This window comes from Spea bombifrons, chromosome 13 (assembly GCF_027358695.1).
Source record: "Spea bombifrons isolate aSpeBom1 chromosome 13, aSpeBom1.2.pri, whole genome shotgun sequence".
NCBI lineage: Eukaryota > Metazoa > Chordata > Amphibia > Anura > Pelobatidae > Spea > Spea bombifrons.
Window position 1 is genome coordinate 14,191,870 of NC_071099.1, and position 144,179 is coordinate 14,336,048.

General features: G+C 39.1%; 1 protein-coding gene across 1 annotated transcript; it reads right to left on the bottom strand.

Annotated features, from left to right (window-relative positions):
* Nucleotides 1–27,214: 27,214 nt before the first annotated feature.
* TSHZ2 (teashirt zinc finger homeobox 2) lies at nt 27,215–121,071 on the bottom strand. The gene is made up of 2 exons (XM_053454111.1): nt 120,714–121,071; nt 27,215–30,713 (listed from the first exon to the last, which is right to left on the bottom strand). The coding sequence occupies exons 1-2, from the start codon at nt 120,751–120,753 to the stop codon at nt 27,667–27,669; spliced, it is 3,087 nt and encodes a 1,028-aa protein (XP_053310086.1). The 5' UTR covers nt 120,754–121,071; the 3' UTR covers nt 27,215–27,666.
* Nucleotides 121,072–144,179: the final 23,108 nt, after the last annotated feature.

Here is a 144,179-nt window from a genome sequence, read left to right on the forward strand (position 1 = left end):
AAACGCTAACCTCCTGCTATAAACTGTTTTATGTTTCTTGTAGCTTTCACCTTTTAAATAAACATTACCTGGAAGGCTTATCAACATTAAAACCTGGGTTTTATTTATATTTCCAGTATGATGACTCTTAGTTTTAACTTTCTAATGTTTAATCATAAAATTTAGAGAAATCTCTGGGCTCCCGGTGTACGCGAGGAATTAGCATTTCGATATGTTGATTGCTTTATTTAAAATTACAAATCAGCACCAACAAATTATGTCATTTTGAAGGAAGGCTATTCATATCTTCTCTCAAAATATCTAATATCCAGCTGTGCCTTTGGCGTTCCGAAAGCGCCTTTTGCGTTATAAGGGAATATATCTCAATCACTAACTCGGAGCAATCAACGTCTACTACAGATGGAAAACAACTTCCCCAAATTTCAAACTTTTTTCGTAATAAACAAGACCGTAAAAGTCGATAATCATTGATGTTTCACCGACATGGACAAAGAGCTACTGTAGATGCTTTGGGGTGTCCTAGAAGTCTTTGGGGTTCAACCTTAAGGTAAACCAAGATGTATAATCATACCTGGGACCTCTCCGGGTCAACACTTGAATTCTCCAGGTTGCCCATTTCTCCTTTATTTCGGGGTGTTTCCCACGATGTCAGCGGGAACATTACTGAAACGCCAACCAAAGTCTGAGGGGCTGACCAACGGATGTCAGTGGGCAGTCCTGGCCAGAGCCCAGAAGTTGACAGGTATGTGTATAATTCTTGGCAGAGCCACTTTAAGAGATTTTGGGGCCCGGTACAAACATAAAGACGGGGTCTCCCTGCCCTATGCTTGCAATGGAGCCACCAGGCCCCGAATTCAGGAATTTAGGTCTCAATCCCCAAAATGGGGCCACCAGGGCCCCAGAGTCAGCAAAGCGTCCTGTCCTACCTAGTGGGCTGCAAGGGTTCAGCCCCGTGTAGCAGGCTATGGGGACCTATGACAGATCAGAGTGGCTTGGGCCCCATACACAACCCCCTAATGGCAGCTCTGATTCTTGGACAGAAAGCCATTAATTATTTACTTGGCCCCAATTAAATTGCCAAAATGGCATTGTTCAGTCCCTTGGGTACCCAACAGGTCAATAAGAAAGCATCGAGAACTCTTCACAGCTTCACTATTTATGGAACCAGAACATCTAAGTCAAGCACCCATTGAACGACGAGTGAATTATGAATCAACAACACTTTTTCCAGAGTAGGTGTCAAGTTCTCCATCTGAACTTGGAATATCTGGCGTTTCCCAATAAAATTCTCCAACATATTTTGCGGACAAAAATGAAATTAGTGAAAAATAATGTCTTTAAAATAACGTCTTGCAGTAATTCATGGACGGCCAAGTGACCAATAAAAAAAAGAAAAAAAAAGACTATTAGACCCGCAAGATATCAGGCAGTTCATCATCGAGTCTACAATACCGTGCGGCTTTTGGTAATATAAGAACGCGCGCGGAATAAAATATTATTACGTTTTTAACTAATATACAAAACAACTAGCGAAAGTACCAATTCATATAAATAGTCTTCATATCTCAAAGTGGCCAAGCCGGTCCCCCTTGCTGTGTTTCGCATTATCTGAAATGTTAGTCACGCAGCTGATTGCAGCTTGTAGGAATCGGGATGGTGATGAATCGTTAAAAACAAAGACGTTTTATTTTTTTTTTTATTATTATTTTTATTTTTTTTTTTATCATGCGGCAATAGAGTCTCCGATGATTAATTAAAGGCACCACGCCAAAACAAGTGTCTTTGTTTAAAAGTGCAGTGGACAGGACAGCCTTGGGAAAGTTAATGTCTTAAGTAGACGCCACAACATGTTTTTAATTATGATTTTAAAAAAAAAAAAAAAAAAAGAATAAAGTCTGCCAACTGTTCGGAAAAAAGATATATATATATTTTTTTTTTCCCGAAGACAATTTGAATATTAAAAAAAAAAATTCAATCAGAGCTTTATTGATTTAACACAAATGGCATTTGTTGGTGCTTTTTTAATATCCCTATTAGTGTCATCGTTCTGGGTTTTATATGTTTCCTTCTGTGATACCATTTGGCATGCAGTCAGCTCGCAGCAATCCGATACTATAAACACAATGTGACTGCTTATATTAGGACGCGTTCACATTCAATGCACCATCTCGGATTTGAAGAAGGGTTTGATTATTCGAGGCACTTTACAGTTCGAGTTTGAAAAAAAGCCCAGAAGCTAATATTCAGTGACCCCCGATCTAACCTATAATTGTTAATTTGCGACTTGGGGTAAAATGAAATCCAAAACGGTTAATAAAAGTCCCCGGGGTAGGAATCTTAAAGCTGCTGTCCCACTCAGGCAAGATGTTACTTGAACCCTTAGCATGTTAGGCAAATAAACCTCCAGCCAGTCTGACATCTTATCCATTCGGCCGAAGGTTTAATCGCATAAGAACACATTTTTAAGAAGCTTCTTCAGATACTGTGGCAACAACCTATCAGTGCCTGCTCCTGTGTCACATGATGTTCATTCATTCCCAGCAAAAAATATGAATGAAACAAAATTGTACTTGATAAAAGAATTAATTCTTCTATTAAGTATCTCATCAGTCTTATAGAATGATTCAATGGCAACTTCGAAAACTAAAGATTCTTGACTATGATGCAACTCTGGGTTTAACCTTTGAACTTCTGCAAAAGAAAGGTCAACCCAAAGCCGTAAAGTTGAGATATTACTGTGGGTATTGTAGGATAAGGTCAGTTCCTTACACTCAATGCTTATGCCCTTGGAGAATACCCCAACCCCACCGATATTCCTGGATGATCATACGTTCATTCATTTCTGGTCAAGGTGGATAAGGTGTTTCCGCGTAATTATTAATATATATATATATATATATATATATATATATATATATATATATATATATATATATATATAAAATTATATAAGTGAACTATATTAATTTCTTTAGATACCATTGTGTATTTATCTAAAATACTGTCAAATTGTATTAAATATAATAAAAAAAATATTTCAATTGAACAGATTTTTGGGGGTTCCTGATAGGCCAAAATAGGTTCCGGTTTTCATTTAGTTATGCAAGCAAAGAATAACCATACTATCAAACAATATAAATAATTTCCTATAATACGAAGATTTTTGCCAAAAAATGTAGCACAGAACAAAAATGTGATCATTTGTGCTCTTGGCCAGCAGAGGGCAGCACTTAATTTGTCCTGATGTCACAGATCCGATGTGCATGCCGTTGAAAAGGTGTTATAACTAGGTGGGGACAAAAACTTCAGTGCTGATACATCTCTTGTTCCCATTGACAGAATATCATCAAAACGATTAAAAAAAATTTAAGTCCAAGGGGCAAAAAAAAAATGACGCATGCGCGGGCACATGCTATGCTTCTACACTTTTGTATCGTGGCGTCATCCACACGCTAAAGGATAGGATCTGCTGTACGGACATGTATTTTTAGGGAATTCATATTATATATATATATATATATATATATATACACACGTCATATATGTGTAGCCTTTATGGCTAATTAAAAAAAAATGTATTTATATATTTTTTATTATTATAATTTTTTATTATTCATTATTTTTTTTTATTATTATTCTTTTTTTTATTTTTTAAATAGCCATAAAGGGATAGTTTCTTTATGATATGTGATTAGAGACCTCGCTGGGAAGTACGGCTCTACCTAACTTTTTATGTAACTTTGTGACCTATTTATTCCTATTTATGTAACATAACGCATGTAGAAGAATACATTATTTTATTTACAGAACTGAATTTACATCATTATTATCTGCTGTTTCTATGCACATTATGAAGGCTTTTAGTGCTATACAAACTTGTGATATCCCTCATACCCAGAGAAACATTCTGAGCGCCTAGAAAAGAGGGAGGAGAGGGGGACATGGGGATTTGGGTCCTATGACGGGACTGGTCCTCCTAAAGAGGGACACTTGGGAGGTATTTGTATATAGGTTAAATGTTTTCAACATAATTGCGATGCACAGACGTCGCAAATTAATGAATGGTTGGAACAAAATGTAATATCGAAGGCAAGGATTTGTAAATCAGCCACACCTCTGTAAACACCATAAAACCTATTAAAATTTATATTGGAATCCTTGGATACATAAAGTTCCATTAAAGTAAATATCATCGCCGGGGATCTAAGCGCAGACGGGATTACACAATACATTGATGTTGGGCTGCTTGGCAGAGAACGCCTCTAATTGCTACCTATTTCATAGTTACATGGTTAGAGGCATAGCCAGGGCTTCACAAAGACTTTTTTTATATGAAGCGTTGACCTATTTTTGTAATTAAGGCATCCAGATGAAGAATAATGCTTTTAATATGAACAATTTCATCTATAAAACACAATGGCCAAATGTCATTAACCCATCTATAATAAAGACGCAGAGCCATGCTGTATTTTATTTTTATATTTTATTTATAATTTTATTTTATTGTGTATTTAAAAGTCCGAACTGGCTAACTCAGTATATTCCTTATAAAAGGTGATATGCGGTCCTTGAGGGTTCTGACATTGGCCGCGTAATATAGATCTCGCTGGGTGGTATCGCCATGACCCCCCCCCAGCATGGTAGCCATATTACTACCCGCAAGGTCCTGATCCACGGAGAGTCCTGCACTTCGCTACCTCGCTAGGGCCACACAAGTTAGCTGTCCCTGCGCACTGACATCAGACGTCAAGGCCACAACTTAGATTACCCCCAGAAAGAGAGAGGGGGGGTACGGAGGCAAACAATTCCTTCCCAGTGCTTCCTTTTATAGTCTAGACCATTGGTAGGCAATCTTCGGCTCTCCAGATGTTGTGAACTACATTTCCCTTGATGCTTTGCCGGCATTAAGACTGTAAGAGCATTATGGGAGATGTAGTCCACAACATCAGGAGAGCCGAGGATTGCCTACCCCTGGTCTAGACTGACCTCACTTGCAAGCTCCGCCCCCTCACATGTCACTCAAGACTTTAACCCAAATTTAAAGAACCCCAACCTGTATTCTGTATGATAAAGGCTTTTCTGTACTCAGTAAAGTATCAATGCTTTTCAATGCTTATCGCCAGGTCTGTTACTGAATATGTAACTACCCCCCCACGATAATGAGGATTCTTATCTAGTCTTAAATTATTATTATTTAGTTTTATATAGCGCCATCATATCCCGTAGCGTTGTACAATGGGTAGACAGGGCATAAAAAGTAGTATATGACATAACAATTCGACTTTCAGAAACAACAGGTGAGGAGGTCCCTGCCCATAGGAGCTTACAATCTAGAGATAACCTGAACCCTGTACTCCATATGCCATTACTGTTCCGTAAAGCAGCCACTACCAGGGCTTTTCTAGAATGAGCCACTCATATCGCTATCAGTCCTCAGTATCGGTGCTTTTAGGGCTGTAGAACCCTGCGATACCCCCATACCCATCAAACATTCCGAGCTCCTAGAAAAGAGGGGCATCAGGGGAGGAAATATAGACTAAAGGAGGGACTGTGCTTCCAAAGTAGGGACACTTGGAATGTATACTACAAGCAAATCCAGAGTGGGGATGATTAGGTGCCCCTGGCTGCTGGCCTTAAAGTGCCAGGGCCACCTCATCATCCTTAGCCCAGCCCTGTGTGTAGAATACATCCCAAGTGTATGTTTATGCCCACTCAGCACTCACACTCCAGTATTGGTAAGCATGTGGCCCTAAACCCAGCTCTGGCTGCCAAAGGGTCAAGACTTCAGCAACCAATCCTGTAATCAACACGACCTCGGCGACCCCATCAAGGGTCTTCATACCGAGTGCATTCGGCAAGAAGCCTCTGCTCCGCAAAAGCTCAGCAAGACGCCTTTTTCCACGGAAATCCACCAAACCTTAAAAGCTCCGTATTTACAAATAAATAAATAAAAGCGGAAAACGGAGAGTTAACATTTCCATTATTCTCCATCTGAAGGAAGGCAAATCGGATTCCGCCTGTCATTACAGAACGTAGAAAACATCCTTTCAACCAGTCATTAGTTGTAAACATTTTCCCGTCTCCCGGGAATATGGCCGTAACTACGAGTGCGACATTGTAGCAAATCTCTCGTATGAATGTTTTATACAAACCTGCGCAGGTACGATAGCCCCCCCCTCCTCCTCCTCCTCCTCCCCAACGGCCCCCAAAAGGAAACAGAGCCTCCGTTTTATAGTAAATCAGATGTGTCACCCCTGGCAACCAAGACGCATTGAAACATTTATTCAGTTTCGCATATTTGGCACTAAGAATTATTTCTTTTTATGCCTGATAGCCAAATTGGCAGGTTTCCCCCGAGCCAAAGGATCATTAGTACCGGCTCACAACATACTTTCAACTGATCTGGCATTTCATTTATAGCTGCCACTCAAAAAAAAAAGAAAAAAAACTGCGATATGCAAATCGGGGAGGGTCCGTCGGAGTTCAATTACCGCGCTACGCGCGCATGGCGGCTTCGTTTAATGACTGACAGTCATTTCGCGGAGTCGGAAGATTGAAAAGAACATACACAGGATTTCCCCAAGGAAAGTTCGTCTGCTCGAGGTTTTTTTTTTATGTTTTGATTTCCATACTTTTCAATTCATCTTCCTGACCGGTTTAAGAAAAACAAAACAGTACAAAAGAAATTAAAATAAATCCCTAAAAAACCATAATGGTGAAATTTACTTTTTTTAACGTTGTCAGGGTGGGGTGTGAGGGGGGGGTACATACTGGATTCTGATAGTGGATTCTGATAAGTACGATTTTTCCCTGCGGGACGGGCTGAAACCAATAGGGCTTCATCGGGGGTTTGCCTGGAGGCTCCGGGTGAAGCGCTCCTTCTCTGGGTCTCCTTCTCTGGGAAACTGTACCCTTCCCTTCCAACAATGGCACGTGTCCTGTGATGTCAGTGGGACCGCCCACTGACATCAGCAGGACCACCCACTGACATCAGCGGGACCGCCCACTGACATCCCACTGACCTTCTACCTATATCCCGCAAGGGGGGGCTCCGGGCAGACAGAGCCAGAAAGTAACCCAGGTAGGGGCTGCATACTTATCAGATTGGGTCCTGCAGTGTGTGGCCACTGGCTGGCCTTAAAGTGCCATGTCCGCTTAGTCAGCCTCAATCCGGCCCTGCTGCAAGAGATCACAATTTCACCCCCTGTAGCTTACCCCCCTCTGTAAATGATGGAACTGATTGGCTGCTTAAAGTAGCGAATCAGCAGCAGGAAAGCACTCTCGGCTTTCCGCACGTGAGCAGATGGGCCTGAAGAGAGCCAGCGCTGGAGCTGAGTATACCACCTGCATGGAAATATGTTCAGTTGATACATGGCATATAGCTGGGGGTGGGGGTAAGGGGCAAATGCATAGGATTCTGTAGACTATCCCAATTATTATTTAAAGATAGACTTATTTGAGTCACCTGGATTCAAGCAGAGATATCAACCATAACATACTGGGAGAAAAATACCAACCAACCGCGTAGAATACCCCGAGACCCTGGGCCAGAAACCCCGAGATTTAGAGTTCCCAGGTATGACCGTAACTTTCCCTTGAAAAAAAATTCTGGTAAAACTCCAGTTTTAGGAATTGTTTCCTTGCGGACCTGAGTTATAACGAATGGCCCGGGTTTACTTTCTCAAGACAGTATCAGGGTTGACTTTATTGATCCTTTCCAAAGGCCGGTAAAACCCATGTGGATTTAGTGAGGCTCTTCTTACTGTCTCTTATAAAGCTTTAAGTAAATAATGTCCTTATTTTGAGCTTTTAGCTTTGGTTGTTAAGTAAATCAATGTCTTGTTTGATATAAACGTGGGAAAAAGATAGCGTGTGTGCTTTTTGGATACGGTGAACAAAATATAACAATGGAAAATGATAAGAAAAAAATGAAAGAAATGTGAGCGTGACTTAAAGGGACAGTTTAATGTCTCTGACGGCCCCGCTAAAATTATACTATAGCATATTAAGGTGTTCTGTGAGCAACCTGATCCTCAGCTGGGTTTCTTTAAAAAAGGGGGGGTATACCTGAGGAAGCAACTGCAGCCCTGCAGCTGCAGCTTCACTTCCTGTGCCTGCTTGTTAACGTTCACCCCTGTGATGGCTGCAGGATCAACGCACATTATGATTCCTAGAGAAAAAACATTGTTACTGTTTTAGTATCAGGTTATCACCTCACAGGCTCGGACTGGCCGTCGGGCACGTTGGGCGAATGGCTGTTGGGCCGGCACGTTTCCAGCCGTCGGCCACACTTACATCATCAGGCGGCCGGTGGCTCTAAAGCGCCAGGGCTACCCCGTCATCACCGGTCCTACGAATTAACATTCCTTCTTGCGAGTATCCTCGGCTTTGAACTTATCGTCTTCGCCGTCTTCAAACTTTTGAACTTCTGTCAGCAAAAACAGTCCCCACCTATCAGTCCCGGGGATTTCTCCGGGGGGCTATTGAACATTTTCAGCTACAGTTGCAATAATTCTTTAACGTGTGCCGCAGATATCGAGCCCTCGATGCAGTAATTGTCATGGTGACAGAGCCGGGAATACTGGCTGCAATTAGAACACTTGTTTTGTCATGTGTAGCGATTTGAAGACGTGGCAAAGGAACGCTAATCTGCTTTACGTTGGGAATAAGCGGTGAGATGAATGACCACATGAAAACTCAGTTAACTCTTTTATGCCAGTGCCCTGTCCGAGATAAGAATATATATACATCAAGATTGTAAGCCGGGCTCTCTCCACCTAATGTACCGGTTTGTCTTAGTCTGTCAGTTCTCGTCTTATCAGACCCCTTGAATATATGTATTGTAAGAAGCTCTGCGTAAATTGTTGGCGCTATATAAATAAAAGATAATAATAATAATAATGGGAGAGAGCGAGGGAGAAAGGGAGAGAGAGAGGGGGAGAGAGAGAAAAGTGAATTGCTAGTAGACTGGGAGAGGGGGGCATTGAGTTGTGATGAGTCAAAAAAGTTCAACCACCACTTCACTATTCATCAGTAATATGCCAGTAACTATACTAGGCTACATGAAGCTCTCCCTCTTCTAGAGTGGGGGGCCCAGTCGCAGTTGCGACCCCCCGACCATGGTTTTTACACCGGGGCCCGCATTAATAACATTAGGCAGCCATCGCGACCGCATAGACATTGGTGCTCCACCACTGCTGCTCCACCAAACCCCACCAGTAGACCTCCCGGTTTCCCGGTAGGCCAGTCCCCCGCCTGGAGAAACCCCAAGAAAGATATCTCGATTGAACCGTATTTTCTGCAGGGTGGATTTTCAACTCACCTTCAAACTCCCATTTTAATGAATAAAATATTCCTTTTCCCCAACGTAAATTACCTGAAATTTAAGATTTTTTTTTCGGAAACAAAAGATTGAATTTCTCAGAAATGTACGTTTTTAAAACATGGCGTCATGGGAGCACAGAGCAAAAATGTTAATCAATCGCTTTATTTTAAAGAATTAAAATAATTTATCCAATTTATCTTTGCTCCCAACCCCCCCCACCCCCACCCCTACACCAGGTTACTTTGGCAGCCAGAAGCTCATATATAACTAAACAGAACAATTATTCTTATATACCCTCGAGACATATCACACCTTATTAAAAGCCAAATGTTCTTATGAAAGGAACTAACATCTAATTGTTGAACTTCTTCTGCCCTCTTTAAGTGTTTCTTTGGCATTTTGCAGTCCGATGCTATTTAATAAGACTTTTCACTGTGTTATCCCGCACAGAATTGCTTTCTTAATACAACATAATAAATGAATTGAATGTTTTACCCAGAAATAAAGAAGACAGACCTGGACCTTACAGATATTGAGTCATAATTATGGTAACCGTTGAGGCTTCTTGCCAACGGTTACTGGAAAAGAAAGTATCGCGGAGCGCCACTTGCGATATTTATATATATCACAATAAAATAACGAGAATTATTCCTGCCAGGTCAGTGTGGGTAGATTACAGAGTTAAAAAAAGACGTTTTCTTTAAAGCCATCTTTTGTCCTAATTCGTAGAGGAACTGACGAATCTGCCCCCCCTACTCTTTGAAATTAAACATATTTGTAACTAAATGCGGCATTAGACGCATCATTCCTACTACGATTAAATGCCCAAACGCTTCCCAGAAAGAATTCTCCGATCGTGTAAAAATTGTTGTATTATCCATACATTTTTCTGGGAACCCTTAATTACCATGTGACACAAAAAGCAGGCATGGTCGTTGCCATAGAAACCGAAAAGGAACCGAGCTGTTTTTATGCGGGTTAAACCTTCAGAGGAACGACTAAAATGAGAGATCTGCAAAGGTTGATCTGCGTAACGCACCGGGGAACGCAATTTATACAGGGCAATAGGCAGTCAATGCAGCTCTGTAATGTACGTGAAATGAGGTGTTTGCATTTTGGGTTGTTTCGAGGGAACGCCACATCCATTTTCAAGGCCGGCCCAAGACAAAATGTCGCCTGGGGCGAAGCTTAAAATGCCGCCCCCCCCATTATCTACCCTTCCTCTCCCTCCGTCCCTGTTGCCCCCCATTATCTACCCTTCCTCTTCCTCCACCCCCTATTATCTACCCCCCCCTATTATCTACCCCCCCTTGTACTTACCTTTCAGCAGTCTTGCGGCGAGTCTCCCTGTTCGGTCTCGGTGCCGGCTTGTAATGCTGAGCGCCGGAAATGACGTCATCATCCGGCGCTCAGCATTACAGGCCGGCACCGAGACCAAACAGGGAGACTCGCCGCAGAGGAGAGAGGGGGGCCGAGCGGGTACTGACAGCTTGGTAAGCGAAAAACACTCGTCGCCCCTCTCTCTCTCTTCCACTTAAAAAAAACAACAAAAAAGGGCTTTCAAAAGTGTCCATTGTCGGGCCGGCCCTGTCCATTTTATATGAATTTTAGGGTGCATGGACTGAGTTGACAGAATTTAGGGTAACCAGCCTATTCCTCTATGTACCCTTAATCTCTGGGTCAAAACATGAGCGTTAACTTGTCTTTAATCTCCTACAAACGTTACACTAATATTGCATACTCCCATTTTTAATGTCTATTACAGAAAACCCCTGTTCTCCTCCCATTCTTCCGTCATGCACAGGGCCAGGTTCATGCTGCGGACGCTACGCTGCCGAAATACCAATAAAAAGGATTTTTCCCTGGACGGCCAACAGCTGGAACATAAGCCGCATGAAACCTTCCTGTAGTAAAGGAGTTGGAGTGGGCCTTGAGTTCTACCACAACATAATTGGCCCAGGCAAGCTAACAAAATGTACTTAATTACCAACCTGTCACACAATTATAACGTCAAATGCTTACATTTTTTATCATAAATAAGAAAAAGAAAAAAATTACTAAATTAAGAATGGCTGTTTATAGCTGGGCAACTCCATGTGAACTCAAGTTCAAAACACGGCTTGGCCCAGCTCACCGAAATCGGAGAGCGGGCACCAAGCCAGCTATAATTCTTCCATTTCTTCCATTTTTGGGTCCACTTCTGGACACGTCCAAGCAAATGTTTATCCAATGCAATAAAAAAAAAGAAAAAAACTATTTGCAAACAGAGAATGGCTGATAGCTTATGTTTACAGACGAGCACTTCTGCATGGTTTCAAGTCCAAAGCCTTGCTTGGCCTAGCTCATCTCAACCAGGTGGAAGTGAGTGCGGTAGCCGAGCCAAATAAAAAATCTCCTCATTCGTGTTTGGATCCTCGCCCTCTTTCAGAAACATGGAAGCAATTTTTTTTCCAATGCCATCAACAAAAAAAAGACTAAGCCACCTGAGAATGGTTGATTATTAATGTTTACAGCTTGGTAATTCCACATGGGCTCAAGTCCAACGGCTGGTTTGGCCCAGCTTGTTGGAAAAGAAGGGGAAGTGAGTGCTGGAGCCAAGTGAGCTAAATTATCTTCCTCTTCTTTGTTTGGGTTGTCACCTCCTTCCGGACAAGAGGAACTTTCCATATCTGATCCAGCAGGTCCTTCAACCATATTTTAACGCTCACGCCAATCAACAATTGGACCTCAACATCTTCAAATGTTCATTAAGATATACAACACTATTTTTTTCCTACATTGATAACTTCTAGAATCTTTACAGGAATTTTGCATCAATAGGGATTGGGTAGACGGCTTCCACAAGTCTCTGACAAAGGTGCCAACATTTTATTAAAACAGTTCACCTAGGAATCCACGTCCAACACGTCTTATCTCCATGGTGATGGCCACAGAAATTTTGGCAGCTCGGCAAAGGTAACTTGGAAACTCTGTGAAAGCAGAAAATGATGTCAGTACGAAATGATTCTGTTTAAGGAAGTGATTAGCGAGATGGAGAGAGAAAAAGGCCAGACAAGTAATCCGAAAAACAGGAACAACACAAGAAATCGATTTAGACTAAGGTAGGAACAGTTACCCAGTCAGTATTCTGCTGGAAGTTTTTGGATGACCTTTAAAAGAAAAAGAAATTGGCTACACAATTTTGCAAGGATCGCACTTGTTATATAAGATGCTCAAATCATACTGTGTGATATTGGCTTTGGGAGTTGGGAATGAGGGACATACATGGTGGGTTGACCTTCGCTTTCCCCTTTTTTACTGATGTAGGTCTACTCTTGATCTAGGTTAGTAGGACTGTGATAGACCATAGATAGGAATGGAAAGGAAATGAGTATTAAGGATAAAAGGAAGGAAATACAGACTACTCCATGATCCTTCCTGGAGAACATAGCAGTACTTGGATGGCAGACCAACAGTTGGCCAACATGGTTCCTTCAGACGTTAATCAGATATAGAAATCCCAAGTATGCTGAGGTAAGCAGGAAAATAAAGAATAATTTCAGTAGTCATAGGGGTTGTTGCTTCTACGTGGTAGTTCCAAGTGACCCAGCGAATCAGCGCTCCTCTGAAAGAAATGTATACAGTGATCATCAGATTCAAGTGAATGATGAGTATTAAGATCTTCTCACTTTCAAGAGAATTCTTCTTACAAAGAGTAAGAATCCTCTCTTAGCGAGTTTGTTCAGAGACCCACAGTTGTGATTGCTTTGAGGGACCTTGAGTTTCCCAACTTGGACAAAGAGCTAAGTTTAAGTTGCATCGAGTTTCTGAAACCTCTTAGGATGGTGGATTTGTTAGAGACATCCATCCCATGACACCCACCATGTTTCCCCTGAGTTTTTGAATTCCCCAGGAACACACATTCAGAGCATAGATCCAAACATGCCTCGCATCTGAGGTTTCACAAACAGAGGATTCAGGACGTTGTGGCTTTGAGGTCCATATCTAATCCTTTTCTAGTTTCACGTACACACTCTGAGCCATTGTTTTTTTTTTTTTTCTTCATTTTTTTTTGCAATTGCTGATAAATCAATCCATCAAAAAATTTCCTTAGCGAAACTCAATCAAGAAAGGTCATGTCGGCGGGAGAGAAACAGATTAAATTAGCATCAAATTAGACATGGAAAGTGAGTTCTGTCAAAATCATCACAGTGTTCGGCACAATTAGAATATGTTAATTATGAATTTCATTAAGGTAGTGCTCTTTGAATGTGAGATGAAATGTCACTGGTTTAGGCAGCCGCAAAAAAGAAGATTGCCAGGCACAACTTTCTATAGACAATATGTGACACCTTCATTAACATCAAGAATTGCAAGAGTGTCTTGACTTTTCTTTGTAAAGTATAAAACCATTAACTCTTTGCTGACTTTTGCCAATCCTGTGACTGTTTTCAAATTCTATTAAGACTTTTAGAAATGGGTGGCTTTCTCCTCACCATAGCTCAAGGGCTTGCTTGGAGAGCCTTATTGGCTAGAAAATAATGTATTTTAATGAACCCCTACATTTAGCTCAGGGATAATATCCGAACCTTAGGGCACACTTGTGGAATCGAGTGAGAATCTATTAAGGGGAATAAGAGCACATATTGTGTGGCATCATGGGCTGACAATAGCATTCTTGTATCTCCAGTTAAGTGTGAAATCAGTTGTATGTTTGTCAACAGTCTCAAATTTGGAGGAACAGTCTTGACTACAAGACTTCTATGGTCAGCACTGGACTGATGGAGGACTGACTTGTCCATGGACACATTAAAATTGAAGAGGGTTCTCTCGAAGACCACAATGTTCGCCTTCCAAATCTGATCCACTACACTTAAGAAACAGAAAGGCCTATGGGTCCAGATCTGTCAACTCTGGGTCTCTTCACATGACATCCAAACTTCACTCACTTTGTCCATGTGAAAGAGGACCAGTATGCATGCTCAGCCATGGTGCAGTAGGTACCTTGGTTAATCGACCCCGGCACTTTAAGGCCAATGGCTAATAAATAACATGTGGTTGGCCACCTAGTGAATACACATGGCGTCACACTACACACTAACCCCTTTGGCAGATTGTGGTCATGTATATCTTGTTGGTGGCCTAACACTAAGGGAGCCTGCGTCAGGCATCAGGAAGGGTTCATGGAAGGGCCCATTGGTTGGCATTTGCCCAGGGTGTCACATGGAATGTCTAGGCCTGAGAGCTTATTAAAATATTTTTTTCTGGAACTACAGCTTTATAGCTATGACGCAATTCCGGTGGATATTATATAGATATTTCAGTTTTAACAATTAAGCAGTTCTGTGATTTTTCTACCCTGAAATTGGTAGATTGGCAAGGGGCAGATGATTATTGGATTTATTGCATTAAATATAGGAATACAGAGAACACTTAAAAAATCTCAGCACTAAAGAAAAAAAAATACTAAACATTCTTACATAAAAGCCAGTCCTATAAAAAAAATTTAAGTGGAGGAGTTAGTTTGGAACCAGAATGTGCAATTACAATTAGATTTGGAATATATGAGACTGAAATCCAAAAGATGGAAAAAAGCACACCATTATGTTCTGATCCTTGGGATGATAACAAGCCGCTTGAAGCCAAAAAAACAGCAAAATACAGATTTACTCTAAGTATTTTCAGAGTAATAAAAAGGCAAAGTATTAAACAGAAAGAACGGAATAGCTTCTTCCAGCCAACAGAGTGGGCTGAGGCAATCAGCCCAATGAAGTGATTTGGCTAGTGTGAAGTGTTCATCTTAAGTGAAATTCATGTGCCGGCAAGACATTTTTAAACTTTCCATGCCAGAAACAGAATTGGGGAAGACAAATATTAACCGGCTCGGACCCATTTGTTGACTTAACCCCATAATCACATTGTGTCATGAGGTATCGTGGATGAGGTCAAAAAGTAGCAAACATAGGCATGACCGGGGAAGAACACCCACTGTTTTACAAGGGTTTGAGCGCTAATGTCTACTGGCCATTGGACACTGGGTGAGCCAACGGTTTGAAACATTTTATTGATTGTGATTGCTCATGCCACAGCGAGGGGCACCTAGGGAATGTTAAATGGAGCTTTTCCAACATGTCCTCGCAACTTAAACATCAAATGGTCAGCACGTACCTGTGATAATAAATTAACATGGAGTGGACTCTAAGAAGAAATAGTTACAAGCCAAAACAAAAGATTTGTATGTTGTGTGTTGATTATGCTATCTGCCGGTGTTCAAAAATGTGTAGAACACACACATTTTCACCTTGTAAAGCCAACCACTTGCAATTCTCTCCATACATGGATCTAAGATCCTTCACCTGATCAGAATTCACCTGGAACTGAGGTCCAAACCCAAACCTCTACTAGGAGGTTGAGGAGGACCGAGAGGGAAGAAGAAGACTGCTTCACTTTGGATGGTTTGATTGTCGCGAGGGTGATATAGAGATGTCAGTGACCGGAAGATCTATGTGACTAGGAAAAAGTAGTAACAGTTGCTGAGAAATACAAGCCATGGACAGAAAGAAGGGGACGATTAGGAGAGTATTTGGATAAAAGAGCTTCATCAAGTCCAACTGGAGTACCTTCACCAATGATGGTTACTGTGTCCACCTCTAAGGAGCAAAGAAAAAAGATTTCCTTTCCAAACATAATTGTCTACTCCATTCCGTACTTTGTCCAGCAATCTGTTCATGGACAACTCCATTCTATTCTCTCTGTCAGAGAATCAGGGGACAGCCATACCCTACATCTACTAATATGTTCCGATCTTTCTGTCTGGGCCGTTCATATCACCGAATTGAAGTAACATCTGCTGTCACGAGCAAATGTTGGGAGCAGAAAAGGCCAGACCATCGAGAGAGAGAGAGATACACATTAATTGTTAACATTCACATTTCTGACATTAATCAATGTTTTAGTTAAGGAGACAGTAAAACGTATATGTGGATATATATATTTTTATATATCTTACAGGGAACAAAGCGCAAGAGAGACACTTGGGGAAAAAAAGAATAAAGTCAGAGGGCCGATAATTAAAAATAATGTGTTTTTTCCCATTTTGTGGCAATCTGATAACACAAAACACTTATTCGAGGCCACAAGGGGAAACAAAGTGAGACAGATAGAAAATGTTTTCTGTTCATCGGAGCATCGCAACGTTAATGTGCATTATCCCATTAATGCACATCAACACCACTAGTGCGCTTACCAATGTAAGCAAGAGGCATACACTTATCATCATTTGATAACATGTTTAATGACATATTGACGGAGGATTTGCAAATGTGAACTGGCATCAATGTTGCTAACTTCAGCTTCTGCCGCCTCCTTTGCTATGCCAGCATATTTATGTGCATAATTTGATTTTTTTTTATTTTTTTTTTTCCGGGCTTGCAGTTAGTACATTTTTTAATATTAACTATGCAAGAACAGACAGCCGCGAAAAAAAAAAACCGAAGACGCGCTGATGCTTTGAGTTCATTAGATTGAGAGAGGAGGGCATCGATGACAAGAGATGGAGTCGGAAGTAAAATAGGATCAAAGAGGCTGAGCTTTACAAACACGAAGCCTCGCAGACAAACCCGAGCTAATACATTTCATGTTCTCTGTAGGTCCTTCATGCAGATCCGGGATTTATTTATTTATTTGCTTCCGTCTCTAACCCCCCCCTCCCATCCTCCCCCCCTGCCATTTTCCCTCGCTTATTGACAGTAATTCAACAGTCAGTTAAGCAAGTTCACGGGAGGGAAGGGAAGAGACGCGCGGGGAGTTTGATGGGCCGTGGTTGTACACGCGGGCTCTGATTTCACGGGAGGCTGCTACGATGTGTTGCTTCTGGTGAGCGAAAACCCGCCAGTGTGAAAATCAGTGTTACTTCCGCGCGCGTCAATCAAATCCACTGACAAAGACTCAATAATTAGAAACAAAGAAGTTGCCGGCAGATCGGCCCCATTCGGCCCCCGTCTAGCCGCCCGTTTCTCCTGCTGTAAAGACTCAAACCTTAATCAGTCGTTGGTCTCGTCTTAGTTTCAGGGCCCATATGCCCATCCCAAGCGTGCATGTATAGGGAGATGGTATAGGTCCCTGTCTGTAATACAGGAGAGGTTCTATCCCCAATGAAGGTATACTGTACTGTACAAAAGAGTTTTAATCATATTAGGTATCAGGTTTACAATTTTGACTATTTATGATGGAAACAAATGGAACAATTCTGGTGCATGGTCATGAATTTGGAGGCGTTGTTATAGAAACCAAAAAGGATATTCTCACCCGTTGCTCCAAATTTAGCTGAATTGTTCCATTGTTGTTTCTAATAAATATTATCCATAATTTAGAGTATTATACAGAATGTCAATTCTGATTTCGGAATGTTTGGATGACAAACAGAACATTTTACGCATCAGCGACCAACGATGTCTGCTTTGACCCGGCTCTATTCTGTAATATTGGCTATGAAAGATATGAATGGAAGACTAAAGATGGCTCATGTTACCCTTATTCTTAAAGATTTGCTCAAGTATCTTGGTTCGCATGGAGTTCTTATGATTTATCTGTTGGGGGCGACGTCAGCCGCCGGTACAGAATGAATTGTACTCCGGGTCAAGCTGCTTTATAAAGTATCTTTATTATAATGGGGAATTAAGAACCATGTTCGCTCTTTCCTGTCTACATTGAGGAATTTCTAGTAAGATCACTCAACATATGGTAGCAACTAATCCCTTCGGCATGTATCCTTTCCATCTCCTATAAAGTCAAAGGACCAAAGAGTCATCAGATTGATTCGAACTTCCTCTTATATCATGTATTTCGACACAGCTATATTTCAGAGCAACCCACATATATTTAAGAAGAGCGATACACATTCCATTCTTCTTACATCTCATTAGCTACATCCTTTTGTTCTTGATTGTTTCCTAGCCAAGAACCATTTTCTATGGATTTTGAAATCCAGATCTGAGTGTTTATCAAGATCAAGACTGCGATAAGACTGTGGTCACCATAACCATGTCCTATCTGTAAGAGATCGTCTGATACGGTGAGAAGATGCGGTGGTATAGAAGAAAGGAAATCCGGAAACAATGGCCAAGAAGTCAAAAGCCCCAGAGGGGTGCAAAAATCTTCCAGGGAATTGGTGGAAACCATGGTTTGCCCTCACCTTCTGCACGGATTCTAAACAAAATGTTCTATGTTCCAAGGAATAAATAGTGCCTAATCTGTAAATTGCTTGAAGTTGATACTGCAGAATGATTTTCTAGTATCATAAAAGTGCACTTAAGAATTCTTTACTTAGTAACGACATTAAAAACGGAACTGTTCCAGGATTACGCTTTATTCATGCGGCCCTGACAGGCTGCTACTATATTATCCTGGTATTCCTGCTGCAGATAAAGACATGCCAAGAAATGTGCCTGTAAAGCGAAATAATCAAACATGAATACTGGATTCGAGCAAATCCAGTGGATACGGGGATCCGGATATTTGTGGGATTACGTAAGGGATTCGGTGTATATTTTTAACCACTTGAAGAATAGGTCTTCTTCTGGACATGGACATCTGCAGGACGCTTTGCAAGATCGGGAGGGTTGTATGATTCACTGGTCCAACTCATTTTGCCCCACGTAGGCCAGTCAGAGGTGGGGGGTATTCTGATTATTTTTTGCCCCCTTACCTCCCATGCTACCCGTCTAGGAAATGTAGACTGTCTGGTCTTGAGGATCAGGACGTTAAGATGGCTGCTCCCAATATATATTTATGCTGTATATATCTGTAAACATTATTACACAGGATAATTTATTGCATAAAACTGTAAAATATAAGTTTTTTGAAAAAAAAGATATCCTTCAGTTATCATTGTCTACTTCAATTGGTACAATGTGTAAGCTGGGACCTTCGGTTCATCTTTCTGCCCTTGGGCCCAAAGACTGTGCAGTTTAACCCCTTAAGGACAATGGGCGGTCCCTAAACCCATTGAAAACAATGCATTTTGCGCCCGTACATGTACGGGCTTTGTCATTAAGGGGTTAAAATACTATAAGTTTGAATTACTTTCATTGTTTCCAAAAAGAACATTGATTAATGAACAGCCAAAGTAGCCAGCTACATTTCTGAATTCTTTTGGCCACCATGGTACCAGTCCTCAACTGAAATCACGTTGCTTTGCATGCACAAACGTTCCTCCTTTGCCAATTTTATCGAGCTTTGCCAGTGGGCTCGTTACATGTCACGCAGTTTAACCCCTTAACGACAAAGCCTGTACTTGTACGGGCTCAAAATGCATTGTTTTCAATGGGTTTAGGGGCCGCCCATTGTCCTTAAGGGGTTAAAGACGCCTGAAAATCCACACGGCTGTAATGTATTTGCGAAGGGTCCTCCCCGTCCTTTACTCCAGTGTCGAAACTGCTAAACACACCAGTTATTTGTATTATATCCGTGCAATATGTGTAGTTTTTAAGTGGTTAATAATACACATTATTACGTCTAGCAATAAGGAGAAGTCATTATGATGTAACTCGAGATCTGGTCTAAAAAAGGAGCCCTGATGCAGGTGTCTATCACTTTAATTTGGAATCTAGGTAGATTGTCTGCACATAAACACGCAGCACAGTAATTCCAGCTCTATGGTAACAGAAGTACTTCCAATTATCCGCTACCAAACTATTTAAATTATATAGCGCTTGGATAGAATATTGAAACATATGTCATTATTTTCCTAAAGTTATTGTATTAAAGAGCTTTCACACTGAGCTCTGGATCAACTGCGGAATCAGAAATAGTTTTATTATCTGTTTAATAAAAATATGGAAGCAGATCCAAACATACGCTACAATTGTTACATCGATGCACTTGCGCTACACAGTCTCCTCCACTAGAGGGCAGCTCTATAGAACGTTCATTTCCGCAACAATAATGAACATTCTTTTGTTGTTGTTGTTGTTATTATTATTATCTATTATTTATATAGCGCCAACAATTTCCACCGCACTTGTTACAGTCCATACATTCAAAGGGTCGGACAAAGATGAACCGATACATTTTGGGGGCCCTGCTCACAAGCTTACATTTTTTGTGATGTTTCCTACTTTTTAAGATTTACGTATCTAATTCCGAAGGGGTTAGTTCACTAAATGCTGAAACTGTCAGAAACATAGATGAGAGCTGACATGGTTTGTCCCTGAGTCTCAGAACGTTTACCCCAATTTCTTGGTCTCGAGGGGGGGAATGGGCAGATTCTCAGGGTCACACCGTCTGGAGCCGACTCCTTCGTATTCTACTCTGAGCATCCCAACTGGTGCTTCTCTCTCTGCTATATCACAGCTGATAATAATAATTTGGAATATCTTCTTGCGTTACGTGATGTGCCTACGCTTCCCATAACTGGCCATAGTTCAAATGACCAAATACACACACACTTGTTTTTAGGTTATTTAACGAAAAGATGGGAAAGGTAATATAGTTAATAATAATCGTCCAATTACATCAGCATCTTTGCTGTTAAGTGGCATCGTTTGCATGGACACGGCATTGGGGGGGGGGGACATAACCATGACCATCTGAAGTCACTATCAAATGATTTAATAAGGGCATGCATGGGTGGTCATGTGACATCGCAGGATGTCGGTTACACAAAATGCCGGCATAGGATACAGAAAGTCCTGTGTACAGTCTGGTGGTCTGACGTGGTGCCCACCTTACAGCCACAATATGGATTCAGTCCGGATGGAAATGCTTCCTAAAATAAAAAATGTATAGATTCCAAAATGTCTCCTGTGGGCACTACGCTAATTAGGTAGCATGATTTTCCAAGTACTCGGGATCATATGCAAATTATCCCTCCACACTTGCCCACCCTTAACGTTTAGTTGTCTTAGAAAAATAAAAATAACAACAATAATAATAAATAATTTCATAAAATTTATCTCATCCTTGTGTATAATTTGTTCAGAAGGACTTGACTCTTTTGGTATTCCTTCTCCTTTTACTTAACCAATAGCTTTGTTGTGACCGTCAACAAAAATATTTTAATAACTGGGGAAAAAAAAGAAATTTTAACTAATTAAAATATATATTTTTATCTCTTTCTTTCCCGATGATTGCCATCATTGCAGATTGTCCTAGTTTTAATATTTTATACAGAAACGATATATATTGTTTTCTTACATATGAATAAAAATATTTCTTCTCCCTCCCACAAAAAAAACCTTCCACCTTCTCTTAATTCAGATAACGTGGGCTTTGTTTGCAAAGCCCATATATATATTTCATTTAACAAATCAATTTCCCATCAGCGCGAGGCGTGGCGTCGAAGACGGATTTAAAATCGCTGTATTGCTAAAACGGCTTTTGTTCTTTATCAAGTTGAGTCATTTTTATGTGAAGTGTCGAGCTTTGTAACAAATAACTCCTGCCAGACAAATCAAATTCCTCATCTTAAACTCAGGCTAAATAATTTATATCTTTAATCTGCTCACCGAGGTGTGCAGCCTGTGACAGTAATTATAAATGCAAGGAGAAATTATAGCTGAATACTCTAACTGCATTAGGAGCCATTTGATGAACAATCATGATTTGCCTGCTCATTTTCAACAATGGAGGGCAAGTTAGTGTCAATGCATTAGAGTTTTTTCCCCCCCTTCCCTTCGTTGCTCTCTTTTCCATTTACCATGAAAATGTCAGTTATTGTCTCCCGGAAAGAATAATAAAGCTGGGTGGAAGACGTGAACCTACGGGAGGAGACACGAACGCGGAGTATAAACTGGTTTATCACAGGGTGGGGGTAGCTGTCCATGGGAGAAGCCACCTAAAAGGGTAGACAGATTCCTTGCTGCCCAATGGAAAGAAAAAAAAAAAGATATAATGTCACGCTGGAATATGAAAAGTGCAAGAAAAATAACCAAAAGGCAGCTTGCAGTCCGATTTAAGTCAAATTTGGCTGGTCTAACCAGCTTGCAATCTGTATCAGAAGTGGACCAGCAGCCAGGGTTTCTATTAGTGCCAGGGTTAGGCCCGACATGTCCGTTTCTGGGAGAAGAAAATATAATTTTGCAAATTCTTACCCATACACATGGTGGAAGACCAGCTTTTTAGTTTTTTATGGAGTTCAAAATGGCCGCATTGAGTAGGTTTGGTATTGGATATAACTTTATACTACTGAGACTCACACAGACCCCTACAAAGTGATAGGCCTTGCAAGGTGGCAAGCTTACTTACTGTCACACATAAACATGGTTACCATGAGATGTTGGTCAAGGGTCTACCATTTTATTTAAATCCACTCCTAGCACTAGGCCCGAATGCATTAAAGCGAGATCTCTCTCTGGAGTGAGAGAAATCTTTTTCAATGTTTGCAGCGTCTTTTTCAACTTTTAGTCCCTTGCACTAGAAGACCTTCCAGACCCTTCTGATTTCAAAATTCAAGCAAAACCAGTTTGTGAGTGATTGAGGGCTACAGAGTTGGGCCTATGGCCACTTGGAACCTAGGTCTGGTGTCGCTTTTCTGAAAGAGCCGCATGCATACATTAAAAGGGGCAACAGAACTTATCGCCGAGGAGGCGCGGAACGGAATTTTTATCGTATCTAAAATGCATTAATTGGGCAAAGTGTGTCAGAGGCTTAGATGTAACGTAAGGGTGTCTTAATTTAATGAAAGGTGGCAGATAAGTAGAACAACCTCCCAGCAGATGTGGTAGAGGTTAACACAGTAAGGGATTTTAAACATGCACGGGATGGGCATATGGCTATCCTCAATCTGAGACCAAGCACTGATTAATGATTGAGTCTTAGGAGTAGATAGGCAGAATGGGTCTTATCTGCCATCACATTCCATGTTTCTATGTTTATATGTTTACACGTGAAACCGCAGGGCAAAATTATTGGTAGACCATATTCCCAAATTCAGTTTATCCTTCGAGCGTCTGTCCCACAACCTGTATATTCAAGTCCTATGGGTATTGGTTTTAAGATGGACTCTAACACCTACACTACTGTTGCACTGTTGACTTGGGTATTTTTTTTTTTGTATATCAGTGGATGTTTTGTGAAAACCCAGGAACCATTTTTTTTTAGCAAACACCCTACGATCTCAAATAACACACGGCCAACGCCAACATCTGTACCGTGAAAAGCTCTTAGAAAAATAAGAAAGCGAAGATTGATAGTTCAAGGGCTGAGAAAGGAAAAGACACAACAGAGGCCAGATGTTTCCATACGGACTTGTTAAAAGATAAAGCGCTAACATTCGGAGACGCCCGTACAGACTGGCATTAAGATCTATCACGTTTTGGAAACAGCTCTCATTACCTCAACCAGTACTAAACTATTCGACGCAAAAAGAGGAAATGGATTGGTTTGATGAAAGACTGGACGGTAACATTTTAAGTTCTATAAACACGTTATTATTTAGGAATTTCTTAATGTCTTAACCCTTCGGTGACTTTGAAACCCTGACATACCATACCGGACTTCAAATGATGATTTACACTTACTGAATACCCAAAGGGAGGGGGGATACTCTGTTTTATACCTTCAAGAGTGAGCAGAAAAGCTGTCCTAACGATGTCATCTAATGTGGGCGGAGGTTGATATGACATCGCTACACCATATAAGGGTAAGAAAATAAGGATAGGAAGTATTTACCCAGAGGGACAATATGAACACATAAAATAAAAAATGTTGGCTCCCCCTAATTGAAAAAATAAATATATATATATATATATATATATATATATATATATATATTATTTTTATTTTTTTATTATTATTATTATTATTTTTTACTCTTTTAAACTCTTTAAGGATTTACGCTTTAAATCATGATTAAATCAGGAATACAAAAACCTGATAAATAAATTTAGGAAAAAGGGCAAAAAGTCACCTGGATAATTTTTAAAATACATTAAATGGCAAATAAAATACGGCTCAAACTGTTATAATCATTCTGTAACCTTTTGAACTACAATTTCCACAACCTTAGGCAAGAGGTACTATAAAATACATGTTTAAATATATATTTATATAGAAATATATTAACCATTTAAAGCAGATAATGACTTACATATTGCCCTACCTAAAGCATTATTAACAAATTGTAACTTTATTTAAATTACTCTTTTTTTTTTTTAATTAAAAGTGAACGCTTGAACACTTCCTGTATTAAACAGGAAGTAAAAAATACAGGTGGAAATAGCTTCCCCGGTGTACAGCCATCATAGGAGTATCAGTTCCTGGCTTCAGGCTGGCAACTTTTTTCTACACGCACTTTAATAATGAATAAAAGGACATTCAATTTCTCGTCATTAAAAAATAATAACAGTTTAATTAGTTGAACAGTAATATTCATTTTCAGAATCCTTATAACCTGCTTAAATATGAATTGTTACAGCATTTACATGTTACAAACGTAACGGATTAAGTATCCGTCCCAAATAACATATTTTTTTAAGTTATATTTGCAAATCATTTATACATTTTTCCGCAAGTTAACATCCCGTATAAAATATGAACTTTCCGGCTTCCCGTGTTAACATTATCATAAACAATCAAGGCATGTAAAAGGACCTCTTTTTGTGCTTTTGCACCGTTGCAAAAAAAAAAAGGTTTCATGTATATATATATATATATATATATATATATATATATACACACAATAAGCATATTAACCCTTTTGCTGGACAAAACAAATGACATCCAAATCAATGCATTGTAAGCCTCTCTAGGTCCAAAAGTTGTACTGAAGAAGAATAATGTAAGAAGAATAAACCTCATAATGTATTATACACGCGTTGCATTGACCCTAGCAAGTATAAAGGCTATGTTAAATATATTTATATTATGCTTTGGCATTAAATACAGAGGTCAACAATCAGATAAAGGAATATCCATGTTTAAAAGATAGAGTTCATCTCTGTGGAGGCCATGTTGACTCTATCCAGCTTTCACGGAGTGGAGCAGGGCGTTGGGTGGCTTTCGGTCTGTCTCATCTCTTGTCCACTTGATTTATTTCCAGCTTCTCAGAAATAGAAACCGAGTAGTGACTAGGATCAGTCTCTAGATAGAGAACCAGATTTACTTATCTCAAAAATGATGTCTCTTCCAGATATAGGAGAGTGATCTGCTAAAATGTTCCTGCTCAGGTCACGCAAGGAGTCGTTGAAGTCCATGCTGGTGAACGCACCTATCCCAGTGGTCCATGCTGGACCATCGTGGACTGACTGACCCAGATAATCCTTCACATTTTGCTTTTAAGGTGGACAAGGAACTAGCGACCCACCATCTGTGGGAACGTTGGGTTTTTTTAGTTAGGAAAGGCTGATAAAATTAGGAGTGATTCCCAACATTTGAATTTGTAGGCATCCACAATTGTATATTAATTAACTAGACAATGGTGAAGCTTAATTAGCGTTATTTTTACCGTGGGGAAACTGTAGAATGTAACCCCAGACCTCCACTGGCCATATGTAGATCATTTTATAACACATATAGCCAAATGAAACATAAACAAATGTTTTCAATCCCTGAATATTTCACATTGATTTTCTTTTTATTATTATTATTATTTTCACCAAATAAGAAGGAAAAAATAGTCAATAGTGTACAGTCAGTAATGTAATATCTGACGTTACTGAGTGTATCTTTCACATGATTGTAACAGCCATATTTGACATCATTTCAATATACTTATTTTTTATAATTATTTAAATCACTGTCAATATAATTAACCAGGGAACTATTCACCCTAATTGAGCTAACCAAATACTACAGGATGATTTTTCAATCAAAAGATTCCAAGCCAAATATTGGAAGTATATGTATATGTCGGCCAGCTGACGGCAAGTGACTTTACTTGTTGAACCCGCGTTACGTCTCCGTTATGTTGGTGGTGACGTGTCATCGTGCATAGTTCAAACCCATGCAATACCTAATCTCTGCTACTTTCTTCGAATGTGCAATGACCAAATGGTGCCCAAATGGTGCAATGTCCATCCAAAGCTGCCGGCAGTCCCGTCAACACTAGCTGGGAAAGCTGTCAGTCAGGATATAGGGCCGTATGTGAGACTTATCCTTGAACATTTGAGACTACTGGAAGCTATAGCTATATCTTTTCATTCTCATAGTTGAGGAAACTCACCAACTGAAACTTTTTGTCCATGATACTTACACAATTGAGTTGTTTTTACTTAGGCTCTATATTGATGCAATCAGCATTGGTATGGACCTTTTACAAATACATATCAAATACCTTTTGATATCTCTTGCTAGCTTTTAAACCATGCCCATCATCATCTGAAGACTAACTTAGACTTAACGCTATATAAGACGCCACGAAGGAGTATATTTTTTATGATGTCTTTTAAAGAAGCAAAGGCTGTAGACCCACAAAAGCTTTCAAGCTTTGGAATTCCATCTCGAGAGAGGATCAATGAGGTCCCGAAAGTACATCCTTTTCCTATCTTCATCACTTGTGGCTAGACACGCCACCCTATCTTGGACCGATAGGGCTATATTCATTTTAATTATTACCATTTTAAGAAAAAAAATGTTTGATGGCTTAATAACCTGAACTCTTTATTCAAAAGGTCTTTTAGTATTAAATTGGAGAGTAAAGAGGGAGGGTTTGTCTATAAACATAACTTGTATGATGTTGAAGGCTTACAAAAACTGCATTAAGATAGATGTGCATATGCAAATATTTTTAATGTCTTATGGCATAACCCATCTCAAGAAAGTGTTTATTGAAGGTGTACACTCAAATCAGATATCATCTATCCTTAGTATTCTTACACATAGAGAGGTCGTCATTAAGGACATTCTTCTTTTGATGTGGTTCTCAAGGGTTAATTTACCTTAACCAAAAAAAAAAAACTTTTAAATTGAAAGTAACATGGAAATGCGGATGACCCAGAACAAAGTCAAGTCTTTATTGTTTCTTTGGAGATCATCATAAAATGGAGAAATCATTGTACATTTTGTCGTTAGGAGTTGTTTGAATGACGTGGATTGAGATTTTTAAGTGCCCGAGAACCTTATCAACTATAAAGAGGCCCTTGGTACTAAAAAATAGAGCAAAGGGTATTAAAATCCCACAACCAGAGAAATGGTTAATAGCAGCGTTGGCAAAACCAATGGAAATTATATTTGAATGCATAATGGGAGATTATTCCTCCCTATTTAATGCAAATTTGACCAATTTATACATCGACAGACACCTTACATTTCTTTAGGTTTGCTACTACTATGAAAGCATACAAGCCCATTTTCTTGGTTTCATAAACTGTACAGAGAGAGAAAAAACAAAAAGTCAAACTAAGATTAAATGCATAATTTACAAATTATTCCTCGTCTGCTTCCGTAACAAACTGTGAATGGTGTTCTGGCGATTTGCTGTGAGTTTTGCTTAAATGGAGTTTGACGGCGTGCTTGCTCGCAAATGTCCGACAGCACAACTTGCACTTAAACTTACAGTCTGTTTCCTCTTCACCTGCCGTGGGTTGGGGTGACTTTTGAACAGCTACCCTTGAAACCTCCTTTTCAACCTTGGTATGCTGTGCGATTGCCAACTTATTCATATCCTTCATCTGGAAGCCTAGATGTGTTTCTAAGTGGCCTATGTAGCTAGAAGGTGTTCTAAACTGAGATGCGCAGTCACTGCAATAAAATATGGGGTGTCCTTTGTCCATGTTTTTCAGAAATTTAGTCCCTCCTGTCTTTCGGAGCTGGTACTTTACGTTGGCCAACCAGTGGCTAATAGTAGTCATGGAAAGTCCTGTGAATTTAGAAATCTGCATGCGCTCTTGAGGGCCGAGGTCTGACAACAAATATTTTCCTTCCGATGTTTGAAAGAGGCTTGAAGCAAATTGGGCTTGTAGAATGAGGAGATGTTGAGGGTTCCAGTTGGATTGTCTTCCTTTCCTTTTATGCAATGAAGACACTTCCGTCGAGACATCTTCAAAACGTTTGGAGTCTATCTCCATCTTTATGGATGCCAATCTAGGAGAAACATGCTTTGGGGTAGTAGCTTTCGGAAGAATTTTAACCATGTCAGCTATGTCCGATAGAGCGTGCTTCTGAGGGGGTGACGTGCAAGACTGTGCCTTGGCGGACTCTACCTTCTTGGACTTGGATTTGGTAAGATCAATTGGTTGGTCAGTGTTGTCAAACATAAAATGGCTTGTGGGACGTGGAGGTGTTAAACATGCAACTGGCTTCTCAATTCTGTTTGAAGTATGTTTCTGAAACATATTAATTATGCTAGAGTTTGCACTAGCAGGAGACCTTAAAGACTCTGAAGCTTTACCCAAATGGTTATTTAAAACAGACTGTAGAGCACTAAGTGGATTCACGCAAGGTAAATCCGGAGACTGATTTGCTGAGCTGCGCAAAGGAGAACAATCATTATTGCTAAGGGATGGGTCAATGGGATCATTTATTTTTACTTGCTCATTCTCAGAGATCTTCTTAGCATTCTCCTCTCTTTTAGGGGAGATTAAGTCTTTCCTTGTTGACTCAGAAAAAGTCTCGGGTATAGTGGACTCTTCATCTTTCCCTACAATTTCTGATTGTATAGTCTCTTTTGTTGCGTCTGTCGAGGTTTCCGTATCTTCAGCTTCATCCTTCACCTGTGTAGGTGGAGACTGATGTGGAGTATTTGGAGTGAGAGAGAAAGATTTGGACTTGGGGGCAATAGGCCTGAACTTGTTGGAAAAAGTGGGCCTCATTTGCATTACTTGTGACCCCAGGGACACTGACGGTTTCATGGCCTCTGAGATTTGGTAAGCAGCATGGATGCTGGGGTAGGCACTCCAACTAGGGGTTCCATTTTGGGCCTTGTTGATTGCCGAGGTTACTGTGTTTTCCAGGGACTTCAGAATGTCTCCACCTTCCTTTGAACCATCTTCCAAATCTTCCTCTCGTAGGTACTGATATTTTAGGGTAGGATCTAAGGGTTTTTCAAAAGTATCTTGACGTTCATCGCTAGTGTCTTCTTTTTCATCCTTGTGTACTTCATCTGCATTATCCACACTACCCTCTTTAGTTGATTTTGAATCCGATGTGGATAAAGCAGAAGGAGAACTCGTTGTTTTTGTCTGAGTGTCACTAGACGGTGACTCTGAAAGTGACTGCATCTTCTCTACTGCCAGGGGATCCAAAACAAGCTGTTTTCCTTTCTTAGATGCTGAATTTGTAACTTTCAAGAAATGTCCAGTAACCATCATGTGTGTGGTAAGCTGCTGTAAAGTATCATGTGAACTTCCACATTCCATACACTTTAAAATCTGAGATTTACAGGCTTCAAATTGCCAGGTGTAACTGGCACCATTCTGGTATCCATATCGGTTGTTTGAGGAGAGCTGCGTGTTTGTGTTCTTCTGTGCGGAACCATGATCGAGAAATGAACCGGTGGTCGAGTCTGGCGAGCAGGGCCTGTTGACTTCAAAAATACGCTTCTTTGATGGAGTGACCATTTTTGAAGAAATAGTTGGTATGGGTTCCTTCAAAGGCACTTTTTGGTAATGTTTTGTTTTTATCATATGGACGCTTAGATCCTGGAGAGAGTCAAATGAGTCCCCACAGAACATGCATTTTAAGACTTTCTGGGCATCCTCCTTGTCCATATCCTGAAATGCTCTTTTTCTTGGTTTAGAGTAATCCGGAGGCCTGTGCTTGTCTTTCTTGTGGTTATCATCTTGATAATGTCCAGTTTCATTCATGTGCACGGTCAACTCTACCAAAGTGTCGTAAGCTGCACTGCATTGCCTGCAACGGAACCTACTTGCCCCTGTAAAAACAGTTCCATACATCTTGGAGTTTTGGCGATACAGTTGGACTGAACTGAAGAGGTTTGCTTTGGATATTGGTTTGGAAGGTAAATTTTGCTGTAAACTTTTTGAAAGCGCATCTTGGTGCCAATCGAATTCACTTTTGTTGCCTCCGTTACGGCTTTCACACCTTTTTCTCTCTGACGGAGGCGCCTTAAGACTTAGTCCCAGGCTTGTCCAGTAGGAATCAGACAGTATGTTGGCATAGGCGGTCTTCATTTTATCTATGCAATCTTGTGCCTCAATTTGAAGCTTGGGTATAGGGCTTGCTTTAGGGTCCTGAGCATCTCTAGAAGAAGAAGATGTGCCTTTGACATCTCCCATCTGGTCGCTGACATCACTGAGCAGAGATTCATTTTCCCCATCTTGGTTGCATAGATGACTTGCTGGGGAATTCTGGTAACTATAGCACTTTTTGGCTTCCCCGGCTGTTTCTTGCTCTTCTTCAGTGGGTGAGTACGTGCTATCTTGGAGTTGAGCTGTGGAGCTGCTGTCATCATCTTCCTCTTCGTCCTCCTTCACATCTTCACCTTTTAAATCTTCCTCATCTTGAAAATAACCTAAAGAATTGAGACATGCAAAATATAGAGTCAGAATATATCAATTTACAAACAAATAACTTAAAAGTGACATAAAAGCACGGATATTCTCTTTCCTGATCACCAGCTAGCTTTTAAATACTTTACACTAGGCATTATTTTTACCATGTGAAAATATAAAAAAAAAAAAAAAAAAATCTGTACAGAAATACCCAACCTCAATAGCAAACCCAATATTTTATCTGAAATTATGTTATTTAATACAAATTTATTCAAAAGGTCAACTTTAATAAATTGGACTGAATTTACAAAATGTTGTCTTTTAATTTCTGTGCTCACCCTCTTCTTTTAAACCATTTCTATCCTTTTTTTTTCTTAATCATGTCATTTTTTTACTTTGAAAAAAATATCAGCCTTTTTAAGTTATAATTAATTAGATAAAATGAATAACTTAATTATGGATTAAATTATTTAGTAATAATTATAATAATAATGATTAATTATAGCAATCACAACAATAATACTAATAATAATAATAGTTAATTAAAATAATTATATAATGTTTATTAAAATATACCTAACGTTACTAAGATATATAGGTATAGAGTTCCGAAATGTGTTAATACTATGAATTTTCAGCATTCTATGGGACAAAGCTTTAAGTATTTTGGGAAATAATCATCTTTTTATGCTGCCTTTGAAGTTATTACTTATATTTCTCTGAAAAGATCCATTCATGTTCATCTTATATCAGACAAATGTTTTGTGTATCAGAGAAAGCCACAAAAGCATGGTTTTCATCAATATTTCAAAACAGCCTTGGGGGAAATTGTAGATTGCGGTGCTGTAGGGCAGCTAATGGAATCACACACTAGGGTTTTGTACATTTAACCCCTTAATGACAAAGCCCGTACATGTACGGGCTCAAAATGCATTGTTTTCAATGGGTTTAGGGACCGCCCATTGTCCTTAAGGGGTTAAAATAAGCAGCTAGAAAAAAAAAAAAATTACCATTCAGTTTGATAGCAATGGCATAAAAGTACAGATGGGGAAACAATTAAATATCCACCGCCATTTATCTACGTCAGTCTGATAGGTCACTTTATAATAGGTGGAATTTTTTTCTTGATTTTTTTTTTTTTGCCGATACAAAAATAACGATTAACATTTAACAAAAAGTAACATAAATATACTTCAGTGGAATGAATTATTAAACATGTTTTGGGAGGAATTTGTTGCAGCTGAAATTGTGAAATATATTTCTCCTGGCTACAATTTTTGGTCGGATGCTATCTTGTGCTGATGAGGACAAATATACGCGTCGTAATCTTTAGAACATTTGAACTGGCTAAAGGCTTTCATTTCATATAACAATATCTTTAACCGTTCTTAACGCGCCAGGGCTTTTGTCTTAGCGATTTAAAGAACAAAAGGGCTGTAGCTATAATATACTGTATTATTCATTTATTGTCTTAAACTATTATTATAAAGTAACCCCAGACTTTATAATAATAATCATTTTGAGGGACAGTCAAAAAAAATACTGTGAATGCGTGTGAATACTGTGTGAATGCGTCCTCGTCAGTGTAGTGAATGGTTTTGTTTGGTATAATGTATTACTTTGTATGGCATTGCATAATTATTAATTTAATATACAAAGAGATGTAAATCTTGATTTTGTATATATTTTCCATACTCTGTACGTTTCCGTACGATATTGTATGCTGCATATATTTTCCAAACTTTGTATGGTATTGTTTGTTAATGTATGTCCTTTTTTATATATTCTAAAAATTAATAAATTATTAATAAAAAATAAAAAAAAATACTGTACAAGAAATGGAAATCATATTTGCCAAAAAAAAAAATATTTCAGTAAAATACAAATATTTAAATGCCATATTTAAATTTTTATGTAGCATATGCCAATTTTTTAAAGATAATCAATGATTATTTTTTGTAATAAAAGATTTGAACCTACTTGCCGATCTTTCAATAGTTTTTTTTCTGGAAATATAACACAAGTTTTTTAGAATGACTTTGGATGTTTCCGTTTCTTGAACCATGAATAAACCTACGTAATCATGCTTCCATATTAAAATTACCCATTTTGTTTATTACATGTCTACAAAGTAACTTCCCAGGGTAGGCTACCCAGCGAACTCCTTCTTTTGGGAGAATGACTTATAGGGGTGGGGCTAGGCACACGTGGAGGAGGGACTAGCTACTGGTTGGGTGGGGCCACACAGACTTAAGTGGATGAAGAGGGAGAGCGATCAAATATCCATCAGGTGATCCTCTGGCCTGAGAAAGTGGAAAGTGACACGGAGACCCAGGTCAAACCCGGAGGGTTCCCAGATATGAATACAGGATATCGAAATTGAGAAAGAGTAGCTGGAGAAAAAGACGAGCTCAGGATCCACGAGTAATATGATTGACATGGCCAAGAATGTATATTTTTTCTTTTCAAGATGGAACTAACTGGTTCAGGCTGTAGCCGATGATTTCTATGTAATTCTGGGTACTTATAACCCAACTTGCTTTTTTGTGGGGGTTTCATCCCATGGCTCTGCTTTCCTACCTTGTGTCCCTCTCTTTAAGAACCTCAGACTACAACCCAAAAGCCCCCAAAAAGACTCCCTAGGGAAGATTATACAGAAGGTGCACATCAGTGTCTCTCTACGCCAAGCAGTTCTAATAAAGATTCCTAGTAGCAGGTTACTGGTCAAACACCAAAGGAATTAATAACCCCAATATGGTGCCTCTGATTACAATTAGTGGTGATTTGGAGAGTGGCGAGATGTTGGAATACGGTGGAACAAAACAGTTAAAACCTGATGTTTACACAAACACCACCTGCTATGAATACTAACTTTCTTCAAGGACAGACACTACCATAAATTATTTTATCTACAAAACCTGACTGCAAGTCTGAACCACACAACAGGAATTAATCTGATTCGACTTTGTAAAACAATGGCTGGATTTCATGGCCAACCTTGTAAATATTACAGCCCTCCATCCGATTAAGGTCCAGGTGTAGAACAAGTGGGTCCCGGTGATGAAACGATAGTTTGGAAGTGTCTCTTGAAGAAATACTACGCACAGTCATCGAAATACTAACACATTAATTAAAATATGTAGGGGCTAAAGGAAAAACTCCAAGCGTGGCCCTTATTGCTCACTGTGCCTAACGTAAATTTGAGGTTGTAGGTTCCCTTGTGCCAGGGCAGGGCCATCAACAAACATTGATTGACATTACTTCTGATTCTGCACAATAATGATCGCTCTCTGGCGCTCTCTGGATCGTATGGATCAACACTGACGCATGTATATGAAATGGGTCCCTTAAAGATTTTGTCTTGACTATGGGCGCAAAGTAAAGCCCTTCATGCCATTCCTCCTGTTTTAGGAACTAGTGAGACCGTTGAATTAATTGTATGGAATATTCACCCCAGCCGGATCTCATTCAAATGCAGGTACAGCCCTGCTTGGCATTAGTAGGAACTCATTACAAATTATGTCGGTGATTAATGAATGACGTTTCCTCATCACTCTTTTGTTCTACGATCATGTAGCAAAATCACCCTGTAGAAAAAGTCTTGCTTCCTCTACGGGAATGAATTGTTATTTTCTGCCACAGAGTAAAAAATTACACTCGCTGGCTTTCTTACATTGTGTGTCTAAGGCTGAATTATTGACTGTCAGAAACTAGTCTACAATTACAGTGTGCACGTGCCGGTATCTTCAAGGGAGATGATCTGACCTTTCCCATCTTTGCCCAGAAAAGAAAGGATGGAATGATGTAGAACAAAGATTCCTTGACGAAGTTGCAATGACAGAGAGGCATCATTGTCAGGTGGTCATTACAGATCCATCCTAAATGCCACCACCTTAAAGGGGTACACCTCACCGAGCTCAAATTCAGCCTTCGACATCATTTTTACGGGAGAGTACACGGTTAACATCTGCATCAACAAAGCCTTGCTTTTTATCCACACTGGGTCTCCATTTTTACACGCGCATTGAACCAACAATGAGGTTGGGGGGGAGGTAGTAGGTTACTTCAAGGACTTCTCTATAGGTTTTGAAAAATATAATAATTTTATGAGATGTTGTGGGTGTAATAGACACTGACAGAATGATCTAAATGAATGGTTCCAAGAACACTCTTCTATAAAGTCCACGCCTTCCCATCTAGACTATTGCTCCTCTCATTGAACGTTCTTGCTCCTTTTTACCTCTCCCGCGATCTCGTCATAATACTTAGTCTTAGTCTTTTTATCCTCAACAACTGCTTTGCACCTAAGGGTGTCTTAATGGAGACCTGCGACCACCACAGCTTTTAAATAGTAATCAATAGATTAATTTCTCATTATCACCTTTAGTTTGTATCTTTTGTTCTTCAATAAACTTAATTGTTTTGGAGATACTTGGTTAAAAAAAACAGGGGAATATTTTTTTTTTATTGCTAAAGCTCCATTCTTCCTTCTTGCCCAAGTCTTACAAAGACTGCCAAAGCTTTGACCACAGAGAAGGAAAAGGTCAACAACAGGGGTAACATATTAATGGAGAGAGATAATCATCCAGATCCAGAGAACATGGAGTTAAATAAGCTGCTCCTATGGTAGACACATACGATTGATAGTTAACACACACACACACACGCTCACACATAGTTATTACTGTATCGTGTAACCATCATTACATAGGTTTACTTAATGTAACAAAATATAGATTCTAGGAATGTTGAATGGGGCAGTTCTAGGCCTTGGTAGTAGGGAAAGAAAGCAGTGGGCCGCCTGTGTTTTTGGTGGCTCCCATTTTGCCATGTTTAAACATCTTTTTTTGGAGGTGTTGGGGGATCATCATTCTCTTTGGTTCTATTGTCAAGGATTCAGTGAGATCTGTGTCCCTGACAACCTTGTATGGCCATTATGGACCAAGATATGAAATTAGATGATCCCTTGTGAAAACTGCCTCCCCGTCTTTTATAATGACCCCTTTTAAAAGAAGCAGCTATCGATTTTCCCTATCTTCTTTCTAGCTACTTTATAAAGCTCTACCCCCACCTCCACCCATTTTGACCATTTCCTGTACGTTTTGACCATACGCCATTTTGACCCACTACCTGTCCTTATAGGATAACCTAATCTATTGTCCCTAGGTGTAACTGCGATTTAAATCCGACCAAATGTTTTAATAGTGAGAACCTTCCATGTCTACCGACAATCATATTTAAGTATAAACGCAAAGTATAACATATAAAAAAAACGTGCTGGCATCCTACTAAATATATGCTTTGTATTATTTTATTTTTTTCCCAGCACCTTAAAATACAGAAGACTCTCTTTTTTCCCCAGCATAATGCAGCTTATTCGTATAGGAATTAAAGGGTTAACCATTACCAGCGAGTAGATGAAAAGCGACACAAAGGTGAGACCATCATGTCTTGTTTTTCCCCTTTCTAAACATGTTTGATAGGAATATAATTTCTTTAAAAAACAATATGACCTCATTTGTAAAGCAATATGCACTGGAAGCTGGTCAGCTGTTAAATGCATCTGAGCGCTTTGCATTGTGATGAAGCTAAACTGGAATTTCAATTATTTTTCTGGGCACATTTAAAATTCTAATACCTTACCGGGTTAGCGCAAGGGCCCATCCAAATTACTCACAAAGAATCATATCCATCTCTTTAAACTGTGTGCGACTTCCAGATCACAATCGCGCAGATGAAATGAGAAAGGAAGCCATGGCGCGCTGACCTTCACCAGTGGGGGGGGTTTTTTACCATTGCTCGATGTGCCGCCGAGTGAATGTACGATGTCATCGCTTAGGTTTACGGTAAAAAAATTTTAATTCGCGCAAATGGTTGAGCTAATTTATGCCCTTAGAAACATTCAGTTACTTAATGATAAAACGGATTTTTTTCAAAAAATATTTTGGTAAATTGGAGTTAGGTGAATAACATATGGAACTGAAATGGGATACCAGTTGGCCAATGCCTGCTTAGTCCTGGTTCATGGAGAGTAGAAGTAGAACAGAGGAGAATCAGTGCCCTGATTTCGATGGACAGTCCTAAGTTTCGTGGTTGACTATGGGCCAGTTCAGAGATCATCTTCCTTGAGAGGCCCAGGGAGCTGTAAAATCATAAAGACCATTACAGCTCTCATGTGGCCTCCTTGTGGTGCTCTGGAGGAGAGCGTTGCAAGATGGCTATTTGGGTAAGATAGGGAAGCAAGGGACAATGCCTCTGACCCTACTTACATTTGCCTCCGATCCGGCCTACTCCCCACTAGCTATAAATACCCAACAGTGGTGTCCAGAGACATCTGATATGTTGGGGGGGGTATATATTTTACTAGGTTATGCCCAAGTATAGCTTGCATATTATCATCAGCAGATGGGGGTAAGAACAATTTGTTTCTGTAACAATTAACGTTTTGGCCTATACATTTTTAAGCAACCTGACTCCATCCATACACAGGTCTAATAGTGAACTTTCTGAAATTACGGAAACCTTTTATATATTTACTCACTTTCCTTGACCATTCTGTGCGTTGTAAAGTCACATAACAAAAATGCCGTGATACTCATGACGAGGGGAGGGCTTGCAAGGGGGCCTGGGGGCAATTGAACATCCTGGGCCACTACCAGAAGCCTTTTAGCCATTCTTGTGTTATTTACTCGTAGTTCAACACAAAAGTGTCTATACTAACAAACATTTTATGTGGCGTTTACACCATTTCTGGATTCTTTCTATGGTTCTATTATGGGATGCCTATTCTAGGTAGCCCCTTTTTGAAACCTTTATGTTGCATCCCTAATATAGTCCAATCTGATGAGTTAATGGGCTTCCCGGTTGGGTCCCCCAAGCCAGATGATGCCATCCCTCCCCATGCTCATAGTGCATAAGGCCACCGATACTCAGCCATCGAAGCATGGTTTCTTACGCAAGAGATTCAACGTTTCGAGTTACTCCCTGACATTTTTCATCCCGTTCCTGACCGCTATACATAGTTTTCACCAGCTACTACATCATAAGTTGGTGCATCATTCAATTATTTCAGAATACCAACAACTAACATTTTTAAATGATATCCCTCTCAGTCCAACACACATCTTTAAGTACAATCCATAAATGCCGGTTTACGCCTTGGCGTCTTCTCCACTCGTCCTCCTTGCGTTATTAATGCCTGTCAGAACCAGTTATCCCTGAACTGCTGACAGCACTGTATTTGCTATCTAAATTTACATCATAAATAAATCAGTAATGCAGCGGTTTAGTAAACCTTCTGCAGTGATTGGAAACACAGATCAGGTAAACAGACTACAGTCCCAGCACTTAGCGGCTATGAGTAAAGCTGACGGTTTAATGTCATTGATACATCGGAGGAGGGGGCTCGCCGGCAAAATCTAAGATCATGTGATGGATGATGGCAATGAAAACAGTAAGTAAACAAGGATGACAAAAAAATGCTTTTCCGTTCTAGAAATGCTAATAATTCTAGGTTTTCTGCACTCATTTTTAGATTTCTCAGTCTGTACGCACGCGTCCTGGGAGAGAAACAGAGAATCTGAAGGGAGATCAGACCCATTCGGCCAATCTAGTCCATTTTTTCTGACGTAAGAAATCAGTCCTTAATCACATTTTAGATTTAGGAGTAATATGTCTTTCCCATGCATATTTCATACCATTTCTGCTAAGAGGCTGTTCCACTTATCTACCAACCTCCAAGTAAAGTCAAAATGTAGAGAATATTAGATGTTTCATAGAAAAAGGGTCTGTTCTCTTGTCCTAGGTTGTCCTAAAGTATACTCTACAGTATTTTCAAGGGGTTAATGAGAAATAGTAAATTATTAAAATATCATTTTAACATCAATTATTAAAACATCAACACAATCTTTCTTTTATTTGTATACAAGTAGTAATAACATTAAGTGATCTGTTGGTTGTAGAAAAAAGGAAAAAAAATCTAACATTCTAAACTATATGTTAACTATCTGATAAACAGATAATAACGATCCATGGATAAAGAAAGAGAGGAAGCCTTGTATGTATCCAAGAACTTTGCCCACAACGGCAATTGCCCCATAGCGGCACTGGAACATCACTAGGAAAGAAACATATTTAAGTGAGGCATGATAAAGAAAGGGACATGTTTGTTCCTGTAATGAATATTAAGAATGTGAAAGACCATGATCTCACCTCGCACCAAGCTCAGCACATTATGCCATAGAAGGACGTTCTTTTACCTATAGGAACATCCATGACATCCCCTACAATACTTGACAGTCATCGTACTTACATGCCATCGCCTGAGACTCTCAAAGGTGAAAGTCGCATGCCCTCACAAACAACTCAACAAGTTGTTTTGGGAGTGTTAGTCGGTGAGGGCTGGTGACTGGAGTCAATCGAGTTGACCCTTAACTCAACTGACCCCTGGACTTCTTAGTGAAGAAAATAAGTGAAAAAGTTCACATAAAAATAAAAAAGAACGAGCCTAAAAAAGAAAAACATTTATACGCGGCAGCGCCCGTCTTGTTGCTGCATCTCAGTATATCTTTTTCTTTGCTCTGTGTTTATATAAAAATGTTGTTTTACATGCAGATCACAAAGATATCACTCAAAAGAAAAATGGTTGCTGTCTTTTTTTATGGACAAAAGCACTAACAAAGAAGGATCCATCTCTTGATGAAGATATTTAGACTGAAACGTTGGATGGATCATCTACTTTTGACTTTTTTGATACATGGAGCTACAATACGATTTTTTACGTTTGTATTCAGTAAATATTACATTTCGGATCTGGTTTTTTCCCTTTTTTGGGGTCATTGTACGCATGCCTGGCAAGAAGTAATCATTAAGTCTGGGTCTCTCCTGGCCTATGCAAATCTTCCTTTGTGCCAGAGCCGAGTGCTATGTATAGATCTCTATACTATAGGGAAGTTCAGGGCTAAGGGGATGACAGGTGCAAGAGAGTAGAGTGCATCATTAATCTCTCTGCCGCAAGAATGACAGAATAAACCTTGTTCTGCAAAATACTTTTGGACAATCCCGGCGAAGAAATATTAACAAATATAAACAGAAAAAAAGCTTTATCCTGTTTTTGAGGGAGAAATACATGCCTACGATCTGGAAATACTTATCTACAATATCAAAAGTATAAAAATAAAATGAATCTATATTTATAAACCCGTATTATTGTATATCCCTGCTTTACCCCTAGACAAGGCAAGACATAGAATAATTTAACTCACATGCTTGTAACATATTGTTATACTATGTTAAAATGTTTTAAAATAAAACATATTTTTATAGTTTTTTTTAACCTATAGTTTAACTGGATAATCGTTAAAAAGCAGACCATATCGGGGAGAAGCTTCCAGGTGCTGTTTCCAATTTTCAGGACAGATTTTTGATACACGTGGAATGGCTTGCTCATAAAATTCTGCACAGCTGTATGTCAATTTACTGCTAAGTGGTTTAACCACATTTGGTTCCAGCACTTGTATTTCTAATAGTTACAATTCTGTTTGTATGTTTGGTTCCGAAGCTTCTTTTAAAATATGGTGGATGGTAGCTAACAGAAGAGCTAGAAGAATGACAATGGGAGTACCTAGTGGTGTATCTTGGTTGAGCGTTGCCTTTTGCCTGACCCTGGGCAGTGCCCCAGCCAACCCCACCACTTACCTCCACCATCATCTACGCTGAGCGCCAGGATATGATGTTATGGAGTAAGAATATAATGGAGCCTGTGCTGGAAAGGTTAGTTACAAGGAAGATCGGATGACCTTCCCAACCAGACCATGGAGTAATGGCGCGCCGGTTGATCTGGATCACTCAACAGTACGATCTGGAAATGGTACCCTAGGTCTAATTGACCCAGGCCAGAATACGCCACTGGGTGTAGCTTCAACCAGACCCTGGATCCCAAAAATATTTTTTCGCCTAAGAGTTCCAGGGATCATAGACCTCATAGTTATGAATTTACATGTGGGGAAAGAAGGGGCTTCTGCAAATGAACCAAAAATATTTGAAGCCCATGCATTAGGCAAAAAATCCTCTGTCATCAGGGACATTTGGGAAATATAAGAAAGAAAAAAAAATTAGCTGTACACATTTTAATTAATCATAGGGTTAATATATTACTATGCAAATCAGGGGATTATTTCTATCACATAGACTGGCTTTAATTATAGAAAAACTATGGAAAATAATGTATGCGTTATATTTTTCGATAGTTCTAAAATACATCATTGTGACTTAAATCTGTATAGCACTGTCATCAACCTCACTTTTTAACACTATGTTGGGGCTTCATAGGGGGACCTTAGAAGTAGACAATACTTTATTTAGAATTAATTTGCCAGCTTACCGAAATATATTTATAAAAACATAATCGACAGATTATGCCACCGTATGCCATTTTTTTTGAAGACGTAGTTCCATACCATAACAAGCGTTCCTGCGACACAGCATAAAAAGAGTTAAGAGCGGTGAGTGGCAACCCTTCCGTATGATTTACAACCAGGAGCCCCATCGTGAAACGACTGCTTGATGGATGATCCCAAAAGTCTGAGACTAACCATAAATCATGTCTTTGGATCATTGACAAAGATAAAGGAGAAGAAGCAGAAGCTTTGTCATTGACATCCATTCTCCCAATAATGTGCATTGACAACATACAATACAGAACCTTAATTAAAAAAAAGGCAAAACTAGGAAGGATTTTCCTTTTTTTTTCTTTAGATCCGGTTACTCTACCTGTAAATGACATTCATACAGATTTATACAGAATTATTTTTTTGTTCTTAAAAAAAAAGCTTAAAGTGTACAATGTCTCTCGATGTTTGATCATGGCCCCAGAACTAGCAAGAGTTTTATCTTGCACGTTTGGTCCTCCGAGACTTTGGTTTCTCTCTCCTTCAAGTTATATTTAGAACTCTTCGCAAATGCATCGCGTGCCATCGCTTTATAACTAACCAGGGTACAACAAACATCTGACTCTGTTTGGAGGTTCCAGATGAAGGTCAGAGTAGAGGACTCTACCATCACTGCTTTCCACCTGCTTCTCGGTATCCTAATCAATGGCGACCTACAGAGATTAGGTTTTCCACTGCACTGAGACCAAAGGTCCTAGGGGTATTTCCCCCAAAAAAGGTTTTCGTCAATGACCTGGAACGACCCTGCTGAAAATTAAGAATGGAGAGCAAACATGAAAACAGTGAGCAAGGTGATCTAATATTTGCCCAATGATTGATTACTCTATGGAACTGGTTTCAAACCATGGTTTGCTCACACAAGACATCCCTATAAGAATTTGCACTAAGTAGCAGCGTCTAGGTAGGTTGGAGATGGAGAAGACCTTAGGAACGCATATCAAGGGTAACTTCGTGCAATTCCAGAGCGACGTATCAGCAACGAAACATAGAAACAAAGAGCCTGACGACAGATAAGAACCGTAGCGTTACGACGATGAGTTTTGTCTAGACTTCAAACATAATTTAACCGAATGCATGAAAAGAAACATCCGCACTGCATTAAAAAATAATTTAATTGACAGACAGCGCTTTCTATCGTGTGCAATGCCCAGCTTTAGGTTGAAGTTGGCAGAGTGTTTTGCCGTTTTCAGCATACTGTGTTGGCACACGCTCCCCGGAGAAGATATGTCCTCCAGAAGCATCTTCATGCCAAGAACTTCAAAATCATACGTTCAAAATAAGCAAGAAATTATTTTTATTTTTACAAAGAGGCAAGCGGAACTTGAAAGTTTGGGTCGAACGTTTTTCGAATACATTGGAATTTTAGAGACGCTGAGTTTACTGGCGTTTGTTAATTAATTAATTATTTTATGGAAAATGTTGTGTACATATGGGGTATGGGTTGACGGTAATATCCAATGAAAAATCATTCCTGTTAAAGTCCAATTGGTTAGAAATAAGGTGTCACAAGGACCAGGTCCCTTTAATTTCTCCATACTATAACCATCTACTTTAGAATAAATAAATACCCATTGGTATAACTGTTGCGCAATTACATTATCAAATGTTGCTTAGGTTCTATTTAAACTCAAACACACACCGGAATATATCTGATGCAAGGTGTGTTATATTATTGCGTGGCTCATCTATGAACGGAAAACAGTCTTCAGGCAGCGAAGGGGTTACCTGAGGCCGCACAAATCTGCCGAATGACTGCAAAATCTTAGTATCCCAAGGGGAGTGTAGGAACACAGCAGGGAGGGAGTAACTACAGGCTGCTGAACTTCAGATAAAGCAACACAGCTTGGCGGGATGAGGGATCACAACAATACTAATTACACTGGGCTTGGAAATCTTGCAGTGATAAGAGAGACAGACATTCTGCAAGAACGCGCAATGACCCTGGAATCAAAAGGTGTCCTTGTGTGACAATGAGACACCAACGTCTTGACGAAAGCCTTAGAGTCAGAGAACTCCGTAAAGACAATGAGGTGTGTTTTGTGGACCATGGTGTTTGTTTGGGAGAAAGCATTCAAAGGGCCCACATGACGTCAAAAGTGAGCAGATGTGTTTGCCTCATTGTCTCCACCTTGTCTCCTTTGCCAAAATGTTATGTTAAGTTATGTTCTTTTGTCATCGAAAATGGCGTATCGCGCTTTTTGGCCATCCTTTAGCCTCTTCAAGTCTGTATCCAACTAAAAATGATCAAAGCATTCCATAAGAACAATCATAAAACCATAGAAACGTGGCATCAGCAGCAGATAGGAACCACTAGGCCCATCTAATCTGCATTCTTACTAGAAATCTGATTTCTTTTTTAAAATGGACTATTGTATAGAATAACAGGCAGTTATAGTTCCAAATAAGAATGAGATAATTCAGAGAAAACGAACACATTAATAAAATATGAAAAGTAAGGTAGTAATGTAAGGAAGTTTTTAAGCATGCATGGAATGGCTCCTAAGACGAAACCAATGAATGACAAAGAGTTTGAGCCTTGGGTCTGATCTGCTTTACATTTCATATTTGAGGCTTCACAACTAGCAACGAGCCATGATCCAAGATGGTGAGCCATGATCCAAGATGGTGAGCCATGATCCAAGATGGTGAGCCATGATCCAAGATGGTGAGCCATGATCCAAGATGGTGAGCCATGATCCAAGATGGTGAGCCTTCTAACACCCCTCAGGTCTTTATACAAGTTTGCCCTGATGATTCTCTTAGCCTGCTACATTGTAGCTTCCGTTTCCTTGTACGTCATCCTGAAACAACCTCATGGGAGGGATCACAAAAAGAAAAATGGCCGCCCTCTGTATGTCTTATTTTACTAAATCATGGAGAAAAGATACAAGATGTCAACGAAATAGCGAAAACTAATGGTCAAAGGAAGACCTTATACATGTGTTTTCATGGTAGGCAAACCCAATTTATTTAGGACATAATTGTAGTTTTAAATTTTGTTACACACACTGTGGTGATTAAAAATCTACGGTATGAGGAAGAAAAAAAATCTGTACACAAAAACTGCATGAATGAGAAACCTAGTGATGAGATTGGGGATCTACGCATGACGGAGCGGTTCATGATCTTAAACCCTGTATTCAGAAGAGGAGAGATTATGATATGTGTTCTGACAGGATGAATGAAATGCCGGCTTAAGTGCCCCCTCTAACATCCTAATACCTCCAAGAGGCAGGATTCAGGCAGAAGTCCCATACCACAGACTCATTATACATCCAGTGCTTTCTAACCAGTGCCATATCCACAAGGGAACGCGGTAAATTGCGGCTATCTCCATATTATACGGGTCACGCGCTAGTAAAAAGGTTCTCCGTCGGATTGATCAAATTACACGTAAACTATTGACTTGATACATATCGTGCATTTCAGTTGAGAAAGAGGAATCGTTCCTACTTTGTTTTCCCAAGTGAGATATATGTGACCCTCATTATAGACATCATCTTCCGAAAATGGTTGCCTTTTGAATAGGATTGCTTTTTAAACAGACATATTCCATTTTACCCCTCCTCCACTGACATTATACCTTTTATCACCTTAAAGGGGGAGTCCTACGGACAAAAATATTTTTTCTCCTTCCACCCCCAGCGTATACCGTAATATAACTCCCAGCGCTGTATACAGTAATATAACCCCCCAGCGCGGTATACAGTAATATAACCCCCAGCGCTGTATACAGTAATAACCCCCCAGTGGTGTATACAGTAATATAACCCCCCAGTGCTGTATACAGCAATATAACCCCCCAGTGCTGTATACAGTAATATAACCCCCAGCGCTGTATACAGTAATATAACCCCCAGCACTGTATACAGTAATAACCCCCAGCGCTGTATACAATAATATAACCCCCAGTGCTGTATACAGTAATATAACCCCCCAGCGCGGTATACAGTAATATAACCCCCAGCGCTGTATACAGTAATAACCCCCAGCGCTGTATACAGTAATATAACCCCCCAGCGCTGTATACAGTAATATAACGCCCAGCGCTGTATACAGTAATATAACCCCCAGCGCTGTATACAGTAATATAACCCCCAGCACTGTATACAGTAATAACCCCCAGCGCTGTATACAATAATATAACCCCCAGTGCTGTATATAGTAATATAACCCCCAGCGCTGTATACAGTAATATAACTCCCAGCGCTTTATACAGTAATATAACCCCCAGCGCTGTATACAGTAATATAACCCCCCAGCGCTGTATACAGTAACATAACCCCCAGCGCTGTATATAGTATTTTACCCCCAGTGCTGTATACAGTAATAACCCCCAGCGCTGTATACAGTAATATAACCCCCAGTGCTGTATACAGTAGTATAACCCCCCAGCGCTGTATACAGTAATAACCCCCAGCGCTGTATACAATAATATAACCCCCAGTGCTGTATATCGTAATATAACCCCCCAGCCCTGTATACAGTAATATAGCCCCCCAGCGCTGTATACAGTAATATAACCCCCCAGCGCTGTATACAGTAATAATAGTAAAAATGGCTAATATGCAGCTGCCTGATTACATTTAATAAACAAAACAGCTAAATATTTTTGAAAATGTATCTTTAATCTGATACTAGTAATAAAATATATGGCGGGTGCCCCCTTTATCAGGATGAGAGAGCAAAACATCTGGGGGAAATGCTCCCTGATGTCAAGAATCATACAAGCTTATTTTTTTTTACATGTAATTTCACATTTGTCCACAGGGTGTGCTGTTGCAATGCCAACCATATTGGATCCTTTCTGTGCTCTCTATTTGGTTTTGTTTCTATGCAGGCCTGTTTTGGTGATATATATATATATATATATATATATATAAAATTTATATGTATATAATGGTTAAAATATAAAAATATTAATAAATATATAAATATGTTACATTTAAAAGGAAGGCGACTTGCATCTCTAAAGAAAAGGCCTAAAAACCAATACAATGCAATACAATGGCCCGAAATAAATATTTATGAGAACAGATTATCCCCATATGCCTGGGTAAAAACTCACACGGGTCACCAGCGGATATCGTTATCCCGTAACTCTTAGATGACATTTCACTCACAGTATAATTAACAGGAAGACCAGAAACTAAACAAACTAGACTTAATAGCGGGACTCCCTGGGAAGACCTGACCATAGTCTGAACTGAACCCGGGGGTTGAATTTGGGGCTATCCTACAGAACAAGACGAGGTGTGTATTCTCTCTAGAGGGGACCACCGTGGAGTTACAGCCTGCCTTTTTACCCCATGTCACGAAGCTCATGGCTCGTCAACGCGTTCCCTTAGATTCTGCGAAATATTCTATACAGCGATTTGTTTTATGAAAAAATAACATTTTCCTGGTTTAGGGAAAAAAAAAAAAAGTGTATTATAATTTAAAGTTACAAACTCAACATGAAAGTGCGCTGGGAATTTTTTCAAGCGTGTGTATTTTTGTATTATTCCGTTACAAGTGCTAACATCCTGTCGGGTGTTCAAATCCCTCCGCGGTTCGTAGAAGACCACCCAGCTTGCTCGGAACAACATATGACAAAATGATAGCATTCGCTTCCAGATCCCATCTTTGCTGTTATTCTTGGATAAAAGGTGAAGCAAATAGCGGCCAATTACTCACTGCCGTGAAAACAAAGGACCGTCGAGTCATTTATCAAAACTTACGACAACTGGTTTGCTTTAAACTCCAACCTCTCTCCTGTTAGTGGAGCTCGGAAGCGATAACACCCAATAATATTCTAAATGACGAATGTAAGCATTGCTTCTCTATCCCGGGGGCAATCAATACAACTAAGAGGCATCTGGAGGATATTGACAGAAAGGAGAGAGATTCGTTTGCAAACTGTAATATCTTTCTTATGGCCCTCGAGGGGACTGCTGAGATATTCACCGAGATGCAGGTTTAGAGAGGGGTGTAGGAAGGGAGCAAACGCCCCCATTGATGCCTTTGAAGGATATTTAAAACAAATATATATTTTTATAATTTTTTTTTTAATTGGCATTTTTTATTTTTTTTTTTTGACTGAACACTGGCGTCTGGGAAAACCTTTAAGGAGGGGGAAGAATTAATAAAAAAATAAACAAAAAACATTTTTGGATCTTTCGGAATCTTTTAGCATCTTACCATGTTCTTGAATAAATACAATTTTACTTCCCAATTTTGCGGACGGTCAGAGACTTTGGTGGTTGAGGACGTGGTTAGACTAATCTTCCCGCTTCTGTAAAGACTCAATCCTTAATCAGTCGTTGGTCTCGTCTTAGATTAAGGAGCCCTATGCCTATCCCATGCATGTGTAAATTCCCCCACTGTATTAGCCTCTACCACTTCTGCTGGGGGCTGTTCCATGTATCGACCACCGTTTCACTAAAGTAAAATGATTGTTATTGCCTTTTATTTAAGGTGCACCAGCAGATTTGATAGCACTCATCCAACAAAGATGGAACAGTAAGCATACAAAGTTAGCAATAAGATGAACAAGAGGGACTGGCTATCATAAACAAGGATGCTTAGGAGGTATGCATTTTGGGGTGGAATAAACAACGTACAATACCAGTAACCCCAGCTACCAGTATGCTCAGCCAGATTAGAGAGTATAATAGTTGATGGGAGTTATAGCCTATAATAGCTGCTTAGCTCTGCTTTTCTCTCCGTTTCTTTTCCAGCCCAGCCCTCCAGTCCTTTGGAGGCTAATAACACATTAATGTCACTCTGTTTTATTGTTCCAATAGCCAAGAGGCCAAGACAAACAGCATGGCTGTGATATACAGCCACGTTTCCGCTCGGCTAAGCCATCCAGACTGAGCCGCTTATAGCATGAGCTGCAGAGCGGTATATTCCCATGCGCTAACGGCAATATTCCATGAGCTGTGAGATCCGCCTTAAAAATTGGGGATTATTCACCCCGTCTAACAAGGGAATATCCATGGGCTTTATTTTTTAACTTTGAATACAAGACCCTACATTCGTGCTTTAGCGCGATATCTTCATATATAACGTTTCCATGTCTTTCCTTCCCTGATGTGTATAAGAACCACAGCGAAGGTGTCTTTAAATTAAATTGCATAAATAATACACATTGTCCTTCTAAACACTCTATCCCGCTATATAAACAGCCACAAAGCCTTGCCCACTAGCCACACATCTGGCAAGTCAGGGGTGGTGAACTACAACCCCCACAATGCTAAGGGAAGGAAACATGCATGGGACAGACATACGGCTCCTGACTCGTAGACGAGGAAAAATTAGAACATTTCCGCTACCCGGAGCTAACGGGAATGTTCACTGACATTGTGGGTGGTCCCACTGAAATCAGTGGACGGTCCACACAGGAAAACATCATGGATGGAGGGGAAGTGGGCAGGAAGTAGGGAATACCCCAAACCGGCTCCCGCAACCTATAGTTTCTCTGCGGTGACCTGGCGCTTCACCCAGCGTCTCCGAGTCTACAGCATGGCCGAAGGTCACAAAGTCTTGGTAGACCTTGCCCACTAGCCTCAACTCCAGGGGTGGAAAACTACAACTCCCACAATGCTCATCCCATTAGGAGCAGAATATTCCAACGATATAGCCCAATGCAGCCGCAGTCCCAGCTTTACTGGAAAACCCCGCTTGGCGGACATTTTTAAAACCCGATATCAACAGGAAATACCCTCATCTCCTTCCTGCCTTGTTCCACATGACAAGCCCGGCTCAAACCAATTAATTTTTAAGACATAATTTGTATAAACGTTGCGGCGAAATGTTAAAAGGGTATTAAACTCGCTGTTTTATAAACATAACACTTAATTTGTAAGGAAAAAAAAAAAAACAACATTTGGAAGGTAATGCATTTAGGATAAGTGCACCTCACATGAAATAATAAATGAATTTTCCCAGTTTAGAAAATGAATGTAATTAATTAACATTTAAATTACATTTTTAATTGCAATCATGCCCTCCCAGGGGACTCATAAGGGACCATAATTGCAATTAAAAGCATGTGGATTTGATAATAAAAAGAATTTGCAGTGTCTGAAACGCACAATTTGAAATGGAAAGCAGACATTGTTATCGGTACATCGAACTTAATTGTAGCTATAAAGCAAATGTTGTGTAAAAAAAATAAAATTCACATACGGGAACATTTAATTTGCCGGCGTCTTAAAGGAGACATGCGCCAAAAAGCATTTCTCGCTACAGGTAATTTTTGTCAAACGCGTTTACAGGTTGCTGTCCCTTTTAGAGCTATAAAATTTAGGAAAAATCCAAGTTTCGGGCTCCCTCTTAAAGAAATACAAGCAAATACTTAAGTACAAAACCGCCAAATTGCTTGAAAAGTGAGTGCGATACATTATAATATCACACAAAGCAATATCGTATTTTAGGGGGACTTTTTTTTAATAGCAAACTATATGAAAAAAAAAAAAAAAGAATTGAGAAGGAACATTGTATTTTTTTTTATTGCAAGAAAATTGCTTTTTGCCTAAAATGCAATTTTGATGGAGTTAAAATGCCAGCATTGAATTCAAGTTCAATGATTCTTGCATTTTTTTTCCCCATTTTTTTTTGGGAATGGTGGGAAACGGTATTCAGAACAAGGTTGTTCGAATGCAGATTGCACTTTTTTATCAAATAATTTTCTATGAATGATTTATAGTAAAATAAATGCATTTAACTATTTCAATGTCCGCCTTGATCAATTAAATTAGCATCACTGGGTGATAATGCCTTCGATTTCATTATTATTATTTTTATATATATATATATAATTTCACTAAATAATTAAGACTACCATTTTGGAGTGTATAATTGCATTTTCACCACAATCAATTATCTAACATCAGCAAACTGTGACTTCTGGAGCTACAGGGTTTCTCAGTGGGTTTTAAGATGAAATACAAAGTGAAAATGTGAGCAAAATGTAAAAAAAATAAAATAAAATACCTAGGTCCATAAAAGGTTTCTTCACAAAAGGTGGGGGTTATAGTCACCTAAGTTAGTTCGGTCTGAATGGAAGCGAAGTGAACTCAGGCTAATGCTTTCCCTGTACAGTAACCAGCAAGCAGTTCCTGCTTTCGTGTCACATGACAATGGTGCTTCCCGTAAAATTTTAATGAATTAAGGAACCAAGCCTGGAAAGGGACACAGGCCTGGTGTTAGCGAACAGCCCAAGTTCTTTGTTTCTTTGAAGCCTTTTCCATTGTCTAGATGGGGTAACTGCCCCGGATCCAACCACGCGCCGGTGCTCAACGCTCAAGGCTTATCCTTATACCTTCAGACACCTTGTGGTTCAGGTAACAAAACATATAAGAATTGCTGCGGTTTACACAAGGTAATCTTGGTAAATGTTTGAGGAACCATAACTCAACTTGTCTTCCACCCTACTGTCTCCTCCAGAATGCTTGAAACAAGTTATCGAGGTGGGTCGTCCAGCAGAACTTTGCCCAGGGCCTTCAAAGAAGGACCCCCATCTTGATCAAACACTACATTGTTACTCTTAGTCGATTCTAAATTCTTCTAAATTCGGTTCTTCAAGCCTAAACTTAAAGAACAAACATCATCCCCGCTGAAAAAGACTCATTACCTTTCCCTCCGAATTCCTCTTACATCCTTTTCCTTTCCTCCAACACCCTTAATATTCACACGCTAAAAGCTGAAAGACTTTAATGCTTCTTTTACATTAGCTTTTATCTTTCCTCTAAGCCGTAATTTAAAGCTCATCTCACTGGAACAGTTAAGATTAAAGCTTTTCTCTAAAATAACAGTACAGACCTTTTTGGGTAATTTTTGTCCATGTAAAAAAAAAATACAACACATACAAATCACTGCAATTCACTCCGTGACAGAGGTAAGTGCTCCCCCCCCAAAAAAAATAAAAAAGAATAAAAGAAAGAAAAGACAGACATATTTACTACATACCCACGTTCCGAAATGGAAGTGTTTTGTAATATTAAAGTGCGGGCGATATATCTTCAAATGAGCTCTAACTTTTCTATTTGCAATTCTAAACAGACAGATGTATTTGTTTCGGGAAATAAATAAGGATTCTCTAGTAGACGAGTCCCTTCATTTTCTCTGGATGGAGACAATTTGATTAGAATATAAAAAAAAAAATAAGAAGGCATATTTTAAGTTAAAAATGCGCGGAGCATAAAAGAAGAAAGAAAAAAAAGTCTAGAAGAAATGATAGCAAATGTTTGCAGCAGGAGATTATTGGGTTTAACATCTGATGGCCGATCCCATTTTGGGGTATTATTAGACTGACCTTACATGCAAATGAACCGCTACAGATATCAGGTAATTTGCATATAAGCTGGGTTTTTTTCATTGTTTTTTTTAAACTTTCCTGATTATTATAGACATTGAAGGGGGGGGGGAGTGTCACCACCCGCCACTTCCTCGTTGCCTTCCTAACTGCGGAGCGCCAGGATATGACATCATATCCCAGCACTCTGTCTTTTACGGACATGCTGCTCCAGGCAGATCTGAACCATGGCGGCTTTGCCCTCCATAGTGTTGGGTCGGTTGGGGAAATCATTGATCTCCCTTTTTAATTGCCCCGACGAACAAGGAGCTTTGATCGCCCCCAAGATGGCAATCAGGCTTTCCTTTTTTGTGGCAGAGGGGCCACTAAACAAATTCACTTTGTTTCTAAATAGATTAACCTTTCTACCATGTACTCTACAAACCAATAAGTCACTGAAATAAAAAACAAAAACAATAAAAAATCATATACTTCTTTGGTTCTCATCTCACTTAAAAAACGTATGAAAACACAAATGCAACCGGGATTAGTTTTTATGAATTCTAAATATTTTTTGCAGCCTTAATTTAATGAATTCAGTAAACAGACCACACAATAAACATAAAAACAGTTTTGCCATCCCACATAAAAAAAGATCAAAAATCATATTGGATCTGAGATATAAACTCAAAGGGTTAACCCTCCATTTTTTTCCTCTCTATAAACTGTTATCCATAATGATAGAATTCCATCTCCCTGTATCGGAATGGCAGCCCATAAATATATATATATGATAGCGACGGGGTACCATATTTTAGCGTTGGTAGATTAAAAAGAAGACCCTTCTTTGATCCTTTTGCCAAATGTAAGAAATTCCAGTGTATGACGCATGGCCTTATTGACTCTGAAGACATAATTATACAATATCTTTCTTTTTGCAACCAAAAAGACAACAGATCTAGCATTACAGAGTCCCATCATTTATTTGAGTTCTGTAAGTTATTCTGTTCCCTCCAAAGCCCCACTTAAAAAAAAAAAAAAAAATACAGCGGTATGTTTAGCTTTTTGATTTATGATGTATTTTCTAAGAAAAAAAAATCTCTCTTATCTCAAAGCTTAGGTCAAACAAAAGCGCAGGAATGCAAGGAAAAACAGTATTTCCATAACATCTTAAATGGTGTATAATGTTCTTTTGGAAACCCCATGCTGTCAAAAAAAAAAAGCCTTCTCTGGCGACATGCAAGCACAGAAGTTTATTGTCCTTGAGACGCTCGGAAAAAAAAATATATTAACCTTATAGTTGCTGAGAAAATATTGCCTATTTTTTTTTTTCTTTGTTTCTCAGAAAAGGATAAAAAAAAAAAAATGTGCGTCTTACATAAACAGAGTCGACGGCTCGGAAATGTTTGGAAAACAAGTCGATATTGCTGTAATGGTTCTAGAGAAGATAGTTCAAATGTGTTTGTGATAGCTTTTTAGTGGAGTAAACTTCACATAGATGGAGCCCTATACCAGACCTCAAAAATCTGAATCAGAGACCACTGAGGTCTTCCTAGCTTATATGACTCTACATTTGACTCTATAAATGCTGGTCCACTAACCTTCCAACAAGAAAAGTAATTTGGTACCTCTCTCAAGAAGGAGCTGGCTATATGTGTTTTACGTAATCCAGCTTTTTTTCTCTTACTGGTGCGTGTTAGTAAATATTAATGGAACTGGGATATGACATCATATCTCAGCACCTTCATAGTGGAGACTCAAGATGAAGCCAGTATGTGCCATGCAGTTCCCCACTTACTCCAGATGCATCACCACAGAATGGACTTCTGCATCAAGTATGAATACTGAGGAAGCCAAAGACAAGTTCAAAAATAGGTCTCCTAACCACGGAGTTCTTTTTTGTACACAGTTCCTTATAATATTTTTGTGGAATATTTACCGTATTGGCTCGAATATAGGCCGCACTTTTTTCCCCCACTTTAAGTCTTTAAAGTGGGGGTGCGGCCTATATTCGGGGTCTAGCGCCCGACGCCCGGGACATGCAGTCCCGGGCGCCGGGCAGGCAGCCGGGTTAGGATACAGATCCCCCGCAGCGGTGCAGGGGACCTGCATCCTACTCCCCGATACGCTCAGACAGCCTCCCCTGCCAGCACTTCCCACGGTTGTATTGCGTAGATGTCCCCCGCCGGCCCCGCAAAAGACACCCGGGAGCCTGCTCCGGTAAGTCGGGGGGGGGAGGGCAGAGGAGGACAGTGGTAGCGTATCTCGGGGGGGGGAGAGGACAGTGGTAGCATATCTCGGGGAGGGAGGACAGTGGCAGCATATCTCGGGGAGGGAGGACAGTGGCAGCATATCGGGGGGGGGGCAGAGTGGCAGCATGTTTTTTTTGGTGCTTTTTTAAAGAAAAAAACTTTTTCTTAAAAAAAAAGCACCAAACTTTTAGGGGGCGGCCTATATACGGGGGCGGCCTATATCCGAGCCAATACGGTATATCCCAAACCACCATTTTATGAGGTTCCAGCGTGCATCTGTGATCATGTCTTATTCTTGGCCCAGTTTCTTGGTGGTTTGGTGTCTACCTAGTGCCATACCAGGGAACTCTCCGGGTTTCACCTGGAGCGCCGCTTCTCCAGGTCTCTGGTCAACTGTGGGGAAACTTTGGGTTGCGGGAGCAACGTCAGTGGGGACCTCGTACCTGCCTCTCCCAAGGGGGGCTCCAGGTAGCCGGAGCCAATGAATTCCCAGGTATGCCTGGTACATAGCTCAAGGCATTTTGTCTGCTAGGAGCGCCAGTCATGCTATGTCCCCCTAGAGCCTAGGGGCACCTTGTCCGAATCACTGCCACAAATGCCTGCTAGAAAACCTTGGAGTGCCAAGGAAGAACATTCGGTATCAGCCTAGCTGCTTTGCAGAGGGTTTTATGGGGGCAGGGGGTTCACGTTTTCTAAATTCTAATAAAATATATGTTTTTAACAAACATTCTTGTGCTCTGCGAAATCTCTGAATCACACGGCACATATCCGGTAGCAAATGCCGCTTTGTAATTTTAGCAGTTCTCCTATGTTGACATTAACTACTTGGTATAAAATATGGCTTGCTCTGCTCCATGCAACATACCAGGGATGATCCTTAATAGCCTGTTGTTGTTTGACTGCTTAAAAGAATCAACCTTACAGTACTATATCAATGCATGAGTCTCACCGGGCACCATTAATATCTAAAATTAATATCCCGTCCAGAAAAATTAGACGTGTTGAAAAAAACCAGAAAGGCTTGTTTTCATTCTGTAACCACAAGGTTTCCTCCTCCCTTTATGCTGACCTGCATTTTATTTCTAAAGCCAAATGCGAAACCTGCTAATTATATTTAAGTTATTGCACCTAGCTGGAAATGACTTATGGCTTCCTGGTAGAGGATAAACCGCTATTCCCATATCTGGCTAAAAAATAATAATAAAAAAAACCATATCAAAAGAATTTAGTGATGTCAGCCCGCGGGTTACAGATGTAAAATTTAACTCCGTCTGCAGAAGAGTACTTAAAGTGACATTAAACTTTATTTTTTACCCTTGAGCAAGCCTTACTTATATGAAAACCAAGGTTTGCACAATCATGATCTTTAATAAGTGTATTACTTAGCATTCCCCCAAGCACCATTCCGCCAAACCGATCTCACCAGATCCTCGCTTCTAACATTGAGGATCCAACACCGCATCATGGACACTGCCGGTTTGCTTAATCGTTTTCATGGGGGTGAAAAAAAGTGTCACTTATGTGTAATTGCCTTTTGTTTATTATAAATGGCAAATGTTCATGCTATGTGACTACACACTACCGTCAGAGTGTAGATGTCTAAACAGTGATTTAGAAGACTGTAGAGAGTCTCCATAAAAGATCCCTACTTTGTGTATTCATTTGTTACGGGGCTCTTGAAGAAAGACTGCAACCAATTAGCCGTTATGAAGTTTGACAATGCTGTGAGTTGTTTTACATGAACGTCCTTCACACCACACTCAAACCACATGTTGATATTAAGGCCGGTGGTCTTCAGTCCATTGGGTCACCGGCAAACCTAGGACCTCCGCTTGGACGGGCTTGGGTTTGATATCCACAGACCGTTAACTTCTTGAGAAGTGGATGGATCGCAAACTTAGATCTAAAATGTTCTTATATTGGAAGATGGACACCACACAAGAATAGATAAACTATTTCAGTCTATAAAAGGTTTCCAATGGATGTTTTATCAGTGGCTTTACATAAGATACTTATTTATGCATCCCTACATACTTCCATACCATTTCTGTGGCATGAGACGTAAACAGGGAAGATAATCTTTCTTCAATTTTCTGATAGCAGTCGTGGCAGTCTTAACTTAGAACTTGGTTTTCATCCATAGCCATCAAGAGAACTTCATACATGGTGGCCCACCAGAGCCTCGGGTTAATACAATGAATGGTTTCCAAGACCACACCTCTGGACTGGAATTCCAATGTCCACCTGTTTCCTTATTATTCATACCATTCCATCTAAGCTCCATCTAGCACTCCTTGTCAATCTGTAGACTAGAAGGTCATAAGTGATGCCATCATCATGGAATATGTTATTTGTGTCTCTAATTGAGTGATCCTCACTAAAACCATTAGGAGATGGCGTATTATGTAGAAGAAAAACACATCCTCTGTGCACTGCATCATTTTGGCGCCAGGGCTTGCGTTTCCAACTCTTTCCATGCTGGGCTGTTCATCTTAGATGGAAAATGTGTAGTGAGGAGGACATAAGTTGACATAACTTGTAATTCCTTTACATGTCTTCTATCACCCTTCTTCAGTATACCGACAAACCTCAGTCTGCTTTTATATATATATGTATTTTAATACATTCTAGTTTGACGGCAGACATAAAGATGTCGTTTGGAAATTGTACGAAGACTTATTGTGTTATACAAAGGAAGAAATGTCAACAAAACTGTACTTTGGGTTTAATTTTACAACCTGATTGCAGCCTGCAGAGACTGTAAAAAGTAATGTCTATTTTGCACTGGGGATGTGACATTTCCCTTTAATGCTGACCCCTGCAGCTACAGACAGCTACATAACAACCTTCTCTGAGCCAGAGTATAGCCTGAAGTTAAGTTATTATTACATTACTATAATTTATATAATTTCCGCGAGTGTTGATTTTCCACTAGCAATATACATGGCTGGGTCATAATCATTTAGCACGGCAGGGGAACTGTCCGCGGCCCCGGAGCTCTGCAGCGTAGAGCGGGGCTAAAAATTCTCGCATTGACATTGTTAATTGGCAACAAAATCCATTTGCTTGATGGTAAACCCCTTGGAAGAACAATTAGCGGGGGCTAAAATAATCAGGTACGGGCAACACGAACTTATACAATTCCGTTTCAAGAACCTCTTAGAAAAGGCTACTTTGTTTTCTGAACAACGCAAACTTTATCGTCGGGGAACGTTGTAAATTTCAGATTCAGTCTGGTGCACGGTGGGGTAAAAATATGTAACCCACCTATTGCTTATATTATTATTATTATTATTATTATTATGAGACTTGCACATTCGTCTTCGTACAAATGCGTTTTCATGCCGAATTTTACCATTTCGTCCATTCTCAAAATTGGCCGAAAGAAACGAAAAACGAATGTGTGCAATACGGAAATCTTCGTTCGTTCATTTATTCGGTGCCGTGGCCACCATTTTAACTACACTAAGAGGAGGGGATTCTCGCCATCCTAATTCAACTTCTTCTACGCATTTATTTCTTATTTCCATGGCAACCGGATGGACGAATGGGATTTCCAAAAACGAAAATGTTGAACGAATTTTGTCCGAACAGAAGACAGAGACCGACTAATTTAGTCAAATATGAAGACGTTTTTTTCCCTGAAAACGAACACGAATTTTCCGCCAGCGCTCAAGTCTAATTATTATTAGTCTTTTTATTAGTATTACTAGTATTATTTAACCCCTTCATGACAAAGCCCGTACATGTACGGGCTCACAATGCATTGTTTTTAAAGGGTATAAGGATAACCTTAAGGGGTTAAACTCGGTTAGGTTTATAATGTCAGCTCTGGCTTCATAACACAACCAGGGCATTTCACGCTCTCCAATACAACACAGCCGAAAATGACAGAGACTTCCCTTAAAGCAAAATCAGGGGACGGAAAACGGGATCTGAAATCACTCTTGCAAGAAAAGTTACAACCAGCAGCAAATATTATTGAGGGAGAAAAAATATTCATCGGAAGAACATAACAATGATTAAAAAAACGAAACTAGATAGATTCGGAACCACAAATAACAGGATCCTCTCCCTTTCTCTGCCATCGTTACTCTGTCTCTATCTATATGGCCAAAAATACCGTGCCCAAAACTGCACTCGCTTAAAGAGATAGTATGGTGTCCCAAGCAGCTCTACCAAAAAAGAATGCACATTAAAACACTTTATGAGTAAATGGGTGAATGCATACAGGGGACATTCTGTAAGTGGCATGGGTCATACTAGATGTTATCGGATTAGAACTCCAATTATCCTTAACCAGTCCTGATCAGCAATAAGCATCACTGCTATTGCCAGATAACGTACACTATTCAAGGTGTTCAAACTTTGACCTTCAGTGACATCAGGCTTGCCCCCGGGACAGTTGGGGACTTCTCTTTTGTGTCCGTTTGCACGATGCGCTCTTTCCTATATAAGGAAACCAAATCAAAGACAATCAGATGTACTGGAACATAACATGCGATACTGAAACCTTTCCTGAATGTCTGCTTGCTGAGAGAATACTGTTCTTCCTTTGGGGCCTCTGCGGTAAAATCAAGACTTGTTGTCTGGCTCTCTCCTCTGATTTATTACAACACTCAAGATCCTTTCCAAATGGGTACATCCTGTTCTTCTCTTAACTGCCTCTACTGCCCAGGAGTCATCGTACAGAAATCCGGAATGATCCCAGTGGCTTGAGTAGCCACGTCAACCAAACATAGCAAGATGTTTGGGTTTTTTTTTTTGTTTTTTTATTCCCTGCGTCTTTTGGTCCAGAATACCATCACCTAAAATAACACAATAAACAACATGCGTGGAAAAGTCAAAAAGCTCAATGGTAGCCACTGGTAAGGCATTGTAATGGACGTTGCCATTTCAGCATTTTTTAGATAGCCTCATAAATTGGATCGAGTTGGGTGAAAAGGTAAAGAAAAAATCCTGCATGCGTCCACCTTCTGACATCATAACAAATGTAATATTTCCTATGACATACATATCGCAATGCTCGTGATGGAAATCGCATCAGAAACTGTCATGGGAAAGTGATTCAGCGCAGAAGATGCAATACATAGAATTAAATAGAATTAAGGGTATCAATGACCACATACGACATTGATGATATCATTGATTGGGATACCCCCTAGCCAGCAATGTGCTGCATTGTTCATATCCCGGGCCGACAGGAAGTAGAATCCATAGAAGAAAAAAATCTAAAATTACCTAAAATCACAGGAAACCAGACTTCCTAATGGAAGTTCCGTACATCAGAAATTGAGGTTGCTCTAAATCGCAGTAACCTTAAATCACCTCCTTTAGTGGTTCGTTAACAGCGATATCAGATTATAAGCTCTTTCAAGCATTAAATGAATTGTCTTTTATAGTTTTTTCACAGAGAACACTTGTAGTAGTATTGTTGCGAAATTCTAAACTGAGGAGAGCTGTCTTGCTTGTAATTCCACATATAGCCACTAGGGGTAAGTAAATTGATAAGCATTTTGATATCCTGACTGGCTCCTTTCTATGCTGTTTAGGTGCATATGTGTTGCACTCGCACATTGAAGGGATGAAAGTTTAGAGCCCCCCTCCTTGACTATAAATAAATTATTATAACAGCTTAAATTAGAAACTCTCCTAGAATAATAATTCTAATGTAAGATTTTTGTAACTGATTTGGAGGAAACGGGAAAATACTAAATATAAATTATGGGTCGTTTATATGATCATACAATGGAAATTAAGCATAAAAAAAATAATTTCAAAAGTAGTGTAATTGTCATAGCAACCAATGGAATGTTCCTGCTGATTAGACAATTCTGGTGGTTACTATGGTGGTAGAACTCCTTTTTCACACTTTGCCCCAGAATCAAATTGAATATACTTTCCCTGATGGGATAAAAAAATGTAATATAATACTGGTCTTGAGAAATATGAAGCAAGATTTCAAAAATGGAAGTTAGTATAAAACTATTTCCTTCTTCTTCAGACGCAATTCACTCGGTGGAGTCGAGTCTGGCCACCCCGTCGCCTCCCAACACTTTAGACATTAAAGCTTCCTGAGGAGACATTCGTTACGAAACCCCAGTGGTGATACATTGTTATGCTTGATTTTACTCTGCTGTTGACAGTAAATGTTATCCCGTTGCACACGGATTTCTTCTGAAACCCCCCTTTTTAATGATCTAGGAGCCCGCAGACACTGACTGTTTCCAAAAAAAATTCCATCCTTCTTCCCACAGTTTCCTCCAGCCTGAGTGATAAATGACACCTGTCATTCTGTCACAGAAAAATGGCACAGATGGGACATCAGTGATATATAGCTCAGCACAAAAGGAAATCAGACCTAGTCTTGATTTTTTTTTTTTTGTTTTTTTTTTTCAAAGCACATCAGGAGTTAGGACTGACCAAGACATTTTCAAGAGCCAGCACTAAGACAGTTTGAAGGAGAAAAAATATATATATATTTATATGTACACTACAGAAAAAAAAAAAAGAATGGGGGATTATCATGCGCAGAACACAAGAAATGTGAGTCATGTCTTGAGGAATTTTAGCGGAACAACATTGATCATAAGAATTCAAGTAATTTATCTTCTGATGTGTCGTTTAACCCATGAGAGTAATATGGGAGGAAATCTGCTGGTTTTTTTTAGAGAACTGCAGTTATTGGGGATGCTCCTTTATGCTGTTGAGTATAAAAGGATGACCCCTTTGGAATTCAGAAGGTTAATACAAATGAAAAATAGCTCATCCTAAAACCTGGAAATGCCCAATGCCAACCGGTCCAACAACCAACACCCTTTTAATAACTTAGCCCCTCTATCTATGACTCCCTTGAACAATTCAACACGTCAGGCTATGTTGTTGGCCAGAGGTGCGCAGCCTGAAAGATATTACTAATCCCCTCCCTCTAACAGTCCCTACAGCCTCTCCTTATAACCACTCCCACCAACAGTCCCTACAGCCTCTCCTTATAACCCCTCCCACTAACAGTCCCTACAGCCTCTCCTTATAACCCCTCCCACTAACAGTCCCTACAGCCTCTCCTTATAACCACTCCCACCAACAGTCCCTACAGCCTCTCCTTATAACCCCTCCCGCTAACAGTCCCTACAGCTGCTCCTTATAACCCCTCCCACCAACAGTCCCTACAGCCTCTCCTTATAACCCCTCCCACTAACAGTCCCTACAGCCTCTCCTTATAACCCCTCCCACTAACAGTCCCTACAGCCTCTCCTTATAACCCCTCCCGCCAACAGTCCCCAAAGAATTTCCCTATAATTGTTCCCGCTAACAGTCCCTCCACCCTTTTCCTAAAACCCCTACCGCTAACTGTCCCTGTAGCTCATCCCACAAACCAAAAGTTTCAAAAATATAATATATAAATTTCCAATGCTTAATAATAGACCTTTTATTTAGCATATGCTTAGCTGGGGCCGACTACAATTCACCCCCATGCCCGGTCAGCTCAGAATAGTAGCCCCGGCTTGTATTCCACCACCGAGCTGCGACTTAATGGCCACGTCGCTTTCCTGTGCATCTTGTTTTACAGCCTTCACTGGTAGGCTTGTCGTTTTTTGTTTTTTTTGTAAGCCTCTACAGAAATATATTGCGTGAAATATCCCGACTCGTTCCCGGTGACTAATAGGTCCTCTCCACAACAGATCAGCCGCTGCTGCTACACATTGTTATGTATTATACATCTCAGGCTGGCTTCCCCGCGACCCACATTTATTTAAAAGCTGAGTGATCATTCTGCCTGACAGCGGCAATGCCTTCTGATTAGGGCCGATATGATCGGGCGGCTTCCAGACAAGCTGATGGGAGCAGGCAGATGTATGTTTGGGGCAGGGGATGCTTGTGGCCTCCCATGGAAATAAGGGCACCTACAGTTAATAGTGAAACAGTTTCTTCTAAACGTCGATCTGATTTAACCCTGTGAGCGAAAACCGACTCATTCTTCTGATTTTTATTTTATTTTTAATGTAACGTAAGAGCTAACATGATCCAGGCTATACGGGGCACAGTAAACGGATCTGGGTTAAGGCTCCATCGGGCCTCTACACACATTAGAGTCATTAAGAACAAAAATGGCGCCAGGCAACTAGAAAGCCTAATTTTGAAAACAAACATAACATAATAAATATATAGACTGAGCGAGTAGCTGCTAAGTGGAACAGCCTTCCAGTAGAAGTGGTAGAGGTTAATTCACCGAAGGGAGCTTACTGTTCAACCTTTTAATTATCTGCTGATGGGGTGGGGAAGGTAAATCTTTTTACCCCTCATTTTGCTGTAATTACGCATTGGTTAAACACCCCGTATTTAAATTGTACAGCCTAATAAGTAAAGAATAGAAATAATAATAATAATTGGATGAGCCAAGCAGCTTCAATCCACTGTCACGTTTACATTTTAAAGTGACACATGCTGACAAAGTGCACGGGCTCTGATTTAATGTCATCTCTTCCTGATATATCAGATGGACATTGATCCGGGAGCTTTGGAACAACACAAGCCCATGTTACACACTTGCACGCAATGTGATGTGACATACATACAAGCGTCAACAGTCTAGAGCCGGCTTTTAGGTCCTCTCCATAACCAGGGTTAACGTTAGGGTACGGCAACTCTATCTATAGAATTGGGATGAGTCCCATACCCAACGTCAGATAGAGTTACCAAGTCCTACAGTGACCACTCCATTGCAATATGTTTAGAAATACTTTATTTAGAATCATAACCTTAAAGATTTGAGAAGGTGGACATTTTCTTGTTGGCTTAAAGGGTTCCTTAAAATAATGAAAAGAGGATAAAACGAGAGGAGGTTTCGTCCTACGACACAAAGAGATCAGATTTAGACAGGGATAGCGGGGCTTGCATCGTAATCTCCTCTGGGTTTTGGCGAGACTCTCTATTCTGGCTCTCAGCTCTTATCAGAATAACATATAGGATTCTGTAGCAATAGACATCCTCTCTCAGCTCCTATCAGCGTCAACACTTTATCAGGCTTGACACAGTGATACTCGGAATAAGTGCAGAGCGCAATGAGGTCACCGAGAAGTTAACTAAAAGGATTAGACGGGGGAGCTAGGACAGATCAGACGGATCCCATTACAATCATTAAACGCTTAGTTAAAGTAGTATATAGACCTTGATTTGCATGAATATGCATCATGCTGGCTAATGTATAGCAAGTTCCAGCCAAATTCCCAAGTAAAAGGTCTTCTCCCATTTGATAGTTTGGTCCCCGCGCATGTTTTGGCCGAAAAGTCCCAATTTGTTCCCATTGGAATATTCGCATATTTTGCCAAAAGACCCTGTGGGAACGTCAACGATCTCGGGAAGTAAAGGGGCACTTGATATCCACTTGCTGGCAGTTGTAACGTACATGGTGATTATTTACTTCCTAAGGTCAGGTGTGGGTCGTGACTCACGTGATGTAACCGGCTGCAGGAAGAGTTTCCTCGAGTCAAAAAGTTTTGGTGGTGCAAAAAAGTCGATTTTTTGCTGTTTTTAGAATATGGGGGAGGATAGCCGGAGTTCTGGATTAGGGCTGCTATTTTGATATAAAATTTATTTTTTTAAACTATATTTCCATATTTTATATTATTTTCACACTCTGGCTTTTCCCTCTTTGAAAGAACTAGTGTTCAGTAGCTACAGTAGAGTTCTGTCAGTGCGGAGACATGGTGACCATGTGCAGACTACAAGAGCAGTCATCTTAACTTCCTGTTAGGATACTCGGGAACCTTCCTACGCTACCCAAGGCTCTCTCTTGTGGGGACAGGGCTAGAGCCAGTGCACCTTCTATGGGAGGGGACTGGGGGGACTGGCATTTGCCCCATGGGCCGAACTCATTTGTACATTCTGGGCCACTACGAGAAGCTTTTTTGTGGGTTTTTTTTAACTTATAGTTCAACACAAAAGGATTCTAAGCAGTGTTTATACTATTTCTGGATCCTTTCCATGTTCCTGTCATGGGATCCCTAATCTAGGTAGCCACCTTTTGATGGCTTTATATTACATCCCTAATATAGTCCAATCTGCTGTGTTAATGTGCCTCCTGGTTGGTTTTCCTCCGAGCCAGATGATGCCAGCCCTTCCCCGTCAAGGATAAAGGGAAAGCGGATGGGGAGTTGATAGAATGAGGGTCAGGGAGCAGGCATGGCTCCCCTTCCCAGAAAATGAAGAAACTGAGCTGGAGACCCAGGTAAGTAGGGCTTTGGAGACTCCGGGTCAAACCAGGAGAGCTCTCAGGTATGATTATTAACCCCCCCCTTGGCTTATCTCCCCCTTATTGGTACATTGTAAGATGGTTTAGAATGGAGAAAACAGGAAATTAATTGCTGTCAATTAATAAGCGATATAATATGCTGTTTCTATTTTTATAAACTAATTTGGTTACCCTTAAAAGCCGCGAATGTGATCGTTCCCATTCAAATGCTACTGCGACTCCTTTTAATTTAAAAAAAAAAAAAGAAAAACGAAACTGCAGAGTAAGCAATTGACATGCAGCCTATAAGACATTCTGCTTTATTGCAAATCCAATACGCACATATATTTATTTATTAACAGATATAAATCACCGAACGAGCCCTTCTCACGCGACGTGGGGGCTAAGCGCCTCGTACCGAGGACATGTTTAGCAGGAAGGAAGTCGGAGCTCTAAACAGTTAAATATGAAACTGTCAACAAAAGGCCTGTCTTAATATAACCAAACTTGAGGCTTTTTATCCTGGAAGATTTATGAAGTAATTTTAAAGAGGCCCAAGCAAACATCTGTCAATAAATTGAATGTTGGCTACAGGATTTATAAGCAAGACAGGAATTTCTCATTAAGTGTACATTAGTGTTGTTAGGATCATAAATAGTACAAGGGCAGGATGGGGAGACTTTCAAGTTGTCATTAAAACACTATCTAAGAACTAATGAGGGACTGATGGGAGTCTGCTAATGATCCTTCAGGCTCGGCAGTAAGAGGAGGGCGAGAGATACTCCTCTTTCTTAAGAATTGTTTGGCTTCAGTGAGCAACCTTCACGGGTTCTACCTTGTCATACTAAATCAAAACTATAGTTTAAAAAAAATATATATATATATTTTAAATGTAATAAACTATTTACGCCACCCTCTAGCCAATAAAAATATTGCTACGTAAAGCACGAGGCTTAATTGGGAATCTCCTTCGTTGATCCAGAGATCTCGGAACAGAGGTCACCGGCGACAGCGGGTTCTCTGGCCCGTAGCGCATCGCTTGTTTCTATTATTAAATTAACCGTAACAAGGAAGTTTGGTAAAGATGAGAAGCGGTACTTTAAAAAAAAAAAAAAAAAAAAAGGGGAGAAGCAGCTTAATGGGGAGCAATAATCATGCAGATGCGGAAAACAGGAAGCGGCTGCCCCCACGCAAGTAAATAAAGACTATACCTTTAATGGTTAATTGAATTGCATTATTTTGCTATTCCGTTAACCAATAATGTTATCATCTCTATCAAATTTGCTTATTTTCTTTCAAAGGCGCTAACACGGCACAACTGAACACCTGAATTACCCCGGTTATGGCTTTTGTAATTTACAAATGAAAATAAAGGCATTTTTTTTGGTATTTTTTCCCCCTAAAGGGTTAAGGCAGGTATCTCGGAATCGGGCCATGACGTCCTGTAATGTTACCATACAAGCTGATTGAAAAATATGAAAGATCTATTCTAAAGGAAGTTCTCCTGAAGCAGCAATTGAAAAGAAGTCTTTATAAGCACGTACACCCACCGAACCATCTGCCGGGCCAGCTGTGAGCGCCATTTCTCATTCCCTTATAGTGTATTATATATATAGCCATAACAGCTATTATATCTCACTCCTAAGACTTTAACGGGTGATTACAATAACAGATTTATTAACCGTAATTAAACAAAACAAATGGTACTTGATATACTATGGAAACTACAACACATCGAGAAGAGCTTGGAGTGCCCTATGGCAAATCGTAAGTGAAATACCGTCTTTAGAATTTTTTTTTTTTTTTTGAGTTCATTAAAAGCATGAAAACATGCAGAGACAGCCAATTTATATCCTGCTTAGCAAAACCATTAGTATGTAACAATGTGTTTTTTGCACCAATAAAGGCTTAAAATGTTGTAGAGACTATGTGTGGGGTTTAGGATGCTCCTCAGCTCGATGGGTCAGTTGAGAAGATCTCTGTCTATGGTATCTCTTCCTCCGTATGTCCTTCATGCGGCCGCATGTCATAAGGTAGGACCTGTAGCTTGTGGCAGGGACCCCTATAAATTCACCACTGGAGACCATGGAAAAATTGGGAGAAGGTATACAAAACTGTATATATAATTGAGTTTTGATATCCTGTTTCCTGTATGTATGGTAAGTCATATTACTGTACAAAGGAAAATGATCATGGTATACATTATATAAACCTGCTGCGATAGTGGTAATGATCCAAAAATGTAAACATATTGTGCAAATAAAGGAAAAGACCCCCAGGACTCTCCAATTACAGGGCAGTAAATACCAGGGTACCACTTGGTAAATAATACACAAAGTTAAATTGAGATTAAGAGAAATCTAAGAGAAATCCAAAAAATGATACAGTGGTTATAGCCCTCCAAGACTGGTTAGGACATTTCTGGTCAAGACTAATTCCACTAAGACCTCCTACTAAAAACCAACAATTAGAATTACTAATTAACCTTATTTGCACCTTGGCATGACTGTCGTCTTCAGATGTCAACGGCTATAGGCTACGGTCATTGGGTGGTTGCAACCATACGAGGTGTTAAGGAATCTTAATCCCACATACAGTCTATCGAATAACACCGAGGTTATTTTTTGGTGACAGGTCCGTTCTAAATAACTGTAGCAACGTGGATCCTACTTGCCTATAAAACACTTTGAAGGCTTTCTGTATTCTTCTAACGCCATTTGTGCCGAGCCGCTCGCTCAGTACTCAATATATTCTTCCATATAGATAATGTTCCTTCTTTTCAAACATTTTATCAAGAAGAACATTTTGCATTGAGCGCCGAGTGAAAAGATCGCCTGAGGCTAAACTGAAGCGGTTCCCAAATGGGTAAACCCACGGGGTATTAAGTCACTGAAGAAGAAAATGAAGATGACAAGGCTGTTGCTTCTTAATAAACATGATCACATTTTCGGCATGCATTATTTAGCAGTATTGTTCCACTAAACCGTGTTCAAAAATAATTCCTTGATTTCTTTCCTCCTGTCATTTTATGCATTCTTCCGATATTCTCTTTAGAAACGATGGTCTTTGTTGTGTCTATGAAGGAAAGGCAAGTTAGGTACTTATCTCTTGTTAAGTCTCACTGAAAACAATGAAGGCTAACAGGGACAATACTGCCAAACCTGTTTTTATTCCACAAAACTCCATCCAAGTCTATGAACGTGTTTGTCGACAAATCCGAGGGTATGTATTCTAAACAGGCAGGGGTTATATTTAAAATCCCTAGTAAACTCTGATGTCATCGCGTATGAAAAACTGCTCCCTTGGCAAGAGATAACTACCGAGCCTGCCTTTTTCCTTCTCACACACAACAAAGACCGTTGTTTCTAAAGAGAATGCCGGAACGATGAATACAATGACAAGGGAAAGGAATTATTTTTAGGAAATCGCAAATTATTGCGTAAGAAAAAGAGAGACGACAGAAAAATATTGAAATTTGTTAAGAAAAATAAATACTTTTTTTGGGGTGTTTGCAGATTAAATAGAAATGGAATCAGAGCATGATGTTCAATTTTAAGCCAAATGAATATATTTAATGATCTAAAAATGCATGTTGAGAAAGTGTTCATGAGTGAACCCACTTATTCTTCAAAAAAAACAAAAACATTATGAAATAGAAAAGTTTTAGGGATCATTAGAGGACCATAGTTGGCAAATTACTGGTTTGAAGTGTTCTCCTTCTTATCCTATATATATATATATATATATATATATATATATATATATATATATATATACCAGTATATATAATATATATATTATATATATATTATATATACTGGTATATAATATATATATTATATATACTGGTATATATATATATATATATATATATAATATAATATATACCATATATATGTACCATATATATGTAATATATGTAATTTATATATATATAACGTATATAACATATATATTACATATATAACATATATATTATATATATATATATATACTTTTGATTAGTACATTAAATTTAAAGATTTTGTAGACAAAATACAGCATTAAAACCATAATTCCTAGGGCCACTGAATGCCCAAACTCCCCAGAAATGTATTCATAATCATGTAGAATTTTTAAATATTTTACAAAAATAAAGTATTATATTACAGTGCCACGTAAACAACCAAGTATTACGTTTCCAAATTTCTATTTTTGTTTTACAATTAATTTAAAAAAAATTTTTGGTTGAAAAATGTAATTCAATTTTACATCTAAAAATGGGCGCACATTAGCAGTTTTCTGGAAATGTAAAGAAAGTGCCCTTCATGGGCTTTATTAACAGCCACGTTGATGGCATCCCTTAAACGCGATGGATTAGAAATCTTGGACATATTTTTTAAAAAAAAAAAATAATAATAGAAAATTCAGTTTTCAAATATGAGAAAATAAGCGTATCGTGACAATTTGGTATTTTTTTTTTACTTCTTCCTTAAATTACGTTACTGTCAGTTCTAAGGCACTCTGCGGAGTGAAGAATGTTCAGAAATCAAAGTATCTATTTCACTTACTGAGAAAATTATGCAACTGTTACCAGCAAAAGCACTCGGCAAATATAAATGTATTTCAATGTAATTCAAATTGTTGCTCTCGCTCTCTCGTTATCGCGCTGGAAATATCGCTGGGGGGTCCTTGTCTTTCGATATTTAAAAGAGAAAAGAATTTAAGTAATCGTCGCAGTATTACAAAATTACCCTTAAATACAGAAAACACCTTTACTTTGTTACAAGGTGCAATTTTATTCTTTTTTTTTGTCTAATGGAGTATCTGCGTCGGAAATTTCACAGTAATGCCATTTTTTTTTTACATTTCAGCTCTTTTTTTTCCCCTTTGTGTTATAAAATGACATATAATATTCTGTTGTCTTCGTCAGTTCCTGGTGGGTTACTGAGTACTTATGGCATGGTAATTTGTCTACATCTTTATTCCTCCCCACCCCATGTAAAACCCAAAATACTTTTTAATAAGAGCTTAAAAAAAAACATTTAATCTTTTCTGTAACAAAGCAGCTCCGGAAATGCCGATATACCGGCATAAGAATTTTTTTTTTTATCTAAATCAACTTTTTTTTTGTTAAATACAAGTTGGATGATTGACATTTACATGCCAGTGTATATATACATAAAATCTATACTGAATATATTATCTAGCTACAACCCGCACAGTTAAACATCGTTCTATTATCCGTTCATTTGAGAAACATTATATTGAAGGCGGGTACATCTGTCAAAACCATTTTTCAGAAATAGTACTATTTTTTGCTATTTTCACAATTTCAAAAGGTATTTTAATAGGCTTTCGTGGAGAATTTCAACATACACATAATCAGTCGGCAGTGCAGATATGGTGATACTTATCATTATTTTATAATATGTTCGAATCGTAGCGCATGGGAAACTAACTTGTAAAAAAAAAATTCAGGCGTAACTGGTACGTAAAAAAAAATATATCAAAATATTAATAAACTCCCTATGTAGAATAATGACTGACAGTGAAAAACCCAAGTAGGTTCAGAACTTTACTTTGGTCAGTATAAAAGATTAAAAAGATTGGGAAAACATTTAGTGAAAGGGTGGTAGATACGTGGAACAGACTTCTCGCAGAAGTGGTAGAGGGTAATACAGTGAGGGTGTATTAAACATGCATGGGATAGGCATATGGCTCCTGAATCTAAGACGAGACCAACGACTGATTAAGGCTTGAGTCTTTACAGCAGGAGAAACCGTGACTAGAGGGGGGCCGAATGGGGCCGATCTGCTGTAATCTATTTTTCTGGATTAACAAAATAAAATCTTTATTTTAAAAAAAAAATAATTAATTATTATTATTAATTATTATTTTAAAAATTAATTCCGGATTCGAGACAGAAAAGGAGGATAGTAGGGTAGAGAAAAGGGAAGGAAAAGTAGGATTGTGGGGAGTCCCATATAGCTAACGTTCACCCAAAAGGGGAACATGCAGTCTTAATGGTAAAAGCTAATTTTTTTTTTGCATTTTTTTTAAATCCTCTTTTGCTTGAATAAAAATAATATGATATATGCGTAAGGAATGTAAAGTTAATTTATCAAAATTATCCAATTTAACGTCACATGCCATAATCTATCCTGAACCCCCCACGCTACTAAACGATTCTTAATTAAACCCACATTGTTTGATAAATTATCTTACTCAATAATGCTGGATATTTTTTCCCTAAAAAGAAATTCAGAATTATATATTGGGTATTGCAGTTTCTCATGGATTGGGTGTAGCTAAATTAACTTAATTTTTTTTTTCGCCCCAATGATAAATGGGGCAAATCACAGACATTTCTATCATTTTTTAAATTAATAACCAATTTATCCTCATTCTTTTTTTTTTAATATTCACATTTGTCCCATACGCTAAGCGGTGGGTGGTTGTGTTAGTAAATACCCCTCTTATTCTGCTCCCTGCAGATGCCAAGCTTTGTATTGGTGCTAATCTGTAGCGGACAACATCCTTTGCAGACACCACAGAGAGTATTAAGACTTCCTGTTTATATTTTTGACATCTTGGAGCTGAACAGGACTGCTTCGACACGAGTGCATTTTTTATCTTATCCAGTATTCTTTTCAACATAAAGCACGCGCTGAAATCCACATAGGTATTCAAGATGGCCGGTCTACAAAATAACGGGATCTCCTTTTTTCTCGCAAATCCAGTTTTCACGGTGTTTAAATCATAAGGCACGGTATTAGCCATGATCTCTGTATCTCAAAAGCACATTCCAACCTTCAGATTTTGTGGCCACCTGTGGCATTTTCCACCTCCTCCATATCATACCTGGTAACCTTCCAAGGTAGGCTACAACCTATCCTTCTAATACCCCCAACCTGCACCCTGAGGAAACCATCCATCGTCCCCACCGTCCAGTTCTCCAGGCAACTTCTCTACATCCCCGCTGCCAAAGTCAAATCATCCCCGGCCAAGCAGTCCCTTACCTTCACTATCATTCCCACCTAAAAGATTGCAAGCTTGCAAGAACAGGACCCTCCTTGTGTTCCAGTCTTAACATGTTGACTCTTATTGTCAAGATGTATATTGTCAGTTTAAATATTATCATTACCTTTCACTATCCCCCTACAAGATCTGCTGGTGCTCTATAAATGTAATATGATGTCTACCATGCTGGAAATCTGTCTTTCTCATCATTTTCGGTAGCTTTATGGGTACGCAGGCAAAATATGTCAACCAAGATAAGGGACAGAGGAACCACTTTGCCTTGCAAGAGGCGCAACGTGTCTAAGTCAGTTGGTACACCCAACTTGATGGCCAGTGGATGCTAAGAAACAGACCTCGCAGGTCCTAAAAGCTTACGTAAAATAATGTAAACATATATATGTATATAATACTGGATTGATGGAAATGTAGAAGTAAGCTTTTTCCACATTCGACTGAAACGTTGACCCATCTTCTACGTCTCACGTATGTTATAAGACAGTGGTTATCAAACCGTGGTCTCAACACCGACACTTTATCTTCAGAACATTCCAAGGTGGTCCACAAGGTGACAAGGAACCCAACGAAGAACATATTTCCCTACTAGGTTTTCTTTTTGAGGTTTTGTTAATGTAATCTTATTTTTTAACAATTAAAAGCGCGCAAAGTAGACCATTCCGAATAGTATTCTAGCCTTATCCGGTCAAGCACAAACGTTGTTATAGGAGATGATACCGGGCTCAGAGCGAGTAGAACTGAAAGACGAACAGGTGGCTTCCGCCGTACAGCCTAAAGTAAAAATTGAGACAGATCTAAACTCTTATCCACTTTCTCCTGACAGGTATTATTTTTCCGTAGAGCAATTTGTTTAGCTACGACTGTAATCAATGCTACAAAGAAATCTTAACGGCAGCCACACGGCACCCATGAATGGAAACCATTATGCTTTTTTTATAAGTAACCCGTACTGTTTCTGCTCAAGGAGGGAAACTTTACATTTTTTTACTGAATAGCATTTTTTTCCCCTCTTGTGAATGAGGCACAACATTTCCTTTGCCAGACACAAAAGAATGGAAGAAAAAAAAAAAAAAACAGCAATTACCAGGTAGAGAGCCAAGCGTGCCCTGATCTATGATCTTCAACTTTTATGTCTTTTGTAAATCCACTCTGTTCTTCAAGGGTTCTGTGTTGCTTAGGAAGGTCGGAATGGCTTTTTTTTGTATATATTTTTGGTCTTTTTTCCCTTAAACCATATAAGGGCTTCGTGTCAAAATACAACTATTTTTTTTTTCCTCCACGACGTGAAAAATACAACGTTCCAAAAATATTAACTTTTCAAGCTTTTTTTTTTCTTTTTTTTTTTGTTCAATTGCTTCATCTCCAACTTGATGGAACCCTTTGAAGATATTGTATAATGCTTCACACAATTTGCTGGATCTATTTCGAGCAATTTCAGACAATAGAAAGGTACAGAAAACCGTATCGTGTCGTTGGCCTGGCTGCTCTTTTCCGCGACTCCTTCGCCGGCAGTTGGGAAGCGACAGAGAGAACTAGTCAAACCGGATTGCCGTGAGCCGTTCCAGCTGCTGTGATTATATCAAGATATTTTTTTTTATATATGCAGGGTAATAAAAAGGTCTAATGGAGATCTAAGGATTTTTTTTGGTCCTGGGCAGTATTATTGGAATTTTTCTTTGTAGCCAAGTAACTTATTATCGGGTACTGGCTTCCAAATGTACCCTTACCGGCAACTTATTCCGACCAAGAAAACCTATAAACCTGCCAACACCTGGTAGATGTTTAAGAGCAGCCATGGGGTCCATATACCTGGCACCCTACGGGCACATACCCCCCCCTCCTAGTCATGAGTGCAATGATCAAGTGGGGGAAGACCAACAGCATTAACCCCTTAAGGACAACGGGTAAATATACAGGCTTTGTCGTGAAGGGGTTAATACAACGTAATCTCATTAATAGCCTTTTAATTCCCGGAGCCAGCCCTCTGCATGTATGTCGCGTGTGTTTGCACATACATACACCTATTCAGATGATATGTTTTCTGTGCAGAAAGCATGTTGAATCATAAAGAAACAGGATTTCCAGCTTAACAATAAAAGCCTGTATGTATTAAAATGTTTCATTGTGCCCATCAAATTCTGCCTTCAAGTCCTTGCTGCTTGGCTATTAATGAATGCCGCTCTTTTATAAGCTGAGCTGGGACTCGTGAAGAAACGTACTTATTATTGAGGCTAAAAGAAGAAAAAAAAAAGGCAAAATTGCAGGAATGCTTGACTGGCAGAAATCAGTCATTCCTACGACAGATTAAGCAATCCTTCTTTTGTAAGGCAACACTTCATAAACAGTCTGGAACATGAATACATAGATCCTTAGGGCAATTAGAGCCGACACAATCCATACTGCCTTACATGGGCAGATTTAGGGCAGAATGTAAAAAAAAAAGCCCCCCGAGAGGTCCTGGGTATATGTAGAGAAAATCTTTTTGCTAAGCAGGGTAGTAAAATTAGCTCGTTACATTTTCACAAACACTGAACTCCATTAATTGCCGTTTCCAGCAGCAAAATATCAAAGCATTCCGACCGCAAATACGAAAAAAAAGGATGGAATGTAAAGGTCCTACGTAGCGTTCATCAAAGCACATGTGTCTGGGCAGATAAGAGGTTAAAAAAAGGCTATCTCCCATATCCAGCAAATGATATTTTTGTTTAATGTGCCCATGTGCAATAATTGGCTTCCTAAAAACAAATCAGTCATTAAAACGCAATTTGAATTTTAATGGATGCGAATTTCCAATAGGCGTGGAACCCCCATCGCCCTCCGATCCAATAGGCGCTTAAACTCCCATCACCCTCAGCTGGTAGGCGATCGTGGAGGCGCGAGAAAGGCAGTCCCTGGTATGATTACCCATTCTAGCTGTTAGATACTGTAACTCTCAGTATGCTAAGCCAGCCAGAGGCTCAGCTAAGAAGGAAATAATACTGTCCTGCTATTAAAATAGATGCACTCGAGGGAGCTCTCCAATTACCATCATAGAGGCAAAGTATGCCTACAAAAACACATTAAAAATTAGTGTTTTCCCTTGGAAAATATTATTTCAAGGGGAATTTAATTTTTAGAGTGCCAGCATATTACACAGTTCAGTTCCACGGAGCATACAAATCTCACTGCACTGCTGAATGGAATTGACCATCCGGAATCTAAAGAGTTAATTAACCAGTAAAATGCTCTAACAGCTCTTTTGTGGCTTACCGAATGGAGAGAGTTAAAGAGAAGTCGGAGATTTACACGGTTTCTTAGAAGGGTTCTTAGGTACGACTGCTACACTTCACCCCCCTCCTCCATTTGTCTCCCCCCTACACAAAATGTATTGGTATGGCCCAGAGACACTAGTGTCCCTTTCTATCAGATGCTGCAAGTGTGGGGTTCTTTTCTTGTTTTAATGATAACTTTTGGATTTTCTTCCGGCATACAGGCTGGAGGAAGCTGGAGTCCTATAGATCTATAGATCCTATAGATCTTTCATCCTATAGATCTATTGGATCCATATCCTATATAGATCTACATCCTATAGATCTTTCATTACAACAAGGTTTATTAAAGGAGAAGTCAAAGAAGAGCAGCCTTCTACACGGTGCAGTAAAGTAGACCGGGAAAGGGTCTGTTCCGTTTCATAAACATAAAAAACTTGGCGTACGGACGCGCATATCCAGCCGAGAGCCGCTATTACGTCATCCGGAGGCTACTGGCCTTAAAGTGCCAGAGCCACCTTGTCACTGCCAGTCCGGCCCTCTCACCGGTGGCCAAGGATCATATTTCCATGACAATAACTTTTTTTAAAATGCCAGACTGATCAATGAACTCAATTACTGTCTCATCCAGGCACTAAAGTGGTAAAAAAATAAATAAAAGTAATAATATAACAATTTCCATTTGTTTTCGAATGACAGAGATCAACATTTTAAGCAGATATTTTTTATGTGTTATTCAGAAGTCTAATTTATTCCTAACTCCCACCTGCAGAATTCCCTAAAGTTCCCGTTTCTCTCTGACGCTCTCCTGCGAGACAACAGGTTAACAACACTAATACTCTCTCCGCTCATGTCAGTGTCAACAAGTAACACGAGAAAAAGATCTGCTATCTGCCTTTTGAACTATGGTGTAATTGTTTTAAGATTAGTGCATTTATCACACGTTTTTACATTAAAGGGCAATTTCAGATGCTAGAAAATTCTACGAACGTTAGATAACAATGATCGGAGGGGAGTTTAAAATGATTTGAGCATAATCTGAATCCCTGAATCCGACACTTTGGGGAATATCTTCAGTAGTGATCTAAATTTCAAAAGGTAGTTTATATGTCAAGTGACTCTGATTCGCATTCTTACAATATGTTGAATAATATTTATTATTAAAAGTTGAAAAAAAATGTAAAAAAAGTTAAAAATGATTGAAAATGTTGTTTTGTATATATATATATATATATATATATATATATATATATACACTATGGATGATCATTTTCTTTTAATTTTAATTCTTAATTAAGATCACTTGGAAAACCCTCTCCAGACCAAAGCATTTGAGTCTATGCTAAGCATGAGATAAAAAAATTTGTTTTTCATATCTATATTGTAAAATTGGCATAAAACAATTTGGCATCTGTTCCTAAAACGTATAAAATTGAGCTGATGTTCACAATGAGTTAAACTTTTTATAGCCTTATTGGTTAAAATGTTTTTTTTTTTTACTACCTAGTGTGGCTTCAAGCTTTTTAATCCCCGGGGTAAGGAAAGGTATTGTTTTTTGCACTTGTGATGTCACTGATCCATTAGATGATAAGATTCTCAGCGAAAATAACCCCGTAATAAACAAAATGTTTATTCTCTGTAGGAATTTTTATGCTAAGAATTTTTAAAAGAGAAGTCCACAGAAATCTTACTCTACTTGAGCATAAACCCCAACAATGTATTCAGTAATAATGCCCAGCACTGTGGACAGTAACAACCCCCCAGCGCTGTATACCTTCATAACCCCCAAGCACTGTGTACCGTAACAACCCCCAGCGATGTATACAGTAATCTCATAATAATTTACCTACAAATTCTATTAACCCCCATGTTGTATAATGTTAAATAAAAACGCACATTCATTTTCCTTTTTGTGAATAATCATCATTAATTTTCATTGCGGCTGGATGAAATTGCAAGCTCTGTTGGCGTTGTCAGTACACAGCCTCAGCAAAATATACAGACATTATTAATGATAATAATTGCCACGAATTCATTCCACGTTGCGAATACATTGCTCCGTGTGATAGATGTTCTTGTGAAGAGAGCAGAATTAATTACTGGGCGAAAAAAAAATTTGAAGCAATAGGATTACAGCAAATGTTCGGTGTTCTTAATTTGAATTCAATATGCATTATTATGCAATATTAATGACGGGTTTCTGGAAATGACTGCACACAATAATTACAAACAATAAAAATAGTATTGACCATGTTTTTTGATTAAACTTCTATTAGCCAAAGACTTGATGGTTATAAGCAAGACCGTCTATGCAAAATTAATCAAATTCAAATCCAACCTGGGGACGTTGGTTCGGATGGTAATTTGTACACTATAACTATGCGCTTTCTCATTTAGAAGAGTGTCAGCGTAATGCGTCGGATCCAGATATAAAAATGTATTTAAAGGGACACTGCAACTATCATATCTGCATGGTCCCTTTAAATGTTTGCGTTGTCTCTTTTGCTAACACATGGAGAGATACTGCAGAATCCCCTCATACACATTTGCCCCTTCCCCTGACCCCCAGGGCATTTGCCACACATGAGATGTGTTTGGATGACTCCCGCATGCACAGAAAGCACTCCCGTTTATTTCAATGGGAGCGCTTGCCTGTCACTGATTGGTTGTTCTGAGCAACCAATGAGTGGCACGAAAAATAATACCACGGAGTTCTACTCTGGAGCTGCAGCTTTTCCTTAAGGCGAGTATTTTCTTACAAAGTATGTTTGTATGGGTTGATTGTTCAGGGGCTGCCTGGGACATTGGAGGGGCCTTTAACCCCTTAATGACAAAGCCCGTACATGTACTAAAAATACATTGTTTTTATTGGGCTTAGGGACCGCCCATTGATCTTAAGGAGTTAATATAAAGTTATTTTCTTAAAATCAAAGCAAAAACGTATTTTTACTTGTCATTTTTGTCAAGGCTCTACAAGGTAATTGCTATAAATGGCGCTTGATTGGGGGGCTTGGAGGGGTGGAGTCTTTTAATCTCCTGCTCCCAAACTGCCTTTATGGCTCCACCCCATTCCCAACCCACTTACAGTTAGCCCCGCCCCCTAAAACCCAAATGCACAGCTGACAAAAAAACAGGTAATAATTGTTGCTTTTTGCACACCGAACAATTCAGATTCAGAACATTTCAAACGATTCTCAGAATTTACATAGAATAAATCAAGCATTTAAATTTGAATAAATCAGACATTTTATCAATAATTTACTTGTGTAACAAAATATTTCTTTTCTTTTGTGTATTTATTTATTACATTTGGCCAATGGCAAAGTGTGCCGAGCATTTTTATGTGGGATTTTATTGCTTTTATAGAATAAAAGAGGATAAATACGTTTTCTGCTCAGCTTTTGTTAGACTTTTCCATTTGACTAATTACCCTTCATATATCTGGCAATGGAAATATTCGATTCTGTACAATTGGACACTGCTGGCGATAGATGAAATGTTTATGCGTGTTTAAGGTCTTTTGAAGGCAATTTAAGAAAAAGGAGGGGGAAAAAAAAGCAGAATAAATAAAAAAGTACTGCTGGAGTCTCGAATTTTAACAATTATTAAAAAAAAGTCACTTGAGAGGCCATAAAGGTGCGATTGGCAGTTGCTTGACATGTTAATAACATTTAGTGAGAATACTTATAGCACAGCTATATTTGAATGTTATAACATTTAAAGTACCATAAGTTTTGATTCTTCATCTTTAATTATACTGTATTTAGTATATATCTCTCAATATTTGAAATTAGGAAAGACGGACGCTTTTTCTTTAAGGGGTGGCGGTTAAAGGTGTGGCTAGGGGTGGAGCTTTATTAAAACTTTGAACGCGACTTCTTGATGGTTTCATTAATTTTACTAAAGAGGGATTATATGTAGAGACACAATCTCTGCTGTTTCTGTATACATTATTGGGGCTTTTAGGGCTGTAGAACCCTGTGATACCCTCATACCCAGCAAACATTCCAAGCTCCCAGAAAAGAGGAAAGTTAGGGAAGGAAAGAGGGGCGTAGAGGTTGCAGGATCCACCTTAAACAATATGCCAAGTCCTATCCAATGACCCCCTCCAGTTGACCGAATCATGCAAACTTTCCATCGCTATTGAACCCAAACAACCATTGTCCTGGTCAAGATCAACCTATAATTTGCCAGTTCACACTCAATAACCAAGTCCTGTCCATCTAAAGGACCATGTCCTGCCCTCATTCACTCACCAAGGGAGAAGAGATCAGAGACACAGACAATCTAATTTGCCCTATTGCGCAACTGACTGTAGATCACTAAGAGCCTGGTCTATAATCTAGAAGATAAAATCTGGAAGACTAACCCAATATTTTATGTTTTGCCCATAAAAAAAAAGGCAGAGGATATTTCACAAGAATTGTGCAATGTGTTTGAGGAGTGGCTAATTCCATCTTATAATAAGTGGAGGCTTTTATTGTTGACATTGGAAATTACCTGGTTATCCTATGACAAAGAGCCAAAAGAGGTTCATAGCAGGAGACAGAGAGGGCTTTCCTAGTAACATAGTAACATAGTAACATAGTTCATAAGGTTGAAAAAAGACCAAAGTCCATCAAGTTCAACCTATATACATATTGTGTCCCTACCGTGTTGATCCAGAGGAAGGCAAAAAACCCTTATGAAGCAGATGCCAATTGCCCCATACCAGGGGGAAAATTCCTTCCCGACTCCAAATATGGCAATCAGAATAAATCCCTGGATCAACGTTCTGTCCCTATTAATCTACTATCCATAACTTGTAATATTATTGCTTTCAAGAAACACGTCCAGGCTCCTTTTAAACTCTTTTATTGAGTTTACCATTACCACTTCCTCTGGCAGAGAGTTCCATAGTCTCACCGCTCTTACTGTAAAGAACCCCCGTCTGTGCTGGTGTAGAAACCTTCTTTCCTCCAGCCGTAGAGGATGTCCCCTTGTTATAGATACCGTCCTGGGTATAAATAGGTCCTGGGAGTGATCTCTGTACTGCCCCCTTATATATTTATACATAGTTATTAAGTCCCCCCTAAGCCGTCTTTTTTCCAAACTAAATAACCCTAATTCTGATAATCTTTCTGGGTACTGCAGTCCTTCCATTCCCCTTATTACTCTGGTTGCCCGTCTTTGAACCCTCTCCAGCTCCACTATATCTTTCTTGTACACTGGTGCCCAGTACTGTACACAGTATTCCATGTGTGGTCTGACTAGTGACTTGTACAATGGTAGAATTATTTCCTTGTCGTGGGCATCCATGCCCCTTTTGATGCACCCCATGATTTTATTTGCCTTAGCAGCAGCTGCCCGACACTGGTCGCTACAGGTAAATTTACTGTTAACCAAGACTCCTAAGTCCTTTTCCATCTCAGTCGTCCCCAGTGTTTTCCCATTTAATACATATTCCCAGCCTGGATTTTTCTTCCCCATGTGCATAACCTTACATTTATCTGTGTTGAACCTCATCTGCCACATCCCAGCCCAAGCCTCCAACCTATGCAGATCCATTTGTAATCGTGCACTGTCCTCTATTGTGTTAACCACGCTACAGAGCTTAGTATCGTCTGCAAAGATTGATACTTTACTATACAATCCCTCTACAAGGTCATTAATAAATATATTAAAAAGAATAGGACCCAAAACTGACCCCTGTGGTACCCCACTAGTAACAGTCACCCACTCAGAGTATGTACCATTAATAACCACCCTCTGTTTCCTATCACTGAGCCAGTTAGTTACCCACATACACACATTCTCCCCCAGCCCAAGCATTCTCATTTTATGTACCAGCCTTTTATGTGGCACCGTATCAAATGCTTTGGAAAAATCAAGATATACGACATCCAGCGATTCTCCCCGATCCAGTCTAGAACTCACCTCCTCATAAAAGCTGATCAGGTTAGTTTGACAGGACCGATCCCTTGTAAACCCATGCTGATATGGAGTCATACATTTATTTTCATTGAGATACTCCAAAATAGCATCTCTTAGGAAACCCTCAAACAGTTTACATACAACAGAAGTTAAACTAACAGGCCTATAATTCCCCGGGTCACTTTTTGTCCCCTTTTTGAATATTGGCACAACATTTGCAATGCGCCAGTCCTGGGGAACAGACCCGGTCACTATAGAGTCCTTGAATATTAGAAATAGGGGTCTGTCTATTACATTACTTAACTCCCTTAGAACGCGGGGGTGAATGCCATCTGGACCTGGTGATTTGTCTATTTTGATTTTTTTTAGGCGGCACTGTACTTCTTCCTGGGTTAGACAGGCGACATGTACTGGGGCATTTATCTCATCCTGCTGTATATTACCTGGTATTTCATTTTCCTCTGTGAATACAGCAGAGAAGAATATATTTAATAGATTCGCTTTTTCCTGATCCCCGTCTATAACGTCTCCCTCATTACTTTTTAAGGGGCCGACGCTTTCATTTTTAACCTTTTTACTATTTATATAGTTAAAGAACATTTTGGGGTTTGTTTTACTCTCTTTGGCAATGAGTCTTTCTGTCGCCACTTTTGCTGCTTTTATCTGATTTTTACATATTTTATTTTTTTCCCGATAGCTTCTTAGTGCTTCCTCACTGCCTTCCTGTTTTAGTAGCTTAAATGCCTTTTTTTTGCCATTTATTGCCACCTTTACATTTTTATTTATCCACATTGGTTTTCTCTTGCTCCTGACACTTTTATTCCCATACGGTATGTACTTTTCACAGTTCCTGAGCCTGTTGAGGCAGATCATCGGATTGTGTAAAGCAAGTCAGTCTGGGGAATATCAGGTATTGCCCTTGGATAATTCACCCTTCACAATACGGATATATTGAATTACTGCTGTCCTCACGATGGTTGTTCGATGGTATGTACGGATTGAACAGATGTGAATATAGAAACGGACACCTTAAGCTGATTCATGAAAAAACGCTGCATACAGGCCAACGTATTCTGAATAAGGAACTGCCTTTCTCCGTAATACACGCTTCCCAACAGACCTAGTTTTCAAGGGATAGTCTAAATTTTTGGGCACTGTTCTTCCTGTAAAATCAATGGAGGTCTGTGCTGCTGCGACACAAGGTGGCCCTTTCGGTAAGACAGGCATGTCTGGTCCTGTTAACTCCCAGTAACATTTGTCTCCATGGTAACACAAAATAAAGTGCTTACACTGCAGCCGGGTATTTTGGATAGTAACCCAACTTACCTTATAATAAAACATAACACACAGTTTCAAAGGTAGGAAAGGTATAGTTTGATTAAAGGGGACAAGCATACTGCAGCATAATACTAAGCCCCTCCCATGCATAGTATGTGATGGTGCTGTGGTTATACTCCTCCCCTACACCCGCCCATGAGGTACAAAGCTAGTTATGGTTCAACTAAACGTGATTGGATACTACAGAGATCATTTATTTTTTCTGCCAAAAAAGGTTATTAAGATTTTTTTTTAAATCTAGTACAAGTTCTACGCGCTAGAAAGACATTAGAAGAAGGTGCACCAATTTGGAGTAATTGCTGGGGAGGTTTTAATGGAAGGATTATTTTACACTCGCTAGGGTCCTCTTTGACCCCTACGGTTTCATCAAGGTTGACCTCCCGGGGAATTATAACTGATGGAGTCCTGGGTAACATCTACATGTGCCCTACACTCAAGTTCCCCAAACAACCCTCAACTGCCTTTGCACATTAAACAATTTCTACAACAACTGATTAAATCTAAAACAGCTCATTCAAGACACTTTTTTTTGGGGGGGGGGTTGTCTTCCTAAATCCACAACCCATTTGGTGGCATCAAGAAGTCACCTAATATCGTATAATATAAAATATTAAGACACAACGAAACTGAGTCAGATTTCACTAAATGAATCTATAATACCAAAATAAAATCACTTGCATTATAACAGGAAACTCCCACGCCGATCTTACCAAATAACCAAAAACAATGTGCTGTCTTTACCGTATTTTCTAGTAATTAGTCACAAACGTAAGAGGGTAGCAACATGCAAGTTGTGTCAGCAACACCAGGAAAAAAATTAATTCTCAGACTCATCGCCTTCCCGTCAGTTGGAAAACACACCCACGTGTTAATTACAGGAAGCTTCCTCTGTATCTTTTTGTTCTCAACTTGAGTAAACAGTGTGAGTTTCATTCTTTGCAAGCGGCGAGACCTTAATGTTTTTGAGACCCATTAACTGAGGGTGGCGGTGGGGGGGGAGGGGAGAGTACACCTGCACGGCAAAAAAGAACGAGGGAGGAGATTGTAGAGACTACATTGTGCCTTTTGTGCAAGTGATCTGGGGCTGTTGAGGACATAGAGAATGAAGGATAATTACGGGAGAAAGATTAGACCTTTAACCATTTAAATCCCGGGGAGGGGGGGAGCGCAGGGACTTTGTAGTGTGTAGGTGACCCCCATACTACACATGAAAGGTTACAGAGATATCTTTTATATATAACAGAATATTAGAATTATTTCCTCTAATTCTTCAGTTTGGAGCAGATTAAAGAATTAAAGAATTTCTTGGGTCCCCAAGGGCTGAAATCGATATTTTGATATTTAATAAACGAATTAGCGACGTATATCAATAAGTTGCATGGTTTGGATTAGTGGAGAAACCTGATGGTCTGCAGTCCTCAAGGACTGACGCTACGTATCTAGACCTCTGTGGTCCAACAATGTGACCTGAAAGCTCCCCAAAAATCCTATGGCTGGCGAGTACATAGATCACAATATATAAGGTATACAACAGTGAAAAAAAAAAAATAATTCTGGACAGAGAGCTGAATTTGGGCTTTTTCTGATGAAGGTGGACCTGTGCCAGCATGTCACGCTCAGCCCACGCTGCATAATGTGGTTTAGGCTCCACTCACATCCTAAGCTATTTTTTTACATGCCAATACTTTAAGTGTGAGAGTTCCTTTAAGTGTCAAATACCGGAGAAAATATTAAAACCCTAACGCATTAACTTTATTAAGATCAGAAGACATGGGGGCTTATTCACTAAGCAGTGAGTTTCTGATAACTTACTTTAAATCTTTGGCCCTTATGCTATATATATAGTTCATGATGGCAAACCAAACTCACTAACTAGTGAGTAAAACCGGTGTCTTAATTGCCCTAAATCTTCCATGTTAACCATTTTCGCACCGGAGTTATAAAATGAAGTATTTCACTCATTTTAATCTGACTGTATCACAGCACAACGCAAACTCTGGCAAGGAGAACAACCATCAGCTCCTTTCTTGATATACAGTTGACGTATATTTTTAATCATAAAACAAATCACTGCTTAAATAGCATCTTCCCCGCCAGATGGGATGCCTACGACGTTCCAAATCCTATCCGTCTTCCACTCATCTTTAGTCCAACCCCCCAGCACAGACGGAAGGGGTAAGATTTCATAAATCACTCAACGGTGCCCAGTCATCGATCATAAGTGCCTTATCCGTCACATGTGACAATAACGGATGTGCTGTTCCATTCCAAACCATTACATATTCTAAGCCAAGCAAACAAAAGTATGAAATAACACATTTATCCTCCTTTATGATGGTATATGTTCATACCCCATATGGCATTTAAAAAAGAACACTGCCTGTTCAATTATGATTGATGAGGATGGCTGGAGTTTTTTTTTTTTTTCCCAGCAACAGAAAAGAACTTCTCCAGCTAAACACTGTATTAAAGTGTTAAGAAGAAAAAAAAAAACCTTTTAAGCAGATGGCATATTGTTTTTCCCATTCTTTTATTAAAGTCAAATAATGTACAAGGGTGTTGTGGGACCAAATTTTAATGTTTTTGTTGGATCTTGAATATTAAGACCAGATTGAGTTATAAAAGAATGCGGTATATTAATTTTGCCCCGGGAGAGTGATCTTAAACTTTGATGTCAAAACTGTGGCTGAAAAAAAAAAAGAAATAGTATTTTTTTTTCTAAGTCAAACCGGATGTCTTCTGTTACTTCCATGTAAATGAGGACAATTAAGACGATATTCATTGTAAATGAGTAATGGCCACTAACAGACTTTGGTCCAGAAATTCATATTAGTAAGCATTTCGGGAAGGCAGGTTGACCAAATGTTGTAAATTGTTCTTGGAACTGTTCTAGAATGTTAAGAAGCACCCCAACATCTCAAGCGGATTCGCGCCAACAGAGTTCCTGAGCCTGCTCAAAGCCTAGCATGATGCAGAATTGAGTGGGGAAAACCATTAAACCAAGGGTGTAGCTGTCAACATTTCCAGTGTAAGAGGTTTTAGATAACTGGACTTGAGGTGAGATAGTATTCAGACCTAGAGACCATGCCTTCGAGGAAAAAAAACCATTGGGCCAGGCTTGACCCTGGAGCTATGTCCTAGCGAGATGGCAATTATGAGGTTCCCAAGGGTGGCAGAAATCAGAAGAAAATTAGAAGCCTGAATTCTTAAAAAATGTACAGGTGGGCACAAAACCCTATAAGCCCCCAGCTTTGGACTTCTCAGAAGGCTTGTAAGATAGAAAATCACAGTTGAGCAATATCAAAACTAAACTATATAGCAGATCCCAAATAAGACAACTGAAAATCACATCTCAAGTGGTATCTTGTTTTGTGTCAGCATATTAAGAACCACTAAAGAAATTAAGGAAACGTAAAGAAATTAGAAGGTTCCTTAAAACTAATATTCCGTGTATTCCTACTACACAGACACCCCTCATATGTATAGCTTTTTATCCCCCGACATACCTTAAAAAAAATTACATCGCCACACAAGAAAACATTTACATATTTAATCATTGTGTTTATGTATAATTTACATGGCTTTGGTTCATTTCTTCATTCAGGCCAGAGGATTGTGCTTTGTGCTGCACTACTAGCTCCTTCGGCATTTAAAGGTTAGTTTCACTGATACGTGACTCAGAACCATCGCCTGAAGAACAACTAGAAGGAACGTAATTCCTCAAGTCCGAATAAAACATTGTTGTAAAATCATTTTTGCATTTCAGGAGAATTCAAAAGAAAATTGCCAAGAAGCTTATGGCAGATGGCTACAGAAGTTACTGAATCAAAAAATTCTCAATAAGGTTTTGAAGACCACCAATAACTTTATATTTGGATACTAAGAAGAAATAAAACAGTATTTTTTCAACAATATTTTCAACAACATGGGCATTTACTGTATATAGCCTTGGATTCATGGCATCTTCTTCTACTTTCCTGCGTTACCAACACAAATTCTTAACAAAACCCGTCAGGACAGGTCTGACCATGTGCCCCATTCCCATATCTGGGAAATTTCCTGGGCAACCTACCCAAAGACTCCAGGTGAAACCTGGAGATCCGCCATGTCCCACATTCTGCAGAGGTGTGACGGCTGACCCAACAACCTAGAGGTGATAAAATCCAAACCACTAAATATAAAATCTCTAACGATCATTATATATAATTCTACGACGCTAACTCATCCGATCCAAGGAACGTGGAGAATTCCGAATTCTGGTTTATGGGTCCTCCTTCCAACACTTTTAAAGGAACATGATCCCCGTAAACTGTCCATATTTTAGCGACCAACTATTCTCCCAGCGTGCTAACAACTGAACTTCACAAACTGTAACAAGCGTCGTCTAATGAGAATGTATGTTCTCCCTAGCAACCTCCTGCAATTGTAAACGTGGTTATCTCTGAAGATCTCATTAGCTTTGGAACACATTAGCAGACAGGCGAGGTGAAATCTTGACCTATTTAATTTCTTTGTCACCAATAGCTCTGTGCAGTATAAAATATCAAAGCATGTGATAGAAACGCACTTACGCAGCAGCTCCCGGTATCGCACGGCATCTGCATACAAAACCAATTACTCTCTGCTGTGCGGCATTGGCGCTTTGTGGCTCAAACAACTTATTGATATCAAAATATATGCCAGACAAAGCGAAACCTGCTTACGGTGCCAGGGACAGGAAACCTGGGGCAGAGGATGGACCGAAAACGTTTGCTTACCGTAAATATAAATATTTGATTAAAATTGTATTTTTTATTTAATAGTCCATTTTGAAAAATTGAAAATTAAAAAAAAAATCAACATTTAGATTTAAAAAAAAATCTACTTTACATTAAATGTCTATATAATTATTCTATGAACAACATCTACTATTTATACACAGTGTAATAAATCAAGCGCAATAAATCTCTCTGCTGTTTTGCTTTGGAATGCAGTAAAATTTGCAATTCTTTTGCATCTAGTATCTGTAAGCAGGGAAAAATTAGTCAAAAGATACCGCTATCCAAATGAACAGTGTGTAACCTCATCCCCTACCCCGTCTGCCCCCGAAACATATTTGATTTGGTATTGTGTACTAAAGTATATAATTAATATTGATTTTGTCTTCTCACACTACTAGACAGAGTTAATTAATGTGGCGTTATATCACCGAGCAGAGAATATCTGGTTATTGTAATCACACCGGGCAACTTTCTAAATGGGATGACCCTGAAACGCCTTAAATTTTAACTCTTTATTAGCCTACCATGAAGAGTCATGGACAGATTGGTTGGTTCTTATCTGCCGCCAAATTCTGTTTCTATTCTACTGTAGTGTTCCAGTAATGATGGCAACCAAATGATTTTACTAATGGTCCTTATGAATACCGTGACCCGTTACGAAGTAAAGATATTCCGAATTAAATCACCTGTATTCAAGCAGAATACATATCTGTTGAGATGCTCGGATATTTCTAAGTATCAATGAAATATGGAGTCTGCTCCAGGCTACATGACCGTAAGAATCTGCCCAATAACCCTCATTGTTTTTTGGTGTTGTTGACTCCCACCATAAACATTTGCAATGAATAGTAAGAAAGCCTAATATTATCAACGAATACATCTGTTTACGAGAAATGGCTAGGAGAATGATAGCGATATCAGTTTCCCACTGATGAGTCCCTCTTGGACACACTTGATGTTTGCGAATAGCTATCATCAAGCAGAATTCCCCGATGGTGACTTAAAACCTTTGAAAGAAAAAGTCCATATTCTTACGGGATTTGTGTTGAGGACAGCGAGCAAAAGGTGATTAATTAAGGGATAATTTTCATGCAGTTTCCCCAAAATGACTGCAGTTTTGGATTGTGCTAGGCACTCAGAAGCCAGTCCATACCCCAGCTACACACAACATACTAGACCCCACTGAAGCCCCCTATTTACAGTTTGTATAATGTTATTTGTTGGCGTCTCATTGCTGGCAGGACTGTAGACCCCCAGTTTTTTTTTGCTGTGTAATAATTCAAAGCATCAAAACTATTCATTGTCCTGAAAGGAAGCATCTCAGATCTAAAATTGCTCAACAGGTTTATCTCCCTCCTGCCATGGCGTGAATGTAGATGGAGGTCCTAGAAAGCCAACCACCCTTGAAGCCTATCTGCGCATGCAAGTACATTGAAAATTTCAGGTTTGACCCGGAGTTTGCAGGTAAAGCCCTGCTTCCCCAGGTCTATGGGTCAGTTTCTTCTTTCTCTACCTAAGGGGGTGCTTTTTGACCCCATCAAGTACCTGCCAACTTTGCTGCCCACTAGGCTGTTTGGGATTAGCTCCTGCCCCAAAAAGGACTAGCCCCACTGGTGGAGTAGTGAAACTATACAGTGTCAAAACCAGTCCTGATATTTGTAGACACATTAGCTAGAAGTCATATGAAATCATTCCAGCGTGCAAGCTTACTATGGCCGCCATATTTACTGTTCCCTGGAGACAACTCTATACATTTCTTACCAACAAAAGGACTACAAGAGCAGCAGATTAAAAAACGAAGCATTATCTGCCTGAACAAAGAAAAGCTGGAGAGATGAATAATTAACCAGCGCATTTTGTGTTTCTGTAGGATTCCAGCCAGATTTGGGATATCTTCTGATGAGTTCCTGGTCTCCAAAACTGCAACTAACCCAGAGTCAGAGCCGTCTGCCAGCGCATGTTATAAAGTGGCACCGTAGGAAGTCTAAACTTGCAGAGCACACTCTGGACGCCATCCAGAAATTCCTCACCCGAAATCGCTCTTTCACTTCTTAATGTCCTTAACCCTTTCCTATCCCTCTCTGGGTTCTATTTGTGCACAAACAAAATAATTTGAAATGCAATTACAACAATATCATTTCAGCTATCCTTTCCCTTATGTCCACAGGTATAGTCTGCCAGTAGGACACCATAAAAATGGAAAGGGACCTCTCAGCTATATGCATTAAAGTGCATATGATGGCTGGAGTGTCCCTTTAAAACAGTGTCTTCTTTCTTTGGCCATTTAAAACATTAGGGAAAAAAACCTGAAAATTGTTACCATCGTATGGTATTAGCTTTTCGGGGATGGAGGAGAGACTACATGATTACTCCGGTTATCCATGGAACCGTTAGAATTTCAAGACATCAGAAGTCTTGAGGAGTTCAAGCTTAGGTTTCCATCAACTTGAAATTCCCATGCCTGCCTTGGATTCTGGCTTCTGGCTTCTTTACCCCTCCCCGATTCTTCTGACAGATACAAAGTCCAGGCCTAAGGTAGAGCTATTAATTCTAAATATTCCTATAGAGCGCAGAATCCCATGCCAGATTTGTGTGTAGTGCTTTATAAGAGAGCACTACACATTTGTGTATACACAAGTACAAGCCCCATCGAACCAGTGATATACTTGATTGCAAGTCATTCAACGTTGCCTGGAGGACACCACAAATGTACGGATATACTTAAACCTGCAAATCGGTGTTCCAAATTAGAATGCTTCAGCCAATGGAAGATGGGCAAGACAGCCTTCCACAAAATATTAATTGCCATCTCTAGCATTTTGAGCAAGTAACATTTACCAGCTCAGTTGTTTTTTTTTATTTAATCTTAAGGTTTAAATACAAAAAATCAACACAGAGCCTTTTTATGGTTGCTATGGCAACAACCTATCAGTGCCTGCTTTTGTTTTACATTCCTCAAGAAATTTCAAATTCTGAATTAGTTAAAGAAAGGCATGTGTGTATGACACATATTTTTTTGGTTACCAGAAGTCCTAATAGTGGTTCGTATTTCTTGAATCCCAACCAATGTCCAGATTCAATGAACCACACATGGACAATGCTCAATCAGCATGACCAGAAGTGGCTGTATGGGGGCATTATGTTGGCCATTATGTGGGTAAAGCTACATTGTGACATTGTGCGGAATTGGGCCTCTTAATTCAGGTAACTGTAGCCAAGTGAAACGTTAATACAACCAACAAGTTTATCCAAATGTTTTTAAGTGCCAGTAGGCCCTGCTTAATCAACTTTGGGTTTTAGTTACCTAGTTACACAGCTGACTGAAAATGAGGACATGTGTGACTCCATGGTTTGAAAATGATTCTATATTCAACTGAAGTCGCTCCTCACAGATTTCAATGTGGACTAAATCCCGTTAAAATAGAGCTGGAAAATATGGTGGCCGAGCTGGTGGTGACATCTTTCACTCATGGTATCTACACACACGACAGCCATTCATCATGCTACAAGCCAAAGGACAAACAGGATTTAGCAGAGTGGAGCTAAGCTGGACTTCCCTTCAATGGACTTCTCAAAACAATCTTTTTCATGTAATCAAAACCTCAAAGGTCCACTGAGGTCAACTTGACCACGTTGGATGGATGAATTTAAGTACCTCTCATGGTAGTATTATTGTATCATGTATCCACCTATCAGCAGAATAAATGTACGTTTCTATGTAAGAATATAAAAATATCAGAGGCAAGACTGTCTAGGTTTATTATATTTCACCTCTAAATTGTGTCTCCTCTCTGCTTGGCATCAGTCCATGATGGAGGTCCAAAGACTGTTGAGCAAGGCGTGTTATGAGGATGTAATACGATTAGCCAAATTTTAAAGCTTATTTTTGACCTCCAGCAGAAAATTGAGCACATACGTTATAAAAGCCAACAGGGACTAAAGAACATCAAGTTGATTCATCAAATTAGCTGAAACATAATTTTGCTGCATGACTGACTATAGAAGCTGTCGACTATAAACCTGTCAAGAAGCCATCAGCTTTAATGTTAAATAGAGACACGAAGTAATGCAGCTCAGAATTTGACATTCAACGGACTTAAGTCAGATAAAGATGCAATTTGCTTTGTGTTTTTTTTTTCTCTTCATTCCTTAATCCCATCATAGTTGTCAAGATGTAAGGACGCGGATGAGATTTAGGGGTTCAGACTCGAAAACCGTTTTTCCGACGTGGTTCCGTCAGAATTATCCTGGTCATAATGAGAGAGGCTTCACCGACATCGCAGAATAAGACGAGAGAGAGTTGAGTCTTTTTCAGATAATAGCAGAACGTTGTAAAAAGTCATGAATGATACAATAATGGAACGTCTTACTTAGGGAGAAAGAAAAAAAAAAATCGATATTCAAAATGATGTCCCTTACAGTCACTCCTCTCCCTTGACATGAAAAATGACGGACGTTCTCGGTCACTCTAATGAAAATCTGCTAACCCTTTCCGGGCATGGCCGCACTCGGGTGAAACAGAGGGGCGTCACAGTGACTGTAATCGGAATCTGATTGATTTGTAATTCAAATATCCGTTTTCGTTTGTATTGACTAATTGTTGTGTAAAGCGGCAAGAGGGATCAGATGTCCGACCCTTTTCATTCCCGGTCTTTTACTACGCTTTAAGGAAATTTTACCCCAGTGGGTGTTAATTTTCCTAAAAAGTATTTTAATAGGTACGTAGATCGCGGCAAACTTACCATAATAAAGGAGGCAGCCATCTTGCTTTTGTTGCAGACCTCTCATGAGGCATCTTTTCTGATTGGCTGATAACCAGCCTTCCCGTTTGTAGAGTAAACACACTTAAAATAAATCTACTTTCGATATTGTCTTATCTGTAATCTACTCGAGATATAAGATAAATTCCTTTTCTTCCGGCAACTAGGGCAAATCTTGGCTCGCTGTTTTACAAAGGCTATTAACCCCTTAAGGACAATGGGCGGTCCCTAAACCCAATGAAAACAACGCTGTTTGAGCCCGTACATGTACGGGCTTTGTCACTAAGGGGTAAAGTATAGCACACCTGCATGAATCCTTTAACACGATCAAATTGAACTTATATTATTTGATTGTAAAGATTCTAATCTAGAATTTTATCAGTTAAAGCTTGCTGAAAAAGTATTAACCATGGGGTAAAAACCTCAGAATGATGATCTCATTGGCTGCAAATTACTTAATTTAGAACACATACGTGGAGATACAGCCTGTCTACATTTTATATAGATATTTAGATGCTTATCAGTATATACAGCTTGGGTTCACTCACTTATCTAGAGGATATATATATATATATATATATAGATCTATATATATATATAGATATATATAGATCTATATTTATATATATATATACTTGTATATATGCACACTGAGGGACAGGAAAAAAATAAATTATACTACATATTTCCAGCTTGTATTTAAAATTACAATAAAAAAAGCTATTGTTATTTATGTATGCATATAGGTAAATGTATATGATACAAAAAATATTTAGAAAACGAGCCTTTAATGTTTTTTTCAATCTTTTATATTGACTTTAGAATCTAATCTTTTTTTATATTGCTGATGTCAAATATTTTTTTTATTGTAATAAATAATATTTTGCCCATTGGTTACATTTGTATTATAAATCATTTTTTTTACCCAGTGCAAATTACAAAAAAAATTAATAATAATAAAAAAATATATATATATTTTTTTTATTATTAGAATTTTTTTGTAATTTAAATTTTTTTATGGGTGGGGAGAGAGAAGAATGATATGATGTTTTTTTTTTCTCTATTTTTCTTTGCAATTTCTCAGTGTCATTTAAAGGATTTACGTATTACGCCGGATTCCTTCGCGTAGCGGGAAGACAGTGATAGCCTTTAATGTTCTAGATAGCGCATTATTATTTACCGTGTCATTAAATCTGCTTCTCTCTGCATAAAATATTTGAAATACACATCACCGGCTAGCACAAACTTGCACGATTCACTCTGGTTTTGATCCTCGCAGGTGGAAAATGCAGAATTTTCCAATTACACATGTTGTATACTTGACTATACAATACAGGCAATCCCACACTATAATTATATGTACTGAGCTAACCGAAAGCCCCGTACAAGCACAGCTTTACTTATCATATGACAATCACATATTAATAACACGCCTGCACCTAAGCTCCCCCGTTTCTTCATATTCCTTTAATACGGCGTTGTCAGAATATAAGCAGGTAGAATACGGCTATACGAATTTTAAAAGTGACAAGTTTTAACTCTCTGAGTGCCGGCAGACTTTGAAGCTCATTCCAACCCACTCATGCGCATCGCAAAAGGTACCCATTGGGTTAAGAGCTCAGGGAATTTTTTTATTTATACAAAAAAAAAGGCTTTATTTCTTTTTTTGAAGGACTTTTGCAATAAAGGTAGGACCATTATGCAGAATGCTCTATTGAAATAGCAACAGCAAATAATGGAGCATTTGCTACAGTTATTCAGCTGTATTTTTTCACCTAGTTGCCGTAAGCAAAGGAAGCGCGTTTCGCATCACCGCTGGCATTAGCCATCTTTTATCGTTGATAAGCCAGCATATACTGCATTTATTTATTCCGTACAAAAGGAATTATTCTCTCAATCAACAATAGGTTTAATACCAATAATTACATTAATTGCTAATGTGTTCAGAAATCTTAATTAACAATCATCTCTGAATTTTGAAATTTGGATGGTAAAATAGGCCTAGCTGGAAAAAGGGACAAGGGCAATGATGAGCCTAAAATTAATCTAACCTGGTAACATGGGGCATCTCAAACACCGCCGAGCACAGGACGTAACATCAATGCCCCCCGTATGCATTAACATATGTTAGGTCTGGCCTTATGGTCTCCATCCGGTCAGGACACTCAGGCAGGGCATTGTGGGCTGTCAGCACCAGCCTCTTATAACCCTAAGGTACCTGGGTGGTCGCTCTTACTGATAACGGTGCCATTGCCCATAGGCCGAAAAGCGTGGAAGAAAGGTTTGATTGGTCTATGGGTCTAGACTTCCTAAATCCCCTGTAAAGTAAGACGTATCGGAGTTCTACTCTCAGTGCCTCTGATGGCTCCCATCTGTCTTTCTCTGTTCTTTGGGGTGTCCCATAACTCAGGAACCATAGGACTTATGCTGATGTTCTTTTACTGGGAACCAAGGAGCTGAGTAAGGAGGGACAAGTTATTTTGATGGTGGGGACATGCAGGAATCATCTTCTATACAACGTTCTTCTATGGTTCCAGAATTATGGACCACCCTGTATGGTTGGTCCTCGCACTACTACTACTGAGAGCAACAGAGGAGTAAATCATATTCTCCAACACCTAGAGCCACACAGTGAGACGGATGAAGGGAACTCTTCCTGATCACAACACGATGGCCCAGAGGGCACAGAGCCCTGCAGGGGTGGAGAAGGTAGTGGACGTCTGTGAGGAGGAAGATGAACATATGGCTCTACTCGAGTGAATGGGTGGCAAATGGGATTTTAGTAGTGAGAGGGACAGCACAAGACTCCACAGAGAGTCAATGAAAGGCTCTGCAATAAGAAGAGAAACCAGCAAAGGCTCTGCACATAGGAGAGAGACAGCACAAGGATCTGCAGAGAGAAGAGATACGGCACTAGGCCCTGTAGGTGGAAGGAGGCAGCACACAAAACTGGCAGGACGCCGCACAGCACAAAGTCCAGCAAGAGCCAGGTTGCACTTCAGTAGAAGATTTACTTCTGCATATGGAAACCTGTATAACCTTTAGTAATCACACAGCTGATTTTCCAAGCTCGGAGGACACCAAACAGTTAAAAGGTCTAACAGCCTCATTTAATAAAATTACCCAGGGAGCAAGCTGTGATACAAAAGCATTGTTGGTACCCGTTTTAAAGCTGCATGTAAGACCATTTCGCCCCTTTCTTAAGTCTGCGAGAGCGCCGGCTAAACAATTAAGGTGAATAAAGGAAGCCTAGACTTGCATCTCGTGTTTTTTTTTTTTTTTTTATTCATGGACTTTTTTTTTTTTTTCGTCTGAATCTCTGGGAGCCGCAACATAATAATACACAAAGAAACAAAAGCGTTTGTGTCTGCGACGTGCAAAATGTTCTGTTCACAGAGTCATGTTACAAAAGCAGGTCAGGTCTGATAGCAAAGAGCTCCGTCTGTATTTCTCGTAACATCTGGTGTTTTATAAATCACTTGGCGATTCGTATCCGCTTTTTAAAAAAAAAAAAAAAAAAAAAAAAAAAGAAACACCTGAAAAAAATCGAAATAGAAATTTCCAGCCTGACCCCCCCCCAAAAAAAAAAACACTCAGCGGCGGTAACTGACACAAACAGGCCGCGAAAAAAATAATATTTGCTGGAAACAAGCTGTTCTATTTTACACGGCCTGAACGTCCGTCTTTGTTTATTAATAATGTACGTTAACCCTTTAAGCATCAGAGGGGTGCCACAAATTTCAGAAATGAGAGGCATTAAAGGGATAATCTCAAGAATACAGAATTTTAATCAGACGGTCTTGCCTGGAGCCATATGCCTACGCCGTGCATGTTTAAATTTCCTCGCTGTATTAGCCTCCACTGCTTCTGCTGGGAGGCTCTTCCACTTATCCACCACTATCTCAGTAAAGTATAACGTTCTTACAAGGAGGCTGATACAGTGACGGAATTTAAACATGCATGGGATAGGCGTACGGCTCCTGAATCTAAGACAAGACCAACGACTGATTAAGGTTTGAGTATGGGCCATATGGGGCCCGATCTGCCTGCAAATTCTGTGCTTCTATATTATCAGACAGTGACCACGAATACTTGTTGTAAATGTATCATAAACCCCCCAGGGACCAAACATGTTATTTTATGCTCTGGTTTACCATATACAATCCATATCAGATATGAGTTCATCAGAATACAGCAGTGTAAAAATGAGGGCATATGTAATTGTCTTACTGAGTCCTGCACCAGTTACAAGATATAAAATGTAGGGGTTTTTTTATGCGTTGCACATAAATGTTTATTTCTTCTTAGATGACATGCTTACTTTAAGTTTGTCAATCATGTTCTTTGTATCACGCGCGTTTCCATCCCAGGAGAACTGTCAGATATTTGCGCATTGGGGAGCGCGGTTTGATTATATGCAGAATTTCATCATTTCTAATCACGCAGGGCCCAAAAACCACAGGGGGAAAAAAACACTGGCCCTTTAAAAAAACAAGAGGAGCCTAATAGTAGGCTACTGGACTGGGGTGTTAGATAGGAACAACAATGGACCGGAATGGGCTGAATAGCTGTTGCTGCGCATGAGGTGAGGGACAGAGCAGGAGCAAAACCTTAACGCTTGTGGGTGCACAGATGAGAGTGAAAGTGGACAGCAGCTGCGTTCATTGAGATGTCACCCGTGACCACCTGATACAATTGTTACAACCTTTGATGCAAATGACCTCTGAAACAGGTTTTTCGGCGGGAATTTCTGCGGGCCGAGAACTTTGCACTGTTTTCAAAGATGGTCGAAGCTTTTCTCCGGTTAAGGAGTTGGCCGAGATGATGTTCATTGGTTGGGAGTGGGAAGTATACATCTCATTATTTATTGACATGAGCTCTAGGACCTGACCTTCAACATCCTTATGAGCTGAACTCAGCCGCATCTTCTTCCCAGCTTCCCATTTTCTGTTTGTTATTGGAGTCGTGTTTACAAAACTCTGGGCAAACTCTGAGTTCTAACTTCCTGCCAAGAAACCAGTCGCTAAAATGATCTTCATGTAATGAGCAGACGGTTCGATTTCGTTCTTTTGCTCAGTATTCTTTGAGCCTGACATGTTTAACCATGATATGATGACATAAGAACGAGGATGCCTTCAGCTGGAAAAAGAGGTGCCCTCACTGTGACAATCCCGTAAATGTATCTCGTCACATCTCTTAAATGATTGTGGATGAGTGACATGGGTAAAAAAAAGATTAAGAATTCCACAAAGTTACTTATCCTTGTTCAGAAACCTTAGAATGCCTCATTTCAGAAATAACTCCAGGACTCTTCTTCATGAGTCTTGTTGAGAGTATTTGTTTTTTGGATCCCCATCCATGAATGGTCCATCACAACACGCAAAGCCTACTCCATGCATAAGTAATATCTGAAGGTCATTTGCTGTATGTTAAAAAAGGGCATGTCTTCTCCAAATTATCTCAGGCTTTAACAGCTTGCTTTCGATAATGAGTGATTTTGGACGTTGACAGCCAAATTTAACCCATTTCTTACTTCTCGTGCTCTTAACCTGTATAGAAGACACCCTTTACAAATGTAACATTTAAATAGGTAATTCCAAATAGCCAACATAACAGAAAAAAAACATTTACATAGCTTAGGTCTTCAAACAGTCCTCATGGAAACTGTACATGGCTAGGACACCTAGTTGAGAAATCTGTATGGACCACCGACAGTGGACCTCTTGGTGGAGAAAGCCTACGAATCCCCCCATTCACTCTGACATCTATACAACGGAAGTAAATATCTGAAACCCGAGCTTAAACTATGAGATTGATTTTAGCCCTAGTTGGAAAGCCAGGTAGTCTATAACGGCTCTGCTTTAAGACGATTAAAGGCAACCCCATCAATCTCCATCAGTCGACGAATGGCTTGGAGGGTCCTGTTCTACTCAGTTGAATATAAAACACGTTCTTACTAAAAAAAAAAAACACACACACGCATATCTTGGGCTAAAATCATTAACACTCCAAGAATGTTAACTTACAAGGGAATAGGGTTGACCTACGAGCTTTGGACGCCCAACACCGCACACCTAGAATGACCGCGTTGCGAGAATTCCGTAAAAAGGACGGATACAGATGTAACACACAGGTGAAGATACTTAAGAGAAGAACGCTTTGTTGCGTCCAACCGCCCTGCTGTGTTCATTACTCTCAGACGTGCCAGAAAGCATAGCGAGAAAAAAGATGGAATTGAATCTTTTATGGACTCTGTCTATATCTGTGTAAACACATACATCATTGGATTATGACTTATATATGCTGCATGCGTGTTCAAGTCTCCTGTAAAAGAAAAAAAAGAAAAAAAGAATGCTCGTGAAGCCAGGATATATTTTGCCATTGATAGCACATCCCAGGTCCCTGAGATGAAATATTAATGTACAATTTGTTTATCTGCGGCCTCAGATCTTTCCAGCACTGAGCTGTTAATTTTCTATCAGCACAGACAACGGATCAGTCACTCATGAACTCCTCACAGCCATTATGCTGAGACATTTTGATTAAGTATGCCTAATGTAGTGGATAGGAAAGAATGAAAACACTCTGCCTGCCAACTTTTGATTGACCATTAAGCCACTGATGAATGTGCCTGTCAGGGAGAAGACAATTACCTCAACAATGAAGAAAGTCTTCTGGAAGGCTTATTCCTCCATAGGGCTGACACATTTTACCAGATTACAGACGAGCCCGGTTGAAAGCGTGTAAGCCGATCAGTGAGGAATCTTCTCAAAAGTTCATCGGAGTCACAGTAAATGCAGAAAGCTCCCCCCCCCCCCAGATAGCTCATAGTTCCCTGTCTAATGTACACGGAGCCAACGGGGGAGTATCACCCCGAGCAAGAGAGGGCACCGGCTTATCCTCCCAGCGCTGGGGACGAGGGCACACGACCAGAATATGAGAATCTATCGATATTTCGATCTATTCGACGTTAGATTTCTTGTAAAGAAGTTTAACTTTACTGAGAGGGTGGTAGATAAGTGGAACAGCCTCCTAGCAGAAGTGGTAGAGGCTAATACAGTGAGGGAAGTCAAGCTTGCATGGGATAGACATACGGCTCCTGAATCAAAGACGAGACCAACGACTGAGTTTTTACAGCAGGAGAAACGGGACGACTAGGCGGGGGCCAAAATGGGGCCGATCTGCCGGCAGATTCTATATTACTGCCTTATAATAATAATTGCAAAGGTAAATCATAAATATGCAAAAATAAAATATTTTAACCCCTTAAGGACAATGGGCAGTCCCTAAACCCATTGAAAACAATGCATGTACGGGCTTTGTCATTAAGGGGTTAATACCTGTCCACATTGGATGCCACTTTAGGAACGGAAATCAATGCATCGGGGGGGGGGGGTCTCATGAGACTCCCTGGAGAAATCTCACGTAAGCCAGCACTGGAACTGGCAGGCTGATGACCCCCCCTATATGCATATATTGTGTATCCTATATAGATTCCCGCCATGCATTTTAACTGGGAAAGAAAGATTACACCCAGCTATGGCATACGATGGCTGGAGCGTCCCTTTAAGCTTTAACATCCATAGGCATTGGCGTTATCTGGCGGCACAGCATACATCTGCAAACTGTTTCTGCTGCCTGCACGCCGGCCGTACAAGGGTTAATCTTTGTACTCAGCCTGGTCTGACTCTCCTGAAGCCACGGTAATAATTTCCGACGTGTGAATCTCCTCCGTGTCATCTTTCCTTCACGCGTGCTCTGCTCCTCGCATTGGCTCGGAAAAGAAACAGCCGGCCTTTTTTATCAAGACAATGCTGGAGCAGAATGTGACAATGTTACAGAGCTTAGGGGAAGTCTGGCGCATGTTTTATTCCTCCGTTTAGCTTGCGGAGGCTATATCAGATAATACATTTATCTACCTGACACTGTCTCTTACAGCTGGCATTCTGCTGAGTCAAACACATTTTAAGTGAAGCTAGAGGCAGCTGGTAAATGTAATTTAATGTGTGTTAGTGTGTGCGTGTGTGCGAGCGTGTATACATAAAGATGTATACACACGCACGCATATTTATTTGTGTGAATGTATCTACACACACATACATACATACTAAATAACTTAACCCTTTCATTCTTCTTTGCTTAAAAGAACAGAAAATACTAGCCCCACCAGAGACTCTACTAGCCTCGGCTGCTTTATGGATGTCCCTTTATAGATCTCGTGTTTGGTGATATCACTTTATATACGTCCCTGGACTTTGAAAGAAAAACACTTTATGGGCCACTGCAGACAGAAGTACCTTGTATAAAAATACCCCGAGATACATACAGATGCGTAGAGCCACCGGCCCCGATACACAAGACCCAATGTCTGTTTTTTTGTTCTTCTTCTTGTGACCCAGACACAACGACCTCAGTAAGAGATTTATTTTCGGTTTCTGTACAAAGTAAAGATGGACACAGAAGGCAGCCCTGAGACTGCATTACACACGCAGACTGACGACGGAAACCAAATTACCAGTCGATCTGTTTATTGGCAAGCTCTCATTGTGGTGGGATTTATAGTGGTGAGACACTTTAAGCATATTGAAAACACTCAACGTCATCGTGAGTCATTTCCAGAGGTGAGGTTATCGACCATCACTCCTGGGCATTTTTTTTAGCCTGTCACCCCACTTTATTCCTCTTTTTTTATTTTTTTGTCATGTGTTTTTCCAATAAATCTTATTTGTTAATACTCATTCCCCACAGAACTAATGACCCTGGTATAAGCTGGCCAGTCGAGTTTTAGCTTCTTGGCTGTTAAGAAGGATCGACAAACTCTTTGCCAGACCAGACCCAATAAGTGTATCTCCATCTGCAACAAACTGCAAGTCTTTGAGGGCTTTGGAACGTTGGAGTTGAAGATCACTTATGGTTAGAATGTTGAAGAATAATTTTGATGCTCCAAGTTTCCTTCCATTTGATGATCCAAGGAAACTCAGATGAACCCTTGAGCTGGTGGTGACCTCGATGACCCTGTGGCTTCCTACGCGTAGAGCTGACATAGCACGACCATGCATGGCTAATCAGATCTGTCTAATTGCTAACTAGTTTTATCTTATGCAGGCGCTTCTTGTGTCCTGATGTTTTGGGTTATCCCAAGCAAGCATTTTTGTAGAAAAACAGTACATTAAGTAGAAGCGATTTTAACCCCTTAAGGACAATGGGCGGTCCCTAAACCCATTGAAAACAATGCATTTAGAGCCGTTACATGTATGGGCTTTGTCATTAAGGGGTTAATTTCAAAAGGTAACTATCCAAAAATAAATCATTCAATTAAAGTTTTAAGATGAGCACTGCTTTAAACCCTTCTACCGGAGTCAACAAACTCCACTTTAGTAGATAAACTCAAGGAGACGTGTATACACTATGGAGTTATTTTTTAACCACTTCCCTGCTGTACTTTGGGCTGAGTTTTCTCACTCGTTCCAGCTAGTCTGTGCCGTCCTCCAATCGAGGGACTTCGGTTTTTCCAATCCAATTTTCTGATGTGATGCAGTATGTCATTGTGAGTTTGACCTGAAACGCAGCAGGTCAGCCACAAGATATGCATCAAACCTAGCATGAGTCAAACACCGTTTTATTTTAAAGTAAAATAATAAAAAAAAAACGTTACGTTACCCACGGCAGATCGTGATCATCCAGATTGTGGTATTAAATCCATTGAATCCTGATGTTACAAACGTTCTTAACCCTTTCACAACACAGGAGTAGACCACATTATCATCTCCGAGGCAGAGCCGGTGTGGGGCAAATGCATTGGACACGATGGGTTGCACTTGATGGGTGTTACGACAGACACTTAGTAGCAACATACGTTCTTTTAACATAAAAAATACGTAATTACCCTATACGTAGATAAGGCTTATACATCATCTCGCACTTCCTCAAGACTGTGCAGGCAACTACTGTGCAAGGACTAGATTCTAACATCGGATACATACAATACGACCTCTAAAACATAATTCCGCCATGTTTTATAATCATACCAGGTCACTTCTTCTTTTACTACACGTCACGCAGTACTTTAAACCTATTGAACCAACACAATTATCCCTCGCTAGCACAACACACCAGAAGAAACTGCAAATATTCCGCGGCAGATAGAACACAATCAGCGGTTACAACTATACATAACTTTTTATGAATTGTATCAATTTAGAATGGATATGAATTTCATTTTTTTACAATTCTCATGCTTTTTTTTTTCTTTTGCCAAGTACCTGACATATTACGGCTACCTAACTCCTTTTGATCTGCGTATGGGAACACCTTTTTTTGCCCATTGTTCCATTAATCAGCCAGTCTCCTGGTCACCTTCCCATTGCCAAGCAAAGATCATTCAACCATCTGTCTGAGTAGCAACACGGAGTAATGATTTCAGGCAAACACCATAGTTAATAAGATGGCAGCTGTAACGTCTCATCAAACCATATGGTAATCATCATTATAAGCCGTCTATTTTCCACAAAGAAATGGTATATGATAGAAGTATGTTAGCTCAACCAATCCAAAATCCCCAAAAAAATATTTTGCCAAATAGCCCCTCCGCTCACACCAAAATAAAATAAAAAAAAAAAAAAACAGATTCAACTATTTTAAAAATAATTATTTAATTTAAAATGTAATTCAGGACTAGTATTTTAATCTGATGCTAGTAATAATAAAAGAAATTAATTAAAAAAATTATAAAAACAAATTAAGATTTATTAGGTATTTTTTGCTCCATTCATTGTTATATTTTTAATATATTAATATTAATATATTTAGGTTCCTACTAAATTCTTCTTCCTACATAATACCGGTACAGACAAGCTGATAACTGAAAGTGCCAGTTACCTGTGAAATTAACTATTTAGAATTAAGGGTCTTGTTCCCCTTAAGACTTAATCGTTATATAGGGTCAAAGGTTGTAATGTGGCAAAAGAAATATTTTTGCGGACCTTCCAGGGTTGACGTTAATGCTTTACTCCTTAGCAAGCTTAATACCTGAAACAATATCTCGTGTACCTTTATCTTGGACTTTTAGCCCTTTTTTTCTTCCTTCTTTCCTTCCATTGCTTCCATTTCCCTAATTTCCTTAATTTTACAATTACAAAAACTAGAACTGTTTTAAAAATTAAAACAGCACAATATTTTTGAAAATAAATTATTATAATATTAATTAAAATCGAAAATCGAAACGTTTTTTCTGATGTGATCACAGATTCTTGAATAATTGCACCATAGAGTTTCTTCTCTCGGGAGATCTGCTGTAATGGGAAGACATATTCTTTTGTTTTCTACCGATCCCGTCCTCTCTCCCAAGGTAGAAGATCCCAGTGGAGATATCTGCTCAGATAACACCTCTCGTGATCACCTACAGAGTATTGTCGCGGGGCGAAAACACCCACTAGTTCTTGGACTAAGAAACTCCATCAGCTGGCTTCTTACATGTATTTATTTCTTTCATAATTCTTTTATAACTTAAATTCATCAAAAAAAAGATAAAACTTCCAAAATATCCAAATATCTTAATATTAAAATTGTACAGAGTTTTTTTTTAATTTTACTATAAAAAGTTGTTTTTTTTGTAACTGCTCCGGAACACACCTGGTTTATTCTAACAATCCCGTCAAAAGCCACGGTCGTGTATTAAACGTGACAGCTTAACATTCATTCTTAATTAAATGTAACGGTGCTAATTGCAAATTCCGTGCTTTCTTTATTTTGGAAATTAGTGACAAGCTTATTTATGGGGCTTTTAAATTTAGGGGCGGGGGAAAAATAAAGCTTTGTCAGTCAAAATATTACATCAAAGATAACATCTCCTTTATTTTATATAATGCTAGAAATCGTCAAGTCTTGGACATTAAAAATATGCAAATGCTTGGGCCCAATGGCCTAGTGCTTGCTCATGGTGAATGGGGAAGTCGGAGCTTAGCTGAATCAAACGCGTCCTTTTAATCAATTTTCCTGTCCTCATGTGTATCTGTTTGGTGGCTTGTAAGGACATGAAGTTTCTGGCAGGTAAGCTTGGTGGCTTTAGCTCTGGCTTGCACAGAGTTGCCCAAACCGGGACTAAAATTGGCCTTGGCACTTTAAGGTCAGTAGCAGTCGTACGCTACTCTATTACAGGTTTGCGGTGGGATGTGCTGGAAGAAACTCAAAGATGGAACGTTGGAAGTACCATCGGACACCAGCCAACCATGCATTTGCCCAGTTTGCCCAATGGCCAATCCGGGCCTGTGCATACCTCTTCCCCCGCCAGTCCATAATGGGTGAATGTAATAGGTTGACTCTTGCTACGTAAAGGTGTTCTATACATCTACTAATCTGATTTATATCAACGTCAAAATGAAAATAAAATGTTAAAGTGCCAAATCTGAATTTTTATCGAAAATGTTTTATGTGTCAGCTGCATGTATAATAATTTACAGGCTAAAAAAAAATAATTTCAATATTTTGCCAAGTTACAGACAGGTTGGCTCTGATGAAATATCATCCCTCTAACGTGTCTATACAACTGCTGTTTGATGCCACACACGGGAGGCTATGAAAGTTCTTAACAGCAAAACATTAATGCTGAGCTGATAACATGATTCAGTAAAAAGGTGTCAAGTCCCACAAAGTACGATACTTTCTTAGAACCGGAAAAAAAAACGGTGATGCTAACACTTATCAAGAAGCCATGAAAGATAAGAAAGCTCTGTCAATTCAACAGAGTGTTTGATGAGCTCTCAGTGACATCGGCCAAAAGTGACTTGCCAGGGGTAGCAAATGTTCCAAGACGCGAATCAGTTTATTAAAACACCTCACATTTTGGGGAAATAAATAAAGATAAAATAACGGATTATAGGAACATTCAATCATATTATTAGCCACTTAACTAGGGGCGTTTTCTGGCCTAGGCCGAATAGGGTGGCAGGGTAGCAACCCATCTGCCTCATAATGGACTCTTTATAGTACCACTGCTCAACAGGCCACTTAAAAATGAGATTACTAATCTTTCCAACCAGACCATTAACACTGTGGAGAGCCGTACTGAGTTGGCAGAGCCTCCATTGTTTCCCTCTGCCAATCACAGCACTCCCTTAAACAGTGGATCGCTGGTATATGATGTCATATTCTGATGCCCACCAATAAGGATGGTGGCACCTAACTCAGGGCAGCGCCGAAGGTAAGTATTTACCAGCATGTCAGATACAATTTATTCTACTGTTCCAAAATGGCTTCCTCACTAGTTCCTACCCTAACTTATCGTGAAGCCCTTGAGTCACCTGTGTCCAAGCAGTAATTTCAAACTAGGCCATACTTGACGATAACTCTTGAACGATCAAGTATCATCAAGTCAATTCAAAGCACAAAATAACGCAACTGTCACTAGACTGTTAGACCCAAAAACAAATCTCAAACCAGAGTATAATCACAATGTTCTCTTATGTCTTATGAAGTTTTACAAAGTTTCTATTGTTTGCAGTAAAGCAGTGACATGCACATTACACCCAAATGCGCTGTTTACTGGTCAAAAAAAGCTTGATTCCAGTCTCTTGCCACCGGAAACCATTTTAAATCGGACCTGAGAACCTTCAGGTGGTCCACAAGATAAAAATATAAATTTGAGGACAACAGAGAGATATGGGATTTTTTTTTCTTCTTTTTAAATTTACCGCAGAGTTCAAAAGTCACCAATACCCAACATAACTTTGGCCTACACAAGATGGCGGGACCTTTGTGACCAGCTGAACCTCAGTGTCTACTGAACAGACCCAAAGATCTCTGATCAATAGCAGGTTCCTATGAAAAATAAATCAGGCAGTTTTGGAAATTAATAAAACACAGGTTTGCAATTTTTTTTATAACTTTTTTTATGTCCCAGGATTTATAATGTTGAATTGAGTGTGCGTTTCTACAGTTTAGCCTGTTTCTTTTTTCATTCTTTAAAAGAAAATGTTGGATTATGTTACATTTTAATAACTGACCATAAAACTATGAACATGGGTTAGAATATTATGTTACTCTGGGGAATATATTGAGCAAAAAATATATAAAAATTATGGATTTTTGCAGCTAATTATATATATGTAATGCCATAAGGATGACTGTTACGGATGACGTCTGTTAATGTAATGCTTACCATAGCTTGTTAAGTTAACCCCTTGTTACAATTTGAAAATTCAAAAAGATTCAACCCTAAATTCAAATTTAAAAATGTTTTTTTCATCCTAAATATTAGAAAAGTAATCCTTGCCAATTTGGGGGGTTTAAAAGGGGAATACAATTAATAACAAATAAGTTAAATTGAAATATAATAATACAAAGGGTTTTTTTTTTGTTTTTTTTTTTTATAGGGTCCTACTTAGGTTCTTTCTATGAAAATGTTGTGAATTTTTGTATGTCTACATTTTTCATGCTGTCTTGTAATTTAAGGCGTAAATTATCGAATGAAGTAAAAATATCACTCGCGTTCAAAACTCTGACGCAGAAATAAGCAGTCCGCCATTGAAAATATTAATTTTAAATAAAAAATGCTTAAGAAAATTACATTAAAAAAAAAGTTTCAAAATATGAGGATTTTAGAGAACACAATTCCACAAAAAGTACTTTTGAGTTGGGTAAAGATCCTAAAAGGGAAACATCCATTAAAATAAATCTTAGAAAGGAGTTGAATTATATTTAAGAAGCACAACATAAAAGTACAACTTGGAAAACCCTTGGGCACGCAAAGAGTTATACTGTATGTTATTGACTCAAAAAAACGCAGGCTCCATATGATTCATCACTATCAACGTGTCAAATGTATACGAGACAAAGGGGTAGACGGGGATATTTCTCCTGATATATCCCAGATGGACACTAAGCCAAATAGTTCTCCGTCTTCAGAGATGAATCCGTCACACCCATAAACCAGGGATTTTTTCCCCTTAAAGAAACAGTTCCCACTGTGTGATTTATGTCGAAAGTCAGGCAATGGATGAATAACATGCCTCGGTGGTTTTTTTCCTTTTTTTTTTTTTTACTATTCTTGCTTTATTTTAATTAGAATGGTGGAGCAAGCCCTACGGGAAGAGGATGGTAATAATGGCGCTCATCGGGAAGACCAGGTCAACGGATGTGCTTTGAGAAGACAACAGGAGGTCTACTCACTAAAGGGAGGATAGAAGTGGCTTCAGCTCTCACTGTTCATTATGAAGGGCCAACACTAGCAGATTTCTTCGGCAACAAGGTCTGAGTTTATAGTTCAATGGATGAGGAGACTTTAGAGAAATCTCACTCATTTAACTATACATTACACAGGGTGCGGCAGAAGCTCACTGGGGTTGGACCTTCATGGTGTACAATGAAGTCAAAGAGCTGAAACACAAATCTCCTGCAAACGCTTCCTTTAGTTTTTAAGAATATACACGTTAAGCCCATAAGTCTACTTTAGACTTGGCTAATTATTCCATCTTTAGATTAATATAAGTATTCAGTATGTTTTTTTAATGGCTAAGCTATGAACGTCCAAATCCTCCGAGGCCAAAAACACCAAAGAAAAAGAATTCCCGTGATACAATTTTCAATTTTCTCAAGTTTGCTGTAAATATTTGTGAGATCTGAAATATTTTAAATCTTTGTTGTTCAATGCAACCCGATACGATTCATATCTTTTAGAATTACGTGGTTGAAAGGCCGCACGCTATTAAATGAATTATTAAAAAATTATGGTCGAAACGTATGTTCTAGAAAGAAGGAACCGCTGAAGTCTTCGATGCTCATGTGGTTCTAGGTTCTCAACAAATGTTGGTCGGCTCAACATTATCACCTACTTCTTTAGGACTGAAATTGTTTTGGTAAATCTAAATAATTAAAAGGTGAGGTGTTTTCACACCTATGTTTATGAACCTCGCATTGCATAATGGGTGGCGCACCCCTTTTTAATTAGAATTGATCTGGAGTCTTTGTGAATTGTGTTAGCCGCCCAACATACCATTTTTTATCAATTCTGTTAAAGGAACAGTAAAACCTTATAAAACATATCCAAACATCAGAGGCAGGGTTAGCGTCTATCCGAACACATTCTTTATGGTACGCTTTTGGCGGTGATGGAGTTTGAAGACGCATGGGACAGGCATAAAGTGATGCTGAACTTCCGACGAGGCTAAGGGACCACGTAAGGCTGGAGGTCTCTGCGAATTCTATGTTCCTCACAATAATTAGTACTTTAGAAGATAAAAGAACAGGGTTGAGGGTTAAGACATGGGGTACATGTATGTCACATCGTATCGTTGGCACTTCCATGGGTCAGGCCTAGGGCTGGGCCCAACGTACGCATCCGCTGGGTGTAGAGGCAAGTACTGTCCGCGGTAGCATGGAAAGATGGCTCATTATGATACATTAAAGAGAAAACATCCATTGAAGAAATAGTTTAGGCTGTGTTTAGATAAAAAAAAAATCTGAAACACCCAATTTTAGGTAAAAGTGGAAAAATAACCCTAGTTCTGTTTACATAAAGCCATACCGGACTGTATCCGATCCGATAAGAAGACGCGTTACAGAATGTAACATCACGTCTCTAACTCAAATTCTTGGCAATGTATCCTAATCCTATTGCAATTATAGTCAGAGCGATGCTTGTGATACACGCTGGCTTGTGCCAAAGTTCACAAACAGGGAGGGATCCCAATTGTAATTCCTTCTGCTCAACCTGAAAAGTTATGTCGGCTCTTAGCAGGATGCGGAGTTCGCTTCGGGTATCCCCAAAATGTCGAGGGGAAATCCATACGAATTTTAAAAATTGAAATAGTTATACAGTCCTCCGATTTTATGACTTACTCTTCAAAACGAATGCTTTTTTGAGATGTATTTTCGCAACACAGTTCATTATGAAATGCATTATGGGCTTAAAAGTATACATTTCATGAAGTGTAAATAATAAGCCTTATTTATAAAGCATATGTATTACATATACAGCCAGCAAGGATCGAGAAATTCCTATTATCCGCTAGATTGTAAGGCTCTCGTTACCTAATATATCGGGTCGTCGTAGTCTGGCGGTTCTAGATCTGTCAGACCCTTTGAATTTATGGCCTGGTACTACATATATATATATATATATATATATATATAAAGATTAATAATAATAGTAGTAAATGTGTGATAATAAAAATTATTAAATTTATTTAATAAAAAAATGTAAATTAATACTTTTTGGTGGTATAGAGATTCCAAACTGCAGGGCTCACGGTGACAAGTTTGGTCCAGCATCATAATTTAATAGAATAACAATAGTAACAAACAGACGTTTAGAATAAATAATTCTTACTGTCCCGAAAAACCCAATATTCTATTTCTTATATAACAGGTGAGATAACATAATATAGTGATGTATGTAAATATAACCATATGGTGTTCTAAAAAATATTGAATTAGGAGCAGACTTTTGTTTTGTTTCAACATTGCATTTTGTATATAAAAAAACATTAGTAAAAAAAACAACAAATATATATATATATATATATATATATATATATATATATATATATATATATATGATATATCTACATACTATATATGTGTATATCTTATGAGCCGGGCTCTCTCCACCTAATGTATCGGTTTGTCTTAGTCTGTCAATTCTTGTCTTGTCATATCCCTTGAATTTATATATTGTATTAAGCGCTGCGTATACTGTTGGCGCTATAGAAATAAAAGATAATAATAATAATAATAATTATATATATATATATATATATATATATATATATATATATATACAATATGTATGTTTTAAAATGAAAACTAAAGGAACAAAATGAACAATTGAACATTATATATATAGATATATACCGGTATATATATATATATATATATATATATATGCGTGTAGATATATATATATATATATATATATATATATGTACCCTATAGAGTCTTAAAGAACAATGTCAGTGCTATGGTATTTTAACATACCTAATTATTTAAGAATAAAATGTTTTATAAGAATATCACACCTTTTTTTTTTTCTCGCACACAAGCCAAATCTTAAAGAAATGCACTTTCCTATTAAATGGGCCTTTAGGGAAAGCAGTTTTCAGAGCCAAAATACTCCTTGTAATTTTCAATGTCTCTCGAGCGCCGTAAAAATATTTGCCAGTAGGAAACATGCACTCAGGGAAAGAAAAAAAAAACAAAAAAAAAACATAATACAGTATTCTTTTTCATTAAAAACCACCTCTATTTGGAAAAATAGAAACAGATTTTTTTTTTCTCTTTTTCTTTATTTTTTTTTTTGCCCTGTACACTATTAAATTTAGCTTCACACAATTTCCATGTAAGAAATTGCAGGTAATTAAGTGACATTTGATGCTTCCTGTTGAGTAATTAACCCCTTATCTGCCAAGAGGTTGGAGGCAGGAAGTGAATACAATTAATGGACATAACAGTACGCCATAGAAACCCATAAATCACGTGAGTAATATTTAATCGCAAAGTTTTCTAAGTAACCTATAAAAAAATACAAAAGTCACACAACAGCTATTGCAAAAAAAAAAGCAAGTATATTTCAATTATATGTTCTAATTAATGTTCCATTATCTCACAGTACAAAAGGGTTACGTACAAAAGAACGAATATCGGAAGAAAATAAATGGAAAGTTTGAGCAATTTTGGGGTTTGTAAGGTAAATATACCACTTTGCGTCTTACTATAAATTCCACGCTTATCGTCTTTGGTTTAATAAAAGTCGCGAAAAATAGAAACATAGGCGCTGGGCAATTTTACAGACAATAAAAAGGGCTGCATAAAACATTTTGGGGGAAGAGGGGAAAGAAAGAAAGGAAAAAAAGAATAGATGGAAAGTAAAGATTTTTTTTTTATAATATATGACCCACTTTTCATAAATAAGCTAAATATATCAATACACATGGACCTAAATACACAATAAATCTCGCATTTTCCATTAAAATTATTATTATGCTTCATAGAGTCCGAAGAGTTAAAAATAGAAGTATCAGATTGAAAATCCTCTAAATACTAAAAAACTTAGAATTGTGTACTCGTTTTCACAAAATATAATGTTGTCAGGCAGCTCTGAGCCCGATCACTAAACAAACACCCTGACTCCTTATTATTCTGCCTCTGGGAAACAACAGAATGACTCAGTCTAAATGGCTGGATAGTGAAAGTCTATGGAGGAAGGGACTTCATTAGCATTGCCATAAAGCATCAGCTCAGTGTGGTGTTTGAGTCGGGAAAGTCAACCAAAATATCACATGACCGACAGCAACGGCGGCTCCAGGTCTGCAGATAAAGGGAGTGTATACAGTGCTGGGGGGTTATTACTGTATACAGTGCTGGGGGTTTTTACTGTATACAGCGCTGGGGGTTATATTACTGTATACAGCGCTGGGGGTTATTACTGTATACAGCACTGGGGGGTTATTACTGTATACAGTGTTGGGGTTATTACTGTATACAACACTGGGGGTTATTACTTTGTACAGTGTGGGGGTTATTACTCTATACAGTGCTGGGGGTTATATTACTGTATACAGCTCTGGTGGGTTATTACTTTATACAGCGCTGGGGGATTATTACTGTATACAGTACTGGGGGTTATTACTTTGTACAGTGCTGGGGGTTATTACTGTATACAGCGCTGGGGGTTATATTACTGTATACAGCACTGGGGGTTATATTACTGTATACAGAAGCAGGGTTTGTGATGAAGTACAAAAAGTTTTTTTCCATGGGACCCTTGAAACTCCCTTTTCTAACATGAAAGCAGACGTCACGAGCATTGATAGAAATCTGTTTACATTTGCATTTGGGGATCAGGTCTGCATGTTTGATAAAAGGGTGGTGTCCTCTATATAGCCTCACTGGGTATTTAATGATATCCTCTGTATATCACACTTAATGCACTATAAGCCCCTGTATCCACATAACATTACTTAGGGTAAATCTCTGGTATTCACTGATCATTAACCCCTTTGCCACCAAAGAGATATAAAATCCATATTCTGACAGGGGATTCTTAAAAACCACAACTAACTAAACATCTCAAAAGAAATAAAGAATATTGTGCCAGTTGCTCACACTCTAGTCAACCTAAAAAAAAAAAAAAGTAACCTTCCACAAATGTAACTTATCTCAACACTTCTGCTTTATTGAACACACAAGGTACTCAGGTTAGGCACGGCTTTCTGCTTAAAAAACACAGAAAAACACTAAAAACAAGCTAATCATATGTCATTTATCTACACATTTTTATTCACTTTATTCTGTATCTTTACAATCAGATATAACCAGTTTTCCGCAAAACCCCAAAAGTACTAGTTTACTTGTTAAAATTGCTATTTTTTAGCAACTTTTTTACAAACGTTTCGAGAGGACTAACGAATTTCCCATCAGGCACCTGCTTTTTTTCCTGATTTAGCAGTTTTCAAACATTTTTAAAACTTTATAAAAGTTTCATACTTGTGAAACTTTGATATCACGTGATAATGAATAGAAGCTTAAATACATAAAAAAAAAAAACTTCATATGGGATGAATGAAAAATGATGTAACGGAGTACCAAGCGATCCTAATAATCTGCCCCTGTAGGTAAAACTGAAAGCCCACCCTGAGATTAGGACTCTATGGGGCCCCTGGTATGGAATGGTATGAGATCAGCATACATGGGAGCTTCCCAGGGTTGATCACCAGGAGCTCCTCGTCTTCTGGAGGTGTGGCTTCGTTCTGGGGGGTGGGGATAACTGTGTGTTGGGTGGAGCCAGCCCAAATTAGACTTTAGTGGGCAGGGAGTAGGCGGAGCCAACGGTCGCTCCACTGGGCAGAGACTCTAAAAATGACTCATGCAAAGAAGAACTTTACCCAGAGACTCCGGGTCAACTAAGCTTCTTGTATGCAAATTAGAGGACCTCTAGTTTTTTTTTTTTTTCGATTTTAGTATTATTTATCAATTTTATGCTATTGTATTCCATGGTGCTGTACAAGTATACACTCAATTCACAACAACGGTAAGCTACTTTGAATATTCCAAGTCTCCTAAGATTTTCTGTGGCCCGTTGCATAGTCCTCCACAATTTCGGGGGCTCTAGACGGTAGCCTGGGTTCCTCCTAGGCTAATATGCCAGTGTAAAAAATCTCAAATAATTAAATGTGTAACTATGGTTCAATTAAACGGTTACAAAATTAGTAGCAAGAGAGAGCCAAAAGCCATTGACTTACAGAAGGCCTGTCCATTTGGAGAAAGGTATACCAGATGTGGCCTTCAAGAGTCTAAGCCTGACCCTCGTTCCCCTCCGCATTAAAAAAAAAATACACTACTCCCTCTCAGCTCTCGGAATTAAACCAAGCCGTATTTTAGTTCTAAAAGAAGGTATTATGCATAAATAAAAATAAATAAAGAAACGGTGCCAAGATCTCCTAACTTTCAACAAATCTGGACATTCCAGGTTACAGAATATCTCCAAACCTTCACACAGTTCCCCTAACCATATTCATTCCAGCTTCCAGCTGCCGGTAGCCTCTTGAATGAATAATATAAAAATAAAAAATACAAGTATAAAAAAGGTTTTATTTGTGTATAAAAAGAATAAATTTTAATTATTTTTGTATTACGTTATGGGTTTTTATGCACACACATATTATATATATAATTTGTGTGTATATATATATATATATATATATATATATATATATGAGTGATTTTCTTTTCCGATTATAAACATATAATCCCGCTGGCTGATGGGCTAAATTGTTACTTTCTGAAACAAATTCTGTCATAAATCTGTTATCTTCCAACACACAAAATTTCCTACGCCCCATCAGTCCTTTCATGTGGAAAATTTAAAACCGACTCCTAAACACCAAGGTTAGACTGCAAACAAACTCAGCATAAATTAATATAAAGCCGCGCAAGTCGCGGAGGAAAAGCTATTAGCAGCGACAGCCGAAGTTATTCTTGAACTCAAGAAATATATCTTCTCGCGTCCTTTATTTAAGTTTTCCCCTCATTCTGCGGCGGTTCGCTCCTGTGCGATGCCAGTCTAAGGCTGGGCCGAGATCCAAGCGAGGAAACAATCCTTCACTATATACTTTGGAGCAGTTAAATAAATAAATAAAGCTTTCAAAGGATGGATTTTTTTTTAAAAAAAATGGTATTCGGGAAAAGGTCGGACAGCAGTGAGCATCAGATAGGTCCGGCAGACAAGGGGTTAATTTGTGTGCTTTCTTGTGTTCTAGGTGGATCGATAGATTTGTATAGGCTAGATAGATAGACAGATAGACAGATAGATAGATAGATAGATAGATAGATAGATAGATAGATAGATAGATAGATAGATAGATAGACAGATAGACAAATAGATAGATAGATAGATAGATAGATAGATAGATAGATAGACAGATAAATAAATAGATAGATAGATAGATAGATAGATAGATAGATAGATAGATAGATAGACAGATAGACAAATAGATAGATAGATAGATAGATAGATAGATAGATAGATAGATAGATAGATAGATAGATAGATAGATAGACAGATAAATAAATAGATAGATAGATAGATAGATGGATAGATAGACAGATAGATAAATAGATAGATAGATAGATAGATAGATAGATAGATAGATAGATAGATAGATAGATAGACAGATAGACAAATAGATAGATAGATAGACAGATAAATAAATAGATAGATAGATAGATAGATAGATGGATAGATAGACAGATAGATAAATAGATAGATAGATAGATAGATAAATAGATAGATAGATAGATAGATAGATGATAGATAGATAGATAACCCCGACGTGTAATTATATGTATGTGTGCGGCCATGTATATAGGTCCATATGTGCCCGTAGGTACAGATATCTTTAGAAATGTGCATTTATGTGTACATGATCTTACAAAATACCAAATGTGTTTTGAAATTATTTGCTAAATAATTTGTTGTTTATAAAAAATAAACAATATAATATATACGTATATATCACACACATTTACACATTTATATATATATTATAGTAGAGTATATATCTACATATCTTTTTATATATATAAAGTATATATATGTATATATATATATATAGAGAGAGTATATATATATATATATACATATACTGAGTGTATATATATATATATATATATGCTGTATATATATATATATATATATACTGTATATATATATATATAATCTAAATATAATATATATATATATATATATATTATATATATACTATTTTGTCACTTTTCACCTAACATGTAACATATAGATAACATGGAACACATACTTATTGCACGTAAGATCCCGGATTTAAAGCTCTATCGGCGTATTGATTTCGACACAAAATATATTTTATGAAATTGATGTAATTGCTGTATTCTGCAAGGTTCTTTTATAACTACTAGAGAATTATTTAATGATGGGAGGGATCCCTGGAGGTTGATCACAGAATATACTACTGAGCGAGCTGGGGCTTTGCAGCGCTACACGTAAAAGCAGCGTGTCAATATATTTTCACCTGTTCAAAGGAGCGCGTTTGCGTTCCTAAAATATTGGTTGGGTTTGCTTCGTAAAAGTTGCTAATTGCTCATTTTTCTTTTACGGTCTTTCAAAAATGAATAACTGTGGGACAGAACAGCACAAGAAGCTAATAAAAGAACACCCCGAAAGTAAATATAGACAGTAGGGTGTCCAAAAAAAATTCAAAATACCAAAAAATACATAAAAAATAAAATAAAATAGGATTTGGTTGATTCCATAAACAGTTCCAACGGAATATTAAAAAAAAGTAATTTAGAAATGAGTATTATAGCCATCCAAGATCTTTTTTTTGTGGCATTGTTCTAAAGCTGTTACATTATAATTATAGAATTATTTTCTTCCACAGTGGTGCGATACGATCGGAAATTTAAATAACGGTTGGGGGAACGCACGTGAGCGTTGGTCTAAAGATCGTTGAGGAATTGTAGTGTCTCGGGAGAATAGTTAGGGAGATCTATCATTTCTTAATCCATCGTAAGTGGTCTTGTTTCGCTAAAGTGTTCGGTCTTACAATTCATAATCTTACTAAGAGGGTTAATACACTGCTCTTGATACTCAAAGATAAAAAAAAAAATCAATAGTTGACTTAAAACAAATTTGCTTTTGAGCTGTCCCATTCAATCGCCGGTCTCGGAGAAATGATTTAGCCACTTGACTTCTGATTACAATTTAAATGCGAGCTGGCTATCCAGAATATTTATTTGGAAATGTTCCCCCGGTTACTCTGTGGAAGGAGATTGAGATCAAGCATTACTGAAGTCTTTAAGCAATGTACTTCAAAAAGGTTCTTGACCATTACAGGTATTCTGGATGGTGCCTTCAAAACATCACATCACCGGTCACATCATTATACCCTCAAGAGATGTCTTACAAGCCAACAGGAGATCCCATGAACCAAAGTCAACAGAATGTGTTGGCTTCTGGATTTTTCTGGATCACAAAGGTCCTACTTGATCATTGACCTCCATAATTCCTTTAGGACTTAGTATAGAGTCCTTTAATGGGGTTATTCTCACCGTTCCTGAATCTAAGACGGGACCAATGACTTATTAAGGTCTCCTTACAGTAGGAAAAACTGGCAGACTAGGTGGGCCCAATGGGTCTGATCTGCCGTTAAATTCTATGTTTCTATGTAATAACAACCACTGATAGGGGCAGCAGACCACTTACTTTGGCCTAAGGTGTGAATTCCATTACAAGGGTTTGGAAGGCCCACCAAGATATGCTTTGTTGAATTATGGCAACAAGGCCTAACTGTATGGGGACCTTTATAAAAGTTGACCCATCATAACTACAGACATGCAATTGAGTCTACGAGGGCCTCGTAACTTTGGTCAAGCCTCCATTCCTCTGTTGCGTCTCCTTTAATGAAGGCAGCCTGGCCACTTATAAATATAATGCCTTGCTCAGATTTTTTTTCCTATTATATCTTAGACAAACCTATTTCCCTGACTTTTTCAATATATATAGGGCTGTATGTGTTTAGACCAATTCATGGGCAGAGTTCTAAATGTGCAATCACTATGGAAACCAACGGGAATGTCCCTAGAGATCACAGTAGGAAACATCTAATTTACCTCCAAAAATAAGCAAAAAATACAAACACAACAACACTAATTACAAAGGCGGACACAAAAAACCTTTTGGCACTCCCCATTTCTGATAAAAAAAACTTTAACTCATAAGATAGCCTTGTGTGTCCTCAAACCCAAAGCTTTTTGAATTTTTGTAAATTACATTTAAAAAACCTATTTTACGCAGAAGATTGGAATCACGTTGGGCTTGGACCCTCTTCTCTAATGCCCCTGCTGATCCCGAAGCATGATACCTAGTTGTGCCCCCCCCCAAAGCCTACAGAAGACACCTCTGACATGGCATGAGAACCCAAGTTAGTGGGGGGGGGGTATGGCCACTGTTGGAATGAACACAGAAAGCATATTTCTATATACAGCTGATGAATACATATGATACAACCAAGAGGTTACTAATGACATATTTGACCCCCCCCCCTCCATCAAGTCCTTCCACCAAGAGCTTTAGAAAACTACATGGAACAGAAAAAAAAAATCCAAGATTTTTCCTCTTCCTCCATGAAACCATGAAAAAAAAATACAAACTTAGGTTATAAACCCGAGCCTTTTTATTTTCTTAAAAATTCCAAATGATTTTGCTGTCTTTACCCGTGAGGATTCGGAAGGCAAAGAACATCGGTGATGCCTATAGAGAGTTAAGATGGAAATAATCCCGAAAAAAATGTAAACTTAGCCCTTCAGCCTGTATGACCTTAATAATAATAAAAGGTATAATAATAATAATAATAATAATATTATATTTATATTATACTATCATAAATATGATATTATATTGTAGACATATGTGAACGTATGTTTATCAGTATACATATTGATGAATACAGATAGGTGAGACTATATATATATATATATAATATTATTATATTATTATATAATAATATTATATTTATATTATACTATATATAAATATGATATTATATTGTAGCATATGTGAACGTATGTTTATCAGTATACATATTGATGAATACAGATAGGTGAGACTATATATATATATATACCGTATATATACACATATATATATTAGGAATAGATAGATATATAATTAGATTAGGAGATACAGTGTGTTCAATGATTGTTCCAGTTTTACTATCTCCCTGCCAGTTCGTTACCACCCAGGGCATGAATCTATACCGGCATATTCTAAGCTCTAACGAACGCTTGTTAATTATGATGTGCCTCTGCTTGTGAAGACAAGGAATTGTGCATACTCCCCATCAAGAATATATTACAGGTAATGCAGATGCTTAATTATCTTACGTTGCGCGCCTGTCAACTCCGCTGGGGAAATAAGAGAAGGGAAACAAGTATTATTAGAGCTACGATTTTTTTTTTTTTTGGAAGGACTGGAGATTATTTCCCCACCGCCGCCGCCGCCACCACCACCACCACCAAGGACAGGGAAGGGTTAAAAGGTAACATTCCCAGGGACCGTAAAAAGTTGTATTTTTTTTTTTTTATTATTATTTTTTTTTATAAGTGCACAATGAAATATTCACAGCGTGTACTCCGTGATTTGAGCTGCGTGGTGTTTGCATCAATTCACTTCCGAGGAATAAAAACTAGCCCAGCGCGTGAATATATTTGCATGCGTTTGTTTAATCCTGAAATTATAGGCTTCAGGTTTTTCCCTACGTCATTACAAACTAGAATCGCTTCGTGCTTCGAAAGGTAGCAGCTGTACGGTTTCTAAAGGGGGGGGGGGACATTTAATATTAACCTATTGAATAAAATGATGATTTTTCTTGTATTTTTTTTTTTATCTATCACAGCCTGGCCGCCAAGCTGCTGCATATAGAAAACAAGATCGTCACACCACCTAAAGCAAGTTAAGATGTCTTCTCCTCTGTATGCAAAATACGCCGCCATTATAATTAAAACCACAAGACCTAATTATAGGGCAAAACCTTGCGTTTCTTCTAACGCCACGTAAGTGCCAAAAGAAAAAAAAAATCTCACTTCTACCGTACGTGTTTTTACAACAAAATACACATTTCCCGTCTTGCTTTTACAGACCTGTAGATTACTGGCTAATTAATTGCCAGGCTTGCCCCTTGATACACACTAACTCCTAAGCAGTAAAGCTTGGGATTTAATCCATAACCAAGTTATTATTATTATTATTTATTGATCTGCATAGCGGCGACATATTCCGTGGCGCTGTATCATGGGTAAACAGGACATGGCAAGCAGTGCATCACATAACAATTTGGACAAAAGAGTCAAGGAGGGCCTGGCTCAAAGGAGCTCACAAGTTAACGATGTTCGTTTTCTTAAACCCCGTTTCTTGCAACTTTTTGCTTATTAACCGAAAATGCTGAAATCGAAGCCAAAATTTGACAAACATATATATATACGAAACGCACCATTAGAAATGAAAATGCTGTCAGCTAAAGCTGTGTTTGTTTTATTTACTGGAATGTTTCACTTCTGTTTGTAAACAATCAATTCTGTGTTTGCAACATTGTCTCTGAAACCCATGTCTAAATAACATACAAAAAGAAATAAAAGATTTAAAAAAAAAGGAGATCAAGAACTAAATAAGAGCGCTCCGAGCCAAGAAACGAGCTCACGTTGCACACATCTCATTGCGATGTGTTTATATAGCGCCGCCATAGTCCGCAGCGCTGTACAAAGGGGTAGACCGGACACAACAACTAGTGCATCATATAGCAACCCGGGGCTTACAAGAAACAAAAAAAGGTAAGGAGGACCCTGCGCGAAAGAGCTTACAATCTAGAGGTTGGATAACCTGGCACCGGGAACGTACTATTATATTAAATAAAGGACAATAAAAAGAAGACAAATCATGAATTCCGTCTTTTGTTTTGTAATTAATTAAGAAGGGAGGTTTCATTCCGCGTGTGCGTCGTAGACAAATAGGAAAGTGCTTCTGAATTATTGTGCAGTAAAAAAAAAAAAAATTACAGAAAGGTACCGGATCTGATGAAAGATCCATAAGATAGGGGCTCTGGGTTTCGCAGGGTTAATAAAGAATATTATTTGCAAGAGAACTTTTATGCTGGTCTACAGCATGATTAATTATTTATATATATATATATATATATTAGGGGTTATGTTGCTTGTTTATTGCAGAAAATCAGTAGAATTTAATTATTTAGAATAAATTATTTATTTTAGGTTTTATTTAATATAGGGGATCGATTCTCTTTAAATACAACCTAATGGAAAGGCCTCTTGTTCAGAACTCGTATAGCACTAAAAAGAGGTATTCATGCGTTATTGTAAGAAGCAGTGGCATTAATAGGTTAAAAAACATTACTACGTCTGATATAAACTTCACTTGTATTTTACGGAAATAACCCTATAAATGCCGAGTAAAGTCTTTAGTGCCCAGGCATTGCCACATAATGTTCCAGCAGTTAAAAGTTAACCAAAAAATATTCATATATATATATATCCGTGCCAGCAGGACAGAAGGAATTAGAAATGTTCAAAACGTTTTCCAAGGCGGAAAACAAGGCTGCATTTCAAGTGTACAAAGAACAAAAAAAAAAAAGAAAGAAGAAAGAAGACACCCACATTGTAAGTACACAACATAATAATTGTGTCAGTCTGGGTGAGAGAACGCAGAGGGCACCGCTTGCGTCACGGGCTTTGGGTTACCATGGCAAATGACTTATTGATACCAATCAGGGATGAAGAGATCAAAAGCCATCATGTGACAGGTGATCAATCATATGTCAAATCAAAGCTGGCAATCATCTGGAAAGCTTATTTTCAAGCACGGTTGGCAGAAATAACATTTATATATATATATATATATATATATATATATATATATATTGATATATGCGTGTGTGTGTGTATAAATACTTGTGCGCATAAATGTGTGTGCATACATATAATACAGATATATAATATATATTTATATATATATATATATATATATATGTGTGTGTGTGTGTGTAACTTGTAGCAGATTACGGGAAAAACAACACGTTATATTCTTAGTACGGTAATTAAGTGGCTTAAAAGCCAACTCGTAAAAGGATTTAAACTCCAAGACGGTCTCCTTTCCGCAGTTTAGATGTTTTACCCTCTAGTAACTGACATTCACGGAAAGTCTTAGGAAGTATTAGGAGCTGTTATTTTAAGGGATTTCCTGAAGAAACACACATCTATCCGCTTTTTTTTTTATTATTATTATTATTTTTCCTCCCCAAGATTACATAATGAGGGTGGAAAACAAGGTTTCCCTATAAATCAATGTAACAAAAAAATAATAATAATAATAATCATAATAGAACAGTTTAAAGGGGAAGAGCGGATCAACCAGACATATACCATAAGGTGGAAAAAGTTCAGACAGGCGGGTGGGTTAACCCTTCCTGCCCCAGAGGGGGTCTACCATGAAAGGGCAGGGGTTACTATGCCACCCCCCCCCCCACACTTCTGCCCCTACTTGCAATATATATATAAAAAAAGGCTGTTACAAAGTTGCAAAAGTCCTAGAAGAGTCAAGAAGTTACAAAGTTTGCCCACACATGAGATTTGGAAATGGAGATGGTGTAATGGCTCAAGGAGGAAGATAGTGAAAGTGGTGGGGAGGAAAAAAAAGGAGATAAGGGACCTGGGGGGGTCATGGGAGTCACACCTCTTACCTGCAGCCCTTTTTGGAGCCTGCTGTTTCCTCCTAGGCATGTCTTCTGCCTCTCCTTCCTGGGTTTCTCCTCTTCAACCCAGATCACACCAAAAAAATAAAAAACACAAAAAAAACCCACAATCACCAGCAAACAAGAATTGTCTTGCTATATTCTTCCAGTGTCTCTCTTCCTCTTTTCCCCTCCTTTTGGCTTGGGCTCCCTCCTTGTCTTTTGATTTCTCTCTCGCTCTGTTTTTTTTTTCTTCTTGAATGGATCTGCAAAGCTCTCCTAATTTCCTGTATTTGCCATCCAAGATCAAAAAGGGGGTGGTAGGTAAAAATAAGAAGGAGAAAGAAAAAAAAAAGAGAGAGAGATCAAATGGAGAGAGAGAGAGAGAGGAGAAAAGAGATGAGGAGGGGGGGAGAGAGATTAGAGGAGGTAGGGGCAGGAGGGTGCTGCTCAGTGTGATCCCCCCACTCCTTGGGTGCAGTGTGAAGGGGAGGGTGGGGGTGGCAGGACTGCTCCTTGTGTCAGATGGCAGCCTGATGGGAGTGAGCCTGGCCAGGGAGAGGAGAAGGCTGTGGATGGTGGAGGAGTCTCTTCAATCACACACACATGCATCCACGGGCAGGGAGAGGCTATGCCAGCAAACTGAACATTAACAGAACTCCTCCTCCCCGACCTGATGGCAGGAGAAATGACTCCAGGCAGATAGCAGCCTCTGAGTGTCAGGGAGTGCAGGGGGAGCAGCTGGGGCCGGGACAGGGGAGCTGCTCTCCCCCCCCATCCACTGCATCGCCCTGCATCACCCTGCACCCACATAACTCCCCAGCCCAGGGCCGGCAGAGGTGAGATCTGGAGACCCCCCTCTCGCAATAAAAGATATCATCGCCCAGGGAACTTCTCCCCCCCCCATCCTCTACCACCCCAGCTGCCATAGACTACCATTCCCATCATACACATCTGGCAAATGCAGGTAGACTCTCTATTGGGTGGATTACAACTCTCATCATGCCCAGAGGACACGTGACAGTCCTGTGCAACTTGTTTTATTGTCCTTGCAGATGCTGAAGGCTACAACTCCCATCATTCTCGGCCAGCCGTTTAGTGCAAAGAGAAGTGTCAGCGCTGCTGGGGCAGACGCACTCTGCCACCCCTGCGGGCTTGTATTGAAGCTCCCATCATCCTCAGCCAGGCAGAGCACCATACAGAAACCAATACTAATAATTAGCCAACACCGGCTTTACCCTTAGCTTCATAAAGACTGGAAATGTATATATATATAGAAACACAGAATCTGTCCGCAGATCGGCCCCATTCGGCCCCCGTCTAGTCTGCCCGTCTCTCCTGCTGTAAAGACTCAAACCTTAATCAGTCGTTGGACTCGTCTTAGATTCAGGAGCCGTATGTCTATCCCATGCATGTGTAAATCCCCTAACTGTATTAGCCTCTACCTCTTCTGTTGGGAGTCTGTTCCACTTATCTACCACCCTCTCCGCAAATTAAAACTTCTTTACATCAAATCTAAACCTCTGACCCTCTAGTGTTAGATTCTGGTCTCTGGTTTTAACATTTCCCCTCCTTTGAAATAAACTCCCGTCCCTTTAATTATTTACATGTTTTCCTCACCCCCCCTCTCCACGTGTGAGTATATACAGTATATACGGCATATATATATATATATATATATATATATATATAGATCTATAGATACTCAACTATATATATATATATATATATATATATATATATGGTTGAGTATCATAGCAATTAACAGAGCTACTGCTGCAATATAGCCTGAAATGTTCATTATTTCATTTAAATATATATATTGTTTTTTACGCTGCCATTGAAACAAGTATTCTGATTGGTCAGCAGAGGCACTAAAACAACCCAAGATGTAAAAAATATGACAATTTTCTTCTGCTATTTGGCCCTTTTTTCATGTATTGATTTTTTTCACGTTAATCAGTGCAAACTGTTATAAAACTGTTATTTTTGTATATATTTTGCGAAAATATTTATACCGTCCATGTGAATGAATGCAACATATTAGCGTGAATGAATGCGCAATGTGTTGATAAGTCATAGGCACGCAGAACAAAAAACGTTGCAAACGTTTTGCTTTATGGGGCACCATTAGAAGGGTGGCCAAGGGAGGGACTTTTATGTGAGCTTGTGGCCTGTTGATAGCTATATGTGTGACTTAAAAGAAAAACAATCTATTCATTCAAACTATTTCATTTTTAAATAAACTTGTAATTTTTATTAACTATGAAATATAATTTCTTTCTGCCGTTATGAGGATACGGGTGAAACTTTTACCCTGGCCGGAACTCACGTGGGAGATAATCATGGTGGCTCCGCTTTTTGGTGGCTGCGTAGTTTTCCCATACGGATGCTGAATATTTTACATGGTAGATTTATATGCATACCTGGGATCGGACTGATGGGAGTTGGATATTATGCACCTGAGCTGCAGCTGGGGTTAGTGGTAGTACAAGGATTAAAGTCACTTGAATTTATGCCCAGGCACAAAGCTTACTGGCGCCCTCTCATGGTCTAAAAGAAAATAAAAAAAAAAAGAAATGAAAAGTGGGGAAAAGATCCACCAGAACTGGGCGGAGCATGTGGAAAAGGGGGCTGTACAAACCTCAGGGATATACTCTGCCGTATGGGGTAAATAAATAAAATCTTCAGTTATATAAATATATATACCGGTATATATATATATATATATATATTCATGCATATATTTTTTAATTAAGAACTTCCCAGTTTAGGCCACCTCTATTTTGTGGGCGTGGCTTCACATAGCGACTAGGAATAGCCTCGTGCAGGGGCGGAGCCAGCCACACATAGGGGAAGGGGCAGCCCCAGACATACTTTAATGGGTGTGGCATGGGCGGTATGTGGGCAGTGATTATGTGGGGGAATGGGCGTGGCCTGATGCAGCTCCACTGCTCAGAGAAAGAAGGAATTGACCGGGAGCAGCATGGCTTCACCGGGAGACTCCGGGTCCACCCTAGAGATTTCATATTATATACTCATACATATAACGAGAGCTTATTAATATATGCATACCAGGAACTGTATGTGAGCATGATATATTATTTATATATATATATATATATATATGGAGTGTGTGTGTGTCAGAGTGTGTGTGTGTGAGCGTGAATGTATGGAAGCATGGCTCTATCTGTGTGTATGTATGTTAGATAAATGTACGCTTATCAGTGAAATGTAAAAAATAAAAGCATTGATCGGATGCAGAAATCAAGTATATCTATAGATGCGCATCGTATTATGAGCTGGACACGAGAAGTTCATATAAAACTGCTTCCAGAAGGCTTCCTTAGGCCGGGTTTTGGTTATTGGAAGGTGAATGATTTAAATGGTTCAGGAATGTGAAATTTGTACTTTGCCACTTGTAGCAAGATCCGAGTCGCCCGGCCAGCCGTGCAGTTTTCTGCTAAACTGTCAGGAAAAGATAAATGAACGGCTGGTTTACACATGCAGCGATCGTTTCAATGAACAAAGCTCAGGGATTTTAACGGGGAGGACTTATGCAGAACGCGCAGAAGGATCCGACTGGATTACAACCAAAGTGTAGAGGAGCTTAACCCTTTAATGGGGTGAAAAATGGTTCCCCTTTAATGCATATGATAGATGAGAGGTCCCTTTAAATTTTCATGGTGTCCCCCCTTGGAAATGCGTCTGAATCCCCCATATGCGTTTGCCACTTTTCTCACCGTCAGCTATTTGCCATGAAAAAGATGTCTTCTGCCGACATGTGATTTGCCTACCACCACTTAGCTCTGATGCTGTTCTGGCGGGGGGCAGATCTAAAGAGACTCCACTATGCGCATGCTTACAAAGCGCTCCACTGATTTAAATTGGAGGGGTTTTCTGCTACCGATTGGTTGATTCAAGCAGCCAATCGGTGGCTGAAAACATCGGCCCACAAAAGACTTGGTATTCTGCAGCTCTGGAGCTGCAGCTTCTCCTTGAGGCAAGTCGTTGGGTTGTTTTTTGTGCAGGTTCTGCCTACGACGTAGGGCCCGCTGATGGCTGAAGACAACAAGCCACCCGCTATGTTTTTATGCTCATGGCCGGGCAAATCCAGCCAGTGGCCGCACACTGCGGCTCCCAATCTGCCACTCATAGCTTAGTTCGCAGATAAGCAAGGGTTAACCTCTCATAGCCTGGACCCCATTGCAACACAGAGGATCCGCTGTGTATCTGCACGTAGGGCGCGCCCCCCCCGGTGACCTGTCAATCATCCGACAGCAAAAAAAGGAATTCCAAAGATCCATCCGCTTTCTTAGGTAGCGCCGGGGCTGTCAATCTCACGCAAAATCAAAGTGACACTTCGGCCGGCTCTAAACTTTAGTCTGTCACTCACACTTCCCTGCCTGTCCGTTCAGCCAAACGGAATAACCACTTTAATCATTGTGTCCTGATTTGTTTTCGGATTATTAATGATCCGCAGGTAGATAATGTGTTATTATCGTGACACGTGAACTCTTCACCGCCAGGGCAGGCGTGCGGCTCCAACCTGAGCATGTAAAGTATTTCTGTGCGTCTTTTTAATCATATCCCATAGTTCTAGTCAATGTATACTTAACTATCGGCCCCCATGTGCCACCGAGAGCGGCATATGTGCCAAGTGTCCCTGTTGAGGAAGGCTAGTCTCTCACAGCCCATCTATAGGGCAGAATACTGCCAGATTCTTAAAACGAAGGACTGTCTCTTAAACTCAGGGACAGTCGGCAAGTTCACAATGCTATATCAGGATTACTTGTTTAAGGATCTCTTATTGGCTTTGTTTCTGGGATCAGACTATCGCTTTTTTTTTTTTATAAAATGTCACAGAATCGTTAAAAATCTTGGTTATGTTACAATGTAGCCAAGGCAGGTAAAAGTGGTCGCCGTTGGGTTCCATGTTCCTCTCGTGTTTACCGGTTTCCACGTTGTTTGCGTCCCCGTTTCCCGGAGATACAGCAAATTCATCGCAGCGAGAGTCTCGGCGTAGAAAGTTTATTATCTGTCTCTTGGCTCGGTGGGTGAAGGATGGAACCTCTCGCTAATTAGAGCGGTGTTCTAGGGGGGCTGCTAGCACATGCCTGCGATTACACGCCTATTCCACAGTGTGCATCTTGTCCTAAGTACCTGCTGACAGCCTCGCTTTAAATGAGGTGCCAGGAGGGTGCCCGCAGCACACATCCCAGAGCAGATGGCACGGCTGTTTACCAAGTCCCTCCACGTCAAAGCCAAGAGTAGATTGATAATGGTTGGATGAAGCCTTCTCTTACAAAGACAGGATGGGCGATCTGATACCTGGCTCGCTGTTGAGTGGGCCAACTCATGCTTTGGGGTTCTCAGAACCCATAGAACCAGCGTGGCACAAGCACTTAGCCTGGACCTTAATCAGTCGTTGGTCTTGTCTTAGACTCAGGAGCCGTATGTCTACCCCATGCATGTTAAACTGGGTATTACCCTCTACCCTTTCTACTGGGAGGCTGTTCCACTTACCACCTACCAGCCTTACAGTTTACATCTAATCCTCTGACCTTCGAGTGTTAGATGATAGCCTCTTGTTCTAACATTTCTCCTTCCTGGAAGTAAACTTCCCTTTTGTCCTTTGTTAAATTGTTTTTTATGTTTTTAGATATTTTTATCACATCCCCTCTGGCTCTTTTTTTCCTCCGAGCCGTACGCATGAAAGTACAGGTGCATAAAGTGACCGGTAGGTGGCGCCGATGAGCACTGTGCATTCATGGGCCCTACCAGTGCATTATTAATATTTCATTTTTAAAACACCATCTGTGCTCTGCGTTTTTGAGATGACAAAGAATAACTATAACAGGATACTGCAGAGAAAAGTCCTACCTAAATAAAACAAGCATACGCCCTATGGGGGGGAGGGGTGCCAAAGCCACAGAAGCAACATAGGACATGTGAAACGCGTTGTCACAATGAATGATCTTCTTAAACTAAAACAAATCAAGATCTGTTAAAATTTATCATTTATTCTAGATAATTAATATATTTTATTATTTAATGCAAATATTTCAGACAGATTTATATATTTAAAAATATTTATAAAATAAACCAATATTCAATAATAATGTTACAATTTAATATTATCCGTCCATATTATTATTCATATTTAATTTGAATTAAAATATGTCAATCACAATGTCTCCAAATTATCTGCAATTTTTTGTTAGATGCCATATTCTTATATGCTATATAATTTTTTTTTATCTATATATGTATGTATATCTACGGTATGTATATATGTCTATGTGCTGCATGCTGATATATATATATCTATATATATATATATATATATTTATATATATAGATATATATCTATATATATAGATATATATATATATATCTATATATATAGATATATATATATCTATATCTATATATATAGATATATATATATAAATAAATAGATATATATATTCATTATATTAAAAAGACAATTTAAGATGGAAGGGAAAAAATAAATATATATATATATATATAAAAAAGTCTGAGCATATACTTTTCAAAACTTTTTATTTGTAAAAAAAATAAATCAGTATGTTATACATTCTCGTTTCTCGTCATGCCGTCTTAAACTCAATACCTGTCATTCTTTTCTCGGTTATCTTGTGAAGACTCCATCTGGACTCAGTCCCTCTCTGTTCGGTAAAAAGACATATGGATTGCTGAACTCACATTGAACCAAATAAATATGACATCTCAAAAAAAAAAAAAAAAAAAAAGGATTTTGCATGGGGAGATTCGATAAAACAAAGCGGGATTGTTTATTTACTCGCCACGAAGACGGAAAAACTTCTATTATTAGAAGAACTTCTATTATATTCATATTAATGACCTCTAAGGTTACAGGGATCTAAAGTGTGTATCAGAATTCTGCGGTCAGCTGCATATTCCCATATTTCCAAAAACAAGAAACTTTATCTAAAGTCAGTCATGTTTCTTTTTAGTTCAAAGTCGGACCTGAACTTAAAAGTCGTTGTAAAGGATCACATGCGCAACTAAAAATGTTTTATAAAATTAATGAAGGGGTGCATCCATTGCCTGTAAAATGGAATATATATATTTATTTATTTTTTAGTGTGTAAAGGAAAATACTTATATAACTATAAATATAGTAAATAAAATATAGTAAATAAATATAGTAAATAAAATATTTTATATCCATAAAACAAAAAAAATCTAAATTAATTAAAAATTCTTTTAAAAAATGTAAAAAAAAAACAAATTTAAAAATTATTAAAAATCTCTCTACTTTAAATATTCCCCATCTCTGGGCCGCTTTTTACCGCTAGTTCGGCTCTTTAAATGAAAAAAACTTTTTTTTCATTTTTTCCCGCAAACCTTTGGTCGGTTTCTAAGCCTGTCCGTAGCTGAGACGCTGTGGATACAGCTGCTTGTCAGCAGAACGCAGCGGGCGAACGGGACAGACTGGCAGATTTGCGAAACTGGGATCTAAGACGAGGGGAAAAAAGATCGACAGTCTTGGAAATATTTGGACTGGTACTGATGGCTTTCTCCATTTCAAGCAGTTATATGAAAAGTTATTCTGACAATCAGGAAAGGATTCAAATTTACAGCTCTATGTATCTGATTTTATGCATTTCTTAAAATAAAATCAGATACATAAAGCTGTAAATTTGAATTTAGGATTTCCTTTTACGAAAAAATGATCTTTTACCCAATAGCGCCAATTTTTTAGGTCCATAAATATCGTACACGTTTGTATAATTAATCATATTTAATACAGAACTGCACGTGATAAGCGTGTACATTTACATGTACTAATTGCATGCCTCGGAGCTCTATGGGTTTGACCACACCCATTCCCCGCCTACTCCCTGCCCCCTTAAAGAAGTCGGGGGATAGCCCCACCCGATGCCAGACTAGCCCCGCCCCATGCACATACCTGGGAACTTCTTCACTCTGGCTACCCAGAGCCTACCCTTACGGGACGCGGCCAGGACTACCCACTGATGTCGGTGGGTGGTCCTGCTGATGTCGGTTAGAGTTCCTGCTGATGTTTGGGGTGTTCCCGCTGATGTCAGTGGGAAACACCCCCATTTAAAGGGCAAATGGGCGGGGAGCAGGGCGTGTTAAGACCCCGCTCCACAACCCGGAAGATTCAGTTGTTGACCCGGAGATTCAGTGGAAAAAGATGCCTTCCTCTCATCTTATAATGAGGTCCCTCAGACCAGTGGTGACCCCAAGGGGTATCTTCATCTGATCCTACGCAGAGCGGTAAGGACGCTGTAGCAAATTTAATTGTTAGAGGCCGGTGTCATGTTTTTCTTGGTCATTTCTGCGGGACCATTTTTCCACTTTTTCTCCCAATCCTAATAGTTAGTTGACTGCCCCTTAGATACTCAGGACCACTCAACCCTGCGGAATGTTCACCTCTCACCAGGTAGCCTAGACGCTCTATTCCACCGGCTAATGATTCTTAATCTGTTTGCACGTTGTGTGTTCATTATCTAATTTAGCCATGTTATTCTATCTGCTTAGCAGATCTGCGATAAAGGGCCTTCAAATTAATACTTGCCACCGTGACACAGGAAGTGATCAGGTTAATTTTCCCGACCCATTATCCCCGATGAGATTTCGTCAAGGCCTTTAAGACGAACGGTTTCTTTGATAAAATGCTTCAGTAAAAATTACTGACTGTGATGATTTCTTAGAATCTCAGAAAAAGGGAAGGAACAGCTGGTAAATGTTTCACAGATGGTGAAGCTCTTGGCACATCTCATGAGAGGGCCACCCATGCAGATGGCTCATTATTTTAACATTTGGATTTTCATCTTATTAAAACATCTTTTTCTGTGGTTTTATTTAGCATCTCGCTTTCCGTCACAGACTTAGCTCAAATCCCTTAGCGGGTTAGGGGCAGTTTGGCATTTGCAACGGCTGCACCTCTGACTTAAAGGAACATTACACCTGCTCTCTATTTACCCCTAGAACATGTAGATGTGAACTGAGCATCGTTGGGGTGTGTAAGTATTTCGTTTTGGGTTTTTGGATTCTTTTAACCTAAAAGTTTTCTTTGCCGGTCAAAAGGTCTCCTCTCTGCAGGTCTCTGGCACATTTTTTTCTTCCTGTTTGTCAATATGATGACATTTTACCCTCCCCCGCTTTTGGTGACTTCATTGCCTACAATTTGGTTGACTTGTTTGCCAAAACCCAAGAATTTGCATCCTCTTTTTTTAACATTTCTGTTTGAAATATCCACCAAAATAACACCTTGAATGTTTCCCTGCCCACCTACCTTACCCAAAGAGCCACCATGCAGCGCTTAGCTTCAGAAAGTCATGTGTTGACCCTATAGGGCTGTGATCCATGAATTTTAGAGCTCCTTGGGCCTTTCAGAGGAGCTCCCCAACTGGTCCATGGAGCACAATGACGTAAGGGCGGCCGACAGCTGGGTAAATGTGGCCCCATGCTATGTTTTTATGCTCATGTAGCATGGGCTGGGCATATCCAGCCTGGAGCAGAAGGTCAGGTAAATATAGGGTGCCGATGGCCAACGGCATACCACGAAATTGCCCTGTATGCAAGATGGCAAGTCTGCGCCTGGTGATCCCCACCTGTGGGGCAGTGGGACCAATTGGCCAGAAAACTTGGTCTATCCATTGAGAGATGTAAAGGTTGGGAAGTACCATTAGGTGACCCATAGGTTGCTGTGACCCTGGCATTAGACTACATCTCTGGTCCTTCTAAAGGTTGCTTCTTAAAGCAACAACATTCTACCAGTAATTATATTCTTTTCTCAAAGAACTTTTTATTTATTTGGCAATATCTCCCCTTTAAACCTGCTCAGGGGGAGAAGAGGGAGCTTCAGAATTAAATCATAAATAATCGTTGAAAGGTTCCTTTGTATTTATATATTTATTTATATTTTGCTGTCTGGAAAGTAACCGAAAAGCCCCCGGGCTTGAATTTCTACAAACCTGGCATTGACTATTAAGACCAAAATTATTACTATTTTTATTTTTTTTATTTTCTTTATATAAAGCCTCATATCCAGAATAATTCAGAATAAATGGTTTGTAATGGTTTGTCACGTCTGGTAACTGTAGCAGTTGGATGATAAAGGAATTTTTACTTCTGTCTTCCTGGTAGTTTGTAATGATGTCATTAAAAAAATACAGAGACGGCAGCAATTACTGTCTGTATTTCAGAGAAGTCTGGCTCTTTGAACGTGCAAAAAGAATTGTTTTCAAAGTAGATTAAAGACAGGATTCAACCTCATTTTATTGAACGCTCTTTACTTTTTTTATGCTGTTATTGTCATCGATGGGTGTCATGGAAAGGAACAATTGAAATGGGTTGTATTTAATCAATTGGATTCTCAGGTAGTCTCCGATGAGCTGCGAGTCTGTCTAATTTGTAACAGTTTTAATGTGGAGGTAAGTCTACTTATTTAGGTTGAAAGAAGTCCATCAAGGCCATCAAGAAGTCCATCAAGTCTACTTATTTAGCTTGAAAGAAGTCCATCAAGGCCATCAAGAAGTCCATCAAGGCCATCAAGGTCATCCCTGATGTTCATCCAGAAGAAGTGATTCCTAATCGTGCCTGAAATTGGGGAAACATTCTTTGGCCCTGTATAATGTATCGTTAAGTCAACACGATTTCTTCAAAGTCTTCTAACACATTGAGTTATGCATTACACAACCGGCCAGCTCAGACCTTCTGGCTGAAGAAACCTGTGTTGGCCCTTCTTAATAATTCAACCGCAAACTCCACCTTTGGTCAGTTCCCTGCCTTAGAATTAACATCATTTTATTTTAAGGAAAAACAAGCTTAACACCTGAATAACGTTATTTCAAGCCAGATCACGAAACAAGACTTTGAGATAGGAGACAAAGATTTCATCAAGCTTTGTGGAGATACTAAAGACTTAAAGAGACAGATCGGATCTCTGGTTTAATGCAATACACAACCGAACCAGCAAGATGATATTTTATTTAACATAACCGCGAACACTGGTAGGGTGGTCAGCCCAACGTCCGATTAGAATTAGAAGCTAAAGATTAAGCTTTCATATGGACATTGAGAGTGGCCATAATTTTGCCCGGAGGGGCAGAAGAAGACATTCCAGATAATTCTTGTTAGGTGAGACTCTTCTAGACAAATATTGGGCATGAAGGAAGGTATAAGAACTCTTCATTGGCCACAGAAGAGGACTATGTTTCTAGATTCAACACATTATCTTCTAGATAATGAACTAAGGCTGAGTGAACCTAAATAGTTCTAGATTTCCATAGAGGCCAAATTCATCCAGGAGTTCTTTTTACACCAACAGGGCCTACTGACCTAAATAAACTAAAGAAAACATTAAAAACTAGAAGACAATTCTTATCTTTCCCGATAATTCTCTACTAGATTTAAATGTCTTTCCCTGGCTGATATCCACCATATCCAGTTTTTCCAGTTTCATACAAACAAAAACCCAAATAAAGCAACTTTTTATCACTTAGCGGAACTTTACACAATCATTTTGTTCCCAAATAATAAAATCTCTCCTCCAATATCCAAATGAAGAGTCCACTCATGCCTCCATTGCCCTTAGCGCTTGTTGGTATCATGCAAGAAAACAAAAGTTAAATAAAATCCTTTTTTGGTCTTACATTTACCACAAACGAGCCAAAAAGTCCCCTCCACAAGAAGCCCAGGAAGTGTTGTGTCTGGCAATTAAAATCCAAAACAATATTAATCATCTGACAGGTTCTCATTTCATCCAGGCGGTAATCTCCTGTTCTGTTTTGCCTCCTAAATATATTAATGAGTTTTGACAGATGTTTACATTACATAGAGTGATCTAGACTTCAATGGACAGCTCGTAATTCGAATGGGTTTTCCTAAACTCAACAGAGCTTTCAGTCCAATCGTACCGCCAAATTAGTGCGTTGGCGAGGTTCATGTCAGGGATGTGTGTGTGTATGTACGTGCGTGAGGTTAATTTACATTGGTTTTAGGTTTCTTTGGTTAAGAGACGAGTAGACCTTCCATGGCCCCTAGAGCTATACCCCTTCCTTCGCTAAAAGCTAAATAACGTCATTTGTGGTGGGACCCATTGGACCCTGAGCTGGAAGTGGGTATCTCTGCCTGGCATGTTTTGCCACAAACTCGATAAAGACCTCATCGTGAGGTCGAAACGTTGTTCGTCTCTTTCAATAAATCTGCCTGATGGAACCCTTGAGTGCCTGGAGCCTTTTTCTATTTTGCCACAAAAGAAGCACATTGACCAGTTGAAAGGAACAAAAAGAGGGTATGATGTCATATTGAGTAGAGTATTTTGGCCCATGTTGGCAAAAATAAGACGCACTTATATCGCTGCTTCTAAATATGGAACATTATATCTTCTTGTTTTCTTTTTTTTTACTAAATGTAGACTAGTGAGAGATTCCATTCCTTGTATATTATCACATCTTGCCTTAATTGCCTTTTTCCGCCTTGGAAAAAAAAACAAAAAACAATTTGCTTGTAGCTCTTGATAATGCACTCAATCCATTTACTTTATTAATATCGTTGCCTTTTCTTTGAACTCCTCGTAGGTCAAAATTTAAGATGAGAATTTACCGAGGAGACGTCGAGAGCTAAAATGGACCCAAAGAGGTATAGAAATAGATGGGTATTAAAAAAAAAATCCCAAATCCTTTGTCCAAAGCCTTCTTATAAAAATGGAAAAAAAAGACACTAATATCATAAACATCAAAGCAATCCTTCATGCAGACATAGACCAAATTGATTGTAAATTACTGGTTGTCAAACAGTGGTCCCTGAAGAGCTAGAAATTGAGTTTCATTCATGTTCCGTGCTTTTAAAGGAATAGAAAAGGTACAAAATAATTACAGTTTATATAAAAACCCAGGTGCTCATTTTCCACGGGTGTTTACTGATCATAGCCCAAAAGGATTTCTAGTTATCACACCCTAATCTGCAGGTTTTTGAGAAGTCGGTGTGGCCTTTAGATGCCTGCTTGAACACAGTTGAGGGAACGCAAGAATTCCAACCAAAATACATCCTCTATTAGCAATCGGGTATTCAAATTCTAGCAGGCGATTAAAAAAAAATACCAATGATATAAAAATGATGATAAGAATTCCATGGTATAAAGTAAATGCTTCACTTTTTTAAATATATTTAAACACTACTATGTGATTTATTTGTGGACACAAAAAAAAATATTTGTGCATGCGTCCTAGAAAGGATTGTTATTCCAGTTTCCGATTCTGTTCTAATATTTTAGCCATTACGTCTCCCTAGCCATGCGGTTTCATGTTATATGGTGTATTCAGACCAATAGAAATCGGTTTCATATGCTCCTGATAGCGTTAATTAATTAACAACGGTGGCAGCACAAGGTTTAATTTTCCAGGTAGCCTTGGGAGAATTATATTATAATTACTGTTGCCAGCAGCGCAGGTTATCAGCAATTTAGGCTGAGTATTTTAATGTACACATCTCAGGATTAAAGCCGCAGGGGCGCTCGGCTCCGTACTGGGTTGTAGTGCACAGGATAAAGACAAAGACAGTTGCAACAGAGGTGTATTCAGCACTGGCCTCTCCATGTCCGCCATGGCGCTGGTATATGACCATACCTGGCCTTTGGCTACCTGGAGCCTTCCCTTGCGGGACGCGTCCAGGACTGCACACTGACGTCAGTGGGCGGTCCCACTGATGTCGGTGGGTGGTCCCGCTGACATTGGTGGGCGGTCCTGCTGACGTTGGTGGGAGTTCCCACTGACGTTGGGGGCGCGCCAAAAAAAAATGGGTGGGGGGCGTTGAGCGGGGCGTGTCAACACCCCGCTCCCGCGATCGGGAGAAACCCGGAGAGTTCCCAGGTATGTATATGACGTCATATTGAATGCAGTCTCTAGAGACTATCCCAAGTGTAAACGGGCCAGATGGAGAGATCAGAGATCTTCTGTGTAACCAGTGCTTCGAGCAGCGGCACACTGGGGAGTCTGAACCCCCGGACCTTCCACCCAAAGCCTAGTCTGGTTAGGCCAGAATATGTCCTTGAATTTTGGCAGATGCAAAGTATTGCAAACTTCTGCCCTTGTAAACTGGTGCCATGGTTAGAGACATAACACGTCAGTAGATCTGATCCTTCACCTTAACTTTTGAGGCCATTTGGTCAGCAACGATCCTGTTGGTGATGGAGAATTTAGTGTGGCTTCATCCCAAAGATCGGGCATACTGGAAATACTTGACTTACTTTAGGGGACATTCTTTCAAGAGGGCAATTTAAGGGGGCTGCAAAATTCTGCATCGGTCACATGGTGTTGATGTTTAATGGTTCTCCATCTGTGTCCACAATCACACGGCAATATAACTTCATTCCAAGCTATTGTAAACAATTTATTCAGTATTTCTAATCTTCAAGAAGCCTGGCTTTGGAGTAAATCGCTGTATGTTTGCACTGGGTTTTATTCTGTTAGCTTCGAGAATGGCGTGACTTTATCTTATCCATGTTCTATGGAGAAATCCAGAGATGAAAACAGGGCCTAAATCGTTTTGGAATCTGCTAATGAAGGATTAAGTAGCTAAAATACTGAACATATTCATACATAACCCTTAATTATTCTACGTTAACGTTGAGGGAGGAGGTCTATAGTTTTGGAATTCTACCTTTTGATGACTACAACCTGTGTGGTCCATTACATGACATCAATGGAGTGTCATTATAGGTTATATGGTGCTGTGACAAAAGTGAAAAGGAGAAGAGGGCTCTGATGAGCTTACAATCTATTAGGATGTTGATGGGGAATGAGGCTGCTTGAGCAAGAACCCCTTGATCGTATCGAGGGTGATGTGGAGATGTCAGGGACCTGGAGATCTCGAGGTGGGGAGAACAGATGGCTTCTTTCACAATGAGTTTGAGGGTATGAGGAGGACAGATCTAGGCTTATCTGATTGAGTTTTTAATGAGTGCTAAAGCAATAGGTAGAGGAGAACCTGACTTTGCTGAAAGGACCTGATTTGTATTCCAGGTTCCCCTGGGCACAAGCCATACACACAGCCACACATAGGCCTTCTTGAGAAGTGACATCTTGAGTATGGGTAAGGAGAAGTGGTTCTTGACCAAACCCTCACGGGTGCTGCTTAGGATCAGTCAGGATCTGTTCTAAATTCATTTGACTTTGACTGAATGTCGTTAAAAATATAAGGATTTTGGTAATGGCTTAATGTGCCTTACTGGAAATCAGACTCCATAGTTCATATCTGTTAAAAAAACAAAAACATAAATGGCATATTTATAATTAATGTGATTACCTGTATTTAATAATTAATATGTTTATTCGTTTAAATGACTTCCAAGACTCGATTTGCCAAAAACGGTAATTCCCGAAAATGTTACATAATCCCCAAACTGCTGTCTTTTCACAACAAAGTACAAAAGGGACAGTGTTTCATCCCAATGTGATCATACTATCCGGTGCGTTGGATGAGATCGGGGATGTTTCATATGAAGTCATACCGTACCAGCATTAAAAACTCCGGCAGCATAAAAAAAAGCTAGTAATTATTATTATTAGTGTTTTATACTAACAATAAATGTCAAATTGAACCCAGCAAACAAATAGCTACCTGTCACTAACTGAATGCAAAAGCAATCTTGGTAAAGTGAATTAAAACCAACCCGGGATGAAGCTCTTTTAAGCGGCGCTGGCAGACGAGCCGAGATATCTGGGCGAGGCGGCTTTCAACAACGTAGGAGCGCGGTGCCCTTGAGGCTGACAGAGCCGAGGGTATTTCCGTCGACACGTCGGGCACCTGGTTACTGGGAGGTGTATAAGCTTGAATGAATGGATGAGCTGATAAAAAAAAGGACTTAATCACTGCAAATGGAAATGTGATATCAAGGAGCAGAAAAGATTTTGTTGACTTTGACGGAGAATGAACTGATTCCGGGTCATGCCGATGCAGGGATTAAATCTCCTTTAATCTGGTCGACATTGTGCGGAGATGTCGGGTTTGACGCTAGTCGGTAATTATGGTAAGTCACGGCGTGTATACCATAGGATAAATAAAGATATGACTATACTTAAAATAAGGTTGTTACAGCCAACGGATTATGATTTATAAAGAATATCAGGTCCATCAACTTCCTGTTTGATGATCTTTGTGTTACGTTGACCAGGGGATAAATGCTTTCTTGGAATGTTGGGTGGCGGGTACAAAGATCCATAACTACTCACCTAATATTGTGGGGATAGTACAGAGATAGTACTAAGCTTAGGGGAGCTAGCGCTGGTACCATAGTTAACTGTAGGCAAGAAGGCTTCTCCACTTTCAGGATGACCTTCACCAACTGGCGATCTTCAGGAAGAAGCGCTATCGCAGCAAGTAGAAGCTATTTTATCTCAACAAAAACCAGGGGAGATATGATTTTCTGAAGTAACTGTAACAAATGCTTTAATAAAATGATATATTTCAATGTATCGTCATAGAAACAATGCTATCTCAATCTCAAATTTGCTGCCATAGTCATCGATCAATGACCACACTGGGGCTAGGCATATAACCAACAAGAATTAGTTAGGGAACACGTGGCACATTTGAATTAACCAGTTGAGAAGCTGGTATTGCCAGTAGACCAGGATGGTCAATGGGTTGCGTCAGGTGGCCTTTTGGTAGAACCTTGTCTGAAAAAACCCAGAGCTTAGACCCTTCCCAACACACCTTCTGGTTTCTTTCTTACTCAACAATCCTTGTTACGTTTCTGTTTAGGCTTCTGTTTTGCCTTCCTAAAGCACAACTCAATCAACCAATGTTTTTTGAAGCACCTACAGTATCTATTTTTTCTCGGAATTCTATCAGAACTCGATACGTAGCGCAACACAGCAGCTACAGATGATAAAAGATAGGTTTTGACGTATTTAAATGTTGTTGTAGGGAAACTGTTCTGTGTCATTAATTAGTCGAATTTGCATTTTTGGCCAAAATTCCACAGCGATTCATAGTGAAGTCAATCAGAATTGTGTATTTTGGATTTCTTTTCTATGTCTTTACCCAAGATGTTGTTGACACGTCGCTGTTAAACAGAAGCACGCAGTCTCTTCTTGAGATGAAGATATAAAACAGCTCTAAGCACCATACTGTTTATCAGAAATTATGCCGTTAAAACTGCTTTCTGTTTCACACCACTGAGATCAAGCTGTTAATCTAAATAAAACTTCACATACTCCATCTGAAACAGTTGACATAACATACCGTAAAATGGGATTTTAAAGAGAGATTGTCAAAGCAAAATTTGTTAGGCCATTTGGTGATTAACATTATCTCACCCTAAGCTAAAACTCGGCAGTAAAATATTCTATAATAAAACAATTTGAAGGTGTTTAAATACATGTTATACTTCGAATCCATTAGTCAGCAATTGGTTACAAGCATTTGAGAGTCTCTTTACATCATGCTGAATAGAAGCCGGAAAGATTATGTCACAATGTACAATCTACAGATGCTAATTGTGATATTTTTGGCCGGAATTCTCCCACCAGGAAATGGCTCGTCTTCTTAAATATTGGCGCGTGTTGCTAGGCTGTCACGATGTGCTCAGAAATTGGGCACGTGAGGTTCAGATTTGGTTGGTGGAGACCAAAATGGGCCAGGTTGGTCATTGGGCTGAGTAGGGTGGCCTTTTGGTAGAACCAGGTCAACTTGGTTGGTGATGACGTGACATGGATTTGTCCCTTTAGGGTAAGGTTGGTGATGTAGGTGATATTTGGATCAACCTTATAGTAATGCTTTATAGCATAGGTCAGGTGATGTCAGAAAGACCTAATAAAGAGATAGACAAAGCCCTCAAGAACCAGAGGTTCATAAAAAAACAATGACGCTATGGTTGTGGCCATGTCATCGTTGTCCTAAAAGCCAACGGGAAGAGTCTTGTTGAGAAGCTGCTCAAGTGCGACTAAACTCTGGCCAACAATATATATCTATCATTAACAATACCCTTACACATATTTGAAGACTCCCACGTTGACTTTTTCATCAAGACCATCAAGGCTTCCCTGGTCGATATTAGCAGAGGAATAAATAGTTGGGTTTTTTTTTAATCCCCAATATTCAATTTCTTACAGAATAAAGCCTTTAGTATTATAGCATATTTCACATGCAACAAAAACCACTGCCGTTTGCACGATATCAGAACATGGTAAATTCTGCCCAGAAAATCCCAGCTGCGTATGTATTCACTTTTTTTTTTTTTTAATGTAAAATGCAATGTAAAATCAATAGTAAATATTAGGTTTACCAAATCTCCCAGGATCCCAGTTATTAATTTGTTATCAGATTTTCTCGGAGACTTTGAAGATACGTTCCTATGTTGACTATAACAAATAAATGGTACATGTTTCATGAAATGACTTGCAGTGTGTTTCTATAATTACTTTACATAGAATACGGTGCATGGAATCCGCCAGGTCTTAGCAGGCTGATACAATTACCGCTCCGTATCCGCATTCCCTTTACACTTTCGGTAGCTTTGTCAAAATGTTTCTATCGAGAGAAAAATCCTGTAAAATTATTGACGTGATGTCAGATCGGTCTCATTGTTACCGGTTTGGGGGTTAATGCGAAAAAGCCTGCAGGGAAACGTATTGATCTAGAAGAATTAAAAAAAAAATAAAAAAAAACATAAATTCACATTATCACGGTTAACCGGTTCAACCCCAGAAGAATGAATTCTATTTTTTGGGGAGGAAAATCCACTTTCTGTGTTGCCAGTTTTCTCTTAACTCTTATATGCACACATATCATATCTCTAGATTGTAAGCTCTTTGAGCAGGGCCCTCCTCACCTGTTGTTTCTGTATGTCATTTTGTTATGTTATATACTAATTGTCTAGCCTTTGGCAGAATCTGATGCCTCTATGTAAAGCAATAAATAATAATAATAATAATATCCATTAAATGTTATCTCCTGCCCTGTTGTTAAGTTGCTGCTTGTTGTTGATTGGTTAAAGCTGCCGTGAAGTCTAGGAACCGGATTTACAGTCGCCGCACCTCACCCTTGAAGTTGACATTCACTTTCTGTCTGTCATCTTCTTCTCAACGGTTCCAAAACCAGATTCCACCAAATGGGAAGAGAAACCACAAGCTGAGAAGTAAAATCCTTTGAGCGGTCTTATCCCATAGGGATTATGGGTATGTTAGGAAAATAATAAGTGGGACATACAGAATTATTTATTGACCCAATATTGTAGGATTCATAGCTTGTTTTCTGAATCCATACTCTCGAAGTGCATTGCATTATGGGTGCACACGGAATGGCTTTGTAGCACCATGGTTGGACCATTGGCCTGAGATGATAAGGGACCTTCCAAGTATCATGACCACAGTCAATTTCACGGTCATAAACAAGACCAAAGGGGTCAAGTGCCGAAGCATGGAAAGCAGAGGTCAAATACAGAAGGGACAAGAATTGGAGAGATCTGAGAGATCATCAAACTGACTCACTACATGTGCGAGAAAGACGCATCACTGTTTTAGAAACTCTTCGGATAAAGTCACTTGACGTGAATGTGACGTTGCAAAGTCCAACCGCACCATGAGGGATCCATGAGAGTGTAGACGCCTTAACACCCATGATGGAGAACCCAGGAAGACATAGACGCAAGAACAGAAAAGACGCCAAGAATGCATCAAAGCATGGGACAGAGTCCGGTACAGTAGGTAAAAGACCATCATGTAAAACAAACATCAATGCCACACGATGGAGCAACTGAATGGTCTTTCCAACCAACTTTATTAGCATAAAAATGCAATTTATATATATAGTGTTTGACAGATAGCAGCAGAGTTTTCTAGTTAAAATGCTTAAAGATACAATTGGAATCGAGAAAACAGGTCCACGGGTTATTAGCAATTAAATAACCGTCCCCCCCTACGAATAAAAAAAGTTTATTCAAATTGGATATTTTTCCATCCAGCATATTGTGTTTGCCAGAAATTATGAATCTTATATAAGTTATAAATCGACCTAATTTCCATAATTGTTTTCTTAAATTGTGTCCTGATTGAAAATCACTCCAGTGACAGTTAAAGAAAACAATGATACCTTCTGCCTAATAGCTGAAGTTAAATGTTTTTCTGTATTGCAATCAGGTAATTATGCAGATTAAGTAGTGGAAACAAAATATGCTGATTGACGAGACTGTACCTAATTAGAAATGAACAGAAGCAGACATGCATGCAACATGCGCTTCCCGCATCCTGCTTCGCATGCAAGTGCTATTTCCAAAGCCTCTGGCTTTTAGAGCAGCTGGGGCGGAAGCTTTTTAAAGGAACATTATCATACCTAAACAAAGATAATTACAAATGTTAAGCATTCTTACGTAATTATGGTTTTATTCTTGAGGAGCAGGTCCGGACTGGCCATCTGGCACACCCAAACGCACGTAGACACGCTTATCCATCTGTTGGCCATATCTTTATCTTCCACATTTGGCCAGATTCCTAATCATGTGACCCTTAGGAGCAGAACTATTGGTCCATTCCCTAGAATCTTACAAACAGGTTTTGTAGGCGGGGCAAAGACAGATGGTGGGTGGGGTATAGACAGATGGTGGGTGGGGCATGGTGCAACGTTCCATAAAGTTGGGCTCAGCATGGTAATGATGGCTAGGAATTTAGGTACGAGTGGGTGGGGCTACAATTAAGCCCCTCCCGTTTCACAATGACACATTGTTACGGATGAAGAGAATATTTTGTCTTTCCCATGTGATGGAAGAGTGGCCGATGGTATGAGACAATATACAAAATATGCATTCAACATTAACTTACTTTATACGATTTTTTTTTTTCCTTTTCAAATAATTTTTATTACGGTTTGCAAGATAAATCAAATTGAAATATTTTACAAATAGAATATATTTTATGTATTTTACAAATACAAATTTTCTACACTTACCATTATTGTGCGCATTTATACAATGTATGAGTATTGACTAGGTACAGCAAAAAGACATTTGTAAACTTAAATCGACTGTGTTGAGAAGATAGCGAGACCTTCTAGTGGGCCACAATATTCATCCAATGAGATTCAAAGGATTTGAGGACCACAGAGGTCACTTCTTCAGATGTAATTTGTGTATTTCCAGTTTTAGAAGTCAGTAAGGGGTTTAGGAGAAATAGTAGCCAAAATGACTACTAGAATTTGAATTTCCCTTCAAATCCACTCAAGAAACAAAGGTCTGTATAAAGACGCTCTTCTCGTCTTTTTATATACTGTACTTCATCCATGTGTCACAATTTAACAAAACTCCATATGTTTCACAGCAAATTTCACGCCTCATTGTGCTTGCTGTTAACTCTTGCAGGCAGCCAGAATGGTCCTAATTAATCCAAATTGAGCAGTTTGAGGAGATACAAAGTATTTCCATATTTGTCAATTGCAATTACATGCCATTTTACAGAATGGATGCTTCTAGAAACCGTGTGTCCGCCGAGTAAATTTATAACATGTAAGTTGTCAAGGTGACAGAATTAAAGTAAAATAGAGATTGAAAGGAGATCACGTGTTTTGGGGCAAGAAAGGAAATATTATCCCAATATGTACCCCAAAAAGTAGGAAATAATCATTTTTTAGGTTTACAAAGAGCTGTTGCAATTAATATAGAATTTTAAGGTTATTCACTAAGCCATGAGCTCAATTGAAGGTGATCATACATGGGATATGGTTCCTGAATCTAAGACGACACCAAGGACTGATCAGCAGGAAAAATCGGCAGACTAGACGGGGGCCGAATGGGGCCGATCTGCAGGCAAGGTCCATGATTCTATGTTAAAGTCCATGACTGTCCGAGACATCAGGAGCTTTAGATTATATTGCTACTCAGCCTTTCAATATGTCTCTATTCTTTGTTTGCTTTGGTTGACGAGGTTGATATTCCATACAGAAGGACAACAATGCCTTTCAACCGTTTTTACCCGCAAACCTCACCTTGAAACGGTGATGGATCTCCATAGACTTGGGAGACATTTTTTTTAACGGTGAGACTTGTGTATCATAGAGGAGTATGGGTGGGGATAACGTATTATAAAATCTATTATCTTATATAAAAGAATCTCCGAAACGTCCACAATGGGGCCTTATAATGCCTTCTAATACACTCATTCAACGTGGGTTACAAACCATCTATTATTCTCTCAGAATTAAAATAATAGAGGCATGTTTTACGTAAAGGGTGGACGGGCTAAAAAAGCTTTTGATGGTAAAACAATAATTTTCATAGAAAAAGAATGTGTGTTTTGTGTGTGTAAGGCTTCACCAATGCTCTGTATTTACTCAGTTGAACTACTTTATATTGTAACCGACTTGAGAATTCATTAGGGTTGAAATTTTATAAGGTGGTTTTATCAAACAATTGTCTCACGTGAGACAAATAACGTTTCTCGCTATGTAATTCAAACCAGATGATTCATTTAGCGGTGAGTTATTTTAGGCATTTTCATGAATCAGCCGTGAAGGGATTATGTAGCGTGAAGCAATATTTTTTGTTACTTGAGAAAAAAATATGACTATTTCTAGAATTTACTCGATAGGGGTAAGAAGGTAAGATGCTCAACCCCCTTTTGATGCATGATATTCTACAATAAATGTATGAGAGCCAAGAGTTATTAGAAACGTAGCCATGCAGATTGAGGGTTAAGAACTGGTTCGTTGACCGTACGGTAGACTTCAAAAAGTTCCATCTACAAGGCCACCCATCCGGCAAGACAATGAAACAATGAATGTAGCTCATCGTAAATGGTGTAGGTACTGAGATATGCTTGGAGAACGCAAACAGAATTGTAAAATTAAAGTTAAATATTTAATATTTGTAGAACAGAGGTCATTGCTGTTTTGTACCTCGAGGTCTAGAAAAGATGAGGACAGTTTAGGGTCTATTTAATGCTTGTTGAGTCCTGAGGTTTCTTTTGCTGGAGGATCTCACTGATTGCCAGGTCTTCACAACAATCTGTGCAATTTCTGCTTACATTTGTCAAGCTTGGCCTGAAGAGCAAGTCATATTTTGTTGGTTTAGTAAAACCTCTGTTTAGGTGGCTAATATAGGTTCCTGATAACAAGACCAGGTGTCCAGGCTACCCCAGAAGACAATGACCTAAAGAGAGTGATGATGTATTATTCCCACCACTTGGTACCCTTGCAGACGTCATCTTGATAGAGGCAAACTGTCCTGATTCCAGAAGGCTTATGATTACCCAAAAACCAAAAGTGGTCACAAAAAAGTCAAGGTCTGTGATGTACAGTAACATACACCTGAACAGGGAATAGATGTGTTAGATGTGTTTACACTGGAATCCTAACACAGCTTTCCTACTCAACACTCTTCTGAAAAGTTCCAAAGGCAGCAAACAGAACAAGCAATTCTCCTATGACTATAATATAAACAGACAAAAGCGTACAGAAGGTAAC

Bases quoted from the DNA above. Each gene is read 5' to 3' on its own strand.
- TSHZ2 (XM_053454111.1), bottom strand. From the start codon at position 120,753: ATGCCTAGGAGGAAACAGCAGGCTCCAAAAAGGGCTGCAG. The intron at 30,714-120,713 runs GTAAGAGGTGTG...TCAATTCTTTAG, and splicing joins GGCTCCAAAAAGGGCTGCAG to GTTATTTTCAAGATGAGGAA.